The 112,314-nt window shown below is 40.3% G+C and overlaps 6 protein-coding genes across 7 annotated transcripts; 3 read left to right on the top strand and 3 right to left on the bottom strand.

The window, feature by feature from the left end:
* Nucleotides 1-21,997: 21,997 nt before the first annotated feature.
* Nucleotides 21,998-25,639, top strand: insb (preproinsulin b). The gene is made up of 3 exons (XM_074648076.1): nt 21,998-22,108; nt 24,486-24,686; nt 25,387-25,639. Exons 2-3 carry the CDS (start codon nt 24,497-24,499, stop codon nt 25,530-25,532), a joined length of 336 nt encoding a protein of 111 aa, XP_074504177.1. The 5' UTR covers nt 21,998-22,108; nt 24,486-24,496; the 3' UTR covers nt 25,533-25,639.
* A 239-nt stretch (nt 25,640-25,878) lies between these two features.
* hmmr (hyaluronan-mediated motility receptor (RHAMM)) lies at nt 25,879-38,594 on the bottom strand. Its single transcript, XM_074648075.1, has 20 exons — nt 38,423-38,594; nt 38,105-38,203; nt 35,851-35,930; nt 35,652-35,726; nt 35,277-35,465; nt 35,042-35,128; nt 34,811-34,922; nt 34,631-34,696; nt 34,301-34,374; nt 33,778-33,848; nt 32,967-33,334; nt 32,727-32,875; nt 32,388-32,623; nt 30,126-30,242; nt 29,824-30,024; nt 29,031-29,729; nt 28,871-28,943; nt 28,008-28,184; nt 27,743-27,896; nt 25,879-26,312 (listed from the first exon to the last, which is right to left on the bottom strand). The coding sequence occupies exons 1-20, from the start codon at nt 38,466-38,468 to the stop codon at nt 26,296-26,298; spliced, it is 3,090 nt and encodes a 1,029-aa protein (XP_074504176.1). The 5' UTR covers nt 38,469-38,594; the 3' UTR covers nt 25,879-26,295.
* A 1,189-nt stretch (nt 38,595-39,783) lies between these two features.
* On the bottom strand, nt 39,784-67,932 carry cyfip2 (cytoplasmic FMR1 interacting protein 2). Of its 2 annotated transcripts, XM_074648077.1 has the most exons (30): nt 67,749-67,932; nt 60,768-60,917; nt 60,567-60,656; nt 59,776-59,853; nt 58,096-58,197; nt 57,768-57,949; nt 57,585-57,681; nt 55,694-55,822; nt 55,486-55,590; nt 55,303-55,391; nt 54,947-55,184; nt 54,639-54,791; nt 53,724-53,863; nt 53,458-53,605; nt 53,110-53,263; nt 52,763-52,919; nt 52,189-52,285; nt 52,001-52,077; nt 51,794-51,902; nt 51,572-51,691; nt 51,278-51,477; nt 51,099-51,186; nt 50,831-50,974; nt 50,601-50,691; nt 48,613-48,743; nt 44,641-44,713; nt 43,833-43,927; nt 43,431-43,669; nt 42,585-42,732; nt 39,784-41,688 (listed from the first exon to the last, which is right to left on the bottom strand). In XM_074648077.1, exons 2-30 carry the CDS (start codon nt 60,882-60,884, stop codon nt 41,521-41,523), a joined length of 3,759 nt encoding a protein of 1,252 aa, XP_074504178.1. In that variant the 5' UTR covers nt 60,885-60,917; nt 67,749-67,932; the 3' UTR covers nt 39,784-41,520. The 2 variants fall into 2 exon arrangements, with proteins under 2 accessions (XP_074504178.1, XP_074504179.1); XM_074648078.1 differs by lacking the exons at nt 39,784-41,688; nt 42,585-42,732; nt 43,431-43,669; nt 43,833-43,927; nt 44,641-44,713 and adding an exon at nt 46,347-46,503.
* A 3,144-nt stretch (nt 67,933-71,076) lies between these two features.
* Nucleotides 71,077-81,218, bottom strand: itk (IL2 inducible T cell kinase). The gene is made up of 17 exons (XM_074648079.1): nt 78,491-81,218; nt 78,229-78,333; nt 78,031-78,112; nt 77,789-77,914; nt 77,521-77,558; nt 76,889-77,040; nt 76,711-76,776; nt 76,572-76,626; nt 76,032-76,111; nt 75,585-75,727; nt 75,332-75,406; nt 73,804-73,972; nt 73,504-73,720; nt 73,355-73,419; nt 73,108-73,226; nt 71,949-72,106; nt 71,077-71,830 (listed from the first exon to the last, which is right to left on the bottom strand). Exons 1-17 carry the CDS (start codon nt 78,791-78,793, stop codon nt 71,765-71,767), a joined length of 2,019 nt encoding a protein of 672 aa, XP_074504180.1. The 5' UTR covers nt 78,794-81,218; the 3' UTR covers nt 71,077-71,764.
* A 1,110-nt stretch (nt 81,219-82,328) lies between these two features.
* Nucleotides 82,329-86,532, top strand: med7 (mediator complex subunit 7). Its single transcript, XM_074648080.1, has 2 exons — nt 82,329-82,471; nt 85,485-86,532. Exon 2 carries the CDS (start codon nt 85,494-85,496, stop codon nt 86,256-86,258), a length of 765 nt encoding a protein of 254 aa, XP_074504181.1. The 5' UTR covers nt 82,329-82,471; nt 85,485-85,493; the 3' UTR covers nt 86,259-86,532.
* A 1,534-nt stretch (nt 86,533-88,066) lies between these two features.
* Nucleotides 88,067-104,008, top strand: lonrf4 (LON peptidase N-terminal domain and ring finger 4). Its single transcript, XM_074648081.1, has 12 exons — nt 88,067-88,952; nt 91,980-92,098; nt 92,647-92,769; nt 93,731-93,913; nt 94,045-94,174; nt 94,407-94,482; nt 95,390-95,504; nt 96,463-96,584; nt 96,727-96,885; nt 98,191-98,353; nt 98,471-98,620; nt 100,542-104,008. Exons 1-12 carry the CDS (start codon nt 88,655-88,657, stop codon nt 100,689-100,691), a joined length of 1,788 nt encoding a protein of 595 aa, XP_074504182.1. The 5' UTR covers nt 88,067-88,654; the 3' UTR covers nt 100,692-104,008.
* Nucleotides 104,009-112,314: the final 8,306 nt, after the last annotated feature.

Raw genomic sequence — 112,314 nt, forward strand, 5'->3', positions numbered from 1 at the left:
TGATGATATTGATTGATGATTGATGATTGATGATTGATGATTGATGATTGATGATTGATGATTGATGATTGATGGAGCTGTTCATTTATGTGATTCGTTTGATCAGCCGATTAGACTGTTGTCAGGCTATTAAATAGGCGTTATCAGTCACTATAAGCCCCATAGATGTGGGTCAGTAGGGGCATACTACACCCATTAGTAGGTTTTCTCATCTATTCACATGGTAGATCACCAAAAGAAGGTATAAAAGAACATGACAGCGACTGTAGTAATTATGACAGGAGCAGAAGAGGAAGTCAGGCGCTGTAGGATAGACAGTGTGAAACTCCATAAGGGCTGGAGGTGAAAGGACGATGGATGGGACACAATACAGAGAACTTACACCGAGACTGTGGTTTGCATCCCGTGTGGAACCAGCAATCTGTAATTGTCTTTGTGTTCATGGTAACCCAAAACACAATGTTTTTCCCTAAACTTAACTGTTGTTTTTTTTGCCTAAACCTAAAGAAGTGAAGCTGTAGTTTTGTAGCCTTAACCTAAAAAAAATTTAGTTTTTTGCCTAAACCTTAAGAAGTTATACTTTTATTGCTTTAACCTAACTGTTTTTTTTTTGCCTAAACCTAAAGAAGCCTTTTCGTTTGCATCAAAAGGTGACGTTTCATTCAGTTTTACATGTAAGAACGTGTTACTTTCACTTTTACAACATAGTAGGCGTAGTAGGCTCCTAATGACCCATATCTATGGTGCTTATAGCGACTGATAACACCTAAACTTCCCTAAACTTAGCTGTTTTTGTTTTGCCTAAACCTAAAGTAATTGTAGTTTTGTTGCCTAAACCTAAAGAAGCCTTCTTGTTTGTGTTCAAAAGGTGACGTTTCATTCAGTTTTACAACATGTTAAACGTGTTGCTTTTAAGTTTCACTTTCTATGTAATGGCCTGATAACAGTCGAATCGGGTGGTTTGATCCGAAAGTTTCATTCAACTCAAGTGCTTTGATCGAGAACATGCTGTCACCCTTCGTTGTATCCTTCAAACAACTACTCTTATTGTCCTCGCTAATTAATGATTGTCTATGCAGTATTTCATTTATATGACAAATTAAGTCTCGACTGATTGCCGAGTGTTTAACTTCTTTGTCTATTTCAATAAGCGATATTTAGGTATGTAATTAATTTCTTTTGCAGGAAACACAATTGATTCATTAAAAAGAGAGGATTCTCCTTATCGTTTTCCCAGAAGGTTTGCACCCACAATTCCTGTGTTCTATTTCAAGCATACAAACTGCTCAGTCGAGGCCAGTCCCAATCAGCGCACATTTAAAGATAATGGTGGACTCTCACTAAGCTATTCAAAGTTAATTGACCTTACGAAATTGAAATGAAAGGAAATTAATTTTCATTGAAATTAACAATATGCTTAACAACCAATGGCAATTTAGCAAAGCTTGAAAGGTTTTCCATCACCTCACCTATGACTATTTTGAAGATTTTTGTTTCACGCTTAAGTGTTTATTCATTGAATATTATAGACCGTGAATAAGCCTTGATTTGTCCAAACTGTTTTGATGAATAATGACACATTTTTCTAGATATTCAAGTGAATAAAAAAATTTTTTTCTTAAAATGAACCATACCTCAGCGTGTTAAAGTATAACTCTTCAGGGTTTGGAGGTGGGGGGTTGAAATAAGGAGAAAGAGAGATTCTTGTCTCTTTTCTGAAGCCATTACTGGACAATAGATATTGATTTCACCACACATTGGAATACTCTATGGTGATCCATTTATCTGTTAATCTGTCTGCGAACGGAGGTGAGGAGCCAAGCGGATGAGAGCCAATACACCAAAGTCTACACAACATTCCATAAACTAATTAATCAATGTTGGGCCTTATAGCAGAGGCCAAGAAACCTGTACGAGAACTGCAGAAGAGCAACACTGCCACCTGCTGCTGCTCTGCTCCAATTCATCAAAAACTAAAGGAAGCTTTGGCACCAGCAGTGGCATTAAGATGAGAAAACAGGCCCTGCCAAATGCTGTCATATTGTGTTTTCTGGTTAAAAGAGACGACCACTGATTCAGCTGTTGTGAAGCTGAGGGAGATGAGCATATGGCCACAGTAACTAATACTGGAGTCGCCAGCAATGTTAATTAAAATTCACGGATTTAATAGAGATGGAGAGTTTGGCTTGAGCAACGTTCAAGGTTAGTGTATGATTTATGCAGGATACATGGATTAAATGTTGTTGGTGCTGCTGGAATCAATTGCCAGCAACCTTTACAGCAATCTGCTAGTGGAATTAAGAAATAGGCGTATTCTGTTTCCCATGGAAAAAAAAATAGAAAACCAATCTGAGGCTGAACATACGGATATGTTTCAGACGTATTGAACAGTGCTCATTAGTCAGTTTGTTGATGCTCCAAATAACAGGTTTCTCGTGTATGTATTACCTAATTATTCTGTATTACCATTTTACATTATCCTGTACTGTTAATACTAATGCTTTCCATGGTGCCATGGGTCCCACAGACTCTACTGCAAAATAATATTAATAATAATAAGAACAAATAATAAACAAACAATACTAATAATAATAACAATATTAATACTAATTTGCAAAATCAACCAATTGTTTTAAATATTTTTCTTTTCCTCTGACCTTATGAAAACCCAACATACAGAAAGATATTAAAGTGGTTGCGCTAATTCCCTTTGCCACAAACAGAGCTTGCACATTTGAAAAAATGTGACAGAGATTACCATAAAGCATCGTTATTACACCAAATAGTTAAATATATAAAGGTCTTATTGATAACATTTTTATGTATACAAATATTAAAAAAAATAATAATACAACTACAGAACCTTTAGAAAGGTACCAAAAAAGTAAAAGTATGGCTTTTCCTGAAATTTTCTTTTATGATTATGAATAAATCTTTAAAACATTTTGGCAGGTCCAAAATGAATGTTTTGTTTATTTCTATGGAAGATATCTGACATTTGGTTCCCACTTCTAACAAGGTTTGTGAGCCAATAGTATAACGACGTTGGTATCACTTTGTATCCCTGGGTCGCTGGTTAGTGTGGAAAAAAACGGATAAATGGCTGAGACTGACGGTGAGTGCCTGGCAACGACATGTTGTGAAGTAAATGCAATGGAACGGGGGAGGGAGAACGCAACATCTAGTGGCTGAATGTTATCAATGTTATCAAAAGCATCTTTAATGTTTTATGTTGAATGGCCTATGTTTAAATAAAAACATATATTCCTTTTCCTCTGACTCCTCATTAGAGGAGCATGCTCCTCTGAGCAAATTGATATAGAAAAGGTTGTGTGAAAAGAGAAATTCAAATACACTTGTTGGGGATTTGTAAAACCATGTTTTACAGCCTCTGAGACCCCAAATGAGAGTAAATGTGTCATTTTCTGGACTTCTGAAATATTTCATCAGTTCATAATCATGTTTCTATGCAATTAGGAAAAGTCATGAAGTATCAAGCTGATTATACAAAGCTAAGACTGTTGCTGTGAGCTGTTAGAGAGGACTGGGGGTCTCCAGGACCCTAAACAGAATATTAGATTTAGTCAAACAAAAGCTCACTTTAGTCGGTTTGGTTCTACAGTAACTACTCAGTATTCCCCTACATATTTCCAGAGACCATACAGCAGGAAATCCTAATAAAGGAATCACTCAAAGAGGTCCATTTTCAAAGGTAAATGTCTGACATTAAAAGCCTCTTTTGAAGTGAAATGAAACAGAATTTTAATGCAGCGCCCTCCACCACCTATTCCTGCAGCTTATTGCGGGATAAATTGATTAAAGATCAGTGGGAACTTTATGTGTACTTTGTGTGCCTCTTGAGGCTGGAGGGAACTTCAGCAAATGTCATGCGTCTTTATCAACAACAATGATATGATTACCTCCAAATCCTCAAAGCGTTTTGTTGATGTTTACAGCGGTGTGTCATCATAATATTAACAAACCGCAAAAATATGTTTAGTTTATCCTCAGTCCTGGCATAGGTTCATGCATCGCTATCATAAAACACAGGCCACTGGAAGGAGTTTATGCCCTACAGCATCTGTAGCAGTGATTAAATGGAGAGTCACTCTCAGTTAATTAATCAAGGACACTTGCCTTATCAGCTCGTATACTTATAAATGGCTTAAAATGTATGTTTGTTTATTCTGCAGTCACAACATCGTCCTTCTCCTGCACAACTTTCCATGTTGCTCCCATACTCTTCTTTCATGTTTCGTCATCCTATTTTTTTCTCAGACAGTTTTTGCCCTATGGCTCCCATTATACAGTCTCAGCTTGTTACCAGCTGCAGCAGGTATAGCTGTTTTCTGCTCCGACCAGCCCGGTGTCCACTACCTACCCAACCTTAAACGGGAGACAAGGTTTGGGACTAGCTGGTGACCCTCGTGGGGCATTTAGCAGCCAAAGAGCCAGGTTTTTCCTTCAGGAGTTGGTGGAGATTCAAACAGAGCTGAAAGGAGAGTGAATACTCAGCCCGGTTGCACTAAATGGCATATGAATGACGAGGTAATTTGCTAGTAATTTTGTGTGCAATAAGAAAGCTGTTGTTGCTTTTTCCGTGTCATTTGTACGCCACATAGTCTGTATTAACTGCAATGTAAACAAATCTGCGTAACTATGCTACACTCAGAGCTAGTGAGGTTGAATATGAAGTGAGAAAGACTGCTTACAGTGGTTGGGAGGGGAAGTGGATGGGTCAAACAAACACTGAACTTTCAACCAGGAGACCGATGTGTTTGTGTCCCAAAGTGTTTTTGAGTTGTTTTGAACATGGTGTCTGTAAGTATTTTACTTAGTTTACATACTTATTTTAAGCCCAACCATGTTTTAGTAGTAGTAGTAGTTTTGTTGCGTGGCGTAAAAATGACATGCGAAATGTCCTTCTCATGTCGTGCTATTTATACACCTGCTGGGTGTATAAATTGGCAGCACCAGATATTCATTAATTATAAACATAATGACTACTACTATTTCTTATTAACACAAATATTTCCCCGTATATGTAACTGTTATTTTTGGAAGCTGTATTAGCTTGTGGTGCTTCAGTGACTTCCTGTTTACATAACTGATTGCTTCTGATTGGACAGAGCTGCATACAATTCGTAGCAATCGATTTGCACAATGCTAAAGTCTGTCTCCTGGTCAAAAGTTGTGTGTTTGTTGGACCCGTCCACCACCCCATCTGCCGGCCATAAGTGGTCTTTCATGCTTTTTATTCTACGTCACTAACTCTGAGCGTAGTATATTTATGCAAATGTGTTTATATTGCAGTCTGTACAGACTACATGGCGTACAAATGACACGCCAAAAGCAAGAGAGGCATTCTTAATGTACGCTAAATGCCTTGCACATTATCGCGTCATTCCTGCACCTTTTTGTGTAAACAGGCAAAGTGCAAAGTTTTAATGGTGCAACCTGATTCTAGTAAATGATTAGTTTGAAACTAGCTAGTAGTTATAAAGAACTTTACACACAAACTTCATGATGGATCAATAAATAGCTGGTGCAAGCAAGTCTAGGACTGACCAGACGACATTGACTGCTGAGCACTGCCTGCCGTGAGAACGACTTCAGAACTGGCACATTCTTCTTGTAGTGTAGCAACAACAGCGCTTGATAGTAATCATTGTGCCACTTCCCTGTGGGTGAGACAGAAACCCTCAAGAATGAGTCTAGCCAGATCTCCCGTGGCCAGTCCACCTTCTTCATTTCCTCTGGCTCGGGGCGCTGATGTGCTAGTGGTGTATAAATGTTTTGTCTCACATCTTTGCCCAGCATCGAGCTGAGGCTCCCCCGACCAATATAGTAGAACATAGTACAACTAGCTTCTGTCACATATGTGTGTCTGCATGTATGTGTGAACAAGGGTAATTGGTGAGAACACCACATGTTTTGCTAGCTTTGCATAACAGCAATTAGCACAAGTTTTTTTTCTCATTTCCTCTTATATATCATTTGTCAAGAGCAACAGAGTGCGTGAGTAGGGAAGCAAGAAATGAACCACCGCTCGGCAGAGAATAAAATGAAGACACACTCTGCTTTTCCCCCAAAATTAACTAAATTAAATATACGAGTGAACCTGTAGGCTGCACAGCTTATACCACCAAACACAAAATTCACTGCAAACAAATAACCGAAACAAACGACTTGCATTCATGCCCGTAAGTTGTTGAAGCTTTTATAGGCTGTAGTGGGATTTTAGTTGAGGTGGCTGAGCCCTGATAAACTTTGATTGAGGAGGGTGTCACTCGTGATCACATTCTTTCTTCTTTTAGGGCTGCTGAGTGCCCCTCAGCTCGGGATGGTGGGCATGAACACTTGGTACAACAGTACATGTGGACATTTTAAGGGGCTAAGTGGGACTGAACTTTTTTTATTCTTGTATTTTTCCACCAGCCTGGCATTTTAACTTATTTAAACCAATCTCATCTCTCCTGCATCCTCAATAAAAGATGGTAAAATACCAGTATTTCATCCTTTACTTGTGACATTTCCACACGGCTTTACCAGTAATCCTTCATGGCTACTGATCAACTATTCCCTAGATGTTTGCACTTTTCTCAAGTACGTGGAACCTTATTCCTGTGACCCAGTTCAACGAATGGGCCACGTCTAAGAATAGAGGGTCTAGTCTGTTGTACAGATTGAAAAGCTCTCTAAGGCAAATTTGTGATTTTAGGCGATATATATATATAAAACTGACCTTGCCTCTCACCCAATTTGAGCTGGGATAGACTCCAGCCACCTGGGAACGCTGCACAGAACAAGTGGGTATAGATGATGGATGGATTGATGGATGGATATAAAATGTACTTGACTAGATAGTGCGGTTAACACAGCACTGCAAGAGTACCATCCGCACCAGATGATAGGAGCTGCACATATTTGTGTTTACAGCTGCCATTGTGAGGCTTCCAGAGCTCGGACAGATAGCCGTTATGGAAGTAAAGGGGTTGGTTCAACAGAGATATACGGTGATCATGAGTGGCCATGACTACCTAACAGACAGCTTTCAAGCCTAAAGTTGTCAGGTGTACAGAAACATGACTCCAGTAGGATGATGTTTCTCTGTGTTTGCTGGATATGTAAGTAGACAATTCTTTGCTAACACATGAGCCATAAAAATTGTATAAGGCAAAAATAAGTAGGGCTGTGTACCTATCAGCTTGTTATTGAGGTTCTTCACATAGGAGCTTTAAACAGTTGCATGTTGGTTTATCATTATGAATGTATTAAGTTATGCTTAATCAGTGGGGAGAGGTTTATTGATGGATGCTTCATGAGAGCAACATACAAATGTTAGGCCCTAATATGACTTAATCATGATTGATATGATTTGCAGAATAAATGCATTTAATAGCTATTGCTGAAAAAGATGCCGACCATAAATGATTTCAGGATTATCATTATGCCTCCACGCCAGCGACAGCCGTGGCCGGAGGCATTATGTTTTCGGGTTGCCTGTCTATGTATCTGTCTGTCTGGTGCATTCTCGTAAACGTGATATCTCAGGAACGCCTGGAGGGAATTTCTTCAAATTTGGCACAAACGTCCACTTGGTATCAAGGGTGAATTGGTTAGATTTCGGTGGTCAAAGATCAAAGGTGACTGTGACCTCAGAAAACTAATTTTTGGCCGTAACTCAAGAATTCATGCTAATTATAACAATTTATACAAATGTCTAATAGGATAAAATGTTGAAGTGATGACATTTTGGACAGACATGGATTTAAACTGCAACTTGACTGGTTGGCGCAAGGCGATAATTCAAATTTTTAAATATTGGCTCCATCGCTCATCTTGATGCTATGTTGTAATGTGAATGTGAAACAGAAGATGCCTCCTAAACCTAGAGATCACAATACCATGCACAGTCTGTGTGACATAGTGCAATGGTTAATGAACTGCTGTGACACACTTTAATCACAGAAGGACCCCTCAAATAATTGTCCTTGTCACTGGAGACAGTAAAGGATAGCGTTTGCCATTTTACAGCAACGGCCTTCTTTGGGCAGATTGGAGACTCGATCTTTTTACTGAGCATCTTCACAGATTTTCAGTGTAAAGATAGTATACAGTAACAAAGGCTGCACATCACTATAGATGTCTCCACTTGTGATAATAGAACAAGAGTTTCAGTATGTAACCCTTGTCTATGTGCTGCTCTCTGAGTATCAAGTACAAGTATCACACTCAGGGTAAGTTGTTCACCTTACACTAAAGGGATCACCAGGGGAAAAATCTATACACTTAGAGCATTCTAAGTGTCCACCACATATCATATTTTGAGGGTCTGGTAGACAGCAGCAAAGTGTTCGAAAGACGGGTGGGTTATGAGAGAAATTAAGCTTAAGATTTGGCGCTATACCATAGACTGCTGTGTGTGTGTGTGTGGGCGGGGGCGGTTGTATTCTCCCGTCTTTGTGTGTGGCGGGGTGTAATGAATCAGATGCCATTTTGAGAAGTGATGTTTATGAGCGTCTGGATTGACGTTGGAGGCGACAAGGGAATATGGGGAATTAAGGAAGGAGTGTGAGCTACACTTAACAGAATGTGACAGGCGCAAAATGACGGTTTGGCCCAGGAATCAGGATGCCATGTTGTGTGCGCGCAGACACAGTCATAGACACAGTCATAGACACACTCAAAACACACTCAAAACACACACACACACACACACACACACACACACACACAGTCTGCCATGGAAAAGTGGGTACAAGCATGAGGGGGACAATTTGATCTGTTCCACCAAACACAAATCAATGTCTATGTGGCTCTATTTTCGAGACACACACATAGAGACACACAAATAAACACACACACACACAGTCCCAATCAGTTGGGCTTTCTCAGACAGGGACAAAACAAAGTCATCTGAGCCTGCAAGTGGCTGTCCTAGCCTGGTTGTGACAGCCAGAATAGTTGCTAATAGACAGATTAACCTGAGGGATTTCTCCCCCAACCCCTATTGCCGAGCAAGGACACAGCATTCTCGGTCCCTTTAAATTTTTTACATTTATACTGAGGAGTACGTGGCTCCAATATGTGAGCATTTACAAGTCCATGATCTTTAAATTTTGTGCTTTTGTGGTGTTATAATAAAAGGGAGAAAGAAAACTAAGAAAAGTTAAAGGTTTTGTCAGATGTTACGTCATAATCTTTGATATTTAATATCTTAAAACTGCACCTATACATCTACACACTACTGCATTATACGTTCGAGCTCAAGAAGAAATACCTGGAATCCTCTATTCTCTATCATCTTTGTCACGTAATATCAGATCATTGCTTCAAAGAAGAGATGTAGGGATAAGGCTGCTTCGTGCTCAAGCATTCACCTCACGCTTGTTTTAAAAATATGCTACATACACAGGACCGCCTGGCCAGCTGCTATTAATAATCTACTTAAGAGACGAACGATATTGACGTATAGATGTGTGTAAGTAACATGAAAAAGAAAAGGGGATGCTGGGACACAGGAAGTAGGTGGGGGAGTTAAAAACGATGATGCAGAGGAGGTGAAGGAAGAGAAATAAGAAGAGGAGGAGGAGGAAGGGGTGAAATGCAGCAGGATGACAGTGACAGATGAGAGCCGGAGCTGACAGAGCGCTCAGTGATGGCAGTTTATCAGCATCTGGTCCGCAGGGTCACTCCGGCTCCCGGACTCCCTTTCTCATCTGTCTCCATCTCTCTCCCTTCCAGATCTCCTGACCCAACTTTCTCTCCCTCCCTCCCTCTCTTCTCCCTCTCTCTCATAGACTGACAGATCTGACAGAGCACCAAAATGTGTAGTCAGTGTTCTTTTTTGTTCATGCTCCCAAATATACACACAGTGAGAAACAGCAGACGCACCCACACACCAATTAAGGCCCAGAAATACCGCTAACAACGTAACAGTATAGTTGTCAATAACCTCGGAGATGGACTAACCAAAGGCTTTATCGCTTTGGCATTACCATATTTAAAATGCCAGCCTCCTTGTGCGAGACCAGGGGATTTACGCTGACATCCGCCGGCTGATTAAACGTGATGTTTCAGGATAAAATACGGCCTCGGTGAAAGGAAGAGGAGAAAGTCAGGGGAGGCCAGGCTCACACTGCATGTGTACGACACCTTAATTGCGTCGATGATTATCCCTCCACATTACGCTTTCCCCCTGCTCATATTTATAGTTGTGTCCAATTTTCATTATGCTCTTCATTATGGAACATAAATAACCCGCGTAAATGTGCCGGCGCGCCACGACACGCCCCATAACATTGGCCAAGCGATATCCATCTTGTCCCCCCAGTGATCCAACATTACCTGGCTGAATTATGTCTATTAGCTGTGCATGGCCCCTCCCACTCCATCAGGACAGCAGTCCGCAGATGACAGCATTAACTTTTAAGACTTTATGGCATCTTCTTTACCCAACACCTACCATTAATCCACTTAATGGCCGTCATGACCCCTTTCATCGTGTTTCGTAAAATAAAAATATGAATAAAGCCCATTACGGTCTCCATTGTGGAGAGTCTCGGCAATAAATCAGAGTGGTTCTATTAGAAGGATTGCCTCTGTGACAAGTCAGGTTGGCCACACTAAATCATCGCCGCTGTTTGCTTTATTAAAGCTCCTTTTTGCCTGTTTTAATGTGTAAAGCTGGAATCTTTAACTTTGAGTCATATTTCAATCCCCTCCCGTCCCGTCCTTTAGCCAGTTGTTAGTGTGAAGGCTCCTGAGCTAATATTTACCCTCGTCTTCGAGTGAGCTCTGCCTCTCTCAAATTTTGGGATATTATTTGCTCGCCTTAGATAGATGTTTCCTCTTGTTTACATCCAGTGCAGCAGAAAATTTGTTGAATCCTGCAGCTGTTGCGGATGTTAAAAAAAAAATTGCAGAAGCTCCCAAAGTGTATTATTTTCTAGTCACTTTATGCTGTTGATTTCCTGTCACTTCCCATGTAATTTTCTTTGGGTTGAACGCCCTTTATTAGGGTTGTCAGCTAAAAGGGTCACCACCCACAGAAATGACACTCTTAGACACCAAGTCCAAACATTGTAAAGTCCTAACAAACCACCACAAACACACCCATGATGAAAGTTTAACAAAAAACTTAAAGCTGCTCTAGTCAATATTTTTATATTAACAATGGATCTAATTACGATGTGTATTAGGGCGGTCACAATTTCAGAATTTCACTACACGATTGTCGTGGCCAAAAGAATTTACACTTAGGATATTATCGCAATATCTAAAGAAAATTTGAAATAAATAATTTAAAAAAATAATAATAATGCTATCAGTCCAATCTTTAACTTCTTGCCTTTGTCTTTTTTTGGAAAACTAATTAAACTCAAAATACAAGTGTAGGTAGGTGGAGTCTGTAACCAAAATTGTATATACAAAAAGATTTAAGATGCACTGGATTATTTACATGATAGCATCAACATATCAATATTTCATTTTTTAAATATCATAGTTATGGTCAATACCGGTATATCGCGTCACCCCTAATGTGTATGTAAAATTGCTGTCAGGCATTGACCTTGAATAGTTAAGGTTAGGCATTGACCTTGAATAGTTAAGGTTAGGCATTGACCTCAAATAGTTAAGGTTAGGCATTGACCTAAACTAGTTAAGGTTAGGCATTGACCTTGAATAGTTAAGGTTAGGCATTGACCTTGAATAGTTAAGGTTAGGCATTGACCTTGAATAGTTAAGGTTAGGCATTGACCTTGAATAGTTAAGGTTAGGCATTGACCTTGAATAGTTAAGGTTAGGCATTGACCTCAAATAGTTAAGGTTAGGCATTGACCTAAACTAGTTAAGGTTAGGCATTGACCTTGAATAGTTAAGGTTAGGCATTGACCTCGAATAGTTAAGGTTAGGCATTGACCTAAAATAGTGAAGGTTAGGCATTGACCTTGAATAGTTAAGGTTAGGCATTGACCGTGCACCAAACAGCAGACAGAGACAGAGTTAGCGATTAGCTGGTGAACACAGTGGAGCATTTAGCAGCTAAAGAGGCATATTATTTCTATTTTTCTCAGGAGGGCGCTGAAACAGAGCTAAATATTGGACTAACATTCATCAGCCGGACACAAACACAACTTCAAACGAATGCTAATGTTGCTCATGTCTTCTCAATGTGTAAATAACCCGCTGCTTGCTAACTTGTTCCTCATATCATTTTTTTAAAGTGCTAATATGTCAATGTTGTGTTTACAGTTTGTTGCGCTGCCCCCAAATGACTAAAAAATAAATAAATACATAAACTGATCAAGGTTTATCTCAAGTGTCAACATTAAGTTTTTTTTTTAAAGGATATAAAAAGCAAAACTGTGTCACTTTCATTTCAGTTTTGTTGAAAACTTTTACTTCTACAAACCCAGCAACTGGCTTAATCACCAGAGATCCATCAAATATGATAGAGCTGGTAGGGAAGCCCTTTTAACCTCATCCACAGACATAACTGCCAGACTCTATTAGCCATGACTACATTGTGTTATATTTGCAGATTAAATAAAGACCATGATGCAGAATCTGCATTCAGAAGGACTCACATCCCGAGACAGCCATCTACTGGGCCAGGGCAAAGGCCAATCACACAGTGTACAGGGCGAACGTGCGTGGGTGCGTGCGTGCGTGCGTGCGTGCGTGTGTGTGCGTGTGTGCGTGCGTGTGTACAGTGGAAATATTGTGTAGGTGAGAAGCTCAGGTCCAGATACTGTTGAATTATGGAGCGTGCCCTACCTGGAAACAATGAAGTATTCATGCGCAGTATCAAGAAAACTCAGAGTCCTCTGTTTTCACCTTTCTCCATCCCCGCCCTGCCTTCTGTTCCTTGAAATCCGTCTTTGCGGCGACTCAGCGGGGAGTCCTCTTGCTTTCACTTCAAAGAATTATCCTCACCTTTCTTTTTCTCTCTAACGCTGGACAAGAAAATCTACTTCCATTAATGGGTAACAACCCTTGTGATTGAGCGTCACATATAGTTTGTTGTTTGGCCAATACAAGCCAGTTTGCGCTAGGACACAGTAATGATAAATGGAATTATGCTTAACAAAAAACGCTATCACTGGCTGGCGGTACAAAGGCCTTTTCAGTAAATTCTCAATTTGCGGATCTAACACTGCCCTTGAATTGTTCAGGCACAACTGGGACGGTTGGAGGAATTAATTTCAGATATTACCAAACAGCGGGGTACACAGCTCCTCGGGCGCCACAGACAAAATCTTTCATCCCTGTTAAAAAAAAAAATTGAATGGGGATTTAAGGAGAACACAGATAATTCAATCTTTATCTGCGGCGAGCCACAATGAAATGTTAACTTTCAATGGGATCCTCTTACCTCAAAGGAGGACTCTGGAATGAAAGGACAACACATCTGAGGCATCTCCTTCCTCCTCTCGAGCAAAAAAAAAAAGAGTAAAACACATGCGCAGACGCTCACACAACATAAAAGGTTCTCATCAACATATCAAAGCTGTAGTGCCTACTGTTCAACATGCCATATGCGAACTCGGTGGGAGCCAACAAGGCAACGTACAGCCCCTCTCTGCACACTACTTATATATATCGCGCTGACAGCTCCTGCAGATAGCAGACAGTTACAGATCGAGATAAGTCTAAGGTGTCAGGTATACACGCGCGTACACAGGGACGTGGACATGTTTGGCATTCTGCTCCATAACCCGCCAGCGCCTCTCTCCCGCCCGCACAATGCATGAGAGAAAGTTTTAGAGGAAGAGATAGCACGGGAAGGAGTGAGATGTACAGCTCGGGCTTAGTAACATCAACTCAAACCACCCTGAGATACCAAATAACGGCATAGAGATACCTCGCCACTGTAGCATTAAAGTTGTCAACATGCATCTAATCCACCAGTTTGGAGAGCGTTGCACCGAGTCAATATGCAATTTGAGGCAGGTTGGCAGAGAACATTGGATTGATTGATTCTGACCTTTTACCTGACAGCACCTGCTGTACACATTCTCCTCGAAATAATGAAAAGTGTTGAAATCCCTCTATCTTTAGGTTCTTCCCCCAAATAAGCGCCTGTTGTTAATCCCACTCATACGTCTGGCCGTTTCTCTACTTTATCTCTAAGAGCAAGGAGGAGGCAGACTCGGGGGGGTGATACCAGCCCTATCGATTTGTGCAAACATGCACACACACACACACACACACACACACACACACACACACACACACACACACACACACACACACACACACACACACACACACACACACACACACACACACACAGAGACACACATAAGCATTCCTGATGTGTGGCTGTGCACAGCTTTGCTATAATCCTCATGATTTTTTACTCAATCTATCTTCCACCACAACTACAGGGTGATTTGTGATAAAAAAAAAAATATTCCCATTATCAATATATACACATCGAATATATGACACAGAAATAGCCAGCAATATTCTACCATATAATACTCTTACTTGGAAAGATACTGCTCTTTGGTCATGTTAAGGTTATGCATTGACCTTGAATAGTTAAGGTTAGGATAGGTCGTTAGGCAGCGAGTCTCGCAAGAGTTTTTTCATGTTTTTACAATTTGCTGGTTACCTTCTAGACACGACCCTGCTTTTTTAGCCATGCTAGCAGCAATTATGGAAGACTTGGATGATGATGATGATGGAGCTCCTGTGCCTAGAGTTAATACGGTTGTTAGCCATCTTCTTAACTGCTCTGATGTCCAATCAAACTTCTTCGGGGCCTGGCGGTTAGTCACATTTTTTCAGGAGGTGCACAGCGCGTCTATGCGGCTCTGCAGGAGCTCTGCAGGAGCTCCGCAGGAGCTCTGCGCATGCTTTTCAACAGAAGTATAAATTAGGCATAAACCATAGACTTTATACAGAAGTGGACGTAGCCACCTTGACGTCATCCATTGGTTTGTGGACTGCCGTCGCTATCTTGTTTTTTGTAAACAGAGGTGACACGAGAGGGTGGAGCAAAGTAGGACCAAACGCTGTATAAGACATTTTTAGGCAACCGAAATGTTACAATTAACTTTCATCAACCGAGAACACACCGTGAAAGGGTTAAAGTTGTAAGACGAAAACACGGACAACACCCACACCGGACAACGCCGTGGTAGCGACCTGTCAATCACAAGGTAGCCACGCCCTAAAGCATCCCCTGCTTTATGGTCTATTTGACTCTAAATGGGACCATAATTTACTAAATGAACATCATGCTGTATTGAAGAAGACTTGAAACTAGCAATTGAGACCATAAACTCATGTTTACAATGTTTACTGAGGTAATAAATCAAGTGAGAAGTAGGTTCATTTTCTCATAGACTTCTATACAATCAGACTTCTTTTTGCAACCAGAGGAGTCGCCCCCTGCTGGCTATTAGAAAGAATGCAAGTTTAAGGCACTTCAGCATTCACTTTTCATAAACAGAGGTATCCTACTGGCATAAACATTATACCTGCTAAACATTAGGAAGTTAGTGTTGTGAGCAGCTTAGCATGCTGATGTTAACTCAAAGAGCCGCTATGCCTAAGTACAGCTTCACTAGCATGGCTGCAGTCTCCAAGTCTTAAAATGGACGCGGTCGTACAACTGATTTTGAATGCTGTCAACATCAACAAGACAGAGCTAAAAAGTGAATCAACACCCTCTCCAAATGTGAAATGCGAGCGATCAAGCGCATTTCAAGCTGATACTACTTCTCATCGGTGCATTGAAGGGTTATAATACCCAGTCGGGAGGGTTGCAGTACAAAGAGACAAAACATCTTTCTCCCTTCTGATGTGGTGTGAAAAAAAAGAAAAAGAAAAAATCCCTTCAGAGAGAAGGCGAGGCGCTCTCATATCAATCCATCAAACTAAAAGGACGCCTCACGCAAACTAGAAAAATGCCAGTTCTAAATGAAATTCTCTTGTCTCGCCCTGAGCTCAACTCGAAAAGGCCGGTCACACGAGGGTTTAAATAGAAATCTATTTTCTGGCCTGAAAATCAAACTGGCCATCATTCTGTCCTGCCTCACCTCTCTCTTGGGGACTTGTCACATTTCTAACATGTAGTCATTTTCTCAGCTGTCAAACCGTGCTCTTACCAAGCTCTGTTCCCCAACACAACCTGTCAACTTCTAATTCTAATCTGCTCCAATGTCTCTCTCTTTCTCTCCACGTGTGTGCTATGAATGAAGTACAGTTTTTTTTTTCTTAAATGTCTTGAATTATAAGGAGATTTCATTCTTTTTATTCATTATTACTGTGTGTGTGTGTTCTGTAAGGGTCCAGACAGAGGTGTCAGAGCAAAGTAGGTCATGACAGAGGTTAGTACTGGATTAGCGACTGTCACTGGCAGGACAGGAGAGTGCAGACACCAGGGCAGCCCTCTCCCTCTCACACACACAGTCATGTTTTCATGACTTTTGAGGACATTACATTGACTTACATTCATTTCCTGGAGACTTACCCTAATCCTAACTGTAACTACTACTTGCCTAACCCTAACCTTAAACCAAGTCCTTACCCTAAAATATAATGATTTACTTTATGGGGACGTGCATTTTGGTCCCCATTTGGAAGGTAGAGTCCCCACAATGTGACTGTGTAAACATATTTATGTCCCCACAATATGGGTAATACAAGCTCACACACACACACACCAACACCAGCGATTTCGAAACTCTGTGGCGTTCTGTCATGGATCCGGGCCAGCAGGCCTTGACACACACGGAGGGCAGTGTCTGGAACAGGCGTCCGTGTCCAGTCTGTCTTTTGTGTGTATGCGCACACATGCATGAGACAAATGTTTGCATATGACAGGGCTGCAAGACCTGCCAGAATCCAAACTGTTTGCCCTTGCCAAAGATTCAAAAACTTCTTTTTTTTTTGGACACTTTTTGATGCTTTCTCTTTTCGTCCTGCAGTGATTTCTTCGGTATCCAAAGATTTGCTCCGTCTAAGAAGCGGAGATGAATCTTTGTATCAGTATCCAGTTCTAAGAGTTGACTTATGGAAATCTGTCTCATTACTTCTGCCTCCTTACGGTTCAAACTCTCACATAAAAACATAATGATCCAAGCTGTTTCTGTTGTCTCTTCTGTAAGTCAAGGATTTTTTTTTTATGTTCTAAGTCTCGTCAGTTTCCATCCTCAGAAAAGTCTGGGATAATTATGGGAATAAAAAGGCTCGCTATCGGAGCAGATTAACAACATCTCGCCGGGCTGAACTCCTCACTCCCTTTTATCTCCTCAAACGCAGCAGAAGAGAAGACGAGTTACGCAACTCGCCACCTCAGGGACCCAGTCGACTTTCCACCCAACTTCTGTCTGTCTCTGCATGTCTAGGGTGTCTGCCAGTCCTGTGCTATTTGATGTGCTCGTTTGAAGCAGCCACGCGACCGGGGCGAGAAGGATGTGGCTGTTGTTTGCAGCTCGTGTCGCTGTGCTCCGGTTCCCTGGAGGGACGAGTTTCAAAGCGTGGCAAAGTTGGACCTTTCCTGGTTCTACATTTAATACCTTCTCAAATCGCAGTGTGCAGGGTGGCTTTCTTCCCCCCTCTCTCTCTCTCTCTCTCTCTTTTATCATTCCTCCAAAGACCCTCCTTTCATTTGCAAGGTTTTGAAAGACCTGTCCTCCCCCCCTCCTGTCATTTAGCTAAAACATGTCATTTGAGGGGAATTAACATCAGTGCCCAAAAGCCGCTTTAGCACGCATGGATCCTAATGTGATGTTCTTTGTCTTATATATTAAAAGAGTATTTGATCATTCCAGCTTGATAAAATGTTATTATACATCAAAAACAGTAAAAGACTTACAGGATTTTTTACTGTACACTCATTAGAGGCAGCTTTTATTCCCAGAGTTGAACTTGGGGTTAATTAGTATCTGACGGTGCAGCTGGGGGAAAGTTTCCAGATGAAAACCGTCTGGCTCTGTATTTCTGGCTTGTTTCTACATCAAATTAGCACATATAGCATATATCGAGAGGCCTACGATTAAATTTACAGCCAGGAGTAACCAAAATTTAATTGCCAATTTAATCAGAATATAAATTTGGGTTTACTGTGAAAAAGGCATTTACAGTCAAATTTATTACATCAGGATAAACCCCCTGTTTTACTGTATTATTATATTTACTGTATGTTAGGGCTGCACCTAACAACATTTTTAGGGCTGTCAATATATTAAAGTATTTAATCATGATTAACCGCATGAATGTCCATAGTTGCAAATAAATCACTTTTTTTTCTTTTCAAAATGTACCTTAAAGGGAGATTTGTCAAGTATTTAATACTCTCATCAACATTAAGTGGGCAAATATGCTTGCTTTATGCAAATATATTTATATATTTATTATTGGAAAACAATTAACAACACAAAACAATGACAAATATTGTCCAGAAACCCTCACAGGTACTGCATTTAGCATAAAAAATATGCTCAAATCATAACATGGCAAACTCAAGCCCAACAGGCAACAACAGCTGTCAGTGTGTCAGTGTGCTGACTTGACTAAGACTTGCACAAACTGCATGTGATTATCATAAAGTGGGCATGTCTGTAAAGGGGAGACTCGTGGGTATCCAGAGAACCCATTTTCATTCACATATCTTAAAGCCAGAGGTCATGGGACCCCTTTGAAAATGGCCATGCCAGTTTTTCCTCGACAAAATTTAGCGTATGTTTGGAATGTATGACATGGTTGGTACCAATGGATCCTTTAGGTTTTCTAGTTTCGTATGATGTCAGTATCTTTTAAAGCTTTAAAACTGATTCCGCTACTAGCTAAAAATCGCAAGTTGCATTAATGCGTTAAAGAAATTAGTGGCGTTAGTTAAAACGAATTTACGTTAACACGTTATTATTGCGTTAACTTTGACAGCCCAAATTATTTTCATTGTCGATTAATCTGTCGATTATTTTCTCAATGAATCGATTAGTTGTTTGGTCTATAGAATGTCAGAAAATGGTGAAAAATGTCGATCAGTGTTTCCCAAAGCCCGAGATGACGTCCTCAAATGTCTTGCTTTGTCCACAACTCAAAGATATTCAGTTTACTGTCATAGAGGAGTAAAGAAATCAGAAAATATTCACATTCAAGGTGCTGGAATCAGAGAATTTTTACTTCTTTTTTTTTCTTTAAAAAATTTTCAAACCGATTAATTGATTATCAAAATAGTCTGCTATTAATTTATTAGTTGACAACTAATCGATTAATCGTTGCAGCTCTATCTGAAACCCTGGTACCAGTACGTTACCCCACCAGCTTCCATGAGACAACAAATTAGCATCATTAAGGTTTTAGTAATTTCCATAAAATCATGAGGCTCGACTCCCTTCGGACAAAAAACAACCAAAGCAAAAAACTGGATCTTTGATCAAACAGTGCATTTTCTGGATCAAAACTTTAACACCCGCATGAGATCTGTATAAAGACATGACATTATCCAGAAGCACTAATACTGATAGGAGCAGTTGTCTTTACTTGAATGTAACATGTAAACTTGCTCTGGTCGGGTTCTGCTGTTCATATTGCATTTACTTTTCTATCTGTAATATTTAGATTGCATTACATATTAATCTCAGTAAGAGGTCAGAATTCGAGTGTATTGCATCTTCCCATTTCAAAGGGTATGTACACACCACAGTACGAAACACAGCAGAAATTTGATTTTTAAACATCTCTCATACCCCTGCTGGCATTATCTGTAGAGCATTTATGTTGTTAGTGGACAGCTTCCAAAGAAAAATGTATAAAAGCAGCAGCAGCAAACGTTATAGACAGACTGAGCTATCTATAGTATTTAGTCATATACAAAAAGGTGCCCATGTGAACCCTGCAGTGCAAAGACAAGACAAACAGCGTGCAAATACAGATCTGGCATGCATTATATGTAGAATACCACAAATAAACTTAAAACATGGAACATGATCCAAGAGCTTCAGGAGTTGATGGGAGGGCTATTACAAGTGATTGCTCTATCAATCTCAAGACTTGTAAAGGTTCTTCAGGTTACATGTAATTACAGAAATCTGTCTCACTTATTAAGATGTACCTGGATTTATTGACCACAGGATCTTTTTCAAAGTGAGCGTGCAGCTGGGGAATACCTTTAAATTCAAGTTAAAAGGGGAATGTGACACAATTTTGGATATTATTCCTGCTCCTAGGACAGTTCAGCTGATACTCATGAACATGTACCTCTATTTCCTGCAGCTATACAAACTGGAGTACTGACCCCTGAGGGTCATTGAATGATGGAATATCTACCACCGCTCCATACACAATGAACAGGTACTGAGGTGGTTTATTTTTAAGATGTTTTATGACTTTTTGCCCCCAAATGTTGCAAATTCTGGTTTGTACATGTTATAAAATTAGTTATTTTTTTCAACTAATGGTTCTACAAAATAAGAGCTTCACTGTCTATGATAGAGCCCCAGATCTAACAAATATTCACTAGTATGTCTAAGTAATAATATTGTGTAATAATGTGCCAAACAATGGAAATAGTAGAAGAAAAAAAATCAAGGTTTCCCGGCATCACTGATTCCAGTTTATTTATAAAAATATGTTCAGTCAGTATTGATATTGTCCTCCAGTTTTATGCTCTTTGTTATACTCGTCCTCTTTTACAGGTCATTACATTACAACACTGTCCACTGAGTGACAGCTACTATCAATGTAACAGTTACATTCAACCACAGAGGCAAAGAGGTGATAGTACAGCGCTGCGCCGCTCCCTCAGGGCCTGACAAATGAGTCGTCATCTGACATAAAATTATACAGCGTGTCACCTCTCATCTAAATTTGGCCCACCCTCAGATACTGTAGGCACATTACAATTAAAAAGAACAGCTGCTGCACATGACAGGAGACGAGTCGAAACCTATGCAATAAAACAAGGCTTCAACAGAGGACAGAATCAGCCAAATAACTTCCACAGAAATACATTTATGATGCATTACATTTTTTTAAAACAGTAGCTCTATATATGAGCAATGGAGATGTTTTTAGAGATTGTTGTTTATAGGGAGGCCTAACTTATGGAGTCATAGTAGTGCCATAATAAAGAATAAATCTGTAAAAGAAAAATGAATGTGGAAATATAAAGAGGAATAAATAAAAGAATATATAAGTGAATAGAAATGTGGAAATATAAAGACAAAAAAAGAATAAATAAGTAAATAAAAAATGTGGAAATATAAACATAAAAAAGAATAAATAAATGTGGAAATATTAAGACAAATAAAATATAAAAGAATAATTATAAGCATTTTCGTTTATTTTCACATGTATTTGTTAATTTATTTCTTCTATTTATATATATTTACATATAAATTACTCAAATAATTTTTTTTACAAACTGTTTCTTTGTATTTATTTTATCCCTTATTAGTCCTTATTCTTTTCCCAATTGCTTTTGCTATTCCTTGAAGGGACATGTATTGACACATCACACATGTATATATTGCCACAGTAATATAATATAATATATACTAATGCCCCATTATGCACAAATGACCAACATATATGCATCCAGGGAAGTGAAAACCTGCCATATGATTTTGAACATAACATTTCAGTAGTTTCTTTTGACATTATAATGATATTTAACTAATATAAGTCATTTTAGACTGCATATTTTATTATTCCTTTATATGACATTTCTAACTTATAGTCAGTTTTTTTTTTTTTTAAGATTTTGTAAGACAGAGACATAGACAGACTAATAACAAAAATTACTTCTCATGGTTGCCTCATGAGTCATTACACACAGCTCCGCCTTAAACCCATCACTAGTGGTCATTAACACTAACTAAGTCTAATCTAATCTACATTATGTGATCAGAACTTGACATATGGTGTTTGTCAGCTCGTGACCGATGCCCGTCAGGACAGCAGGGGTTGAATTGGGTATCGTTCAGGGTGACGGCCTCTTCTTCCCTCCCAGGTGGAGAGTTAAAAGGTCGGAAAGGTTACCAGGTGGCGATGTTCTCTGCACCTTCATAGTCCTATAAGGTATTGGCCCTTTGCATTTGTAACCACCAACTGCTCTGCTGCACTGAGGCCTCAAACACAGGTAAGCAAGTTTCTCTGTATTCCCTCAAGATTTCAACTTTTGAAATTGATGTGTATAATAAGCAGGGGTGAAAGTAAAGAGTAGCACAGGCAGGATCTATAATTCAACCAATCTACTGGGCCAAGGAGCCTGGCATACAGCCAAGGGGGATAGAGGAGTGGCGGGGCCAGATAGAACGCTCTGCCAATGTTGTAATGCCTGGCACAGGTGCATTGTTAAAGACACTGTTAAAATGATTCATTTTCAATCCAATAATCTGCAGTGCACTATAAGATGTCCACAAAAGGTCTATATAGTTTCCAAATGACTGCTAAATATGTTTTTCACCTTGAAACAGGAGCCGGACTTCCAGCTCGGGAGAGTATCCATCACAAATGGGATTTGACTAATAACACTAATGAAAATCTGTAATCTTGGACAGATCATTCCCACTCCTGAGCACTGTAGCTGCTAAACTGGAGAGCAAGGTGTGGGGTGACCTTGAGGATACACTGACAGTATCCACGGTGATGATGTTGGGACATTCTTTCTAGCTTGTAATAGATGGTGCTTGGATAAAATAAGGGGATAAAAGGAAAGCAAAAGGAATCAAAATACAATCAATTTCCAATAGGAGCTGTGTAGAAATAACATTAAAGGAAGAGTGTGTAACATTTCGGGGGAATCTATTGGCAGAAATGGAATATATAATATTCATAACTATGTTTTCATGAATGTATAATCACCTGGAACTAAGAATGGTTGTGCTTTTGTTAGCTTAGAATGAGCCCCGTCAGTGCCCGATCTGTCCCAGCTGCCTGATCTGTTCTGCGCATGTGCAGGCGCGCCTACCCAGCATACTTTGCGGGAATACCCGCCCCTACTCTGCCTCTATTGGCTACTGGGTTCTAAACTTAAACGCTAGGTAGCCTAGCTATGATGCTAACCAGAGTTTTGGGTCTATCGTGGTTGTGGAGAGTGACTCAACCACGGCAGCTCTGTAGGCAGGCTACCCGCTCCGAACACCGGAATGTTTTTTCATCATTAAATTCATTTTCTGAGCATTTTTGAGGCGAGAACTCAACTGTGTGTAGATTTCGAATATTGGCAGTTTTACGAAAATTGATTGATGTTTTCAGAGTTGAGAAGCTCTATAAACTGATTGTCAGCCAGCCACCCGGCCAGGCACGCTGACAGAACCCACTCTGAGCTGAGCTAGCTGGAGCCCTCTAGAGACTGGTCTCGTCGACGTGCCTGTGGAGATCGCTGGCTAAGTGAGCTGTCACGCTCACAGAACCCGCTGTCTTAAGAGACAGGATGGCTATACTTTACACATTTAGTTATTATCACAACGCAAATGTCCATTATAAAAATCAACAAAAATGTGTAAAAGCCATCCGTCAACAGGGAAGTAAAAGCCTCTTGTCTACGAGACGGTCTCTTGAGACAGCGGGTTCTGTCAGCGTGCCTAGCCGGGTGGCTGGCTGGCAATCCCCGCAGGCGCAAGCTCGGTTTTGCACTCAGCGGCTCACGTTACTGCAGTCTTGGAAAGGGAGGAGGGAGCGGAGGGGTACTCAGTTGGTTGCAATCTGCAACCACACCACTAGATGTCTTCAAATCCTACACACTGCACCTTTAAACATAACTTTGGATGTCTGATCTCTAATAAGCTGAAATCTGATTTCTAATAAGATGAAATGTCCAACATCAAAAAGATAACATAACTTCATCTTTTTGATGTTGGACATTGGGGTTGATTTTAACTTTTATGCTATGCAATTATTTCAGGAATTTATCAGTATCATTACCACATCACCTCAGTAACTAACAGTTTGAGGTCAGCCTAGGTCATGAAGATGGAAGTTTTGCACTCATCACTTTTCTTAATCTTTGACTTTGCTCGCTTTGGCTCACACCAATTGTCAGATTTAGAGATTTGAGTAAAATATCATCCAATGACTTTTCAGCAAGACCTTGTTTCACCAAAGCTTTTTCATCCCTCGCCTTTGATTTTCCAATGAAATAATGAATTGTTCAGTTTTCTGTTCACTTCAAAGCTCTTATTTTGAGGTTGGGGGTATTGCTGCGCGCCTTCAGTGTTGTCTCTCGAGTTATTATACTCTCAAAGCCTGAAGCTATCTGGCAGAATTTCACAGGAACATCGTAAAATATCTATATCTAAAGTTATTAAAAGAAAGTGGTCTTGTAATGCCCGAGTGTCATCAAGAAAGGTCTGATCAAATTTGAACATCATCCCTTTAGCTTTCAACCGTCTGGCCTCGAGGTATTAAGTATTGATGGGTGGATTCACTTCTACTGTTTGAAATCTAGCATAATAAAAATTTGATCCGATGTGTACTATTTTATGTGGGAATTTTCTTTGTGCTTTGTCCAATAGGTGTCTTTCCTATGGCCAGGGTACCATGTGCAGTGTCCATGCTGCTAATGCTGGCACTCTGCTCCCCAGCGGTGTCTTCAGCCCCCGTCCAGCACCTGTGTGGCTCCCACCTGGTGGACACCCTCTACTTCGTATGCGGAGAGCGGGGCTTTTTCTACAGTCCGAACCGGCCCCAGAAGCGGGATCTGGAACATATGCTCGGTAAGGCCACGTTAACTGTGGGAACTATTTGGGAATATTCTGTTTGACTTGTGTAAATTAAGCTCTAATTGTGCCCTTGATGGTGGGAGTTCAGAGAGGAAGAGTGTGACATTGCCCCAGACACGCCGGGCTAGCTTTGTGCCTCTGCAGTCACTGCCCACCACTGTTCAAAGTTCAGACTCAGTTTAATGAGAATGCCAATTTGGATCCTAGCTGGAGGAAAAAAAAATGTTTAAAGACAACAAGCTAGAAACTGAATCTATGCATTTGTCCAAACCATCATTAGTGTGCAAAGCCCGTCTCCGGCCTCTTTTGAATTCAGTGGTGGGGCCGGGCTTTCATATTGTCGCTTTCAACATCTATGATGTGACAAATCCAGTAACCGTAAACCTTACGAAATCCCCCATATCATTACTCCCAAAACGCATAGTTTGGATGTTCCGCTTCAAACATTCTATTGATGTTTTGAAGTTAACTTTAGGAGGTGTAAGCTATGATATGCCTCTGTTGGAGCTCCGTTATATCTCCTCTTGAAGTGGAAACTAACAAGACTAAATGGATTGGAGGGATCTGATTACCTAGCCATTACGTCTCCGTTAAAGTGTGAACAGTTTAAAATGTAGTTTGAGCAACTGGAGTTTTGCACAACAGCAGAAGCAGAAGCTAACACAGGGCTATGAAAACTTTGTCCACTTCAAAGGGTTCCTGTCTAAAAGGGCCAGACAGGAACGGCGGATGTGGAAGGCCCTTTCTGGCCGCAAGAAGCCCAAGGTGAAGCGTGGCATCGTGGAGCAGTGCTGCCATCAGCCGTGCAGCATTTACCACCTGGAGGGCTACTGCGACTGACTCATCGTCACTCTACGACTAGCAACACTCATAGCTTGTAAAAAAGTCAATTTCTGGCCCAATAACTTGCTGGCTATGTCTTATCAAGTGAAGGAAATAAAGCTTCATGACCCATAACCCAAGGCTCCTCTCTGCAAAGATTGTCAATGTGTGTTCTTTGTGGCGGGTATATAGTGTGGATGAAATATGGGTTGTAATGGCCTTTTGCTGTGCTCCAACCTGCGGCTGCAGTCCTACAGTGCCCTCTACTGGCTGAGGACGGACATGGCTGAGAAGATCAGAAGCATAAAAAAGGCTTTGTACATGGCATTTTTACACTTGGGAAGTAAATAAATCTCAATAACACTTTTGTTTAAAAAGAGTATTAACATTTGTCTTTATTTACAAAGAAGAAAGATTTATAAAGCGCTATCCCACATGAAATACTTACTGGTTCTGCTATCCTAACAATTGCTAAGGAAGTTAAAAGGGATCAAATAAGACTGTGTGTAGACTTGCAGCCATCTATTTCCTCATTATTTTACTCACTGCTCCTGCACACATACAATCTGCCCCTATCATTTCTTTTTAAAATCTAAACAGCATACATCCTCCCTCTATTTGTAACATTTTGACACAAAAGGCTGTAAAACAGCAGTTAGTGTAAAAACCAGTTTACAAAATTGACCCAACATTAAAAAGTGTCCAAGGTGAAGAAGAATTAAAAGACAAAAACATTTACATTTTATTTAGTTGTCAGTTCTTGTCTGGCAGAAGAACTCCATTATGCATAATGATTTCCTGATAAAAAACAAAGAACAAAAATCATATAACCGTTCAATTCTCATCACACCTTGTCATATCTCCAAAGTTCTTCCCCTGTATAGACGAATCCGGCAAACGCTTTGTGTTTTCTACGATCTAGTGGCCCTGCCATTACTGCGGTGGCAAGTCTCAGTGACTCTACTGTCTGCTAACCGCGTTAACTGGTGACTTTCAGCCGAATACTTCCATGGTTGCTCTCAGTAACTTGCGTAACTGGTCGGCGTAGATAATAAACACAGATGAGTATGTATTTAAAATGGATTAAAGTCAAATTGAAGGCTTTTACGAGGACACCTACATGTTCTGTTCGTGTTTTCAACAGCTGCCGTCACCGCGAGCAACAACGTCGCATTTGCCTGAGAGTCACCAGTTAACACTGAGCAGACACTTTGTAGGTGTTCTGTTTGTGATGCCGACCGAATGATGTTTACTTTGTGGTCCTTAGGTTGCCCGAGTAAGAGCAACTAACGCTACAGTTAGTTAATTGAGTTAATTTATTAGACGGTGTCTTTAACCCACTAACGTTAAGCAGGGTTAACTTAGCTGACATTGCTTGTTTCAGGTCAACATTGGTAAGCTGAGAACGGCTCAGGATCTCCCTGAACTCAATGACATTGTTGTCAAAAGTGACATTACATAGAAAGCAGGGCTGTCAAAGTTAACGCAATAATAACGTGTTAACGCAAATTCGTTTTAACGCCACTAATTACTTTAATGCACTAATGCAAGCGATCTTTCGGAGGTTGTAGCGAGCTCAGTTTTAAAGCTAGAGTGAAGATACTCGCATGAAACTAGAAAACCAAAGGAACCCATTGGTACCAACCATGTCATGCTAACATGTCCCGAAGGAGGTAAAATAACGCTCCAAATTGATGCTAAATTTTAGCGCCGAAAAACTGTCACAGACATTTTCAAAGGGGTCCCTTGACCTGAAAATGGGTTCTATGGGTACCCACGAATCTCCCCTTTACAGACATGCCCACTTTATGATAATCACATGCAGTTTGGGGCAAGTCATAGTCAAGTCAGCACACTGACAACTATTTTTGCCAGTTGGGCTGCAGTTTGTCATGTTATGATTTAAGCATATTTTTTATGCTAAATGCAGAACCTGTGAGGGTTTCTGGACAATATTTGTCATTGTTTTGTGTTGTTAATAAAAACTGTGATTAATTTGCAATTAATGACGATTAACTTGCAATTAATCACGATTAACTATGGACAATCATGTGATTCAATATTTTAATCGATTGACAGCCCTAATAAAAAGTAAAGGTAAAAGTAAAAAACGGTACACTCCTTGTGCGTATTGCAGGGAGATGCCACTGCACTAATGGAGACTTTTTCACTTTTGGTATTTCCCTAGATTTGTGTATAGGTTCAGTGTGTTGCAATTTAGTGCTCACCTTCTTTAAGAGCTTCAGTTTGCCTGTTCTCCTTGTCATGTTGGAAAGCTTGCCTGGGATCAAACCTGTGACGAGGAGGACCGGAGAGCTTTGACTTCAGCTGCTCCAGATCACTCTTCTGCCGGTTCACCTGGGACCGAAGCTTAGACACCTCCTATACACACACAGACAAAACCAGAAAAAGATATGGGCATGAAGTACAGGCACTTGAGATTGAGACAAAACGTGATTTGGAAAAGCAGTCAGTGCCGCTCTCGTGTATCACCTGTTTCAGGGTGACGTTCTCATCTTTCAGCTTCATCACATGCTTGATCTTCTGCTTCTGGTTCTGGTGGCCCAGCAGACGAGCGTAAGCGTCGGACAGCTTGTTCAACTCCTCCTGGTTCACTCCGTTTTCATTGAGCAGTGCATTTCGCTCGGCTGCAAACGCATTGAGCTGTTCCTGTGGGCACACACCAACATGAACATTAAGAGGGTTTTAACTCATCGGTTTTATCTAAACTAAAAACCTGCATGAATTGTTTGGGCTACTTGGGGTAGTGCAACACATTAACACAACTGGTGATTTTTAGGTTTTAGCGGGCTCAGTTTTAAAGCTAGTGAAGATACTGACATGATATGAAACTAGAAAACCTGAGGAATCCATTAGTACCAACCATGTCATACTAGCTTGTTGGCAAGGAGGCTACACAAGCTGTTGTTGCCTGTTGGGCTTCAGTTTGCCATGTTATGATTTGAGCCTATTTTAATGCTAAATGCAGCACCTGTGAGGGTTTCTGGACAATATTTGTAATTTTTTTGTGTTGTAAATTGATTTCCAATAATAAATATATACATACATTTGCATAAAGCAAGCATATTTGCCCACTCCCATGTTGATAAGAGTATTAAATACTTGACAAATACATATACAAATCTCCCTTTAAGATTCATTTTAAACAGATACAAAACGTGTGATTAATCACGATTAACTATGGACAATCATGCGATTATAAGAGTTATATTATTATAAATATTTTCCTCGATTGACGGTCCTACTATTAATATAAAATCATTGATTTGTGTAGCTCTAATGAAAGACGATCTCGGCTATTCTGAGATTTCATATTGGAACTAAAAATGACTGACCTGGAAGGGCCTGACTTTCGCAAACAGCTCTTCATATTGTTTTCTCCAGTGTTCCGTCTCTGATCTCGGGGAGCTTAGAAGAAAAGAATGACGAGTTAAAATTTTAAAGCAACCCACAACTCAAAATTTGCACACACAAAAAGAATCCAATCTTGTTCACCTTTTCTCCTGTGCTTCAGTTATTTGTCTTTGGAGTTCCTGTCCCTGCTCCTCCATCTCCCACTGCAGTGTAACCTTTTCCTGAGACAGTACCTCCACCTGCTCCTGCAGAGCCCGTCTGTCTTGTCTTTGTTCTTCCAACTCGCGCTGCAGAGTCTCCGTCTTCTCCTCCATAAGGTCTAATTGGGCTTGGAACCTCAAACCCTCTTGTTCAACCTCATCCAGGCGAGGCTGATTTCTTTCCTGTTCTGCCATGTTTAGTTGATCTTCAAGAGCGAGCCTGGATTGTTCTACTTGAGACAGAAGACTCTTCCTTTCCTCGTCCGCCCTCTCAAGCTCGGCCTGTAGTCTGAGCACCTCTGACCTGACCTGCTGGTGGTCCTCTCTTTCAACCCCCAATGCTCCCCTTTCCTCATGAAGGGCTGTCTGTATTTTAACTTTCTCTTCTCTTTCTTGTTGGAGCTGTTCCATTATTTCCCTTTTTTCCTGGCTGACCTCCTCTAGCAGTATCTGGGCTTTCTCCTTCTCGTTTTGGAGCTGAGTTGCACCCTGACCTCTCTGCTCCTCTAGTTGCCCCAGTGCCTCTTCTCTCTCCTTTGTCTGCAGCTGTAGTTGATTGATCAGGGCAGCGTGGCTCGCCTCCATGGCCTTTATCTCCTCATCTTTTTGTGCAAGGTGAGTCTGCACCTCCAGCAACTTTCTATAAAGTCAAGGAAAAAAAGAAATATTTTAAAAAAAAGGGGGAAACAGTGACAGTTATTTCAACTCAGACTCAAAGTGAATTCGGAGCACACCTTGAATTCTCCTCCCTGGCTTTTGCTTCAGCTAACTGCCTCTCCTGGTGTTCCTCTAACCCCTCCTTCACTCTGTTGACCTCCTCCTCTTTCTGTTGAACCATTTTGTCCATCTCCTCCTTCATCTGCTGCGTCACTCTCTCCACCTCCGCTTCCAGTTCTTTCTGTCGTCCCTCTGCTCCCTGCAGAGCCTCTTTGGCGCTGAAAAAGCAAGACAAGCAGTCTGTGAAGCTTACACATTGACTGAATTTAAACCTAAACACGAAGCACATTCCAGGAATACTGACAACTCAAGCGCTCACCTTTCCAGCTCTGTGACAAAGTCTCCCATCTTGCTCAGTGAGTTTGTGTGCACCTCTTGGAGTTCTGCCATGGCTGCTAAATGCTCCTCTTTTAAAGCTGCCACATCGTTGCTCTTACTAGAAATGATAAGCACACAATGTTTTATGTGTTAAAAGTAGGTGTCTTGACTTACAACCGATACAAGCATCATCATACGAATACTAGTTACATACATTTATTTTGGTCTTTTCTTAATTTGACAGACTTCCAATTCATGTGGAAATGTACTTTAAAACAAACATTTTCTGAAACACCCTATTTCTGAAATACTGGTCCTGTGAATACATCAATGGAAAATCTGAAAGTCTCCCGTCGATGATGAATTGCACAGCAGAGCGATGCTAATGCTTTTGTAAGCAGAGCGGACACAATTAGCTGATTCAACAAACAGTTGATAGAGAGAAAATTAATCTGCGACTATTTTTGTATTCAATAAGCCGCAAGCAAAAATGCCAAACAGTATCTGGGGCCTCATTACAGAAACTTCCTAAGTCTGAAACCCCATCTTTTCTCAGTTTAGGATGACATTTAATAATTTTGGTATTACAGAAACATGTTCCCTGACTGAATTTAGGAAAAAAATCGTATCTTAAGATAGGAATTTAGCTATTACAGAACCTCCCAAACTTAGGGAAGTTATGGATCCTAAATTAGGATTACATAGACTCTGTCCTTAATTCAAAATAACTGCCAAAAATGGCAGCAGCACTGTGGTAAGGGCTGTATGGCACTGACAATAAAGATGGAGAACAACACAACACTGAAATATGATGACGCTTTAAATTTCCAAGACCATGTATTATGTAAGGGATAATGTACAGCGAGTCGGTCGGGGTTTTGCATAGCCCTGTCTGGGTTTATTTCAGAACAATGACCCGCTGGCTGTCCATTATCCCGCTTATTACACGGCTACTTACTTAAGAAATCAATAATTTGACACAAAAATATTCCACCAGAGTCTGACATCAGAACTGCGTCCATAGCAGCAGCCTGCTAGACATAGCAACGGCCTGCTATAAAGACATAACAGACCGTAGAACGCCCCGATTGATCAGAATCAAATATTCAACAGAGCCGTGTAATAGCTATAGATACAAAATATTTTGTATTTCTTAAGGGCAGATAATGTATGTTTCCAAGACAAATGTGCTTCGGGAAAATTAAGTCTATCTTATGTTATCTTATTAATTAAAAAATGATATATACATTTATGACACGATTAGTGCCTCTGACTTCTCGTAGCATAAATTGAATGCCCGTCTTTTTTTCCATGATAGCTAGCTAACCAGTGATAAGTGAGAGCCCTTGATATTATGGCTTGTCCATCTCGAACATACAGGCAGTCTCATGTACATTCTAAACATAGATACCGGTATGACAGGACGAGTGATGATTGAAGAATCAATTTTACAGTTCTAGTTAGGATTTCTTAAGATAAGATAGGAGGTCTGAGATAGGATATGACACAGCGATGAGTTTAGGAATTGCTTCTGTAATAGGAAGATAGGATTTTTTTCCTATCTTTGAAACTTAAGTTAAGATAGGACATTCAGTTAGAGGCCCATGGTTCCTTGGTTCTCAAATGAGGCAATTTGCTGCTTTGTTGGTCATGTATGATTTTAAACCGAATATTTTTGGCTTCTGGAATGCTGGTTGGACAAAACAACATTTGAAGGGGTCATCTTCAAGGGCTCTGGCATTTCAGAGACTAAACAATTAATCCAATAATCCAGAAAATAATTGACAAATGAATTAATGAAAATCATTTTTAGTGGCAGCCATAGTTGTAAGGTGCACATCGAAAGACTGCCATCCTCAGTTCAAATTCGGCACAAGATGTCATGCCTAAATAAAAAAAAAACATGTTCCCCTCCAACAAGTGCCCTGGTTTCAGTCAGATTCCACAGATGAGGTGGAGAGGTGACTTGCAAACTTGGAATTGGGCATAAACAAAAATAGACAGTGACCCACTGTCTGTGTCAGACCTGTGATGGACTGGCTACCTGTCAATTATTTTTTCTTTACTTTATGCTGGGATTCGCTCCCAGCTGCCTGTGACTAGTATATATAAATAGTAACACACAGGCAGTGGCAACAAATCCAAAAAAAGGTGTTGTTTTGCAGGTGCAGCGAGGAAGACATCTTTAATGCAAGTATGATTTTGCCTTGATACGTTTTCTGTCAACACATCTCATCAGTTTGCTTGGCCTTTGGTTGCTCACCTCTCCAACAGTGCCCTGGCATCACTCAGCTGTCTCTCCAGCTCATTGTTTTCCTCCTGCAACCCCTGGAGAGACTCCTGACTGCTCTCCGCCACCTCCTGCCTGCTCTGCTCCTGGTCCTCCAAGACAGCCAGCTCTCCCAACACCTCCTCCATCTCCTCCTTCAGCTGTCTCAGCCGTTCCTCGGAATCCTCCCTCTCCTGCTCCACCAGCACAGAGAGGGAGTCCACAAGCGCCTGTAGAAAAGAGGAGAAAAGTCAGTTGCGGCTTAGGTGATCCTGCACTAAATCTTAAAAGAATCTCAAAAGAATGTGCCATGCGAAAAACTGTTTGTGTAACCTTTTCTTTAGTCAGTTCCTTAGTGAGAGCAGCGTGTTCTTGCTGGAGCTGGATCACTGTATTTTTCTCATCTTTTTTAGTTTCCTTCAGCAACATGAGCTCTGTTTTCAACTCCTCCACTCTCCTTATCCCCTCCTCCTGAGTCTTGCCTAAAAGAAAAAATCAAAACAATGCATGCATCACATAACCGGCAATTTATTTTTGCTATTTAAATTCATAACAGGATCTTAGTGAACATACTTCTCTCTTCCTCAGAGAACAGACATCGCTGTTCAAGATGCGCCACCCTCTCGTCCAGCTCCTTCTCCGTCCTCCTGAGCACCTCTCTCAGTCTGGCGAGCTCTGCCTCCTGCTGGCGAACTGTTGCTTGAGAGTCATGAACTTCTTGGTCGGCCGAATCCATTTGTTCCTCCATGTCACTCATTGACCTCTGTGAAGACTTGAGCTCCAGCTCTTGGTTCTCAAACCTCTTCTCCACTTCCACTAAAGCGTCCTTTGACGCTTGCAGCTCTTGCTGGAATTTCTGTGCCTCCTCCTCTTTTTGTCTCAGCACATCTCGGGTGGTCTCTAGCTCAGTAGTGCGCTGATCTAGGTCGGTCTCTAGTTGCCTGTGGAGAAGTGGCAAATGAGTGTCATGGCATACAGTTGAGATCTCACTTGCTTTGGAGGAACCTGTAAGAGCCACAATGTGTGAATATAAGTTAAAATTAATAATTTCTAGTTATTGTAAATGACTTAGATGATGTTTAAAAAGGTAAAGAGAAAAATGCATGTATATTTTATTTTGATGATTTAGACTCCCTTTAATATAGTGAGAGAGTGAGTGTGCATTAGAGTTAGGAGGCAGAGAGCTGCGTTAGACACGGGAGCACATCGTTTTTCTACCGTGTGACACTATGTAATATTTAACTTTTCTCAGTAAACGTTTTAAACTGGATTACATCTCCTGTCATTCGCGTCAGACTGAAGTTACTGTGCCTACAGCTCGTTTGTGGCTTATTTTTGGGATTCAGAAGGAATGCCACTACAGAACCTTTAGGCGTTTGCTTACTTCACTTTCTCCACCTGAGAACCAGCAGCAGCATCCTCCTGTGTCTTCTCTCGGAGCTTCAAACGGAGATCCTACAAACACACAACAACAACAACAACAGGTCAAGCATGTCTTTCACAAAGTAGGACTAAAAGATGTCCACTTGTTTGAAGAATTGACCAATCCTAAATCCTGCCCTCCTTAGTTACTGTTGCTAGGTCGGACAAGCTTCACAAAAAGAAACATATTTCTTCAACATACTTCGGGACGGCACAAAGCCAAAATCAACACAAAATCAAAGTTCCTCATAGTAACTGTGACTATATACAATGTAATGTGTCCATGAAGATTGTGACACCAATGTAATGCAACTTACATGGTAATGTTACCTTTGAACAGACGTAGCATATCTAAGTATAACAGGAAAGGGGAACATTGACGAGGTTCTGCCGGGTTCTAAGCCCACTCAACTGTTATTGGAGCACAGAGCAAAAAGGGGCAGGACTTAGGAAGAGTCAGTTGTTCTGAGAAGCTGAGTTTATACCTGGATGTGGTCATTGGCTGCATCCAGGTATTCCTGCACGACTCTGATCTCCTCCCTCAGCTCCCGTATCACAGCTGGAAAATAACAGAATTATGGGTGGTAGGTTAAGGAAGCAAAATTGCAAACACATGCAGGAACACCGTTACCTGTAACCCAGTGGTTTTTAATTGTATATCAAGAGCAATAATACGGACATGCATTCATCTTAATGTGCTCAAGACAGGATGAGAAATCTGGCAAATAGTCCAGAGATTATATTTTCTAGCAGTTATGGGTAAACACGACTAAATGTGTGTCAAGGAAAAAGTAGGCCATACACACAGAACTCACCATGCAATTTAGCATTATCATTCTCCAGCTCTTCGTTCAGGGTTTTGGTCACTTGATGAAGGTCCTCTGTAAAAGGTAAAAATCACAGTACAGCCTGGTTACTTCATCCATTTGAATTCCTCTGTACATGTAAGCATGTTTGTTCCACAAGTAGCACTATCTGATGCGGTTAAATCTTACCCAAGTCTTTATTCCTGTCCTTCAGAGCCGTGACAGTAGCCCTGGCAGCTTGCAGGTCAGTTTCTAGAATCTTTGCTTGGCCTTCAGTGTTAATCTGCAGGACTTTTAACTCCTGGACACACACACACACACTATAAATAAGCATCCAGTTTCGAGGAAAATGTGATTAGCTATTAGCCAATGGAGGTTTTTTACTAAATAATAAAGGACGTATGTGCACACAAGTCCTACCTTGTTTTTAACATCCAAAATATTCCTGGCCTCCATCAACTCCATGGTGAGAGAATGGATTCTCTTTTTTGTAGTGTCAGCAGAAAACTAAAAAACATAACTCAGTCACACTTTTCATGCAGCACTGCTAAAACATTAAAAAAAAATAAAAATGTTGCACTTAAGATACTCTCAACAAGGTGTAATCAAGACAGGATTTCTAAACACTAAATATAAACATCAAAACCAAACACACCTTGTTTTTTAGGAAGTCATTGACTTTCTTAAGCTCAACCAGCTGCCTGTCAAGGGTGGTAACATTGGCAGCAAGGCCTGTCTTCTCCCTGACTGCAGACAGCAGCTTGGCCTCCACCTTCTTCAGCTCCTCTTCCAGAGTCAACAAGCGGCGGTCCTGCTCCCCTCGCTGCTGAACCAGGGATCGTATCTGGATGGAAACAATGGAACAATGACCACATAAACATCTGTTGATTAACCAGTTGCTCAGTTATGACTAAATGACACAAGCCACAGAAAACCTAACATGTTTGTGGTAAACCTACAGCACAAATGTTCCTTTGATGTCAAGTTGTAGTCTTAGATAGAAAACAGTTTTATATCTGGTTGTAGTTACCTCTTTCTCTAAGAGTTTCTGCTGCTTCCTTTCTATGGTCATGCCATTCTTCTTCTTTACACTTGAACCTTCAATCTAGGTTTTCACAAAACATCAATCGGGTTAGTTTTATGACAGAAGCAGTTGTTTGGACTAGCAGATCTGTTACTGTGGAGCCATCTAGCTAAGTGGCGTAGTACTGAAATAAAAGACAACTTACAAGACCATCAACCGACATAGTCCTACGGACAGGTGACATTAAGGCATTTCTGGAGGGCGATGATGGAGGCAGCAGAGCGGCTGGAGACAAAGATAATTAAAATAAGTGGCACAAAATGTTATGTTTTAGATGTTATTTCTCTTTCAAAGGTATTTTTATTAATTGCCAATAATCAATAGAACAGTCACTATACAAGGAAAGTCAATTTCTGTTTTTCTGAACAACACTCACCCGTGACACAACACATCAATCAATCATACCTGACAACAACATACACACAGACAGCCACAGCTGGCCACAAAGGACCTAACTGATTCTCAATCATACAACACAGGGAGAGTATCCACAAATAAGTCATGAAATAATAATAATAATAATAATAATAAGAGGAAGAAAAAAAAAATAAAAAAAATAATATATATATATATATATATATATATATATATATACCTACATACACATCAAATATATATACACACACACACACGCACGCACGCACACAATTGTTGGTACCCTTCCGTTAAAGAAAGAAAAACCCACAATGGTCACTGAAATAACTTGAAACTGACAAAAGTAATAATAAATAAAAATTCACTGAAAATGAACTAATGAAAATCAGACATTGCTTTTGAATTGTGGTTCAACAGAATCATTTTAAAAAACAAACTAATGAAACTGGCCTGGACAAGAATGATGGTACCCTTAACTTAATATTTAGTTGTACAACCTTTTGAGGCAATCACTGCAAACAAGCGATTTCTGTAACTCTCAATGAGACTTCTGCACCTGTCGACAGGTATGTTGGCCCACTCCTCATGAGCAAACTGCTCCAGCTGTCTCAGGTTTGAAGGGTGCCTTCTCCAGACTGCATGTTTCAGCTCCTTCCACAGATGTTCAATAGGATTTAGATCAGGGCTCATAGAAGGCCACTTCAGAATAGTCCAATGTTTTGTTCTTAGCCATTCTTGGGTGTTTTTAGCTGTGTTTTGGGTCATTATCCTGTTGGAGGACCCATGACCTGCGACTGAGACCAAGCTTTCTGACACTGGGCAGCACTTTTCGCTCCAGAATGCCTTGATAGTCTTGAGATTTCATTGCACCCTGCACAGATTCAAGACCCCCTGTGCCAGATGCAGCAAAGCAGCCCCATAACATAACCGAGCATCCTCCATGTTTCACTGTAGGTACAGTGTTCTTTTCTTTGGATGCTTAATTTTTGCATCTGTGAACATAGAGCTGATGTGACTTGCCAAAAAGCAAATTCCAGTCTCGCTTTTTTATGATTTGGTGTCCTCCTCGGTCGTCTTCCATTAAGTCCACTTTGGCTCAAACAGCGACGGATGGTGCGATCTGACACTGATGTACCTTGACCTTGGAGATCACCTCTAATCTCTTTGGAAGTTGTTCTGGGCTCTTTGCTTACCATTCGTATTATTCGTCTCTTCAATTTGTCATCAATTTTCCTCTTGCGGCCACGTCCAGGGAGGTTGGCTACAGTCCCGTGGACCTTTAACTTCTGAATAATATGTGCAGCTGTAGTCACAGGAACATCAAGCTGCTTGGAGATGGTCTTATAGCCTTTACCTTTAACATGCTTGTCTATAATTTTCTTTCTCATCTCCTGAGACAACTCTCTCCTTAGCTTTCTGTGGTCCATATTCAGTGTGGTACACACCATGATACCAAACAGCACAGTGACTACTTTTCACCCTTTAAATAGGCAGACTGACTGATTACAAGTTACAGGACACACCTTAGTTTAACATGTCCCTATGGTCACATTATTTTACATCTTTTCTAGGGGTACCATCATTTTTGTCCTGGCCAGTTTCATTAGTTTGTTTTTTAAAATGATTCTGTTGAACCACAATTCAAAAGCAACAGCTGATTTTCATTAGTTAATTTTCAGTAATTTTTTATTTATTATTACTTTTGTCAGTTTCAAGTTATTTCAGTGACCATTGTGGGTTTTTCTTTCTTTAACGGAAGGGCACCAACAATTTTGTCCACTTGTATATACATACACACACACACACACACACACACACACACACACACACACACACACACACACACACACACACACACACACACATACATACATACATATATATATATATATATACATACAAATAGAAGAAAAAAATAATACAAATAATAATGACAATAATGAATAAATAAATAAAATAAAATGTTCATTTTATTTCTTAGTATTGTTTCCTTGTTGCATCAGCCCTTATCACATGTTACCCACCTGCCTTAAGGTGTCTGAATCGATCAGATTTGTCGAAGGAAGCAGCTCCCTTCAGGTCCCCGGGCTTGATCTCATATGTCCCCGGTGGTGGGGCACAACCTTCAGCCAAACAGCACAGTGTTAGTTACACATGCTACTTCTTTGTTGGTTTTAAACATTTAACCGACGTTAGCTTGCTTTGTTTTGACGTCACTGTGTTCCAGTCACTTCAACAGAAAACCCACTGACAGCGTAGCTGACTAGTTAACGTTAGCATGTCAGCTAACAGAAGCTACTAACCGATGAATAACTACTAGCTACTATCTTTTGACTACTCACCAGGGTTCTCGTTGAACCTTTTCAAAGCAGCTCTTGAAAAAGACATGTTTTTAATCCAGTGTACGTAACGTTAACTGTTATTGAATGTCTAACCGTGTCAGTAATAAGGTGCAGTCAGAGCAGCTCCTCTCTGACACACAACAACAGACGCAACGCTTCACCGCTGAAAATTCAAAATAACGTCATATGGACGTTGACGTTACGTATGGCCAATAGGCAGCCAGTCCTGGATGATGACGCCGTCCCCATTTCTCCACCAGTGTTGCCAGATTGGGCTGGTTTCCGCCCAATTGATTCAAGATTCAAGATTCAAACCCTTTATTGTCATTGTGTAGTACAACGAAATTAGATTGTGACAATCCCATAGGTGCTAAAAAAGATAATACAATAAAAAAAAAGATATAGTGCAATATAAATATAAAAAATATAAAAGATGATACAATATCAAATATAAAAATACAATATGTATATTGATGAGATGACAGTTTTGCCAGATTATTGCACAAAGTGTCCGTCCACAATTGGGCTACTTTTGATAAAGTTGGGCTGGTAGATGAAAATTTCGGGCTGCTTTTTGAAAATATTTGGCGGGGGTTTATGAAAAATTATGAAAACAATATCACCAAACCGTTAAAAACTTCAGTGAACTTTGTTGATGTCCAGTCACTCATATTATTGACTCATTTAATTTGAGTAATATTTGACTGACATGAGTTCTCCTCACCACCCAAACATTGGACTGTTCCAGCTTCTGCGGTCATGCTGCAGAATTGTTGTGATTGGGATGGAAACTGGCAACCTGATCTGGCAACACATCCACTCCCATTCTAAACAAGTAAATAGCTGATTAAATGTGTAAATCCATTTGGAAGTATTATAAAGTATTTGTAGGCTACACATTGATTAAGCCATCCAGATCCTACAGACTTAAGACATTTTTGACTAGCTACCAACCAAACCCTGTGAAATTTTCTAGGTATTTCTAAAAAAAAAAAAATCAGAAAATTGCATCTCCATTATGGTCTCAATGTTGTTTCAAAACTTCCTCTGCACTGCTAGATATGCAAGTGGTGGACAAAACTAAATCCCTTATATTTATTTAAGTCTGCCTTAAAAAACATCATGTGTACTAATGTACTGTATGTTTAGTAATAGAATGTAACTTTTTTTAAACTCTCCTCATGTCATTAAACTATTTTCCGTGTTTACATGTCAGTCGGTCAACAAACCTAACCAGCTAATTAAATTATCTACACGTAAGGAAAAAAGGCAGAAGTAAGCAACAAGCCTGTTTACAACTTGAATACTGGAGCACTTAAAAGTAGAACCCACTGAAAAAACAATATCGTAAACAAAACTTCTTTTTTTTTCAGTTAAACATTTTTTATTTCATGGAAATACAACATAATTTCAAATCCTTTGCAGGACCATTGTTGTACATTTTATATTCTTTTTCTCCACTTTTTTTGTACTTCAAAACATGGTCACTTGTACAACAATATCATAAACAAAGCCTCATGTCACAAATGGAGCCATCGATGACAATAAATTACACTTGCCATGCTAAGGTTTTGAGATGATACATTGGTACCTTCATTTTTACTAGATCGACCTTTAAATGAACAATACGTCGGAGTTGAATAAATATGATAAAAAGACACCGGAGTTACAAAAGAAAGTTTGTTCATTCAAAACGGAGCAGAAAAAGATCACAGGGCAGTTTGGGGAAGGTTACTTCTTAATAATTCATTTGTTTTCCTTCATATGAAAAAAAAAATAGGGACAAATTTTGCATATTTTGATAACACTGCTAAATCTAAAGCAAAAGTCCAACAATAGTAAATACTGACTATGTTATTAAGGAAACTGCCCTTTAATTATAACTGACATTTTAGTTTTTTTTCCTTTATGTGCAGAGTATTTCATAAGTCTGCTAGACCAACATCATCCATTCACACTCAGAACAGGTTAATCTAGTACAGCACTGTCTTTATACAACCTAGAGGTATTTTCTAATCTTGTTTCTTTTTTTTAGTCTTGAAAAAACAAACACATTTACCCCGATGAAGATGTGTCTTTTCCAAATTGTAAATAATATCACTGTATTCATGTACAGAATATAAAAAATCTTTCAAACAGACAAAAGAGAGAGAAAGAAAATGATGAGGTTTCCAGCCAGTAGTAGAAGAGGCAAGTATACCACGGATGTGTAAATTAAAATATTAATAATTAAAAACAAAAAAACAATTACAACACTCAACACTTCACTTAGTTCAACAGTGAAATTTACAGTGGAACTGGTACCGAATAAAAATGTGTTAGGAGGAAGCAAGAAAACCAGATAAATAAAAGCAAATCAAGAATGTACCTTCATTCTTTTGAAAGCAAGCAGGTGAAGGAGTCTCAAATGCATCATGACAGACACTGTGTACCATGAACAAGGGCAGACCAGGTTATTATACAAATGAGTTTTGAAATGCATCACGATAAACAGGTTTGGGGTCATAATAGAGGACACGCATAATGGTAGCACATGTGCTAGTATGGTTAGTAGCTGTAGTAGCACTGAAGAGCACCATGTTAAAAGATCTTTATATAACTTAGAAAATGAGTTATTTTGTGGCGTTATTTAGTCTTTTATTTAAACTCTGTTAGATTTACTTTTTGTCTCAGCTCTTGATTGCAAATTCTGAAAGGCGTTTATGAGTCCCAGTGGCTGGGACGTCAAACAAGTGGCTTCAGATTATAGGATAGAGATACTCTTGGCATTTGTGTCAGTGGTCCAGTCCACAGATGTGCGCAGCGGAAGGAATAAGAGAAGGCATGCATGAGTCTGAGTGAGAGCCACACAGAGAGTAAAATAAAAAAAGACAAGGTGTGAATATACACTTCCGCCTCTGGCCTGGTCCACTTCTAAAAGGGTTCAAGAATTCAAAGACAGCCACGTTTTTAGATAGAGGGTTCAGTTTGAGAGGATTTGTCTTTGGATTCTTAAAGCCAGCGTGGAGCCATCGTGATACCTCTACGAGACCAGGAAGAGGCAGAAATTAGTATCACAGCTATGTGTGTTGTGTGCACTATGTGTGAAGGGGTCTATTTCAACAGGTGGTAGCCAGGGATTGGTGTATAGGAGGCTGGAAACAGCGAACATGCTCCACAGTGGAACTGTCCGTCTCCACCGCCTTCATGTACTTGTTGAGGATGGCGAAGATCTCGTTGTTGAGGATCTGGTACTTCCTAATGCGGTCCGCCATCTTCTTCAGGGGCTGTCGAGGAAAACAATAGAAAAAGGAATTAAACCTGCAGTAGGCAGAATATGTTTGGCATCACAGGGCAGAAATTCCATAATAACCTTTCAGCATATTGTAATTCAAGTGTTCTGAGAGAAAACTAGACTTCTGCACCTCCTCATGGCTCTGTTTTCAGGCTTTTAAAAATCTAGCCTGTGACGGGAGATTTTGACCAATCACAGGTCATTTGAGAGACAGAGAGCGTTCCTATTGGCTGTTCATTCAATGGAGCAACTGTCAATCACTTGTGAACTCTGATCAAACGGTCAAACTAGGCAGCGCTGATCAAATATGAATCAATATTCTGTTACTGTAATGCCTATTTCTCTCCTCAAATGTTTTTTTTAGAAACATCTTGTAGTGTACTGTTCAGCTGTAAAATAAGACAGTGTGCTCTGGCTGGTGGGCGGTGCTTAATATTTCCTCAACTGATCTCAACATGGCGGCCGGGTCACAAACTTTCACATTTTACAGCTAAACAGTACACTACAAGATGTTTCTGGAAACAGTCAATGCGAGAAATAGGCATTACAGTAACAGGATATTGATTCATATTTGATCAGCGCTGCCTAGTTTGGCTGTTTGATCGGAGTTCGCGAATGATTGACAGCTGCTCAGAGACGGCAAGGCTCCAGCTCGGCTCTGATTGGTTGTTTTCCTCCGGTCTGTGAAATCTTGCAGATGCCATTAGGAGCACCGAAGGACACAGAGGCACATGATTTTTTTCAGATTACCTGTCTCATGCACTACTGTCAGGATATAGTGACCGTTTTATAAAAATAACTCTAATTCTACCTACGGCTGCTTTAAGTCGGACAATATCAAGAGGTGGGTTTTTGCTTGAGAGTAAATGTGGATATAAGTATACGCACCACATTTTTGATGATCTCATCCTTTCCGTCCTGTCTTTGGACTTTGAGCAGGTGGTAGCAGAAGTCAAAGAGGTCGAAGCGACGCTGCTGTCCCAGCAGCACGATGATGGCACAGCCGGCCCAGTTCAGCCCATCCCCGAAGCACTGCCTAGAAGGTAAGGCACGCATAACATATAAAAGTGAGGTGAAGATGTGACAAGATTACATAATTAATTGTGTAACAGTATCTTCGTCTCTCCTGATCCAAGTGTACCCTATAGTGTTTTTATCAGCTTTTGACAGAGAAGGGAGAAACACGCAAAAAATGGTCCCTGTCTGGACTTGAACCAAGGTGTGGTCACGGATACGTGCCAGAACTCCACTCTTTATTTTATTTATTTATTTTTTTCTCCTACTGAAGTAGAGCCGAGTCATAAGTGGCAGCATGATGAATGCTTTGCCTACGGCAGAAGCAGCAGAAGGTGTACCGAAAAAGTTTCCCTTAAGCTTTATGACATCCTCTCTTTCTACAGATGCCAACTTTCTTCACCTAAGCCATGAGCAAAAACTTTTTTCCTTTTGTTTTTTCGCCAGATTTCTGGCATTTTCACTGAATGAACAAATCACGCATTCAAAACAAAACCTATTCCTCCAGGAATAAAGTCTAAGTAAAATATAACCTATTTTTTTTAACAGAGTATTTGTATTCCATATTGACAAACCGACACGCAAAAAACTTGTATTTTCAGTTGAGTTATATGATCATGTTTGGCTGCAGATGTGGTCGATAGCTGAAAAAGAGAAACAAAAAATACTACACGTCCGCAAACGCACTCTCACAGTACACAAACCAGCCAGGTCACTTACTCCGCTGTGAACTCGTGTGTGCCCACGGGGATGCAGTAGACAAACTGCATGGCGCTCCACAGGCGGTGGAACTCCATGCACTCGTCGACGTGCATCACGCCGTTGGTGGGCGGAGGCCCGCGCCACACCCCGTCCTGCAGGAAGCTGCGGATGCGCGTCAGGATGACCTCGAACATGGAGAGGCCGCAGCACAGACGCTCTTTGGTCAGCAGGTCACCCTCACGGGCAATGGCAATTTGCTGGTAAAAAGAACAGCCATGATACATCATTATTAGTAGTATTAGTAAAGAGAACACAAATATTAAAATACTTTTTTATCAAGTATTATACATACAAAATAGTCTATAAAGTAGGAGAAATAGAGGGTCAGATTTGTCCTCATCCGAGTGATGTTGAACTCACCTGTGGGGTTCCCAACCTCTCGATTAGAGGCACAAGGTGGAGAGGGGCGTACTTGGCTTCCAGCCTTTTCATCCTCACCTCCAGACGCTCTCCCTCTATATGATACACAAACACAAGGAGGGGCATGTACTCACTGTACAAAAATGACACATAACTCAATGGACACCGGACTGGATGCGGTATGAGTACATTTTTTTTTTTTTACCCATCTGCTTTGCATTTAGTGCTTCTAACGCCCAGCCACACTTTCTTTCAAATGGCCATTTAATTTTATTAGAAATGTCATTTATATTTATTAAGACAGAAAAAGGTTAAGAAGTGTGTGCTCATTTGTAATAAAAAATAATAATCCACAATTAAAAGCCGGTACGCTATTAATTTCTGGAGTCGTGCAAGTTACTGCATTTCGCCCAACGCTGTCCTGCAAATATTTCAGAATAAAAGCCTTGGGATTTTATATATGGGATTTTGTTCACCGAAAAATGCAACAGGGCTTTTATTTTGAAACGGAAACAATTTTTTTCCCTCTATTTCATGTCTGTGACATATTTTACAGATGTAGACATTGAAACTATTGTGATGTTGCTGGTATGATGTCAATAAATGGTCAAAAGATCATTTTCACTGCTGGGCATGCAGAAAAAATAGGCGAGACCTTGAATCTCTAGAAGAGATGCAGCTGTTCACGAATGCTGTGTGGCTGCTCTAACCTGTTAATGGGGGTGGTGAAATAAAAAGCAAGAGTTTCCGTGATGCACACGGGCTGCTCACGCAGGCAGTGTGACCCGGGTGTTACCCTTTTGTATACCTTTGATGTAGACTCTGGGCAGAATGTTCTGGAAGGGGGCGGCATGAAGCAGGTCACACACTTCCTCCTGGGACTACAATTCAAGCACAACACAAGAAAAGGGTCATTTGAATTCAAAGAACACCACCCACTTTGATTTATGGACACCCGTATTGAGCATGCAGGGAGCCATGAGGTGATGTTGATTTTACAGAGCCCACCCCTCCAATACTCCTGACTCCTTGTTCTGACGTCTCAAAATGTTACAACCAGGGAATGAAATTAACACCTGCCCCCTGCCAAATACAGGGTAAATGTTGGCTGTGGCAGGTCAAAATTTCAGGTCACCTGCCACCATGGCAGATTTCCTTACATTAAAATATTATTTTTCAAAAGCAATTCCTAAATTAAAAATATTCAGTGATTAAGGTTACGTGAATGATATTTCTACTCTGTTACCACTGACTCAGTGTTTACTAGGGGTGGAAGAAAATTTTAAAAATATGGAATATTGCAATATTATGTTTTGTGATATTTATATAGATTCTCAAAAACCCTGTACTGATTTCCAATTAATTAACTCAGTCAATACTTTATTTTATTTGCAAAGAGAAATGCAAATGCAGATCCTACTATTCTGATTGCACAAAAAAGTTAAAAAATATTTTTTTACTCAGATTTTATGCATATGGCGGTATATTTTTTATACTATCACCGTTTTCGTAAAATTAGATTTAAAAAAATCTATATATTGCCTTGCTTACCGCAATATATTGAATCGTATTCCCTGTATCGTGATACGTATCGTATCGCCAGATTATTGCTAATACACAGACCAGTCTAAAGTATGCAGACAAAAAAATTGTGTGGCTAGTAGAAATGTTCAGTGACCTGCCACAGTGGCACGTGAGGAAAAAACTTAATTTCAGACCCTGGTTACAACTAAAGAACAACATCTTTTAAAGCATTTAAATGCTTAAAGTTATAAGATCACTGCCATGAGCTCCATGCTGCAGGAGTATTCTGATGGATTACTCAACACTATCTTCTGTTTATGCAGAGAAAGAGATAAGATAACTGAATGAGTGTCTGTTTATCACCATGCCATGATGACAGGCCAATATTAGCAGGATTATACATTTGTCACAACATCCCATCTAATCTGGTTTGGGAAGTTTACATCCATCTTCTGGGTAAAATGTCAGTGTGTTAGTGGTATTCTAGCTATGCAAGGTCATTCTTAATTATCCATGTGGTTGTCATGGTGATTGTGAGTTAGTTAGTCAAGACAACAAGCTATAAGTCAAACTAAATGCAGAGAAGCAGCATCTTGAAACTAAAGGGTGAAGGATGAGAAAGTAGTCATGCAATGATAAAAACACACACGCACACTTATAGGTAGTCCAAACCAACATACACACACAAGCTAGTTCAGTCAGACAGAGATGGTAGAAAGAGTGCGAGCTGAGTATTGTCATCAGGCATCGATCAAACCAGAAGAGAGTGCAGAGTTAAGCACAAGACTGCACCAACAACCAACCAGAAATGTACCACCAACTTTTCCATGGAAAACCATTTGGAAGCCAAATGTGTGTTTTCTTATTGTTTTTACTTGTTAAATTGTCTTGATCAAATGTCTGTCTTCAAATACAAACACTTCCTTTCCTTTAAAAATTATATTTTCACTTAATTCTTAGTCAAATAAAAAGACAACAGTCCCTTTGCTTACATGGCTGGTTGGAGGTGAAACCGTGTGTGCCAAACTAACATAGTAGAAGAAGAAACAGAAACACAGCAACCCAAACCAACAAGAGATAAAAGAGGAAAAATCATTCCGTCTCTGTGTTAATTTGGTACCAAAGATAAAACCTAAATCCTTACCACCTGTGGTAGTTGCCAGCGTGTAATGAAAAATAGAGTTGTATTTCAGAAAACAAAAAAAACACCAATGATCAAACATACTTGTGGGGCATGAGGACCGGGGGCCTGACGGTTTCAGATTTGATTTAGGATGTGAATCGACATCGTAAATTGGGCAGAAACCTTCAGGCGCCCAGCTTATTGGTCACCCACACAAAAACATGGCAGTCAAGACAGCTACACATTAGCGCACCCCGAGCACTGAGCACGCTCGGGGACCACAGAGGGAATTAAAAGTGGAGAGGTTGGGAAAGCAGTGGAATAAGGGGAGACAACTAATAAGTACAGAGATAAGCGACATTTCAAAACATCAACACTAGAGCGCGGGGTTTGCGGTGACGCTATCAACGGTGCGCAGATTGATTTTGTGAGTGCAACTGAAAGTGGACACTAGGGCTGCCACAAGCAATCCCAAAACAATTATCGGTTTGGCTAGGTGTAATTGCATATTGCTGCTGGACAGCGCGCACCCGAGAGAGAGGAAGACCGAGCAAGGGAGAGGGTGAGTGTGTGTGAAAGAGAGAGAGACGAACACAATCAATTCTGGCCAAAGATCGTCACGATTGATAAGATGACAGACATCCTTTTATTTGTAATGGTGGTCATAGCTCCTGTAGCGGGTTTTGTGACCACATGATTTGATCAGTTTGGATGACTTGCTGTCCACAGCAGCACGGCAGAGAGACGTGAAGCAAGAGCGCACAGGGAGCAAGATCCCTGAATATTAATTCATTAATATCAATTTTGAATTCGAAACATATCATCAGAGTTCGATCCGTTAAAGTTATAGAACCTTTAAAGGAATAACCATTAAGACGTGTACCTTTTTTCAGAAATAATTTGAAATATATATATTTTTAATATATTTATATATATTTTTTTTTTTGTTTGCATTTCAGAAAAAGTTTTATTTAAAGCTAGGGTTGGTAATCTTCAAAAATGTTTTTGTTATATTTGTTGAACTTTTCATTTCATCCCGTAAGCAAACAATAAATGAAATGCTCTGACAAAAAAAATAAATAAAAAAAATCTGGTATCTTCGTATTTTCGTTGTTTATTTTCGTTATATGTTTGTAATGTAATGTAATGTAATAATGCTAATTTTGGGGAAGTGGCTATGGAGGGAGACTGTCAGAGTTGCTGACTTGGCGACTTTCTCACTAGATAAGACTCACTCTCACTCTCACTAGACTAGGGACTTATGGAGCTAGTGCTGCTAGTATAGCTACTTTCATTGGAAAATAGTTGGCAACACTGGGCTGGGTTTTTCTGTTGGATTATTTTAAAAGTTTCTCAAGATTACCAACCCTAGCTTTAAAACCCAGAATATAATATGGCACTTAAATGCACTAAATGGGTTTAGTTTTGACTGATAATATTATTCTATACAATTTGAGTAATACAAATGTAATTTTTTTTCTTAAAAGGAAACCAACTAGTTCATTTTAAGAGACCCTTCTTATTTTCAATTTGTATATTTACTATTGCTCTTTAAAGGTGCTCTATACGATATCCAGAGCATTGATATAGCAGCAAACAACTATTTGCTAGGTAAAGATATAGAGGGGTAATGTCTACCTGAGCAGAGAATGAAGTCACTCTCCCTCTGTGTGTGTGTGTTGTAATCTGAGCTTCTCCTTGCCTTGTTGACATAGTGTGCTTTTAGTGCATGTTCGTGCATGTGAGCGTGCCCCACTGGCAAGCTCATGGCTGCCACTCTGCACAGCTCTCATACGGCGGTTACAGCTGATAACGGCGTCCCATCTTACGTTGTCATCGCGGGAATGTAACGCCCACCCTCCGGTTCCCCCACTGGTTAACACTGTTAGCTCTGTCAGCACTTTTGCAGTTGTTTTCATTGTTAGCACTGTTGGTTGCGAGCCGCTGGCTCAGCCGTCAACAAAAATGCTCCCAATCTCACATTTAGCACCTTTAATAATAAAGCAAATGTATTTCTTAGATCTGATTACTCGATTAATCAATGGAATAATTGGTGGAATACTCAATTACTAAAATAATCGATAGCGGCAGCCCTAGTTTGAAGGGAAATGGAAACTAAAGGAAATGTCTTACCAGAGCTTGCTCGATGAGCAGGCAGAAGAGGATGGCATTTCCCACCTCCCTTAAGCTCTGGAAGACATCTGTCTTCAGCTCAGCATACTCAATGATATCCTTGAGCTGATGGTGGAAGAACTCCAAGATACCTGGAAAGGCAGAAATGGAAAAGAAACAGCCATGACATCTCACTAAATACACATTTTTGTTGAAACAAAATCTATTATTGAACCCCCGTTTTTCATTCCTACAGTCAAACGTCTAGCTAAGCAGTGAGCAGCTGCTAATTCCTCATTCTGTCATTGATAATCTATCGCTACCAGGGCGAATAAGGACGATGTCAGCGGGATTGCCCCGGCTGCCCTGACCCACATTCGATCCGAGCATCAGGCCCTCACAGCAGAGGACCAGAGGATCATTAACTGCTGGCCGTAAGATCACGGGTAGTAAGCCAGGTACAGAACTCAGCGTACAGAACATCAGTAATCTACAGATTACTAAATCCTCCTCATACGGATATCCCGTCTGACTGGCCTCTAATCTGCACACACAACTCCGGCCAAAATGCACGGAGGCAGGTCAGTAAACACACCAAGACGCAAGGTAATTGGCAGAAAAGTAAAGTATCCTTTAAGCTTTAAATGGGACACTTCTGTACGCCTGTTCTAAAGCATTTCTGTTGACAAATAGATCATTTATAACTCTGTGTGTATATGTTTTATTTATATCATATTATACCACCTATCCCAAACTTGATTACCATTGCAGCAGAGTTGCTATTTTCCCCACCGTGTCCCCAATCGGCCCATTTACACCCCCCACCTAACCGCTTTACAACGCTGGCTGCTTGATTCTTGTTGATATAGCGGTTTATATGTTGTCAGCATTTTCTTCTGCTGCAAATGTTTAACTGCTGCTCCGAGTAATCTCTTATTCCAGTAATGTTTCCAAGCCCTGCCTGCACTCGAAGAGGCAGCATCTGCACAGATTGGTTAGCATGGAGGAGGATTGAGCTAGTATTTAAATGGGAATGGAACTGCTAGTATGCATGGAAGTGTACTGAATGTAGCACAAAATAAATTTTAAAAAATAGACCCAATTGCCAATTAATATTAATCTAACTCTAGTAGGGTTCAGATTTCATATAAATTTGTGAATGTGTTTGTCTCCAATATGTGTAACTTATTACAGCTCAAAGGGCAGGTCCATCTGCATTCTGCTCTGTTTTTTTCTTCAAATGGAAAAGTGTGAACGCTAGTACTAGCTGAGTCAAAGTTAACTGTTCTAAGTTTGGAAATAACTGAATGTGTTAGTCTGAATTTTGTGAAGTGGGTTTGTATGTATAGTCCCGCATTCTGCGAAGTAAAATTACTGCTTTTGTGAATGTAGTCTGGTGGCTTTGAAGAGAGCGTTATAACGGCTTCAGTCCCCGCCTTGAAAGGGCTGTCTGACGACGAGGTAAAGCGGCTGTGGACGAGTGCAACTGAAGACGTTATATTGCGGTCTTCAAAGCTACAGACCAGACTCCATTCACAGAAACAGTCATTTTACCATGCAGAACACGGGAGTTGCTGGTTTACCGCTGCATCGCTTGGTTGGGTTGTTTTTTGTCATTGTGTGACTTTCAGATCCCAAACTAGTGTGGCGTCCACACAGCAGTACACTGCTATGCTCCCGTGTCGGTACTCCGGTTTGCTTCTCCAATCGGGGAGCGTGCCGACCCGCCATTTAAGTTACTGTATATACTGTAAATGTAGCAGAGTCATCATGCAGACACCTACGTCAGGTCACATGGGAAAAGGACGCTAAATCATACATATTTTGACCAAAATTTGAAGGTTCGGATTTGAATACATAAGGAACACCATTGTGAAGCTACAGAATGATAAAAAAAATAATAATAATGGACCCGCCCTTAAAATGGCATGAAAATTGATGTTGTAAATTTTACAGATATAACCCTGAATGCACTCTATTCACTTTAAAAGTGGGGACTGTAAGCTCACCTGGGGAGCCATACTCGTGGCGTGGTAAGCGGCAGATCTTGGGCATGACTTCTATCAGTGTTTTCACATACTGCAGGATGGTGCCCTGTAACTGCAAAGTGACGAGGAAAATAGATATTACACAGCAGGCAAAGAGAAGAGAGGGCACAGAGAGAAATCACTGTAAGAATCCAGCACACTGAGGAAGGAAACATGTTTTTAGGGATGTAATGGAAAATGAAGACAAATACCAAGCTCTTGACAATCTTAAGCAGCTCCTCCATCACTACGGCAATGCCTTGGTAACCAAGGAGACGGCAGATGGTCTTGAAGTGGGGCGGGCCAACAAAGTTTCTGTAAGAGCTGTATATGTGGGAGTAGGCAATGTTCAGAGGCTGAGAAGAGAGGAAGAAACACAGAAACAGAAGCCGTGTTAATCTGGAACAGTAGGAGGAGGGGTTTCTTTTACAGATGCATCTTTACTGTGATATCAAATTCAAGTCGTCAGTGGCACCGTACCTTGGACCCATACAGGTAGTAAGGCTGCACGTTGGCTGGCTTGTCTCTTTGAGGCTCCTGGGTGAAGGGAATGGCCGTACGTACAAAGCTGAAGAGAAAAACATGTTTAAAACCCAAAGAAATAAAAAAAAAAATATTAAAGAAAATGTATCTCTGCAAACATACGGCCACAAACTGACCGGTTTGTGGATCCGTTGTAGCAGTAGTTGGGAAGGAAATCAAAGTTGAGCTCCCAGAAGACGTGGAGAGTGATTCGTCCGTAGGGAGCGGAGACGTTGTGGTTGGCCTCGCGGAACATGGCGTCGAAGCTGTCCAGGGTCATGTGCTTGCACAGGAGCCGGTGGGTTAGTCTGTTGATCTCCAGCAGCCACTCCAGCTCCTGTCGAGGAGGGATGACAACACAAAGTTTGATGAGAATGTAAAGGGGAAAGCTTATTAGTTTATTAGTGTGTATCCCTGGTGTGTCATCTCACCACTATGGAAGTGAGGTCCTCGCTCTCAAAGCGACTAATGGCGTGGTCCAGGGACTTGTACATCGCTGCAGAGATCCTCTGAGTGATCAGACGGTTCAGGTCGATAGAGCGACCTAGCAGCTGCGAGACACAGGAGGAATGGTCAAGGGATACAGTATAACGCACAAACAAAGTGCAAAAACGTATTCCTAGATGAGACAATAGTTTCCATGTTTCCAGTACCTGTACGTGTCTCTGCTTTAGCAGTGTCTCGTAGCGGTTCGATGGAGGGTACGGGATGATCACGCCATAGTTTTTACACTCTGCTCTGAAGCGCTTGTCTAGGAGGACGCTGTGAAACACATGTGGTTTAGTCGATGAAGTTTGCAGAGGCAACATCTGCCAATAACTCCAAAACGCATAAAGAGGAAGTGACTTCTCCTACTGTACCTTCCAGCCATTGCTTTGTAGTAGGCAAATATCTGATCTGCTAACTTGTAGACAAACTGGTCAAAGCAGAGGTTTACCTGAGAACAAGAAAACACTATGAAGGTCCTGTTTTTTAAAAAGCAACACTGAGGTAAAGGTCGCTGCATTTGAATTTTAAATGTATCCAAGTCATGGCCACAAGAGCTTACCTCGGCCTCGATTTCATCATAAAGGAACTGCTTCTTGAACTTAGTGAGAGCGTAGTAGCCACTGTCGTTGTACAAGTCTAGAGGATACAGCACATATCTGGAGGAGGGAGGATGGTAGTTATAACACAGTATGTTTTCTCAAGGTACAAACATAAGGTGTGAGGAAGTTTTTCATAGTTCTAAGAACCCCCTTTTTTATTGTGTCCGCACCGCAAGAACTAGGAACATTTGCAGTTTTTAAAATGCCAATTTGAGGGCCTTTTTTTAGCTCCTATTGCATAGTAGGTACCCTCCCAGCACAACAGAAACCATGAGTGACGTCGGTGTACGGTGATTGGTCGAACACATGAGCCAATGCAGCACCAGCAACCATCATTTTTAAAAAAACTGTTAGCTGTAGATTTGTGCGAGCATCGCCAGCCAGCTAACGCCACTTCAGCGTTCCTATTGGCGGTGCGTATGTAAACAGAAAAAAGCCCTTGAACGTACAGTATGTAGTTTGCAGGGAGTTCCCAAAAATATTTGGCCCAAAAATGCCTATAATGTGAGTTTGTCAGTGGAAGTTTTGTCTTACTCCATCATGGAGGGCTCCTTGGTCTCCAGGATGTGGTCGGTGAGGATCCAGGGCATTGACATCTCAATGGGGAACTGGATTCTGCGACCCATGGTCAGCTCCAGGAAGAACTCTCTGAACCACAGCTGGGACAGGTCACAGCACTGCTGGAGGGCCTCTGGACAGCGCAGAGACACGAGCAGGGAGCAGAAAAAGAAGGAATTACTTCAAACGTCCACAGAACTACAGGTACAGCAACTCATTTGAAAACACATCAGGTAAAAGAGCTGCTTCAGTTTGATCTGCCCTTTAATACTACTTTTGTCATTTTAGTTTGCTTGCAATCTGTGCTGAGAGTTTCTACTCACCGCTGAAGTTGAGCAAGTGTGTGAAGAAGAAGGAGTGTTTGTGGAAGTCTTCTATGGCCACCACAATGGGTCCATCCAGACTGCTGCGGAGAGTCTTTTTAGACCCGCTCTTATCTGCTATCAATGACTCAAGCATGGTGCGCACCATGTACAGCTGCAGAGGGAAGACAAAGGTAAAAAGATTTTTTTTTTTAAATCAACATTACTAACAGCAATTTTTTAATTCAAGAGAAAAATTGTGCAGATGGGAATATTTTCGGTGAAACATTTTGATAACAGTCAGAACCAACCGCATTCAGTTTTGGCTTCTTTCCCCCCCCGTCCACCCTGATCTATTTCATGTCTTACCTGTGTGCTGGAGGGTCCTACAGCCCTGCGGGGCACTTTGATGTCAAATCCACCTTTCGGGTCCTTCTCCCCCCTCAGGCAGGGGTCATTTGGAGGTTCCCTCGCCCCATCCCAGTCACAGACAGTCTTTCGAATGGCCTGAAGAACACTACAGACAAAGAAAACAGGATTACAGAAGTGCTTTAGGGCTTTAAGAATCAAAAACACAAGAGCCATATGATTAAATTGAATGTACATTTGATCTGATCACCATTGTGCGTGCGTACCTGATGAGGACGTTCTTCTTCTTGCGTACAGCCTGGCGCAGAGGCTCTCTGAGGGTCATCTGGGCGAAGTCCTGCAGCGCTGCGTAGATGGTATTCCTGATGGCCTGGTTAAACACTGACTCCATTCGGCCCATCAGAACCTACACAGTTCATTACACAACACCGTGATCATCATCGGATGGAATGAAATGAAAGGATTTGACATTTTGGGAAATACACTGATTCACTTTCTTGCAGAGAGTTAGATGAGAAGCCCAATCTGGCTCTCATATCTGTCGATTAAAGATGCCCTCCAGACACGTTTTAAGACATAAAACCACTCAGCTCTGAATCATAATTTGTGACTGATATAGTTTTCTAACCTGATGTGCCAGATGGTTTGTTACACAGAACCATCTGAGGAGCCGTCATTTGAGACTGTTTGGAAAAAGGGCGGTCACTTTCGAAAAATACTTGGCAGGCGATTGGATGAACCATCTGTCAATCAAACTCTTGCCAAAGCCGGGAGAAGAGCGAAAACATTTTTTCCATCGCCTACAGCGCCATTCTTTGCTCTTCTTTCAATGAAGAAACACTCTCCAGTTCTGATATAACTGATGCTATTGCAGCAGCTACCCTAACCTTTTCAGGAGCCACCATTGTTGTTTTGAACAGTCGCCACTCCATGTCGTCGCGTCATACTCATAAGATGATTTCTTTCCCACAAATGATCTGTCTCATACACTACTGTCAGGATATAGTGACAGTTTTATAAAAATAACTTTTTATCATATTTGCTAAAAGTTACCGTTCGATACAGTTTTCTGACTTAATAAGCTTCATATCCATTCATATGTGTACAGACCAAAATGTCCAGCTGTTGGGGGCATCAATAAAAGAGCTACTAAACACCTGTCAAAGTCAACAGTGTTTTACCTGCAGCCCTTTGATCATGGCGATGACCTCCACCAGGGCAAACTTCTCCTCACTGGTGTAATTGTATCGCGTGGCTCGCTCGTACTCCTCCGCCGTGCCCGGACAGTCCTTGTTACAGAATTTATCCGTAGGATGGACCAGCTTCCACGAGTACTGAAAGAGACAAGTAGAGCTATAAATAGATGAAAGCTACGACGATCAATGGCAAAACCACAAACTTTTCATACCTTAAACCCACGCATATTGACTGCTGCACAAGCATTTTTCTAAACACATAAACAACAATCAAATCCCTCGCTTTTACTCACGACTTCCATGACGTGCGTGCTCCACTTGGACAGCAGCTGCAGGCCTCTCAGAGCGAGGTCAAACAGCTCCCTGTACTCCTCGTCGGATTTCTGGCTGTCCAGGCCCGAGCCCGTCACCACCTCGCTGTTGCTGTAGCGCGCCAGCTCCGAGATGAAGCGGATATGGTCCTCTCTGATCTGCACCATCTGCTCGCACAGGTTGTACTGCGGCGAGATGCTGCTCTGGGTGCACGTCCACCTGGGCACAAAATGGAGGAGGTGGAAGGTTGGCGGGGGTGGGGGCAGATGGCACGGCGGTCAAGAATAGCTGGTTTCGTGGTTGAGAGCATTTCTGCACACTAGACGTGTCCTCTTACTTGGACTTGTTTTCTTCGTAGTGGGCACTCGTCTCGATGTAGCGCGACAACTCTATCTGCATGTCTCCAAACAGTGGCACCACTTGAAGCTGAAAAACACAGGGAAAAAAATGGCTCACCTCATGTCATGCACAAAAATACAACTCTGGATGAAAGAGATGCTGAAAAAAGCAAAAGCCTTACTTTGAAGAACTTGTCAATCTTGCTCAGGTTGATCCTCTTTTTGGCATCGAGTTTATAGATATTACTCACGTTCCCGTCCATCAGGTACAGACCAAAGCCCATCACCTGACACACAAACACACAGAGGTGGTTTGTTTTACATCAGCGGAGGACATTTAGCAAGCTAAAGATCTGTTATAGGTTGGCAGCAGGAACGGATGTGTGGTACCTTAAGCAGCATGTGTTTCTCACTGGGTGTCAAATACATCTTGTTCTCATAATAGTCGACACAGATGTTGACAATGTCTGCCAAAAGCTCCTCGTAGCCAGGAATCACCTCCAACTGTTGGTGCAGGCACTACACAGAAACAGAAATGGAACAACAGGTCACCTTCACAGAAATTCATTTACAGTAGTGAAGGGCGGATGATGCCGTAGGAAGCTTTGGGGCTTTCTTTCTATTTAAAAAGACTCAAAGCTTTGGGGCTTCAAACGCAGCAAACACAGTGACATCTGGTGGCTTGCAGAAAGTATAGCAGCTGTTCAAGGCTGGGACTGAAGCACTACAACACCTCTGTGATTTGAGTGTTGTTTGTCTCATGTGTGCAATAAAAGTTCAACAAGCCTACATGTTATTATTAAAGAGGAACTATTATGCTAATTTGCAGGTTCATACTTACATACGTTCGTATTTTGGGTTTCTACTAGAACATGTTTACATGCTTTAATGTTCAGAAAACGCTTTATTTTTCTCATACTGGCTGTGCTGCAGCACCTCTTTCCGCCCTCTGTCTGAAACGCTCTGTTTGAGCTCCTGCCCCCCCTGCCCAGTCTGCTCTGATTGGTCAGCTGGCCTACTGTTGTGATTCGTCAACCAAACCAAACTCTTCGATCCTGCCCCAGCTCCGCTCTAACTAGTTTTTTTTTAGGCCGTGTCAAACTAGCCGCTTGGCAGGTATTATGCAAATGTGTTACTTGGTGACATCATCACGTTACGGAAGAAAAGGCGGGACTTCAATCATGGCGTTTCGGGCAGTTCAGGACCAGTGTTTCTGTGGGGGAGAGTAACTTTTTTGGCATGGATTTAGGGCTTTGTAATTTTGCAGATCTTTTACATGCACAAAAACACTAAAGGAAAGGGAAAAATGCACAATAGCATAATATGTCCTCTTTAAATCTGTAATGTTGTGCTGCAATAAATGTAGATGGTATTCCGTAACATGTTAAAATAAAAAAATGAATGTATTATCTGAAAGTCCTACATATAAAATATTTGTGCTTACACAAAACCTTAATGCACCTTATTTGTGTAGTTTGGGCTCATGTGTTTTACGATTTTTCTCAATTGTTTTGGCTAATTTTTTGAGACAGTCTTTCTCTAAACTTTAAGTGCAAGGGCTCATTCTACCCTGAAAATAGACATACTGTATACAGTATATAGATAAATACTAACAATGACAATACTGCATGAAAACAGAAAAAAAATCATATTGTAGAAGAGGAATTGCAGTGGTTTTGATGATGTGTCAAATGGGCTTTCAATGGGCCTTTTAGTCATTACAAATGCTGAATTTTTAAATGAATGGACCATGCTATCTTTTAATTCAGCTAACATTATGTTCAGCACATAACTAGTCATTGGACTGCGCTCATTTAAGTTTTAAATGAACTGCCAGTTTAACAGTCACACACAAAAAACGATCTTACAAAAAAATCTAATTTTCTTCTTCTTTCTTTGCCATCATTATCTGACTGTAAAGAGCAAATTTGTGAGTTGAATACTGCTTTTTCAGCAGGTCAGATGTTAATGTGTAGGTTAATAGCTAAATTGCTCCATAAGACACATTCATTCCGTCACGTCACCTTTGGAGAGTACAAATGTGAGTCACTAATCAGCTTAATTTTGTCGAGCACGTAATTTTCCTGGAGTACTGGGTTAGAAGGTTGCTGTAATTCTGTATAATTACAGACTAAACATTTGTAGCTACATTTCAATCAAAAAAGGCATTTTTTCTACAAAGATACACTGAAAAAACAGCCTTGAATCACCTTACAACTGCAGTATGGCATACATTTTTACACCACGCGTTGTTAAGACAGTCTGGAGTCGGCACACCAACCTGAGTGATCCTGTTGTGGTTGGCTAAAAACATGGAGAGGTTCTGGGACTCCTGGATGGACTGAGGGTCGGCCATCTTCCTCAAGAACTGAGCTGCCCTGGAGGCGGAGGAGGAGAGCAATGTTAACTTGGCTTTTAACTGAACTACTCTACATTAGGGATTCCTTCATTTACAGTTCACTACCTTTTGTAGGCAGAGTGATCATTCTTAACGCTACACTTCATGTTCTTCAGTTCGTCCAGCACTGCAAACATGTTGATAAATTTGCCCAGAGTGAGCAGGTAGGCCTCGGACACAAAGTCCTTCCTCCTCTCGGCGTGACACAGACGCTTCACTTCGCTACAGAAACGTTCTATGGCTTTCCGCTGTAAAGACAAAGAAATCCGGAAGTGTTAGAATACATTTAAACAACACAACTTTCTCTCACCAAAAGACAACAAACATGCAAACTCTGAAATGAAAATGCATGTCATTATATGAGCCCAATTGTAGGGTTTCGGCCGAGTCTTACCTGGAAGTACATGAACTTCATGAGCTTGGTCACTTCAGGTTCCAACACCTCCACCGTTTTCTCATAGATCTCCACTCTGTTGGGCTGCTCATTGCATTTCACCTAGCAAACACAGGAGGGCGCCGTCACACAGCTTGATTTTGCAGCAGCAGTACAGTATATTTAGTCCAGCTAGTTCGTGCTACATTATAGTTTGTTTGCAAGTGATTTATATTTTTCCCACTACAAAGGTATCCTATTTGCATGTATGTATAAGCTGCAATTGTCCGATTTGGGGAAATCATATTATGTGTAATAATGAAGTCACCCAGGTAACCAAGAGGAATCTCTGATTTATCTTAAAGGGGAACTTAAGAATTCCAATATGTTATTTCTATGGCCTTGGAAAGTTTAATAAATATTTGTGAACATGAGCTCCTGTCTCTCAAAGCCAGAAACCAGAGAAGTCTCAAACTTGTGATGTCATATCGGGCTGACATGAATTTTTCGAAGCTTCGACCATTGCAATGTTATTCGACTTCCAAATCACTATTAGAATGCTTCATTTTTACTTTTTTTTTTTTAAATATACAAGTATGAATCATGTAATGTAATGTATAAATCCCAGAAAAGCCCATGCAATAAGGAATAATCCCACAACATTATGCGTTACTCATATTCAACATTAATGATTATTATTATTCTCAGATGGATATCGCTGTTTGTTTTGTGTAGACGTGTGTGTGTGTGTGTGTGTGTGTGTGTGTGTGTGTGTGTGTGTGTGTGTGCCGTAGTGCGTCAGTGGCACTGTCCTTGGCACTGGAACGGGGGAGACAGACAGACAGAAGAACACGTCAGCCTTCCGCGCCGGGCTGCTCTGCGAAACTTTGAATAACCTTTGAATATTTCTCACTGAAGCTTCGAAGCCCAAAAAATGGCCAAAAAAAGGGACAGCCCTAATGTCATCGGGTATAACGTGTGGAGTTGCTCCATAGACAATGAATGGGGGACTGATTTTGTGGACCCACAGAGTGTTTGTTTTCTCCTTTATACCCAAATGAGCTTTATTCTATTGCAGTGTTGTCAGTTGTGAAACAGAAAATGTCCCCATATACTCAGATCATTCCCCTGGGTGCTCTCAATGTCATCTAAAACATCTCTCCCATTCATTGTCTATGGAGCAGCTCCAAACTTTATACTCTATGACATCACAAATTTGAGTTTTAGCACTAGTTTTTGGATTTGGGAGAGAGATGTTCATGTTTACTAATACTTTTTGGACTGTCTTAGACCATAGGAATAACGAATGAATTAATTTTGAAAATGGCCGTAGTTCCCCTTTAAGTGCAGGAAAAAACGCTGATAGCTGATGCTCTTATTCGGTGGCCAAATGACGTCAGAACAGCCACATTTCGTGTTCAGCAACCTCTGCCATAGTTAAACGCTTTCATGAGGTTTGTAAATGAAGAACTTGCAGGTTGAATGTGCCAGTTGTCGAACACACAGTGCGACAACTTTAACAGGAATTCAAGTCACAAATGTTTTTCAGTCTGTGTCTGCTGAGCAAGATCCAATCAGGAAAGGAAGGAAAATACCGCAGGGAAGCAATAAAAAGTAAGAAATAAGGTCTCTTATTAAGAACAACCGTGTGTGTGTGTGTGTGTGTGTGTGTGTGTGTGTGTGTGTGTGTGTGTGTGTTACCTGGGGAATAGCTCTGGAGCAGCTTCTCCAGGTGTAAAGCATCACGGCATACTCGTGTCCTTCCTCCAGCATCTCATTCTGCATAAACAAAGACATCATTCATTCTTAATGCGTTACAGCAAATATGCAACTGGCTAAACTCCTAATTCCTTGTATCGCTTACTTGTTTATTATGCGTATGTTATAAAAGGAAATAATTTTGCAAAGGCATTTGGCAGCACAAATTATTTCCGACATCTCAGCCTGGTCACATATTCTAGCATGAATGGGGCTTGATAAATATTTTAGCGGGGGGAACATTTCTTCCATTCAGAAGTAGGTGAGACATATTTCTCAATCACTCCGGCTAAAGAGAGGACTGTCCTCAAATAGACCGGCTTCAGCCTCAATGGGACTTCCTGATTAAATAAGGTTAAATAAAGCGCTACTTCCCCTCTTTGCCAGTCAAATCACACTCTCCACTCAGTCGCCATCGGGGGAAAGAGGTTTAGTGCTCCATTGCCTGCCTGATTCACCAGTGTGAGAGGAGAAATGTGTGTCTATATGAGTGTGTAAGGCCTATGTGTGTGCCATGCCAAATCCTAACAAAAGAGCCAAATGACAATCAATTCACAACAAAAACAAGGCTCTCTTTAAGGGAGCGGGGCTGCTTCCCACAGTCGGCTTTGTGTTCACTGAAAGGGGAACTATTCAATATAGACAACAAAAATGGATTCAACCAATCAGATGTGTAAAAACCAATACGACACGCCATGGCATGTGTTGTTTTAAAACTGGAGCCCGTTTCTCACCATGCTGGAGTGGACCGTAGCTTGCTCTATATAACGGGCGATGCCGGTCACAAATGCATTCCTGTCTTCAAAGTTGGTGTCAAAATTAGCCTGCAGAAGAAGAAGAAGGAGAAAAGAGTGAAAGAGGTGCATTGAAAATGTCTGAACAACTTGGTGGACGATGGTTGGTGGTGGTTGGCGACAGCGTGTGCGAGTGTGTACCTGGTACATGATGGAGGAGGGAGGGGGTTCGATGCATGGCTGCTGGTCCGGGAGGGGCAGCTCCTCCAGCAGGTCCACGTTGGACAGGGCATCCTCCAGGGTCACGTGGGTCGTCATGGTAACAAGGCGTCACTCACACAACACCCCAGTCTGAGAGAAAACGGAGTAAAACAGAGCGAGGATATGAGATAAAGGCTTCTGAATATGCAACCAGGGGTGCTTGTACACCAGGGGGGTTATTCTGCAGTTGCTAGAGGAAAGATGTGGAAAGATGTGTTGTAGATTTTAAGAGAGGATATGATTTGGTTAAATAAATATTTTACATCCACATATTGAGTCAGAACAGCTAGTTAGAAGTAATTTTCAAAAAGGGTTGAAATAGATAGTTAAAGTGATGGATAACTGGTTGAAAAGTCCAACTTCTTCCACTCAAAGTGGCAGGAAAAGAAAAGGTTACAAGTTGCAGAATGAATAGATCAAATGAATGAGAAAGGTGATATATCACTATTAGATACTAACATGCTATAGTCGGATGATGCAATGATAATGCTTTTCACTAGAAGATACAAACTAGCCCAATAATCTCTTGACGTGTCTAGACTCCACTTCCTCTTATGAAACCCTGTTTGGGCTATGCGGTGCAGTACATCTGAGTGTTCACCATGCACCTGTATCCTCTCCCATTTCACTATATGTCAATAACAGACTAACGCTCAGGGGAAATAAAGGGCAGAGGCCCCTCACCGTTTCCTCTTTACCTTTTCATTTGACTAGAGGCGTATTTGAAGCGTGTAATTCCTTGAAATGCCAAGACCTGGAAATCTCATTGATCAGAGAGAGGCGGGGAACGATCTGGCAGTGAATGACATTTGACAAACACAAAGTGTGCCGTCCTGCCCGCTGGCAAAATGTGTTTTTTCACAGAAGCTTTAGGCGAACTGATATTTTGTACTTTTCTTAATTGAAATTAATATTAGGTGATAAATATGAACACAGAACGCACATGCAACCCATGCATACGGTTTAAAAATCCACAGCTACTAAAAACGATTGTCCTCCATCTGATCCGTCCTTGGAATAAATGGCGAGACCCCCTTGAAACGGTGCAGTCATCGCAGTGCCCGGCCTCCTCCTCATTATAAAACACCAGCCCAGCCAAAGCAGTGTGTAAAAAGCAGTGTGTATGCGCCCACCCCGTATATCATGTGCCTCTCAGAAATGTGTGTTTTACGTCTGACCTGGCAGACAGGCCTGACAGGGCCGATAATCAGCTTAATATTCACAGCCAGAGAGAGCACAGCTAGAGCTGAGAGGGCCAGGGGCCAAACGGAGAAGAGAGGCAAACGTGACTGCCCCTAGGTAGAGAAAGAGCTCGCAGAAACAGAAGGTAAAGTGTTGAATCAATCAAGTTGTAAAATTATTAATGGACACAGTCATTTCATATTCAATACGGATAAAGGTGGGTTATGGGATCTTCTACAGTCAAACAGCTTTTTATTTGTCCTGGAAGTCAGCCACAGACAGAGGATCAAATAAACAGATAGATGAACCTACCTACTTCCAAACACAGTAATACATCTACACACAAGTGGGAGTCAACATACGTAAATTTCAAAGCAACTACAATGACTTCTTGTGGCCAGCATGGATGTACGTTACTCACAAAACTCGCAGACGGACGCCTACATTACACTCTCACTGAGAAACATTGTTGTCGATCACGCCCACATGCGCCGGCACACTAATTCTGCATGATCGCAATTGGTGTGAAGTGGAGGTGGGTGGAGTTTCCTGTCACATCAAACTGTCATAGCTAACAACATGCACGGAGGTTATATTTGCATGAGGTAAACCACCAGTGTTGAGGCTAAAATTCAGACAGATGGCTGAGTCATCAAACTTCTAATGATACTCTGGTGAGCGACACTTCAGTGTATTGGCAAAGAAAAAGCCATTTGCAGGTGGTTATAAGACTAATTAATCTCGAATCAAATCTATGTTGTTATGCCATTGAGTATTGCGATATTATGTTTTGTGCTACTGTATCGATTCTCAAAAACGCTGTATTGATTTTTAATTAACGCTGCAGTAGACAGAATATTTTGGCATCATTGGGCAAAAATTCCATAATAACCTTTCAGCATATTGTAATTCAATTGTTCTGAGAGATAACCAGACTTCTGCACCTCCTCATGGCTCTGTTTTCAGGCTTTAGAAAACCTAGCCCGTGACGGGAGGCTTTGGCCAATTACAGGTCATTTCAGAGAGAGAACGTTCCTATTGGCTGTTCATTCAACGGAGGCAGCTGTCAATCACTCGCAAACTCCGATCAAATGGTCAAACTAGGCAGCGCTGATCAAATATGAATCAATATTCTGTTACTGTAATGCCTATTTCTCGCCTCAGATGTTTTCAGAAACATCTTGTAGTGTACTGTTTAGCTGTTCTTAATCATATATGCTCCAATTCTACCCAATGCTGCTTTAATAGCTTACATGCAAACATTTGTGGCACACTAGTGGCTCATTTCGTGACGTTGGATGTTGCAGGGATTGTGATAAATGCAAATGCAGAAAGTTAGATTTAAAATATCGCAAAACATCCCCTTGCATACAGTATCGCAATATATCGCGATATATTGAATGGTAAACCCATGTACCATGATACGTATCGTATCGCCAGATTCTTGCCAATACACAGCCCTAATTATGTGTGCAATTGATATTGCAAAATTATATTACTCTTTCTATTTTCATTGCAGCACATACTATCACTAGCATGCTGGGAGTTGTAGTCCTTTGCAGAAACCTTTTATTTCTGCACAATAGGCTAAGTAACAATGGAGATGTGACTCATTTTGATAAAAATGCAAGTATGAAAATGAATAAGTAAAAGACCTGCAGATTTGAAATGACACTGGTGCACACTGATTTGAGACTGAGACCCTGTGCTGCTGCAACCTTGTTGTCTTTAAAGTAAAGAAAAAGACTGTTGTTTCCTGTGTTCGTTCCACTGCTGTGACTTCACAACCTGGATTCACACACTCTCTGATTCTTTGAAGACTCAGCTGGTTATTTTTAACTGTTCAGCTTATAGAAAATGAAACATGCAGCTCGCTACAAGGGAGACAAACATGCTCAGTGCTGCTAAACTCCCATCTGTGCTTGGGAATACAGACGGGGACTGAAGCCGGGGCTGGCTGAATAAACTTTCCCACCCTGTACCCGACTCTGTTCAACAGTTGGTGTGTTTGTCTCTATGTGTGTGTGTGAGCATCTTTACAAAGCAAAGGGCCCCTTCATTCCCTTCTGGACACTTGGTAACCTAGCTGGAGGCCTGTTTCACACCGGAAAGACCAACTGAGGCCACACGAGACAACTCTTCTCAGAATTCCCATACAGTAGTTGGACTTGAACATCAATAATGTGCATAGCAAACGTCCCTCTGGCCAATCTGGCATTACAACTGAAGCTACTATACATGACCCGCTTGGGTCAGGTCTCTTCACGACAACACTAAACCATGAGGGCTTTGAGGAAGTGCTCTAAATATTACAACTAAAAAGAGGAATGAGACAGAGTAGGAAAAGCACTAAAATAGGAAAAAAAAGCAGCCTTTTTAGAAGAAAAGCACGACCAGTATGTGCTGCCATAGGCGTGTGTGTGTAATACATCTCGCCTGAGAGAAAGACAGAAAGTGTGTCAACTCCAGGGTCACACCACCACTCAGTGGGATCTCCCCCCCAAGGCTAGCTTTGCAATATATATTCATCCTCACAATAAGATGAGATCCGATCAGTGTGGAAGAAATCTTGACACGCGCACACATGATCATTTACACTGACAAACACACACACACCGGTCACATGTGTGTTCCAGCAGTGCGGTCTGTAGTGTGTCATCATGTGCAGGACGTTGGCCGGGCTGCAGGGTTCGACGGGCTGATTGTCATTTCAGAGACCGGCAGTCCCGAAACTGCTGTCGTCTCATGATCCCCCATGATGTCACACTCTCTCTCCCCTTTTAGACCAACAACAATGAATGACTATCACATGAATATTCAATGGGGGGGAAAAGGACACAAGCATGGCTCACATGACCAAGCTTGACAGGTAGAGAGGATGGTAAACAAAAACCTGAACTAACAACGCAGAATATTGTTTTGGGGTTTGTAATCAAAGTTTCTTTATAGTCATGATAGCGTGCCACATGAAATGTATGTAAGAAAGAAAGTTATGATTCGTGACATAAACAGATGGTTTCTGCTCACCATAGTTTGCCCGCACTTACCCCTACTTCTCTTTTCTTTGGCTACTTGGTTGGTTTGTTATTTAAGTCTACAGGCCTTTTTCTTTCTCTCTCAATGTGCTGTAGTCATGCTGCTCATGATCATGTATAGAGATAGTACCTATGTTAAAGGGGAACTACGCTCATTTTCAAAACTCAAACATGTTATTCCTATGGTCTAAGACAGTCCAAAAAATATTAGCAAACATGAACAACTCTCTCCCAAATCTAAAAACTAGAGAGATAAAACTCAAACTTGTGATGTCATAGGGTATAAAGTCGGGAACTGCTCCATAGACAATGAATAGGGAAAGATGTTATAGATAGATAACACTACAATAAAATAAAGCTCATTTGGGTAGAAAAAAGAAAACAAACATTCTGTGGGTCCACGAAATGTGTCTGCGTGCTATCATTCAACATACTTTTGTGTGAATAAACAGTATTATGTATCATTTCGGACACACTGAGCAGTAACTCCTTGCCGGAAGGAGACACGTAACGATGGTTACCCGTGCCAACCTCATGTGACCAAAACGACGGTTTGTGAATTAATTTTAAATATTTATTACGCCTAGCAAAGTGAAATCTTATACTTACAGTTAAATTGAAGCATTGTTGATGTTACAGAGCTGTCCGTCAACGTCCGTTATGAACGTTGTCATCACTACCGCGTTGCATTATGGGATATTTATGCCGCCGTAGTGTGCAGTGTTGCATACTGTAATATTGCACCGGAAATAGTATACAAGGTTTCAGACATATACTAAAATATCTCACGTACTGTTTTAGCGTACTAAATAGCATGTTAGTATGGAATTTTGGGTGCAACCATTGTCTATGGAGCAGCTCCAGACTTTATACCCGATGACATCACAAGTTTGAGACTTACCGCTCTGGTTTCTGGCTTTGAGAGAGAGTAGCTCACGTTCACAAATATTGATTGAACTTTCCGAGGCAATGGAGATAACATATTTTGAATTTCCTAATTTAGGTGGTGTTCCCCTTTAATGTTTGTAATATGGTATGATATATAACTACAAGGTGTCACACAACAAAACTAGTTCCAATAGCCGTATCACGGGGATGTTACTAGGGCTGTAACTAATGGTTATTTTCATTAACGATTACATTGTATGTTGTTTGTTTTTTTAAATAACCGATTACTCATTCAGTCTATAAACAATATTAAATGTCCATCGCAATGTCTGAGAGCTCAAGATGAAGTCTTCAAATGTCTTGTTGTGTCCAATAAACAGTCTAAAACCCAAAGAGGCTCCATTTACAATGATATAAAACAGAGAAAAAATCCTCACATCCGGGAACCTGGAACTAGTAAATATTTGGCATTGGCGTTTGCTTGATTTACGACTTATAATTTTCTACTGATCGACTAATAATCAATGAATCACCAGACATTATAGTGATATCACTGAGGGAAAATAACATCAAGACTGAGTGACAAACCAATAAGCTAGATATCTACAATCTCTTACATACCACATGTATTGCATTTCTGTCCCACTTTTATAGAGGAACCACCTCCTCTGATGCTCTTCCTAAGGTTTTCTTCCTTTTTCCATATCCAAACCGAGTATCTACACTATTATGCAGTCATATTATTTCTTTATATTAATCTTGTCTCTAGGTGGAGGCTTCAGATAAGCCCAGTGGGTTTTTGCCTCTTCCTGCACTGTATATTATTCATTTATTTTGTTGTTGTATAGTCTTAAATTGTGCAAAACAAATAAACAAAAGAGGGCTGCACAGATTGTAAAGCACTCTGAGAGAAATGTGTGATTATGGTTATAGTAGAAAGACCAGAAATATGACTGGGAGGTGTTCATTTAGTGTGGATCAGTATCAGCAGCAGCAGCAAAGCATCCCCCAGCATGTCATTACATCACTGCTTGCTGCTGGTGAGCATACAGATTTACAACTCTGCAACAGTAGCACATTCATATGATCTACTCTGAGTTACTGGAATAGATAGACCATAATAATAATCATGAGAGAGCTGGAGAATAAAGATGAGAGAGAGCAGTATATAGACGGAAGTAGGTGAACCTGTCTGTCATCTGTGCATCAGTAACAGGGCCTGCCTTGCCTTCCTGCCATCATGATGGCTGTGAAAACGTCTATAATGCATGACCATGTTGTGCCCTGCTGGCCTGGATGGGTCAAAGGGAGGCGACACAGGAGAGAGGAAATAATGCAAAAAAAAAAAAAATGATGAAAGAGAGTGAAAGCATCAAATTCAGCCTCCTGATCATAGCGGATATCTCTTATCAGGTCAGAAAATCGCTCATCTTTCCCCGTGATCCATCTCTCTTCATCGGTGCACTTGCTGCTCAGGATCCCTCTCTCCTCACCCCACCCATCTCATCTCTCTCAGTGTGAGCTATACGATGATGGAAGCTAACGGGGATCCCTTCATGTGTCAGAATAATCCGCTACAAACCCGGACACGCTCACTCACGATGGGCGATTTCCTTTAGCGATCAAATGTATCAATCTTGCACGGAGAGAGATATAAGTATAACGGGAGGGATGCACAGTGCGAGGAGGAAGAAGAAGAAGAAGAAAAAAACACAGCCCTCCAGTCTCCAGCCATCATCACTACCCAGCGCACATCACCAGCCCTCTTCATCTCTATCTAGCGCTGCGGCTCCTCATCCATCGCTATACCTCCTACCTGTATATTGCATGTCCGTCCGGAGAGCTCCAGAGACGGGCGGGACGGTGTGGCGGTGTGCGACGGAGATCCACTGGGCTTTTTTTCCCCTCCTCGTCTTCGGTACCGATTGATGCTCTAGTTTTCGCTCCGCTCCGCTCCTATACCACAGTGCTGCTAATCCACCACCCCACACAAAGAGCAGAAAATGGCTGCAAGTGCATTTTCTTAAAGGGACAGTCACAGTGGAGTGATGGGTGATGGTGAGGATGATGATGATGATGAGGGGCCCCGACATGTTGATTCTACTCATTTTGTAGGACAGAGTATTAGGGTCACATTGATGGGGTTGGGGGAAATCGGAGATTTCGAGCATCAAGTAATAATATTATGTGAAAAAAGTCATAATTTAATGAGAATAAAGTCATACTATTTCAAGACAAAAATCGTTAATATTACGAGATATGAAGTCATAACTTTACGAGAAAAAAAGTCGTAATATTACGAGAATAAAGTCATAGATTTACGAGGAAAAAAGTCGTACTTTTACGAGAAAAAAGTCATAATTTAATGAGAATAAAGTCATACTATTTCAAGACAAAAAAAACGTTATTACGACAATAAAGTCATAACTTTACGAGAAAAAGTCGTAATATTACGACAATAAAGTCATAACTTTACAAGAAAAAAAGTCGTAATATTACGAGAATAAAGTCATAACTTTACGAGAGAAAAGTCATAATATTACGAGAATAAAGTCATAACTTTACGAGAAAAAAAGTCGTAATATTACGAGAATAAAGTCATAACTTTACGAGAGAAAAAAGTCATAATATTACGAGAATAAAGTCATAACTTTACGAGAAACAAAGTCGTAATATTACGAGAATAAAGTCATAACTTTACGAGAGAAAAAAGTCATAATATTACGAGAATAAAGTCATAACTTTACGAGAAAAAAAGTCATAATATTATGAGAATAACGTAATAACTTTACGAAAAAAAAGTCATAATATTAGGAGAATAAAGTGATAACTTTACGAGAAAAAAAGTCATAATATTTCGTGAAAAAAGTTATATTTTAATGAGAATAAAGTCATACTATTTCAAGAATAAAAATCGTCAATATTACAAGAATAGTCATAACTTTACGAGGAAAAAATATGTGATATTACGAGAATAAAGTCATAACAATACGAGAAAAAAAAGTCGTAATATTACGAGAATAAAGTCATATCTTGACGAGAAAAAAGTCATAACTTTACGGGTAAAAAGTCGTAATATTTCGAGAATAAAGTCATAATATTACGTGGAAAAAGTCATAATTTAATGGGAATAAAGTCATACTATTTCAAGAAAAAAAAATCATTAATATTACGAGAACAAAGTCATAAATTTACTAGAAAAAAAAGTCGTAATATTATGAGAAAAAAGCATAATACTACAAGACTTAAATCCTAAAATTTCGAGGGAACATTTTTTTTTTTAGGAAAACATATTACCAGTAACCAACAAAGCGGGCGAGAGGAGATCTGAAATGATCTTTACACCCCGACAGCGATCCATTACTTATGAACTCTGAAAAAGGAGCCGTCATCTATAGCTGCTGTAATCCTGTAAAAACGTCTACCAATCACTACCTCGCGGTCCGCTTGGAAAGAACCAATTAGATGCCTCCCTGCTCGTACTCTACCCTTGGCGCGCACCAGCCTGAACTCAAAGCGGGTCGCCGCCGCACGTTTACTGGAGAATGGAAGAGAAAACTCAGCCAAAAGTAGCAATGCTGCAGTTACTTTTTTTAAAATTTTGAAGCCTTTATATGTCTTACAAAAGGCGGTTACTAAGTGGCTAAATGAGACTACAAAATGTCATCACACTGACTCCTCCACCTTTACAGCCTTGTTGTGTACTGTATACTCGAGTTCATGCGACCGTGGTGTAGTTTGTTTACAGCCTAACGCTAGCTTTTTATTCTGGCGATTGCACTCACACAAGAGATTATATTGCTGAACAAAACGTGTAAGTATCACAAACATTTGTTCGCCACGGAGCTTATTTTCTGCAATAATCCAAAACCCGATGGAAAAATCCCTTTGGCCTTTTGTTGAGTAAACCAGGGCGATGCTAACTTCCTGGTTGGCCAACACTTTATAGGGATTAGCCTATAGTGTATCTGTGATGCTAGTGTAGTTTTTTTTTTGCATATGATTTTTAAAGATATACGGTATGTGAGACAATACTGTTTTAATTAAAACCAAAAATATACAGTGCTGATATCGGACCACATTAAATTATCGTCATCTCAGACCTCTAAGGACAAGATGTTATTGGGGCCATATTGCCCCACTACTCATTTTATTCTTAATTGAACCTAAAGTTGAAATTTTGTTTAGCTTGTGCGTATATTTGTTTGAAAAAAAAAAAAGCATTTCATTATTTCAAATGTGTGGAATAGATGTAGGCTATAGACCGTTTCAGCGGACTTGCATTGCTAGGCAACAGCTTGGGTCTATGTTTACTTCCTGCCAGTTTATGTTATTCACATACACTAACAGGAAGTAAACTGGGACACATTTCGAATGTTTACGTTTACAATTGTGAATGGTGATATTATACATGCACTGTACACCTAAAGGCTACCCACATATTCAATTATTATCATTATCAAGATGTTATTGTTGGTTAAGTGGCAGGCTGCATGGATGCACTCAACACTTAATGCCAAATTACTGAAATGAAAGGATCTCATGCATAAGGAAGTCTTCCTACTACCACATATGTGCCCTTAATCCATGTGCTTTGTCTTTTTCTGTGGCTCCACTTTCCTAACAGCTGGCCCACATGAGAAGCACTCTAGGCTCTAGAGAATGAAATAGTCATTTAGATATATGTGGTGCTCAGGAAATTGTCTTTAACATATCGTTTTCTCTTGTAATGGATATTTTAAGGTCTACCTTTGACTTGGTAGGTCTACCAGATATGTTGTGACAGTGTGTAGATCTTTCTGAGCCAGAGAGCATTGTGTGACCTGCAGTTCCATGTTTGGCCACTACACCTGCAGAGCAGAACGCCTGGCTCGGTTGACCGACATACTGATACTGATTATTCACCTGTTATGTTGTAATCCTACATACATGTTCAATTTTTCCCAGTAATGATAGTTTGTTATTAGCATTTTTTTTTTTACATTTCCAGTTATGTGTGATCATATCTAAACTGCATTTTTTTCTTCTGGAGGGAATTGGGCCATATAACAGTGACATTTTGGAGGACAAATACTGAACAGTTCCATTATTGTAGTGCTGAAAATATGCTGAAAGCGTATGAGGAAAAAAAACATGTACAATGATTAATGACAATGAATCCATTTAATTAAAGGGTAACTTCGGTATTTTTCAACCTGGAGCCTATTTTCACGTTTTTGTGTCCAAGTGACTAATGGGGGCAACAATTTCTGAAATTGGTCCAGTATTGAGGGTGAACGCTGCAGCCACCAGCCGCTAAACAGGCTGCAATGTGATCGCTCAGGGCAACCTGGCACCGTCAATGAATGTCCACTAACAGTGCTTGTTTTTGCCACTGACAAGGCTCAGATTGTTAGTATAAGTGTCTGACAACGTTATGGAAAGGATCCTACAGAGAAATAAAAAGTTCTTTTTGACATTGGAATTGCCCCATCAGTCACTTAGACACAGAAACATGGGAAATTAGGGTTTATCCTTTACAGTGGGTTAAACAGCACAATCATCTCATGTGTATAATGTACAGAGACCTTACAGAATATGTGAAACCTTAACATGAACCAGCAGTAAGCAGCTGGTAGCCGTGTGAATGGACTGTGTGAGCCTTCTCAGAAAGAGACTGCATATAAAGGTATGAAACAGATAAAGTGCAAAATCCAGGAATTTGAAGCTGTCTTGTGTTTTGTAATCATTTTAACCAAAAAAATGACATTGGAAAAACATTTGACAAGCAATTGGTAATAAATCAATAAATAAAATAAATAGAACTATTCTAATCAACCTCAGATCTCATCTTCACAGGTCTGAGAGGGAGGCCAGCTCATGCAAGAGGAGAGCAAAGGATGGACGATCTTCTGGTTTCTGAGAATGAGAGCATGAAAACAAAAGCATTATTATTATTACAAAGAGTTTTGCTGTCTGTGTGTTTTGTATGTCAGAAGTTCTTCTATTAGGGAATACGTTCAGTTCCCATGCCCACCTCCTTCCAGCACCACTCCATGAGCGGGTGGATGACGTCTGGGGCCAAGCGTGGCTTCAGGAGCCTCAGGCCCGTGTTCAGGGACTCCACCACTTGAGCATTAGTTCGGTTCTCGTAGGGAAGACGGCCCTCGTTGTACACCTCCCACATGAGCACACCTGAGCAACGGGGGAAGAGAGAGACTCCAGTTATAGAATAAGCTGTTGGTCAGTTAACCTTTTAAATGATGCAGACAAACCAAAATGAGTTCTTGTGTGTCTGGTTAATCATTTGCATGTTTGTTGTTGTTCCGTTTAAGCTATTTTTTACATGAATGATTATGACAAGCTTCACCAAAAGTAGAAGGACTGACTGATGGTTTAATTATAGACTGCTTTTTAGAGCAATATCCATTTAGCAGTACTTTTCAGCTACATGCAGTCTTGCATTGTCCACCAACTTACGACAAAAAAAGGAGAAATCGTCCCTGGTACTTAAAACAGTTTGTTATTTTTGTCCTGTGAGATATTTTTTACTCAGCCAGTTTTTGTGTAGAAGTTGCAATTAAACATATACATTTTAACCACACTATATTATGCATCCGTTGGGGATCTTGTCCCAGGAAACTGTCCGTGCCAGGTCAATATGTTGCTTGCTAGTTTAAACTACTGTTTTTGGCGATGGTCCTAACAGTATTAACTTCTCACTGCAGAGATCACTGCAAATCCACTAGATGGCATCGCTCCATGAAAATAGCCAGCAATACTTGCGGTCTTTGGCACATGTGCACACGTGTACATGTACAAAGTAATAAATCAATGAAACATATTCAATTTAAAAAAGGCCCAATGCTTTTTACACTTCTGTTGCTTTTTCTTCACAAGTTACAAACATCTGTGTCTTGAAATTGCCTCGAACTGTGGGTTTCAAATAATTGCAGTCGTGTTTAGCTTCCGGTTTAGCTCACTATAGCAGAGAACGCCAGAGTGGATGTACTATCAGGGAAACACGGATGATTTTGATGTGTAGTCAACCAGCCGGCAAAACTCCCGAGACCTGCTGTTTTCCTGTGAAAGCTATATCTCAAATGTATAAATGGTTCAAATAAAGTTGTATGACTATGAAGACAGCAAGTCAGACACACAAACAAAATAAATGAAAGGCACAGAGATAGACCCACCGAATGACCAGACGTCGGACTTGCTGCTGAACTTGCAGTACTTGATGACCTCCGGGGCCGACCACTTGACAGGGAACTTGGAGCACTGGGAGCTCGTGTACTGATCATCAAGCACAAATCTACAGTACGGAGAGCAGACACACATCATTATTCAGCTGCAGATGTAAGCTAAAAACATAATAAATATTGTGATTAAAAAACTCTGCATAATATAGAGGACAAGACAAAGATTCAGTAGAACGCATACCTTGTCATACCGAAATCAGATACCTTCACCTCATTGTTCTTTGAAACGAGACAGTTCCTGGCAGCCTGCAGATGAACAGAGGAAGGATTAACTCTAACTGAGCTGAGACACAATAGTGCATCATAAACAGTTCTGATCTGTTGCTTTACCAGATCTCTGTGGATGAAGTTGGAGGTCTCCAGGTAAGCCATCCCCTCACTGACGTCCAGACACATCCCCAGCATCAGGTCCTGAGACAGACGCCCTTTCCTGGCTCGCAGGTAGTCTGACAGACAGCCATTGTCCATGAACTCAAACACCAGACACATGGGAGAGCACTGGGTGCGCACGCCGTACAGCTGGACCAGCTTACAATGGGACAATTTCCTGTTTAAAACACACAGACATATACATAAGCTATGGTTCATTCTGCCAGAACAACATGAGGCAACTTTATGAAGTGCACTTACATCATGACTCGCGCCTCTTCTTTGAATTCCTCATCCGACATGCACTCTTCTTTTATCATCTTCACTGCCACCTTCTTGTCCCTCAACCGCCCTTCCAGCACCACCCCAAACTGGCCGACGCCTAACTCCTGACCCAGGGTCAGCTCCTCGGGGTTCACCTCCCACTGATCTGTTGAACAGCAAAACGATGGTGAACAACAACACAGATTATCTTGTTTTAAGATTTTAACTAATAGACACCACCATTACACTTCCCCAGTTGATTACGTACATTAGACAATTATTTTTTGTATTACACGTTTTTACAGATTGTATGTTTAAATATGCAAATGAGGCATTATTTTATCAAATATATGCTCATTTGCGTACATTTTACGAACAGAAATCTGAACATTGAATGAAGCCAGGTTCAAAATTCTTGTTTAATTTTGTTGACACATCAAAGTCAACAAAAGTCAAATTCACTAAAAGTGAATATAAAAAACTAATAATAGGTATTAACATGAAACTATTTTTTGTATTGAAGGTTTTCTGAAATGTATGTTTAACTATGCAAATGAGGCATTATCTTATCAAATATGTGCTAATTCAGATACATTTCCAGAACAGAAATCTGAACATTAAATAAAGCCAAGTTCAAAATTCTTGTTTCATTTTGTTGACATATTAGAGTCAAAGGTTTTTACTGAGAGAATTTTGGATATCTCTTTTTATCACTCCATAAATCAGAAAATACTGTAATACTGACAACAGCTATAAAAAAAAAATATATAGAATAGCTAGAATGATATATGAACAAGTCACTCTGTAAAAACCTTCAGAAGGTAGGAATGAAACCGGAAAGTTTGGTGGATGTAATCGATACTGAAATAGAGATTTCGGGCTCTGAGTATGAGAGAAAACCGCCTTTGAAGATATGTATTGTAAAATTTCATACATTTTTAAGACACTACAGGTGAATATGGTAAAAAAAAAAAAGAGTAACTAATAGACATCACCATGAAACAGTTGATTACTTACGTTGCAACAATTATTTTTTTGTATTACAAGTTTCCAGAAATGTTATGTTTAAATATGCAAATAAGGCATTATCTAATGCTAACTTTTGGTGAATTTAGGATAAATCTACAGACACAAATAGACAAAATTAAGTAAAATAAACATCTAAATGTGTATTTCTTTCCACTAGTCTGAAATAAAGTTATGGAAGCAAAATAGCCCAAAATCTCAAAATTGACCAGAGCATGTAAAATAATGTTTTTACTCGGGGGTGCCTCGCATTAAGATAAATAACAATATTACTTTTATTCATTATAATTAAAGAATTATGAAAGTTCCAGGTTTGTTGCACAACACCAAACAGACAGATAATTGTCAGGGTGTAGTGAACGCACCTTGAGTGAGTAGTATACTTCCGTGAGGACCACTAGAGGTCATCAAAAACCAGATGTTCATCATTGAGTTCTTATTGTTTTGAGCTCCAGTTCAACCAGTTGATCCATTTAAACAAGAGTATACGTCTGCTAACCTTTCAAGGGATCGGCAATGTCCTGAGAGCAGCCTCCCTCCTGAGACACAGGGTGTCTCAGACGCGTTATCAGGCCTGCCACACAGATGACACACAGACATGAAAATACATATAATACATACAAATACATACAAAACAATATCCCTTTGTTACAATGTTGAGCTGTTAAATCAGCTGATCTTCCTCTTTGACATCTGTTTTTATTGTGTTAATACTATTAATACTGTTGCATGCGGAAAGGCAGCACACTTACCGGCAGCATTGTGCTGGTGGTAATGGATGAGCTCAGGAATGGTGCTGAACAGGTATTTCTCTGCCAGGTAAAATCTGCCCTCTCCTGCTTCTGTCTGTCTAATTTGGTAATGTTTCACTCTCGGATTCTTCTCCCCATTAGACCTGAAGGCAACAAAGAGCAACAAATCACACAAATGAGCAAAGTGAGCATTTTAAGCGTGAAATGTTCACTTTAAATTACAATAAACAGAATATGAGGAAAAAAGCTATTGATTTCAAGTCATGTTCATTCTAAATATACACCAGGCGTGTCGAACCTATTATTACCTGTTATTCTGGAGCATCTAATTATTTAAAACAAAGATGTCATCAAGTATATCAGATGTATCTATATTTAGCACCATATTATCTGCTAATCATGTCATTATTTGTACCAAATAAAAATGCAAGAAGGAAGTAAAATTACCCCGGTGCTTTGGTGAAGACTGACACCGTGTAAACTCCGGCCTGTCTCGAGTCACGCACCATGAATGCACCTTCTTTTCCCTGAAAGTGGAAACCACATCCAAATCAAACATTGCATTTGTACTGTTAGACCTGTTTATTGATGTTCGTCTAATCTGAAAGCTGACATCAGAGCTGGCCTAGCAGTCGTTTCGAGTAAGAGATGATGGATAGCTGTTCCGCCTCCCGCTTGCAAAACTTAGCAAAACACTTCACGGCAGGAAATTCAACACTGTAGGAAACACTGTGGTTGTGAGACCAATTTTTTCATTTCCCATGTCTTCTCACATTCTTGTTGTGCAGGTGCATTAATTTTTTGCAAATGCGAGACTGCCGTAGGTGGCACAGTCACAGCAAAAGTGCTCTGCGTCACACGGGAGCAACATCCTGCTAATTATCAGCACAATTATTATTATTTGGAGGTTGTTTTTCTGTCAAAACATGACTGGAAGAACATGGAATGAATTACTGGTTTCCTTGAACACTGGCATTGCTTTTTTACCTGTTGCATTAACAAATCCTCTGCTCTCCCTCTGGTTATGTTTCTGTTGTACCATCTGTGAAAAGACAAATTAACCACCAATAAATGAACTGTGTAGAGGACAGAACAATGTTAACAATGTAAATGAAATCAAACTCACTCAAATCTCTGGAAGTTGTTGCCAGATTTTATAGCTACGTAAGTACTGGGTACAAAGCCTGTGTTCCTGATGAGGGGTCAGAAAAAAATATACATTAATCATACATTCATACTATAGAAAAAGTGCTTTTATTTTAAGTGAAAGTTGTTACTAAGCCTGGGATGTGTATGTGCCTTACCTCTTGTTATCCTCTACGGCCCACCATTCAGAGTGGGAGCTGTTGATCAGGGTGTACTCCTGGTCTTTCTGAAGGGGCAGGTCGTCGTCTCCGAGCGGTGTGTAGTCCTGCAGAGCGATGACCGTCCTCCCTCCTTCATCATGCAGTTCCATCTGACAGAGATGAAAAAAAAAAGAAAACTGCATCTAAAAATCTAAACAAAACACAGTAATTGATATTATTGTGGTATATGAATTCCAAAGCAACAATCTCTTCTGTTTTAGTAATATATTTTGTGTGTAATACTTTTAAACACACAAAATGTTTTACAGAAGTGTCACGGAAAAGACATGACACTAAATCACAACGCTATTTGGGTTATATTAGATTGAACAATAAGCATATTATGTTTTACAACAAGCATCAAATTGTCAGCTATAGAGGAGGCCTTGCGATCACGGGATATAAGCAATACGAGATAACAAACAGAGCTGCAAAATCATCTGTGCCCAAACCCCAGGTGCAATGGTAACGTACAAGCAACAGAATAAATATCAAGAAAGTACTTTTTTCTTCCCTCCTGTATTTTCAACAGTGTTAAGTTACTAATACAACAATAATTTTCATGTTATTTATGCTTCAGAAAGTGGTACCTGTGGATCCGGGAGTTGGGGAAGTGGCTTTTTAGAAGCTGTGGAATAAGAAAAAAAGCAGTTGGAGAATGTTTTTGGTACATCCAACTGGATTTTGTAGAATGCCGAGTTATGTAACACTACTAAATGTAGATCAAGATTCATATTAGAAAAATCACAGCGCTTTACATTATTAGAATGTCAGGTTAAATCAAATACACAAATTAGACTTGAGGCCTTGATGGAAATATATATACGAAACAAAGAGTAGCGAAGAAATGATACGAACCATAACCCACTGGGTCGTATACATGACAACCTGCTGCCAGCTTCTCTGTTTGTTGGCAGCATTTCCATTTCCCCTCCATCCAGAAATTTGGGTGGTATTTTGCAACCAAATTGTTTCTCTTTGTTTCTATATCAGACAGAATAAAAGAAATAGTTTGAAATATCAAGCTTTTGAAGGGGATCACAATAATTTGTTGCACCGCCATCTTTGTCTGAAGTGTGACGTGCTATAACATTGCTTACCCTCTTTAAGAGCTCTGACCCATCTCTGACGGCAATCATTGTCCGGGGCGAAAACGTAGAGGTAGTGGTTGTTGTGAAAAACCTGCAGAGACATTTGCATTTGAGAAATTTGTTTGTGTATTATGTCATACTTATACTACATGCTTAATCACACATACTGCATATAACACTATATTTCTTTATTATGTATAACCTCACCTGAAAAGGGTACTTATAGTTGCATGGTATGGGGTAATCGCTACACACAATCTCCACACACTTGATTCTGGACAGCTCGATGCAACCTTTCAGCATGGGCTTTTTCTGGAAGAACAAGATTTTAACTTCATGTGTGCTGTATACACACCATGGATGTGATTCATATGATAGTTTGTTTTCTCTAAAGGCAAGATTCACAGCCTCCAGATTGCATAATTTCAAATTTAAATCCAGCATATTCGTGGAAGAAGTGCATACTTACCCCGGGGCGGCGTTCCGAATATTTCAGGTCTTGAGTGTCCAATACAAAGAACCTCTCCTTGTAGTTGCACGGTGACGTTCTCTTCTTTTGTTGAGATTTCTTAATCATAGTCCCCTTCAAAATCACCCTGGGGAACATGGTAACAGCTACGAACGACACTATGATGACAAACACTGGTGGCTTTTGGATTCTGGAGAGAGACTGAGTACCTCGCAGTGACACGCAAAAAAAAAACAGTGGATGATAAGTTGATAGAAGCCGTGGAGCTTCCGGCATAAAGTTGTTGCACTCGGTAAACCACATCCTACGGCATGAAATGGGTTGTGCTTATGAACACACACACACTCACACACACACACACACACACACACTGTACAAGCACTCACATGTACTTTCACTAACTATGTTGCAATAAGTCAGTGTGCAGTTGTAGGAGGGTGATTCTTTTGAACATTTTCCATCAAAATATGCACCTTTAAGGTAATAAGTTATTCTGGTAGTGGCACCAAGTTTGGGTAAAAATGTAAAGATTTACCAAAGGTGTTAATTTATTTTTTATATTTTTAGCATAAACTATCAAAACAACACCTTGTGAACACTTTAAATTTACTTGAAAACAGAATGACAGTTCTTTCTACTGTGTTTTAAAACTGAGGTTTCAGGCAATGCAAGGTAATTCTGCAATTGTTGCAGCCATAATGAATATTTTGGAGAGGTGTTTTCAGTTATATAATGTTGTTTTGCCTCGTTTCTTTGACTAAGCCTCACTGTCATCATGTCTGTCTCTGCTTTTACTGTATAGCCTACAGCCCCTGTGAGAAGGTTTCAGTTTTCTTTGCTTCTTTTAATCTCTTTCTCTTTCTCTGTCCCTTACGGTAATCACACACAAATAGAAACAGATTGTAATTGTTAGAAAAACAATGTTGATTTTTAGCTCCAAGCAAAAATAGGGTTGGGTTTCAGTAATCATGAGGGGAAAAAGGGTGATTTTTGGATTGCGTTCAGTAATAATGGTAAGAGCTAGAGAGTAGAATTTTAGAAAGCTAGAGCGTTTAAAAATGAAACAATTCATCCTCACAAAACATGGAAGATTAAGATGGATGCTATAGCACCACCATCAGGAAAACTGTTCCTACAATTTAGTCTGCATAAAAACTTTGGATGAGAACGGACTACCATCTGGTCTGGATCAATTCTCACTGAAGATAAGGTGCTTTTTTGTTGAAAGGAATAGGTAGACAAATGAAGACAATGTCAGAGTTGAGGGGATTAAAAAAATAAAACATGTTTACATTTATAAGGGGTAAAAATATTTTGATTATATTATGTGTATTTCTGTTATTATATTTATTATAATTTATATTATTTCCTTTGAAAATTTTAACTGTGCAATATTGTATCTAACATATTCTCATTAGGTTATTTTATGAAATTAGTAAAAAAATTAAATATTTAACTAAATTTCTAAATAAACTTTCAGCCTCTTTATAAAGGAGCCTGTCTGCTGTGGATGGGGAAATGTAAATTAATGTAGTCAAATCGGAGCATTTAAATGTCTACACTGTCATTAACATAAAAATGTGGAAAGTTTTATATATAATTTTGTATTGGAGATTTAACAGAGTCAGAATCATGGACTTTATATATTAATGTCCAACAGACTGTCTTTATTTTTAAAGCTGTAGCCTATCATATTACTCACTTTAAAAACAATTACATTCTTAAGGTGAATTAAAATGGCCTTAATATACCTACACATATTGTTTTAGGAAAATAATCTCTGAATACCCTTTATTTTTTTACAGAATGTCTTTTCTTAACAGCTAATCCATTTAAGATGTAAGATGTCAAATTTACATTGCTAATTTCTGTATTTTCAATTATTTTATTGAGTTTACTTTTTTAACACTAATTGTTTACCTCAGGCAACTGTTTTAATGATGGTTATGTGCCATTGTCTTTTATTTTTCTAACTCTGGAAATCACTTTGTGCTTCTTGCTTGAAAAGTGCCCTATAAATAAACAATTATTATTGTTATCATTATTATTATTATTATTGTAGCTTTTTGTTTATAAGAAGACAGTTTTAGCTGGAAAAATATTTGGTGTAGTCTAAAAGTATAGCAATGACAACAAAAGTAATTTAAAACGTGCGTCAGAAACAAACGTTAAGTTAGCAGTTAAATTAACTTTTTATTATTATTATAGGGGACAGAAATGTTTTCTTATCAACAAGCTACAAATTATAATAATAATGATAATAATAATAATAAATTGGACTTATATAGCGCCTTTCAGAAACCCAAGGAAGCTTTACAAAGGGGGCACACAAAATCATACTAATGAATAACCCAGAGGAGAAACTATAGCTAAGTAATTAAAAGAGTGATGTGTAGGAAGAGTCAGCTGAGATCATAGGCCTTAGTGAACAGGTAATTACTGTAAAAAAATTTAAAAAAAACAGGTAATTATTGTAAAAAATTATGCCGTAAAAAGATTCTTAAAAAAGTGCCCTATAAATAAACAATTATTATTATCATTATTATTATAGGTTTTTGTTTATAAGAAGGCAGTTTTAGCTGGAAAAATATTTGGTGTAGTCTAAGTTAAATGTACTTTTTTATTATTATAGGGGACAGAAATGTTTTCTAATCACTAAGCTGCAAATTATGCCGTAAAAAGAAGCTTACCTTTTTTTACGTTGTATCTCAACCACCACCATTTGTTTGAAGAATCAAGCTTTTTATCAAATACTACAAAAACAAGCTGTCACACTTCTAAATATTACGACCAATCAGCGTTCAGTTTGATCCTCAGGTACTGTCCAATCAGCACGCCCAAAAAGTGTCACGAGGACAGTTCAGCCAATGGGAAGGCTCAGAGACGAACGTTCATGTCAGTGAATGGAAGCTAGTGATGGGAATTCAGGCTCTTTTTAGTGAGCCAGATCATTTGGCTCAGCTCACCAAGAAGAGCCGGCTCTTTCGACTCCCAAACGGCTCTCCATTTTACCACTTCTGCCTTTTATAATTCAGCCAAATTTAATTTTAGCTGTTTTGACCTATGATTAGTATGTGTGCACATATATCACTTAAATTATTCAATATAATTATACTAAACCTTATAATTTCCAGAATACCGTAATTTTACATGCTGATTCGTTTCCAACTGTCACTCATCTTGTCTGCTATTCGGGCACCGCACTCCTCTCTCTCTCTTTCTCTCCTCCTCTTCCTCCTGCTCTGTACCTGTAGACCGTCAGCGCGCCGCGCACCCTCGCCCCTCCCTGCTTGATGGTATGATTCTCGTATGTCATCACCTAATTGGTCGCACGGACATCATTAACACAACATTCAGTCACAGTCATGCATGGAGTGCCCGTGGCGCGGAGAACTTCGTTCTATCATTCTGCCTTGAATTAATTAAAGAAAAAAAAACGGCTCTCGGACGGGAGCCGGCTCTTATCAACTCAAGGCTGACCCTCATATGAGAACTATTAGGACTTTAAACATGCACTATCTGCAACCATCTTGGACTCTAACCACTGGCGCACTTCACACTTACTTACACTATACATCCTATATACCACTTTATAGACTGCGCACATGTACATATTACATTTATTTATTGCACATACTACATTTATTTATTGACGGACTGCATACACTATGTTCACTCTGTATCTTTTATATCTCTATTATTGTTTTTATAATTTTTGTATACCTTTATACCTCTCCTGTTTTTCACTCTGTTTGCTGATGTTGCTGCTTTGACACCTGAGTTTCCTTCCGGGGATTAATAAAGGTTCATCTTATCTTATCGTTCACTTAAAAGAGCCGGCTCTTTGAACCAGCTCGTTCGTGACTACACATCACTAATGTTAGCAGATAAGCTAGTCATGAGCTAACCGTCCGAGTAGACTCCTCTCTGACATTTCATATCTAAAGTCTACATCCAGTAACTGAGGGAGTCATTTAAGAGGTATGTAGAAGTATTACCGCTGTTCTTTTATTGGCTTATTTTGTTAGTTTGTGGTACCTATATGATAACTACCGCTAGCGTTGGTTAGCAGAAGTACTGCTAGCACAACGCTAGCTACAGAGCTAACTAGTTAGCTCCGGTTTCTCTACACCGCAGCGTCTAGTTGTCGAGTAACGTTACACATACAATAACGTAAATACATGTCTATTACTGACGACTAGCAGGCTAACTTTGTTCTTAGTTAACGTTAGTTAGTTAGATCTTGCTGCTGCTGCGAGTGGAAGCAGATAAATGTTGCCTCGGTTGTCTACAAAAGCAAAGTAATGCATTTAAATAGGCACAATTTTAAGGTAACTTTACTGGTACCTTAACGTTAACAGAGTAACCTAACGTTACATTACTCCAGTTGTGCAATGTAATGATTTTACTCCACAACATTAAAGTTAAATATGTTGTGTTTTTTTGTGTGACAGCTGCAGTCACAGTCGATTTGTTGTATGTTTGCATAAAAAACATATGAGAAGCTCACGAAACAGATCGTATCACTGTACATTATTATTATTATTATTATTATTAATAAATATGTGTGTTTTACCTGTTATGTTTTATCTGCCTCGTTTAGTCTTGTCAAGTATTTGTTTTTAAAGCACTGACCAGAAGTGGCAACTGTGAATCTCATTGTATTTAATACAATGACAATAAAGCTTTCTATTCTATTCTATTCTATCTATTAAAATACTCAGGTGTATATAAAAGTTAGGCAAAACTACTGGACTGGCCACGTCAATAAAAGTTAAGCTTACTTACACATTACTGCTTAAATAATTTACTGAAACTAATTTTATAAGTTTTCAATACTGAAAGTGACCACTCTTTGTAATGAGTGCTTGTACTATTGATACTTGCATATTGCTGTACTAAATGTACTGGGGTGTTACACAACTTGCCTTTAGACATATAGCGTTTTTCTTGACCTAACGTTACATTATTCCAGTTGTGCAATGTAATAATTATACTCCACAACATTAAAGTTAAATATTTTGTGGTTTTTTTTTAAACTCCTTTTATGTTTTTTTGTGACAGATGCAGTCACAATAGATTTTGTAGTAGTAGTGTATAGATTAATATGTTTGCATACAACCGCAATGGTTTTAGCTGCACTTCACTGGTTGCCTGTCAAATTTAGAATTTATTTTATTATCATTAACTTTAAAGCTCTGCATGTTTTGGCAATCAAGCTACATCACTGAGCTCCTTACACCCTATATAATTACAAAGACAGCCTTCTATCACCTGAAGAATATAGCAAGAATTAGAGGACTGATGTCTTAGCAGGATTTGGAAAAACTAGTCCATGCATTTATCTTCAGCCGACTTGACTACTGTAACAGCGTCTTTACTGGTCTTCCTAAAAAATGGATCAGACAGCTGCAGCTGATTCAGAACGCTGCTGCTAGAGTCCTCACTAAGACAAAGACTGTGGATCATATCAGTCCAGTTCTGAGGTCACTTAACTGGCTCCCTGTCTCTCAGATAATTGATTTCAAAATACTGCTGCTGGTTTACAAAGCACTAAATGGTTTAGGGGCCAAAATACATTTCTGAACTTCTGCTATGTTATGAACCATCCAAACCTCTCAGGTCATCTGGATCAGGTCTGCGTGGTGTCCCCTTAGAGTCAGAACTAAACATGCAGAAGAAGCAGCGTTAAGTTTTTATGCACCAAATATTTGGAACAAGCTCCCAGAAAACTGCAGGACCGCTCCAACTCTGAGTTCTTTTAAATCGAAGCTTAACACTTCCCTGTTTGCTGCTACTGCCTTTTATTAAACCAGATAATGATCTTATACTTTACTAGAGCTTTTACTCCTGTGTGTTTTATTCTATTTTAGCTTCTATCCTAGCTTTTATTTTTAGCTTGTTTTTATTTTCTAATCTTTAATGGTTTTATAACTGTTTTAATTATGTCATAATGTTCTTTTGCACTTTGTCGCAATGTTCTTGAATGTTTATGTAAAGCACTTTGAATTGCCCTGTTGCTGAAATGTGCTATACAAATAAGCTGCCTTGCCTTGCATAAGCGGAGTAACCTAACGTTACATTATTCAAGTTGTGCAATGGTTTTACTCCACAACATTAAAGTTAAATATATATATATATTTTTTAATCCTTTATGTTCTTTTGTGACAGCTGCAGTCACAGTAGATTTGTAGTAGTAGTTTGTAGATTAATATGTTTGCATACTAAACCTATGAGAAGCTCAAGAAACAGATCGTATCACTGTAAATTAAAATACTCAGGTGTATATAAAGTAAGGCAAAACTACTGGACTGGCCACGTCAATAAAAGTTAAGCTTACTGACACATTACTGCTTTAATAATTTACTAAAACTAATTTTATAAGTTTTCAATACTGAAAGTGACCACTCTTTGTAATGAGTGCTTGTACTATTGATAATTGCATATTGCTGTTATAAAAGTACTGGGGTGTTACACAACTTGTCTGAACTTGTGTAACATTTGCTTGCCTTTAGACATATAACTTTTTTTCTTGTGCAATTTTGTTAATAGTCTGTTTATTGTCAATACTGTATATACTTCTATTTTTATACTTTCTTCTATTTAAATGGTTCATATTTTTTTACACTTTGTTAAGCTCTTTTTCTACTGTGTTAGCTGATGCATCTGTTTTCTGCACTATCCCCTTTGCTGCTTTACACTGCAAATTTCCCCCCTGCGGGACTAATAAAGGAATATCTTATCTTATCTTTTTGAAAACTTATGATACAGCATGTTTTTATGATAGTATGCTACGTTTTCTGTGGCCTAAAGAATAAGACGACTACTGCTTTCAATTACAATCACTTTGCATGTTGCTGTTTAAATTGTACAGAGGAAACATTTAGAGGTATTTAAACCCACTACTGGTGTACAAAATATAAAATATTTCTTATTTAAGAAGAAGGGAGAACTTGTTCTGGATTGATTTAACATGTTTTTGTTACTGTTTCAGGTGAGCATCATGGGTGAACCCCAGCAGGTTAGTGCCCTGCCTCCTCCACCTATGCAGTACATCAAAGAGTACACAGATGAAAACATCCGCAAGGGTCTGGCTCCTAAGCCACCTCCACCCATCAGAGACACCTACATGATGTTTGGCAACCAGTTCCAGTGTGATGACCTCATCATCCGACCACTGGAGAGCCAAGGCATCGAGAGGCTCCATCCGATGCAGTTTGACCACAAGCGGGAGCTCAAGAAGCTCAACATGTCCATTCTCGTGAACTTTCTGGATCTGCTGGACATCCTCATCAAGAGCCCTGGCAGTATAAAGCGCGAAGAGAAGCTGGAGGACTTGAAGCTTCTGTTTGTTCATTTGCACCACCTGATAAATGAGTACAGGCCACATCAAGCCAGGGAGACATTGAGGGTGATGATGGAGGTGCAGAAGAGACAGAGGCTTGAGACTGCCGAGAGGTTCCAGAAACATCTGGAGAGGGTGGTGGAGATGATCCAGGGGTGCCTCGCCTCCTTACCCGACGACCTGCCACAGATGGAGGGTGCGGATGGTGCTGGTGATGGGACGAGGAATGCGCCTGCAGCAGCTAGTGGTGGTTGTTCCTCTGGGCAGGCCCCCAGGCTGAAAACTGAACCAATGGATGTAGAGGACGCAGGTGCCAGCTGTATGGCAGCAGGTCACCAGGACAAGAGCACCCCTATTTCAAAGAGGCACAAAATGTGGGACAAGGATTCCGCCATGTGCAGTATTATTGATGAAATAGCTTAAGTTTTCATTTTTTAGTAGTCGTGTTTCGTTTTTGTACACCTAAACTGTGTTTTGTTTTTTGTTTTTTGTATGCTGAACTTAAAGTATGCAAATGTCTGCTGTGTTTTCACTTGGCCTGAAATCCTATCTGGAGCTGAAAGCCATTATGTAGGTATTATTAGTAGTTCCTGTGAAGATATTTGACGAATGTAAATATTGCACAGATGAACTGGGGTGCCAACTTTCACTTTTTGTAATAAAACCAATAAATACATTTTCCAATTGCAGAAGGGGTGCATTGGGTCACAGTAGTGTTCATTAAACCTGTTTTTAGGGAAACTGCATCATATCCATGATTCTGTTATGTTCACAAAGCTTTTCAGTGCTGTCACATACTTTGCACACTGTCTAATCTAGCGAGAGTGGTCATGGAAAGGTCAGTATGTATAGTTACATAGTCACGCCTCACTAAAAGCCCTTTCACTTTAGCTTTTTACTGGAAGCACTTATATAACCAGTGTATTGTTGCCTTGTTTGTGTTAGCAGTTTCTTCCAGCAGCACTTGTTTAATGATGAAAACTCTGCCAAGCATACATCTCATTAGAAGGATCCTAATTTCTTTATCACAACACAGAGCCAAATCCTTAAGGGATAAATTTGAATATTGAAATACACCTACTTCTATGACTTCTGTGACAATAGGCAGTTTCACCTAGGTATTAATCCAGTAAACTTGACTGTGTTAGCCAAGTCTAGTCCATGTGTAGCAGAGAGTATACAAATAATTAGGGCTGTCAATCGATTAAATGATTTAATCATGATTTATCGCATGACTTAATTGCAAATTAATCACACATTTTGTATCTGTTCAAAATGTAACTTAAAGGGAAATTTGTCAAGTATTTAATACTCTTATCAAAATGGGAGGGGGCAAATATGCTTAATTTATACAAATGTTTGTATATATTTATTATTGAAAATCAATTAACACAAAACAACGACAAATATTGATTAATATCAGTGTGCTGACTTGACTATGATTTGCTCCAAACTGCATGTGATTATCATAAAGTGGGCATGTCTGTAAAGGGGAGACTCGTGGGTACCCATAGAACCCGTTTTCATTCACATATCTTGAGGTCAGAGGTCAAGGGACCCCTTTGAAACCCCATTTTGAGTGTTATTTAACCTCCTTTGTGACAAGCTAGTATGACATTGGGGACCAATGGATTCCTTAAGTTTTCTAGTTTCATATGATGCCACATGCCAGTATCCTCACTCTAGCTTTAAAACTGAGCGAGTTTGCATTAATGTATTAAAGAAATTAGTGGTGTTAAAAATGAATTTGCGTTGACGCTCTATCACTTTTAACTTTGACAGCCCTAGAAATAATGTTTTAGGGGGTGAATTTAACAAACATCTTCGCTTGGGAAGACTAAATAAGGCAAATTAGTGACTTATGTTTCTTCATGTACATGCTATATAAGCATGGGTTTATGTCAGGACTCTGCCACCCCGCCCCCCCCCCCTGGCTGTTGTTATATGCTCTGCTGCTGGATTGGGATTCCCTACATACACCTCCACAGGGTTAACCTCCACATCCTGCACTCTTTGAGTTAAATTATCATTTATACTCCAGAGTGACTAGACCCACCACGAGATTATCACCTCACGTCCACCATATGTCCATATGTTGTAATTATCCCGAATATAATAAAAAAAAAAAGCCAAGAACTTTTTTGTCGCAGGAATTATGTTATGAAACTCGCCATCCTTTGGTTTCACAACAGGGGCGTGACGCCATCCCCCGTCGTCCAATCGGATTGCGCGCTGCTGAGTCACGTGGTTTTTATTTATGTAATGTAATGGTTGTTACACAGCTTTTTGTGGCTGGAGCTGTGGATACGTCGCGACAAGACAAGGGGTTAAAAGCGGACACGGATTTACTACTAAAAAAAACAAAGAATATTATTAAATGGAGAAATATTCTGGCGTGGTTCGTGTTGCGTTTGGAGGAAAGGCGAGGAAAGCGGTGCGTTAAAGCTGGAGTTTTATTATTCAACCTGCTTTTAAAGGAGAAAGGCGTTATGTGTCCAACACCAAAGACTAAGTTAGGGTTGGAAATGGACAGTGCCAATGAATACATTTTTATCTGCAAAGGGAACTTGGAATTTGGAATTCGGAATTTGGAATTTGGAAGCATATTGTAGCTCATTATTAGCAGTCGCCTAGTTACAGATCAGGTTCCAGCAGATGTGCTCAAATAAGGGAAGCTGTCAGTGTGTTATTTAAATGCTCCATGCAATACTATCACACAGAAAAGCAGCCTCTCCGTCCGCATTGCTTTGACAACATTTTTTTTTTTTTTTTTTACTTGTGGGACATTTTTTTTCCTGGTGACATAACACCATCTAACCATGGAGCTGCTGGAGTGCCCGCTGTGTCTCTTCCTGATGTGCGAGCCGGTCACCATGTCGTGCGGCCACACGTTCTGCCGGAGGTGCGTGACGGGCTACCTGCCGTCCAAATGCCCCTCGTGCAAGGAGAGGTTAAAACAACGCGAGGTGAAGAACATGAAGAACAACGTGCTGCTCATCAGCGTGGTGGAGAAGTGCTGCCCTGATGAGACCAAGACCAAGTGCCATGTACAGGAGAAGCTCAAAACCAACGAGTTCGTGGAAGCTTTACGCATCGCGAACGAGGGGCTGCACTTAGGTAAGGGGCGCGCACATATAACATACATACATAACACCACAGCAGCAGCAGCACAGCAGCAGCCACAATGCACACGTCTGTTCTGTGTAGCTTATATATATAGGTTCAGTGCCGAAGGGGATGCCTGCAGGTCTGCTTGGATGATCAGTTACCTAAGATCAGTTTGGAGTCCCACTTTTACGCACTGCTTGGGCTGGTTGCCCATTGATGGTGACTGATGGTGCATCCCAATCTGCTCCCTAGTCATAATGTGCTGCAGCAGGGAGATACAGGAGGTGTTAATGACAAAAAAAGAGAGGAAACTTGGTGTCTCAAGATGACAATATATCTATCCACTAAGGCTATTGATGACCTGAATGTATAACTGGGTCAGTAAACAAGTCTCCAGATGCTCCTCCCTTTTATAGGAAGAGCTTTTCTCTGTGTGCATATTGAACTATTTTGGAAAAAACAGTAAACACTTTAAAGGAACAGTGTGTAACATTTTGAGGGATATATTAGTAGAAATGAAATATTCATAACTATGTTTTCATTAGTGTAAAATCACCTGAAACTAAGAATCGTTGTGTTTTCGTTCGCTTAGAATGTTCCGTTTATATCTACATAGGGAGCGGGGTCCTCTTCACGGAGTCTGCCGTGTTTCTACAGTAGCCCAGAATGGACAAACGAAACACTGGCTCCAGAGAGAGCCTCTTGCGTTTTTTTGGTTACCCGAAGGCCACCGTAGTTCTCCGACACGCTTGCGAAACTTGCGGTAACGTGACTTTCAGAGTGTAAAACCGTGCTTCTAAAGTAATGTCGTCATGGTAAGGATGGCCTCTGAGTGAGGTGAATGGTGGTTTTCGCACTTGGCGGCATAGGCGTAGTTTGAACTTTAAGGTCAGGGGTTCACAAAAAAAAATCTAGAGGGAATGTAATGTGTACAACACAGAGATGTCTAATGTATTGGGATGCATGTAGCCTACATATTACAACTTCCAAACAGAATGCAACGCAAGCAAGCGTCAATGACAAAAACAGGTTGATCTCATTGTTTTCTATTGGAGTGAACTAACTGGCTGTATCTATACGATACCTCCTCATTTTACTACAAACACCTAAATAAAGGTGACAGTTGGCTCGAGGGAGATCACCTGAAAGTTAACTGAGGCTACTGTTGGCTGTATTGTATGTCATTTTCAGTAAATATCGCAGTATGAAACCTGTTTTCTGTTTAAAAAACACAAACGTCAGTAGATAGCAAGTACTACTCACCCATCTTTTAAGCGGTTACGTCTCAAGTCTGATCTTGACCGCACAGCTGATAGGTACATGGTTTGTTTACATAACGTAACAGAACGTGCATATTTAACGATGTGTGGACAGAGAATGTCTTATAAGCAAATAAAAAGACCACACATCTATCTTCCTATCTTGATGGTTTCTTATTATGTCAATAACGAGACACAACAAGGTTGACATAATTCATCAGTTCAATAAATTACTAATTCTGTGTTATTACAAAAAAAAACATTTTCAGCAAGCTCCCTGAACCAACGCAAACTGCGCCTGTGCTCGGCGGCTCATGTTACCGCAGTCTTAGAAAGGGAGGAGTGAGCGGAGGGGTACTCAGTTGGTTGCAATCTGCAACCACACTGCTAGATGCCGCAAAATCCTACACACTGTACCTTTAAACTAACGTTATGTGCTGCATAAGAAATATGCACTGGAGAAAGTTAACCTGCATTAGTCTGGTCTAACATTTCCCCTCTTTCTATGCCATCACACAGAGTATAGGAAGCAGTAATAGCAGCTGCACAACTCCTGATTTTAGAGTAAGCTTTCTGTACAGATCTGCTGTCAAATCATTGGTTGGAAATGGAGGGAATGGTTAAGAGGATGTGGCGTAATATTTCCACAGGGTTCCTAGAAACACCCCTGCAAAGATCTTCTCTACTACCTTATCTCTATAGTTACTGATCCCCTGCACTGCACCCCTCCTGCATATGCAATTGACCTTATTTCCCTCATGCAGCAGCAGCAGCGAGGATGTAAGAGGGACAACTTCTGCCCTAGATGAGATTATCTAGTCAGTACATGTAGGAGTGTTTGTGCTACAGTGAATCAGCATACTTGTTGAATTAGCATACTTGTTGAATTACATACATGTTTGCCGTCTCTGCCAACCCAATTACTGCTTCCCTCGCTCCAGCACTCAGTTTTTGTGTAATGATACCCGGGCAGATTTGTTTACATCAGCTTTTTTCTCGTCATTGGAGGTTTGAGGTGGTGCCTTGACTTTTTAATTTATCATTTCATAAGCACCGTCTGTAATTAAGGCCTATACACTACACCAATAAACATTTTGATTGGCTTGACTGGAGCAACAGCTTTAGGGTAAGAGTGACTCTTTGAACCTTGAATGCACACGTGTGCATGTTGGTGTCGGAGGTGTATTGAAGTATTTGGTTTACTTGACGCATAAGCGCAGTCAAACATCAACAGGAGTGGGAAGTGATTATGCCCATACAACATTTATGTGGCAGTATGAGCGATACAATACAATTGAGTGTTATTAACTTTGTGGAGTTTGAACTTTTCTGTATACAAATCTAACCTGATGCTTCATCGAAGAGTACATAGGCATACACCAATTGCACTTTTTATCTCCTAATACCTAAACTCACCATTAAACCGGTATTTTGTATCAATCCGATACCTGTACCATTGTTTTATGCTTGTGCAAATGCTAACTACGTTGTTCTAGAAAGCTTATATAAATTGCACTTTTACAATTGTATGACTGACGTGACGGAGAAAGAGCATTTAATGCATCTTGCCGTGCAGCGTTTGGATTTCCCTCATGTTTCGAAACAAGCAGAACCACTTGTTATGCAGGCTGCTCCATGCCTGTCATTATACGTTGAATGTTTGTATGTGGAATGGCGTGTAAATAGAGTCTAAGCATTAAAGCCACAGCTCTTCAAAGAACAGCTCAAATTCTATCTTTTTCTCACTCTCTTCTGTGTATTTTTTTTGCATCCTCAGTCCCAGATGATCAGAGTTTGAAGCTGTACAGAGCTGAAGCTAACTGGGGCCTGATGCGTTTCTCTGACGCTCTGACAGACCTCGACTACCTCTGCTGCCTTCGTCCTAACTGGATTGAGGTGAGAGACATTGACAATGTTGGACAGACACATTGTGACTCGCTTTTACGGTGTCTTTCTTCAACACGAGCGAATCTGTAGAAATGATCCATTAACAATGCCAAATTTAAAGCTGCCACAGTTCACCCCTGTGCTGCAGTCTCTGCTGACCCTACATGCACTCCCCTTGCTTGGTTTTGTAACATGCATGTAATGGCTCACATGTAACCACAAAGAAAAGGTGCCGGCCCGGTTCATTTTATTTTTAGATTTTTATCTTGGCGTGCAAAGCTGACCACTTTAGAGCCACTTGTATTGATGTTATGTCACTTTCAAAGTTATGCAAACAGCTACTTATGTCATAATGTCGTTCATCCAGCAGGTGGCTCACTGTCAGTGCAGGATTGCCAACTGTATATAATCATTTATATTTGTTACATCACTTACAAATGTCATATCACATTTCACTATTTAAGCATTTAGCTGACAGAGACATGCTTTAGACGTGCCACTCACTGACTCACACAGGCAGTGATGTGCTGATGTCACTCACCTTTCCGTTTGTGCAGGGCTTCTTTCGTAAAGGGAATGTACTGCTGGAAATGGGTCAGCAGACGGATGCCCTCATCCAGTTCCACCGTTGCCTAAAACTTCAAGCTGACTTTGTCCCTGCAAAGAGTCAGATAAAGAAGGTTTGTTAATCTCACTGAGTGCTCATCCGAGGGTCATTTAATATTACACAGAGACCCGGATTTGAATATGTGGAATCTAATTTATAAATGGCGAGGGTAGCATTTGTATAGATATTTTATTTTATATTTTTACAACAAATATGAGCACAACGAGAAGCAGACTGACAAGTAACAAGTTTACTTGAAAGATTTTGGCCTTGTAGAGTTAAAACTGCAGTATAAACAGATTGCCCAATAGCATTGCTAACATATCATGAGTCAATGTCATGAGTGTGTGATTGTTCATTATAGGTCACATAATGGTTCATATATTCTGTAGCCAAACTATAATAACTATGGTTATTATAGTTATTATATTTTGCATTCGTTTTTAATTTTGCTTTGCTTAAAAAATAGTGTTTAGTTTTAATTTGTGTGGGGTTTTGGTAGTGTGAATTTATTCTTCTAGTAGTAGTAATATTGGTACTTCTTAACTTCTTAACTAAAAATGTTCAACTTCGACAGTTCATTCAAACAATATATCTTTAGTTTTAGAAATTAGTTTACATGCAATTGTATCCAATGTTTACAACCACACTTAACAAGATAGTTTGGGTGTTTAAAAGTGGGGTTGTACGAGGTACTTATACATAGTCAGTGTATTATCTACAGTAGATGACGGTCGACACGCCCCCAGTTTGGAGAAGCAGACATGAGTTACTGCACGGGAGCAAAGCAATGTATTGCTGTGGACGAGGCCGGCAGCAAAACGGATTTTAGTCATCTAAAAGAAAGGCCCACTTAAAAAAAAATCTATATCAGTTTAGTGTACACTATATCTGGATAATTACCTCATACAACTACACCTCAAAATACCCAAACTATCCCTTTAACTTTTGCTTCCAAATGGCTTTCTATCACTTTTTGATTTTAGTTTACAGTGCTGGGTTATCTTAGTATCTTTTGTGACTTCAAATGGCAGATTCTGGAGGCAGAGGGCATGGCGGTGCCGGACGAGGCGTCCTGCATCTTGCAAGTGGTGTCCGAGTACCTGAAAGGGCCCTGCCCTATTACCAGCCTCAGTGGCTCCCAGGGGCACCCTGAGGGCCTCAGACACCCACGTGGGGATGACGGAGAAGGAAAAGAGAGGAGAGAGGCACACCAGGTAAGCTCTGCTGCACATTGGAGGAGAAGGACATTACGAAGAACGGCTCTTATGTGCACTTTAATGCTTGGTTGTGAGAGGCGTTTGAGTGTAAATATACTGCAAATACTAAGTGATAAAACTGTGTTTAGGGCTCCAAGGTGAAGCATGACACGGGTACTACTGAGTGCTGCCTCAGCCTCTGCCAAGCTGTTTCCTTTCTCCCTGCTGCTGAAGAGGATGAGGAGATGATGATGAGGAAGGAAGACGGCCACTGCAGAGGTACGCACACACCAGTGTACACATGCAGGCACACATTTATTATAAATTGACTGCCATCTTCATCATCATTGTCCTCACCATGAATCATCTTTGTCGCTGGCGCCACAAACAGCGTTACCATAACACCCACCAGATGGTTTGAAATTGCATAATAATTGCTAGTTCTTCCTCAGCGGGGCACACTCACCATAAAGCTTAAAAGGGACGGTCTTGTCTTTTCTCTTTCTCTCAGGTGAAAGTGGTCACAGCAGAGAGAAAACTCTGGGTGTTCTCACTGTGTCAGACTTTGAGTGCCCTCTCTGCATTAGGTCGGTGTCCTGGAGTATTCACTCTCATCAATAATGCATTGCTGTCTGTACCTTGTCTGCTTTAGTGTCACATATCAAGTTCTATTCTCCTCTCTCGCTAGTTAATGTTTAGCACCATAGACTGTATATATAGATGGACGACACGTCTCCACTTCCTCCCTCTGAACAAAAGTGAAGCCTAAATATCCTGGATATGGGGGCAGCCATCTCGAGATTTTGACGTCATTTAGAGCCAGAGTCTGCGCAGTAGTGATCAGGGGACTAAAGCCACGGTAACGAGGTCCCGCCCACACACCTGCCTTAAACCAATCATGAGCCGAGCACGGCTGCCGTTTGTTAGCATGAGCCACCTAGCTGCTACGTTAGCACCACAGTAGCTGTTTGGCCTGAAAGACACAACAACTAACCATAATATCTCTATAACTACATTTATGATCAAATTGACACGTTCTATTACACAGACTCTTGACGGTTATGGAAACTTAAAGTTACTTCTCCTCTCTCGTACAATTCCTGAGCCTCCAGCTGCACAACTACTTCACTCAGAGCTCCTGTCAATCCTGACGTCTCACCCCCTTTTTATAGAATCAAATAACTAATTAAAACCAAATTTATCAGAAAAATGAACACCTAAAATGACAGAAAACCATCTTTGGGAAACATTTATTTGACGTGTACTTTGACTTTTTAGTTTGCTCCATGTCCCATTCGCTAACATGGAGGAGGCGGGATTTATGATCTATACTGCAGCCAGCCACCAGGGGGCGATTGAGATGTTCTGGCTTCACTTTTGGGGAGCTGTCATGTCATCCATCTTTATATACAGTCTATGGACTATGGACAAACAGCATGAATATCCTTCCTCAGCTAGGATGTTTTAACTCGTGTCTGTCTCTGTCCTCTGAAGGTTGTTTTTTGAGCCAGTCACTACTCCCTGTGGTCACACCTTCTGCAAAAACTGCATAGAGAGAAGTCTGGACCACAACCTCCGCTGTCCACTCTGCAAACAGCCACTACAAGAGGTAACCACCTACAGACACTTTCATACTTCTATTTTAAACTTAATGGGAAAAAAGTTTGCTAGATCCTGTTTTCAGCACATGAACATCTCCACTTTAAAAACTGCTTTATTATTTTATTGCCTCTGCATTGTGGCAATAACACCAAATTTAGCTCAGGCGGGGTGAGATGTAACAGCAGCTCTGTGACAGTGTGGGAAAAATGATTTGCTACTAATTATACACCTCATCTGCTAACAAATTCACATAAAGGTACAGGACAAGAGAACTTCCTGGTTCCTCATCCCTATGTTTGGCTTGTGATAAATGATCACATCTATGATTAATAATACTGTCGTAAAAACTGTGCGTGTGTATTTATCTACTCGCATACACAGCTGAGACCCCATTCACATAAGATACTAAAATAATAAATCTATATTTTGTATCCACAAATGCATTGCAGGACTTTCTTGCACCAAAATGTAATGCTTCGTTGCAATACAGTGAATTGTTTTACTGTAGCATATATTATGTATAATTGCTTATAAGCAGGCTTAGGGAGTAACGCAATACATGGAACAGCATTCTGTAAAAAGGATACAAAAATGGGAACTGCATTCCGTTACAGTTACAGAAAAAAAAATCAGATTGCTGATACATTTAGTAAAAATTGATTTGTTGCAGGATTTCAACTTTAAAATCCATTTTAGAGAAAGGAGAAGATAGAAGCTACAATGCATGCGCACACATTAGAACACAACACAAGTCTTACACAAAGCTGACAGGCTGCACCGCAGCAGCAACACTGTCTGTGTCTCGTGCAAGCCGCAAGAGTTCAGCGAGGTAGCTGCCACGCACAGGTAGAGGTGGGCGGTGTGGCCCACGTTAGTAGACCAAATGCTTTTACTAGGTGGAAATTACTTTGTATGCAGCATGATGTTACTATTATGACTGATTGCTCTCACTTTTCTCTTCCCAGTACTTGAAAAACAGGAAGTACAACCCCACAGTTCAGCTTCAGGACATCATGAGCCGTCTCTTTTCCTCACAGTTAGCTGAGAGGAAACAGGTCCATGATGCTGAGATGGCCGAACTGTCCAAGTAGGCACCCACCTCACACAATCTGCACTTGTGATTCATTCTAGCAACTTTAGTCGCGCCTTGTCCTCAATCCTCTCCCTTATTTCTTGTTATCTTTTTCTCCCTTCCTCCATCTTTTTCTCTTCTGTCTCTGCCGTTGTAGTCTCACTAAGGACATCCCTATATTTGTTTGCACGGTAGCCTACCCCGGAGTGCCCTGCCCCCTGCACATCTTCGAGCCTCGATATCGGCTGATGATGCGTCGCTGCATGGAGACCGGCACCAAGAAGTTTGGCATGTGCAGCTATGAGCATGGGAAAGGGTATGCAATTTACTTATTTTGTTTCAATTATCCAAAGCAATCTATTTAATTAAGAAGTGAGTAGATAATAATGTGCTAATGTAAGCAGCATCAACATATAGCCAGTTTTGAAGTGAGGTAAAGGCCCTCTACATTTATTTTGACCAGACTGTCTGTGCATGGAGAGACTGTGTTTGACATTTACCTAACTGTGAAGCTCACAGCAGGCTAGGTGGAGCCTGATGGGATTATCAGCAGTGCTCGCTCAAGCAGGCAGCACAATGGGCAAAGTTTAAATCAGTCATAAGTGACCCTGAGTGGGTGGGAAATAGCAGCATGGTCACCAATCTGGTGTTAGATTTGCTGGACATTTTCATCCTCCACCAACACATATGTGTTCCTAGTTCCTCTCTACATATTGTATATTGTCATGGTATTGCATTTACCGGCGTGATTATTGATGAATATCCAATTATCTAAAGGAGTGAGTTACTATGGTTACAGGCATCGGTGTCGCCTTGTCATTTTGTCACGGCTTAACCCCGAACGTTTAGAGTGTAGTCCTGAAAATAATTTCAAATGTAAGCCAATGTGAAGCTTTAATGTGAGATAGGCTACTCCTCTTAACTAACTCTGCGTCTGTGAGTGAGTCTGATGATCAGCCCTGAGTGACACAAGTTACAGGAGAAATGGCAGAGTGTACATATTTTTATATCACAATTCATAATTAATCTGGAAAGTAAACAACACTTTTTGAGGTACACATTTCTTTTTTTTTACTTAACTCTCTCTGCTCAGGTAGACATTACTCCACAATATCTTTACATAGCAAATAATTGTTTGCTGCTATATTAATGCTCTGAATGTCCATGATACCTGTACAATATGGCGCTGTCACGGAAGCGTAGCACCCACCTACACTGTTAGCTCTATCAGCACTGTTGCTGTTGTTTTCACTGCACTGTTGGCTGCGCTGTTGGCTCCGTTAGCTACGAGCCGCCGGCTCACCCGGCGCCATGTTGAGAGCCATGTGGAGGTAAATACAAATGCTCCCAATCTCTCTTTTAACCATTTTCAAAATCTGTGAATGGAAGGTAGTAGCCCTATTTAGCTCTCAATGTGTGGTGAAGGAGAGTTTGATGAGGTATCCCTGTCTTTGATCAATCAGGGTTTTTAAACTGTTTAAAATGTCTGAAATTATTTTTATATGAGATTTTTGCATCTAATAAGACCCAAAATGTATTTACTTGTATTCTTTCATATTGCACATTAAGAAATAAATGAAGATGTGTGCATTTTTGATGGTTTTTGTCTCATGTGCCTCAGGTTTGCAGACTACGGCTGCATGTTAGAGATCCTCAGTCTGGAGCTGCTGCCTGATGGACGGTCCTTTGTGGATGCGGTGGGTAACAGCAGATTCAAGGTGCTTAAGAGAGCTCAGCGAGACGGCTACCACACCGCTGATATAGAGTACCTGGAGGACCTCAAGGTCAGGGTCGCAGAGATCACCAACTACAGCAACACTTAGAGAAGATACACACTGGAAATATTACAACCTCTTCTCTCTCTTGACTTTTTTCTTGTCTATGCGTCCTCTCTCTTCTAGGTTGATGGTAGCGAGTTGGAGCTTTTGGAGCATCTCCATGACAGCGTGTACCAGCAGGCTCAGGACTGGTACCAGCGCCTTGGCACCCGCATTCGCGAGCAGATCAACAAACAGTATGGCACTATGCCAGATAAGGAAGAAAACATTCAGGTTTGGGCCTTAGCACAAGTGTGGTTCTTACTGTGGCTCTAATTCTCTGCACTGCTCTCATACGGCGGTTACAGCTGATAACGCCGTCCCAACTGACGGCGCCGTTGCAGAAGCGTAGCGCCCACCCTTTGGTTCCCCCCCGGGTTAACACGGTGAGCTCTGTCAGCAGAGTTTGCCGTTGTTTTCACTGTCAGCTCTGTTAGCACCGTTAGCTTCAAGCTGCCGGCTCACCCGTCGCCATGTTGCAAGCCGTGCGGAGGCAATCCACATACAGTAGTTTCCACCGTCATCAAACACATGTAGTGGCTAATTAGTATGTCCACTTACTCCAAATAATGTATACTAAATATTACTGCAAACCAAAGCCATTAATTATTTATTTTTTTTATTTTACTCTGTTTTATATATGCTCCATTCATCTATTAATTTCAGGATGGAATGAAAAATTATTTCCAACGAGCTGAGTAAGTCTTCACAGAAAAAATAACAATTGCTTTTGTTTTTCTCAAAGTTCAGTTATTGTTTTTTGCTAATGCAGTGCCGAGTTTTACAATCAAACTGTACTTGGAGCTCCATTACTGCACAGTGGTAACATTAACTTTGACAACAATAAAAACAGACATTATGTTCATGGGGATAATAGTTTCAGTTGAATGAATAGAAAACATTAGGTAGTTGGAAGGCGAGAAATACACAATGTAGAAACCCAAAACATTACAGTATACGTGAAAAGATGGAGATGTGGAAAACTTGTATTTCAGGTCAATCTTCACTGAGATGAAATAATAAAATAACTTGATGAGCCCCAGTTGGCCGTACTTAAACATATTCACTCAGCTTCACATAGTAATTCCCACATCACATAGAATTGCATATAATCACGCCACCAGGGAGGAGGCAAAACAATGTGTGTATTATAACCCTTAGTCCAGACTATTTACCATGGAATGATGTCTGGAACATCTTCATCTCATCTTAGCCTCTGGACATCCAGAGCCTCCTCACATAAAGCAAGCCAAGTGTGAAGGCCTCTCAATAAACCAAACCATGACAACACACAAACCATACATGTCTTCATATCTAAGCCCGGGCCACACAGGCCGCTTGAGCAGTGCGTGTCAGCTACCTCACTAAACTCCTGCGTGCCTCACGCATGTGGTGTCCACACTGGCAGCGTTTCTGCTGCTGGGCTGCTGCTGCCAGCCCTTTCTTTCTACATAGAGTTTACATAATAATAATGGCCATTTCATTATAAATGTCATTTATATTTATCTTAGACAGAAAAAGGTTAGAAAGTGTGTGCTCATTTGTAAATAATAATAATAATAATAATAATCCACAATTAAAAGCCGGCACTCACTGCAAGTCACGGCATTTTTTCACAACACTGTTGAGCACATATTTCAGAATAAAAGCCTTGTGTTAACAAATGAAGGAATTCTGTCCACAGAAAAAATGCTACAGGGCTTTTATTTTGAAACATAAATAGGAAAAATTTAGTTAAAGATTTAGTTAAAAATTTACTTTTTTCATGTCCGTGACATATTCTACAGATATAGACATTGAAACTGTATTAATGTTGCTGATATGATGTCAATGTACTGTCAAAAGATCATTTTCACTGACTGTTGTTGCTGTGAAACGTGCGGGGCACGCAGAAAAAATAGGTTAGACCTCGAATCTCTAGAAGAGACACAGCTGATACGCAGCCGAGCCGCAGCCGAGCAGCACTGCTCACATGGGCTGTGTGGCTGCTCTAACCTGTTAACATGAGCGCCGAAATAAAAAGCATTTTCTACTACAGTGGGGAAGCAATAATGTCAAATGATTGATACTAAAAAGGTTAATAGGCTGGTGAGGTACTTAATGCATGTTCATGATAAACATGATTCTATTCTAATTCTTTGTTACTGTCCTCTAGGCCTTGTCCAACGGTCCGGCTTGGTGCTGGTGGCTGCTGTCTGTCCTCCAGCTGGATCCTGCCTATCAAACCACTGTCCTGTCCCTGACCTCACTCAAAGACCGCTTGGGACACCTCCGCCTCATCCTGGAGTACTTCTCTCAGAGCTAGACCCCACAGTCCAGTGGTATTGTGAACACAATTTAGCAGAGAGTCAATGAAAACCAATGAATGCATCCACACCACAGAGTTTGGGGTTGGGTCTACTACTCTGAATCTTAAAGTCACAGCTTGAGGCCAAATCATCAGGTCAATAGCAGAAAGGAATTGATTTTATTACAAAACAGTGCAGTTGTACAGAGTTGTTTTTTTTGCTGTTTGAGTTTGCATGTGTTATCTTTCTTACACTGTTTTTTTCCCCGGGAATTCAAGAGTTCAGAGTAGTTTCGGAATACACTAACATACGTTTACTTACTGCAACAACAAGAACTACAGGGATGACCAAAGATGCTTCTTATTTAGGTCCATCAAAAGTGGTAAAGTACTATTTGTTGAGCAACTTAATCATTTCAAATAATAAACACTAGGTGTCACTGTTTTTCCTCTTAGTTTGGAGTGGGGATAAACATTAATAGCACACATCATTTGTAGAGTTTTTTTCAGGACTAGGCACATCAGAGGATTAGAGTTATTTGGATATTGCTTACATTTTTATCTTCTATCATCTATTGGCCTTTGCAGCCATTGACTATGGCTCATTTTATACTATTGAATAATCTTAAAAGTTCCCTATTTAGTATTAGATATTGCAATAATAATTTATAGTTTCACATCGAATGGCAGCAACTCCTTTTTTTAGTGAATGAAAACAGCTGCTGTGGCTGCTGGATGCTGGATGCTGTTTGTCATCATCTGGTGGGAAGAATCTTCTGTGAATTTGTGACAATGAGAAGACGGGGGGTCAGTGAATGGGAGGCGTACCCGCTTTGTTTTACAGTGTGAACCTGTGTGATTATTTATGGTGATGGATGCAGCACTGTGTGTATGTGTGTCAGCTGTAAATAAGAAGTTGTTTTTCTTGCCATCTTCATTAGCTGATTATTATATATGTTTTAAATTTCATACGGTGATGTGGTGTCGGCACTGATAACAGCTACTGTACTTGAAGTGCAGTGGTTATGAATGAAGCATCAGGCCAGGACACAGTGTTTAACATCTCTTGATAATAATTTAGCTGGGGTCTGACTAGGGCTGAGTCCTCCCTGTGGTGCCTCCGTGTAGGCCACGTCACCCACATCCGGCCACCGCTGCTTCTCCCTGTCTGTCTGGCCCCTTTACCACCAGTCATGGTGCCTTTGAGTGCCTGGGCCAACTCACCAGGAGACCTGCAAGTCTTAGAGTTCCTACACCACATATATGACGGACTGTGTGATTTTTTCTTTTTTTGCCATCGATTTCTATTGATATAGTGCTACATTCCATGGAATGTTGAATCTGCCACGTTACGTATAGTTAATTAACTAACAAATACAGGCTTATCTGGGTGAAGCTTAAGAGCTGTTTTTTACTTTAATAAATGTGCCATAGATATTTCTGTTATGTGTTTTAAAGGAATAGTTGAGCTAGATAGTCACTGTGTTTATGTTCGTCTACATCACGGACTCTGAAGTTAGTCTTCATGCCTTTTGTATGGTGGACATTGAACTGTCATCTTTATTACATGGCCAACATATCACCTATGTCAGAATTAGTCCAGCAAACACACTCATTGATGCAGTTTGTGTGATACGGAAGAGCAGCCCTGCTAGTGTGATATTGTAGATATAGTTTAGAATTAAAGGGGGAATCATGAGACTTGATACGCACAAAAAATGTCACACTTAAGGGGGAGCCGATGGATATACTGGTGGATACTGGGGCAGAGTTTTTTTTTTAACTCAGAACCTCAGTTAATATGCTGATGTTTCTGAAGCCATCCAGTATTGAAAGTCCAGTGTGTAGGATTTAGTGGCATCTAGTAGTGAGGTTGCAGATTGCAACCAACTGAATACCCCTTTGCTCACCTCTCCCTTTCCAAGCACGTCAGAGAACTGCGCTGGCCTTCAGAGGCCTGTGCTACGAAGCAGGATTTGGGGTTAGCGAGATAACTTCAGGGTTAACCCCGGGTTTTCCATCCTACAACGGTGGTTTACTTCTTACTGGGGTAGATCGCTGAACACCTAACCTGAAAACACAAAGATTCTTAGTTTCAGGTGATTATACACTAATGATAGTTATGAATATTATATTCCATTTCAGCTAATAGATCCTCCCTAAATCCTACACACTGGTCCTTTAATGTGCCAGTTATCACAACGTGTCTCTAAAGCTAGTATTGTTGATTTCACTGATGTATGATAAAGGTCAGATTCTTGCTGCTACCAGTCATGATTAAAGCTCACTCACAAATAAAAAGGGATTGAGATTCTTATAGAATTTTTTTTGAACGAACAGCCTCATGAGCCTTCGTGGTAAATGCATGTCTACGAGCCCACAGCCACTGAGGTGAATTCCACTCCCCTGTTAGCCATCTTATCGGAGAAGAAAATATTTTTGCACAGTGAAATAATTTTGTGTGTTTTGTTTTCTGATGCTCGGCTGCAGTTTGTTTTCTCTCTCTATCAAATCATTTGTGTGCGTCTCTTTTAATACTTATAGATGCCGCCTTTTATTGAATACAATGTTGATGTCTGTCGATCACAGTTTACTCTGTTTGAAACAGAACTTAATCTCTGCACCAGGGTGCGATTTTACTTCATGGTAAAATGTTAAATACATTAGAAAAATTAATGATTGTACCCCACATATTTTGATCCAACTACTAGCCAATTTAATGTTTAATTTTCCATATCATCTTTTAATGGGTTCAACAAATGTATTGCAGCACAGTCATGACTTTTCATCTCACTTAGACTGCAGCTCTTTGCCCCTACGCACCCTGGCAGATGTCCATTAGCTTTAGTTTCAGTATAATTGGGCTATCAGAAAATGTCCTCCAACGCAGTTAACACAATTTGCACCAAATCCACATTTGTCTCTAACGCAGAAGCATAATAAGTGACCCGTTCTTGGCAGCGATTCCCCCGTGAGAACGAGTCTAACACTTGTGTGCTTGGGGAAAGGCTGTGAAAAGCACCATGGTGGCGTGTTCTTGCTATGTGCTGCAGCTCGCAGCAAAATGTTGGTTGATGTGGTCAGTGGTCTGCGGGCAGTATGAACGAGAGACACGCATTCTCATTCTCTACACTCTGTGCTCAAAGACCTCGATGTTTAGCAACAAGTACATTTAAACCCACTGAAACTAAAGCAATTTCTGTCGGATTCATTTGTATTCAGTCCTCCACCTCCAAGCCAAGAGCGGTAAATTATCTTGATCTTATTATTGTTTATTTGCTTGCCCCCTGGATGACTTTTTAAATGTTATAATAAATAAAGCTTTTCAAAGCAAATTCTGCATTATCTTCATTTAATGGGCCTGTTTAGTGTCTAGAGTGATTTGAATGTCATACCGACCAATTTTTTTCAGTCATTAAGGTGGCATTACAAGCCAAATGGAAGTGGCGGGGATCTATTGCAATTCACAGCATGACAGAAATTGGTAAAAAGGGAGGAGGGAGGGGGGGGGGGATATGGAAGTGAATCGTGCCTCACATGCTGACAGCAAGACACTTTGGCATTGAAACAGTTATAATTACTGAGAGAACTGTGAAGTGCTGCAGCTGCAGCAGAGTGAAAGAAGCCGTGGGTTTACTCTGGTGGTTAGAAATGAAAATTAGAATAGATAGAATGGGTTTTTCCTATGAATGTCCAATCGGATGCTTATATTTAACACTGAATGTATTGTGTAAAAGTTACATACTTTTTAGAGCTGTCAAAGTTAACGCATTAATAATGTTTTAACGCCACTAATTTCTTAAACGCATTTTTAAGTTTGTAGAGGGCTCAGTTCTAAAGCTAGAGTGGAGATACTAGTATCATATGAAACTAAAACCTAGTTGGCACCAACCATGTCATACTAGCTTGTCACGAAGGAGGCTAAATAACGCTCCAGATTTATGCTAAATTTTGGCGAGGAAAAACTGGCATGGCCATTTTCAAAGGGGTCCCTTGACCTCTGACCTCAAGAAATATCAATGAAAACTCTGAGATAAACAGAGTGAAAACTGTATACTTTTAGATAAAACAGATGTTGACAAACTGCATCATTTGCAGTTGAAAAAAGGTAATAAATCGCAAATTATCTTATCGCAATATGATCATATCGTGATTTAAGTATCGTGATAATATCGTATCATGGGGCCTCTGGTGATTCCCAGCCCTAGTTAAGATGAAGACGTTGAAGATGTCATTTGCCAAAAGGGTCCCTTGACCTCTGACCTCAAGATATGTGAATGAAAATGGGTTTTATGGGTACCCACAAGTCTCCCCTTTACAGACATGCCCACTTTATGATAATCACATGCAGTTTGGGGCAAGTCATAGTCAAGTCAGCACACTGACACACTGACAGCTGTTGTTGCCTGTTGGGTTTGAGTTTGCCATGTTATGATTTGAGCATATTTTTTATGCTAAATGACAATATTTGTGTTGTTAACTGATTTCCAATCATAAATATATACATACATTTGCTTAAAGCAAGCATATTTTCCCACTCCCATGTTGATAAGAGTATTAAATACTTGACTAATCTCCCTTTAAGGTACATTTTGAACAGATAAAAATGTGCAATTAACTATTTTAATTGATTGACAGCCCTAATATTTTTGAATCATGATCTTTATGTTCCATCAGGGTCCACATATGTGAAATATTATCTTTCTGATGTATGTTAGTTTAAAATATTGAAACAGTTACTACTGTTTTATCCAATCCAAATGTAATCTGAGAGCAAGTCGCTGCAAAGTGTCATCCTCACTACAACACAATCCAAAAATGTGAGCAAACTTTTCTATACAGGAAAACAACACGATGCTATGAACAAACCTTCCACCAGGGGGCAGTCTGTAGCTGTGGAAGGATAGCACAGTGTTGTACAGATGGAGTCATACTTTATAAACAAGGAGAAATCTCATAAGAGTATGGCTTTTTACATTTCATAAAGGACTCAAAATGATCATGTTAGTGTCACAAATAGGGTCAAAAGTGAGATCTTTGGCTGGCGGCGGGGAGGAACCAATCATATGAAACAAGCTGGAAGGAAGTAGTTATTTCCCATGAAAAGGACAGAAATTAGTGAAAGTGAAAGACGGATGTGCAAGTGTAGGTGTGCACGCCACGAACAGCACTCCTCTAAAGCATGAGAAGAAAAAAACTGCCTAGCAGAAGTGAGGCACGTTTCCTGCCAGCATCCTCTGCATAGGAAGCAGGCAGATGAAAAGAGGTTTCAGTGGCTTCAGCAGGGTTCTGTAATGCAGCTCAGCGTCTACATCAAAGCCCATTACATTTGAAGAATGCCACAGCTTTTCTGTACTAAATTGATCCATCGGCTTGCGCTGACTCCCCGCGTGTGTATGACTGAGTAAGGATGACAGGCGTTTTGTAGGAGTTATCGCAAAGGGGGAACCGGCTGTGGCTGTGTGTGTGTGCGTGTGTGTGTGTTTGGATGTGTGCGTGTTCTTGTATTTCTGCTGTTAAGAAGACCAAATTCCCTCACAGGGATTGAAAGATGAAGAACATCATGTGCAGAAAGGATATTTTGGCTAGAGCTCGAATTTAGGATTAAAGTTGGGATTAATGTTAGGTGAGGGTCAAGGTGAGACATGCAACAGAGAGAACATTTTAACGCCTCTAATTTCTTTGACGCATTAATCGATCTTTTGGAGTTTGTAGCGGGCTCAGTTTTAAAGTTAGAGTGAAGATGATGGGATCATATGAAACTAGAAAACCTAAGGAATCCATTAGTACCAACCATGTCATGCTAGCTTGTAGCAGGTTAAATAACACTCCAAACTTGTGCTAAATTTTGACGAGGAAAAACTGGCATGGCCATTTTCAAAGGGGTCCCTTGACCTCTGACCTCAAGATATGTGAATGAAAATGGGTTCTATGGGTACCCACGAGTCTCCCCTTTACAGACATGCCCACTTTATGATAATCACATGCAGTTTGGGGCAAGTCATAGTCAAGTCAGCACACTGACACACTGACAGCTGTTGTTGCCTGTTGGGCTGCAGTTTGCCATGTTATGATTTGAGCATATTTTTCATGCTAAATGCAGTACCTGTGAGGGTTTCTGGACAATATTTGTCATTGCTTCATGTTGTCAATTGATTTCCAATAATAAATATATACATTTGTTTACATAAAGCAAGTATATTTGTCCACTCCCATGTTGATAAGATTATTAAATACTTGACAAATCCACTTTAAAGTACATTTTGAACAGATACACAATGTATGTGCACTTTTGCAATTAATCGCGATTAAATATTTGAATCGATTGACATCCCTAATATTGATACAAAATGAGCGCGCGTGAATCTTTAATAACAATCCCTCATAATTATGGAACAACTCGCTGGGGGCCCCACTAAAATAGACTTGTCTGTGCAATATATGCTACTGTAGAACAACAGAGAGAGAGCCACAGAGAGCATCATCAGAGGATGTTGTTGTCATAGGAACAAAGCCCAGCCTGTCAAGAGCGGGATTATCAATTAGGAAATTGAGAAACTTTGTCTTTGAAGTGAAAAGCGTTTTGTTTACCTTACTCAGCCTGAAAGACAACATGCAGGGAACTAATTCCCGCAGATATAAGGGTGGTGAAATTGAAGCAGAGAGAAGGAGAGAGGGAGATAGTGGAAGAGCTCAAGTTGCCAAATTTGTGTGTGAGAGTGTGTGTGTGTGTGTGTGTGTGTTTTCTGCAGTGCTCAATGCCCCTCTTCTTTGGAGGATTGGAGTTTTTTCATGGTGTGTGTGTTGTGTGTGTGTTCTCCTGTGGGTCTGAGGCTGATAAACCTTGCTTGTTTCTGTCTTTGTATAATCCCCTTGAGTGTCAACACGATGATAAACCCATGAGTACGCTCTTGTGTGACAGTGCCTCTGAGAGCCAAGGTAAACATGTTGGCCACCTGCCTCCGTTAGCACCACGGGACGCATCATAAATACTCTGATATAAAGAAACACAGTCATCGAAAAAAAACAAAAAAACGCCCAGAAAAGGAGCATTGTGTCGCGGGATTAGCCGACACAACTCTTTCCTTTCTTCTTCTGAAAGTTCTTTGCTTTCCTTCCAAAATACGACACTTGATGATTCGAGCCTTAAACTTATGATGTGTGAGGCGAACAAAAAGATATTTGACCTTCCACGTCACATGACTGACTGTTCAACACCTCAAAAAAAGATGGATGAGATATCTCTTTGCCCCACTACAAAGAAGGCAACACTGGCACAGATTGAGTGGGTTAGAGGGAGAGAAAAAACAAACATGGGAGTCCTTTTATATTCTTATGAATCCTTGTAAAAAAAAAGAAAAAAAAAAAGGCAAAAAACAGATAGGAATCGCCTGCTGGGAGATGAAGGACAGGAGAAACAGGAAGCAGGGGGGCGCTGCGGGAGACATGATGTCACGCAACTTGCTCACTGATTCGGAGTCGCCGCCTGTGGAGACACACACCTGGCTGTGGGGCTGCTTTCTTATGGTTCTCACAGTTGTGCAAAGTGAACTGCATGCATAGTGTGTTGTGTACATCTATGTATCTGAAGGACGGAGAGAGAAGAATGTAATAATGAGAGGTCATTCCCACAGTTTTAAAAAGCTATCCTGATTCTCCATCTCGATGTTGTATTGTGCAAACTATACATGTTTGTAGGTGTGTCCGAGGACAGCTGCATGCTCCAAGCTAAATTACCTGAACCTAAAGTTTGAACATTGACCCAGTTTCCTGACGTAGCAGGTAACGGTTTTTAATGTCAAACCTCTAATTTACTGTACGCTACCTGCCCTGCATCAATAAACAGCAGACAGACAAAGTAAGCGACTTATTGTAGCAGCAGATAAAGAGCCAGATATTTCCCCGAGCTGATGGAGTGGATGAAGTCACCGTAACGTCACGCTTTGGTTTGTGGATTGCCATTTTGAAGCCTCAAGCTCGGCCTTAGTTTTTGGTCGTAATAAATCAAGTGAGAAGTAGGCTCATTTTCTCATAGACTTCTATACAATCAGACTTCTTTTTGCAACCAGAGGAGTCCCCCCTGCTGGCTATTAGAAAGAATGCAAGTTTAAGGCACTTCCACAAACCTGGAGGTTGCCGCCTGGTCAAACCTCTAACCTACTGTACACTACCTGCCCAGCAACAATTATCAGCAAGCAGGCAAAGTTAGCAACTAACTTATTGTAGCAGCAGCAATAGAGCAAGATATTTCCCTCAGGAACTGATGGAGACCAAAACAGAAAAGGAGAGTTGATGTTGGGGATAAAATTATCAGATCGCCTGAAACACAACTCCAAATCAATGCTAATGTTGCTCTGTGTCTGCTGGCTGTTTGCCAACATGTTAGTCATATCAACTTTATAAGGTGAATGTTGTGTTTACAACTTGTTCTGCTGCTCTCAAGTGAAAAATAAAGATTACTGCTTCAAGGGAAATACTGTATGTCAAGTGGTTAAATTGAATCAACAGACTACAAGTCACAGTAAAGTAGTCTATATCTTTACATTTGCAAGAGAGCTTTATAGTTTTATAGTTCAGCATAATGTAGAGAAGGCTTTTTTGCTTAAATAAAAAGGATGCCAGGATGCTGGGAGACATACGGGAGGGCTAACTTTTGAATAATGACCATCTGAATAATGAAAAACAGCGTCAAAGATCATATCTACAAGTTCCAAGACATCGGAGAGGATAACGGTCGAGATAAAGATGATGAAAGAAGGAAATAAGTAGTTGGAAAGAAAAGTGAGGGGATGCAGAAGGAGTGGGGAGAAGGGATTCAGAGTGGAAAACTAGATAAAGAGGACAGAGTGATTTAGAGGCCGACTCCATCTGACAAATATGCACATTTCAGTAAATACAGTGATATCAGTTCAGTCCATTTCATCTCCTCACCTAGTGGTCATAATTTCCCCAGCGGCAAGTCATCACAGCGTTCTCACGGGAGAGCGTGCCTCTCCTCGGGTGAGTTTGGATTTAAGTTTTTATTGCAAAGTAAAGGTGTGTCTGAAGATAAGGCGATATGTGAATAGAAACAGCAGAAGCCAAAGCTGTGTGGAGAAGGGTGTTTTACGGGGACACAGGGTCCCCCCCACTTTTAGCAGTCTGAAATGTAACGTTATATATATAGCCTATAAAAAAAAACAAATATAAAACAGGAGATACCACACGAACTAGAACCACGAGGAAACAAGGGCCGCTCAAACTCCCAGGTCCCTTCACCTCTCCTCTTGTGCTATCATTCAAACCAAGTCAAACGGCCAACCAGCAGCTCAGCAGAAACATAACGTTAGCAATGTCCAAACCCCCCCTCAAACTACAGAAGACGGAGGACAAAAGGTGTGACGTCTTCAGGCAAAATCTACTAAAACCCGCCAAGTTCGGCGATGTCGTATATGACATCAAAGTACTCTAATCCTTTTTTTTTCTCTCACAATATCTCTGGAACACTGTGGTCTAGAAACTGAGCTCACTTTAAATGACCTTCGCTCCGTCACCATTGTAGCTTTCCAATGAGGGCTCAGGTGCGATCGCGTCCCTTTCAGAAGCCTTGTAAAGAGACTTTATCAAATGAATAAATACAACAATGAATGCCTTCTTTGATTAGTTATCCATTTATCCATGTTGAAAGGAGATTTGTTGTCATTAGCTGTTATCTGAAGCCTACTGAGGGCAAGATTTATCCCATGATGCAAAAAGGTCCAGTGAATGGGCCCTCCCCAGATCTGATTTACTCATATCAACGCATGTGCATGCTCTCTTTCTCCTACTACAACACATACATGTAAACTGAGAGAGACTTTCTCGCTGCAAGCTACATCAACCTAACCTTACTGTTATTTGCCGACATCAAACTGAAGAGGAGAGAACACAAGTTTACCTAATTGCTGTTTACGTAATTCACTCTCATGGCGTTTGTTTTTTTCAGCTACATCCTCTCTTCGAAGATGTAAATTTGACAATTGTCCAGCGTACAAAACAAAAAACTTGTACCATTTAAAGCATACAAAAAAAAACTTGTACCATTTTCAGGAGAGGGGATTTTCATTATGAGACACGCTACATTTTACTAAAGCAACAATAAATACAAAGTTTATTTTTGTTGTTTTAATAAGTAATGGTGAATATTGGTTATCATTGCTTATATTAATAGGATGAACATGATTATTGCTGTTTTATATTAAATACATATTTTGATATTAGTATTGCTTTGAGGTATAAGGCCAATATCAGGGCACTATTAGTGCTAAAAGCCAAGCAATAGGTGAAAAACGACATGAGATTAAGTATTATATATACATTATAGGTACCCCAGCCCCCACCACCAACTCCAGAGTGGTTTTATTCTGCACTTTTTCTCCTCTAGGGTGAGTCAATATATCAATCATTTCCATCACGTTTTGAGGTGTTAAATATTTGTGTTACAACCATCATCATCAAAATGATAAAAAAACAAAAACATGGTCGTGTTTTGTTCTACCCCCAACCTTTGAAAATCAAAATCCCACCCGTGTGTGGATGAGATCATATTTACTGTTCAGCCTTTGAGTCTTATCCTTACAGTAACCATATAGGCCTATATAGCTATAGCTACAGGGAGCAGTGAAAAGTCAGATGTGATGTGGATGAAAGAAAAAAAATAAGTCTTTTTTCCCCCCTGAAACATGAAATATAGACACCATCAGCCCAGTGACTAACTGCTTTGATTCGAAGCAGCTCAGCATCACTGAGCACAGGGACTTTCTCAGATTTTGATGTCTGGTTGTCATGGAGGCGAAGCGGTCGGCCTTAGTTACCGTTACATTGATAATCTGCTCACTGGGCATTTCTTAATTAGATCACTGTTGGACGCAGAGACATCCTTTGTACTCAGGGACAATATTTAAAAGGTGTGTGTGTGTGTGTGTGTGTGTGTGTGTGTGCATTAAAATAGATTATCATTAATGTGTGCCTCTACATCTGCATACATACATCCATCAGTGTGTGTGTGCATGATGTGAGTGTGTGTGTGTGGGGTGTGTATTCGGCCTATATCCTCCCTGAGGCTGCTGCACAAACGCTTGACGTCAGCATCTATAGAAACAAACAGTGCTTCCATTTCTTAAATAGCCACTTAGTGCTCGCAACGAGACTCATTTATCAATATTTGTTTAGAATGCTGAAAACGCCCCAATGTGAAGCCAAAGACACTTCACTAAATTCATGAGTTTATGTAAAGTTTTTAAGACTCAAGAGTCAACATTAAAAAAATAATAAAAAATGTGGTCATCGTTTTATAGATGAGACACAATCCGTCCTAATGCTGAGTGACGGTGGTCTGGATCACCGTGACGCACAGTCCTCTCCGTCTCAGTTTGAGCACTCAAAAACACAGCAGGCACAAAGTTATAGGGCTGGATATACTTCATTAGATCTACACCTCCCGACAAGTGACCGCATTGCACTCAGTGTGTATATACATATACACATATATATACTGTATATTAAGTATTTGTTAGTGATTACCAAATGATTTGTAAACCTTTAAGAAATCGTTTGTAAAACATCTATAAACATTACATAGACAGATGGACCAGAAACCAATTATTAACCATTGACAAAGTAT

This window comes from Sebastes fasciatus, chromosome 10 (assembly GCF_043250625.1).
Source record: "Sebastes fasciatus isolate fSebFas1 chromosome 10, fSebFas1.pri, whole genome shotgun sequence".
NCBI lineage: Eukaryota > Metazoa > Chordata > Actinopteri > Perciformes > Sebastidae > Sebastes > Sebastes fasciatus.

What these genes read in the sequence shown, in the direction of transcription:
- insb (XM_074648076.1), top strand. Translation starts at nt 24,497, where the DNA reads ATGGCCAGGGTACCATGTGCAGTGTCCATGCTGCTAATGCTGGCACTC. An exon ending in GGATCTGGAACATATGCTCG is followed by an intron (nt 24,687 to 25,386) that starts GTAAGGCCACGT and finishes TCCACTTCAAAG; the next exon opens with GGTTCCTGTCTAAAAGGGCC.
- itk (XM_074648079.1), bottom strand. Translation starts at nt 78,793, where the DNA reads ATGTGGTTTACCGAGTGCAACAACTTTATGCCGGAAGCTCCACGGCTT. An exon ending in AGGATTTGTTAATGCAACAG is followed by an intron (nt 76,112 to 76,571) that starts GTAAAAAAGCAA and finishes TTCCACTTTCAG; the next exon opens with GGAAAAGAAGGTGCATTCAT. An exon ending in GAAGAGGCGCGAGTCATGAT is followed by an intron (nt 73,721 to 73,803) that starts GTAAGTGCACTT and finishes TGTTTTAAACAG; the next exon opens with GAAATTGTCCCATTGTAAGC.
- lonrf4 (XM_074648081.1), top strand. Translation starts at nt 88,655, where the DNA reads ATGGAGCTGCTGGAGTGCCCGCTGTGTCTCTTCCTGATGTGCGAGCCG. An exon ending in TTCGTCCTAACTGGATTGAG is followed by an intron (nt 92,099 to 92,646) that starts GTGAGAGACATT and finishes CCGTTTGTGCAG; the next exon opens with GGCTTCTTTCGTAAAGGGAA. An exon ending in GGAAGACGGCCACTGCAGAG is followed by an intron (nt 94,175 to 94,406) that starts GTACGCACACAC and finishes TCTTTCTCTCAG; the next exon opens with GTGAAAGTGGTCACAGCAGA.
- med7 (XM_074648080.1), top strand. Translation starts at nt 85,494, where the DNA reads ATGGGTGAACCCCAGCAGGTTAGTGCCCTGCCTCCTCCACCTATGCAG.
- cyfip2 (XM_074648077.1), bottom strand. Translation starts at nt 60,884, where the DNA reads ATGACGACCCACGTGACCCTGGAGGATGCCCTGTCCAACGTGGACCTG. An exon ending in TTAAGATTGTCAAGAGCTTG is followed by an intron (nt 50,692 to 50,830) that starts GTATTTGTCTTC and finishes GTCACTTTGCAG; the next exon opens with TTACAGGGCACCATCCTGCA. An exon ending in GCCCAGAGTCTACATCAAAG is followed by an intron (nt 43,928 to 44,640) that starts GTATACAAAAGG and finishes TGTATCATATAG; the next exon opens with AGGGAGAGCGTCTGGAGGTG.
- hmmr (XM_074648075.1), bottom strand. Translation starts at nt 38,468, where the DNA reads ATGTCTTTTTCAAGAGCTGCTTTGAAAAGGTTCAACGAGAACCCTG. An exon ending in AGAAACTCTTAGAGAAAGAG is followed by an intron (nt 35,466 to 35,651) that starts GTAACTACAACC and finishes GTTTCCATCCAG; the next exon opens with ATACGATCCCTGGTTCAGCA. An exon ending in TCTCAGGTGGAGAAAGTGAA is followed by an intron (nt 33,335 to 33,777) that starts GTAAGCAAACGC and finishes ACTTCTCCACAG; the next exon opens with GCAACTAGAGACCGACCTAG.